Source organism: Pholcus phalangioides, unplaced genomic scaffold (assembly GCF_987345545.1).
Source record: "Pholcus phalangioides strain wild (caught in Gottingen) unplaced genomic scaffold, Ppha-v1.0 ptg000015l_1, whole genome shotgun sequence".
Classification (NCBI taxonomy): Eukaryota; Metazoa; Arthropoda; class Arachnida; order Araneae; family Pholcidae; genus Pholcus; species Pholcus phalangioides.
In genome coordinates, this window is record NW_028301608.1 from 105,720,457 (window position 1) to 105,841,750 (window position 121,294).

Below are 121,294 nucleotides of genomic sequence, written 5' to 3' on the forward strand. Positions count from 1 at the left end.
ATGCCGGAAAGGGCATTATTTTCTAAGTTTGGATTAGTTTAGTTGGCACCAACAGTCAATTACAGGCTTAACCAAAAGTTTAGGTTCACTTCTCAAAGCTGATATTAAACGTCTTGACAGGGTCGTAGCGTGCTTTCTCGAGACCTGAGGCAGACAGTCCCTTGGGCAATCTCATGAAAAGGTTATACTCAGAAATAGGAGGGTTTCGGGGGGCCCCCTATTCGGTTCGGGATCTCACCCCGGTCGCTGCAGCTATGTTATGAGTGTATGTAGGCAGAGGCAGATTTAACGGTGGACGCGCGCCCGGGGTCTCGACTTCTAAAGGGCCCCAAAAATCTAAACTTAACACTTTTTTTCCAATTTAAGGGGTCTCGACCGATTTTCATCCGCTACTGGGTGTAGGCATACATCCCGATACCCCCAGAAGCGAAGAGACTCCACGGACCCCCCCGCGAGCCATCATGCAAAAATTAAAGCATTGTCCATCATTTCTTTTTATTTTGAGAGCGTTAATTCAAAAACATTGTTTATTTCATTGAAATCCCTAATCAACGCTAGCGTTTGGTGATAAGTTGGCAATCGTAGTGGCTCAAAACACAGCACAGGTTCAACACTGCAGGGGGACTCACGTAATTCAAAGCCCCTTGAAAGTTAGTCAGCTTTGATGTAATTCAACAAGGGGGCAGCCATATTTATTGACATAAAATTCCGAACGGCTCTAACAAGTATTAAGTAAAATGTCCTATAATTAGAATTTTCTGTCATCTATAGTTTAAAAATAGTACCATTTGACAGTTGTTTGTTTGCTTTTTTGAACAATAGATAACAGCACGAGTCCTATAATTTTTTTTGTTTGTGATACATAAATGACATATTCCAACCATGAGGCTTTTTGGATCACGTGATATGTTTTTTGAGGGACATACAAGGTAACCAATATGGCGACTTCCTGTGCGATTCATGAAAGAAACAAATCTAAATTAAAGAAACATAAATGAATCGATTTTTTTTCTTTTTAATGGGAGCTAAGATATGTCGAAATTTTTTTAACTTCAAGTTATCGATCTGCCTGTTTTTCCTTCAAAAAATGCTTGTTTAAAGCTGCCGTTCTTCGATGTAATTTATATGGGCCCATAATTAATTTAAAAACATCCTAAACTGATTGATACAATTGGATAATATAAGACAACACGGAGACATTAATTCTCATTTTCCCGCTTGAGAAGATATAAATAAAAATTTGAAATCAATGTTATTGCATTAATATCCACCTCAAAAGTGGGTCTGGCTCATTATTTTATATTTAATTTTCTAGGCTTCGTATCTCGCTCAATGTAAATGAGCCTTAAGCGAGCTCAATACTTCGAAAAACCAAAGATTCAATTCAAATTTTAAAATTATTGATGTGGCGGAAAACCTCACTAAATTTCCGCATTTCTACGCTAAAATCGGAAATTTTAACATTGATCTCTATCTATGGGGATCATCCAGTGTATGTCTCTCAGGAGTGATGCTGATGATGACATCTATTCGAAAAGCCTCATAAGTTTCTGGATAGGTGGCAGCAAAAGCTTCGGTATTTCCACATATATTTTCAAATCGCGTCAGTATAAAGCTGACCATATCAAGTTCAAATATTTCGGGCTACTTTCGAGCAAGGTTTCTAGAATATATATCGAGGATGAGTTTAAGGATCTGGCAACTGAGATTCCTAGTGCCTGCTAAACCTAAATCGGCTTTTGTTTACCGCTACTTCGTGGATGTGTGAGGAAGTTATTTTTTTGTTGATTGTAATTGATGCTGTTTGCGGTATTGATTTAAATCAATCTTGTTAATTTCTTTCAGTCTTCTCCCAACAAGAAAGGAAAAAATGGCCGACGTAGCTCTCGGGAACGGCGATTTGTCCAAGGTAAAAATTTCATGCGCCATCATTGAATTTTTCTCACGCGATCGCCGACATTTTTTTTTTTTTTTATCTTAGATGCGCCTAAATCCGTTGCTCTCCGATCGCGGAGTCCAGCGGTTTCGCGGAGTGGCCGGCCACTTCTCACATGGCCCAGGTTTCAGACACTAGCCAATTTGCCGATTGACCGATCGATTGACGATCACTCCGCGAAGATGCTATGCTAGGCACGGACTGTAACATATCGATCTTCTTTTCTATGTAATATAGATATTTCCCACGGCTTGACAGATTTGAGAAAAAAAAATCTAGATGCCAACCAAATATTTTAGAAGCCAAGCGTATTGCTTTTACTGGACCTATTTAATCACGTACCGAAAAATTTTAGTCGCCAATACAAAGGATTTGTGAGTGGGATTTGACAGATCCTAGATATTTATATTCAGTTTCTCTCAATTGATCTTTTTATAATTTCACTTCTCAGTTGGAGATGTGTGGTGTTTAAAGCCGGGTTTTCCTAGGAAAAGGTTTTCTACGGTGCTTGCAGCGTGAAATCGCTGATTGGTTAAAAACTTGAAATTCAGGTTTTTTAACCAATCAGTATTTGCTTCTAGGAAACCCCGGCTTAAGGAAAAAAGCTACATTGTAACTCCTTTTTGGGTGTAATAAGTATAATTAATTCTGGTGGTGTGTTGACGATTTTCTTCTTTTGTGAGAAAAACATCCAAAAGCATTACGAGAAGTCGCCAAGAGTGGAAGTCATGTTTTCAGGCATCTTTCTAGCCAAAGGAAAAAATCTCCAAAAGAATATGTTGCTTTATGGCTGTTAAAATGATAAAAAATGAACAATAAAAGTAATAATATTCTCAGTCTTAGCAGAGGATCAAGATTAAAAATTGATTTCATTCATTGGAGAATCATCCTGAGAACCGATTCCAAATGACATATTGGGAAAACGGTATGCACGATACAACATATACTGAACATAAAAATGTGTGTGCCTATACTAACGAACCAGGGTTTAAGCTACTTTCGTAAAAGGTGAAACAAAATCTTAGAATGCGAAAGAAATAGTAGCCGCTTTCGCAGAAATGCATATAGGAGGTACGAAGCGAGAAGACATCCAACCATAAATCATTAGCATTGTAGCATTTTGCTAAAGCTTCCCCCTATTTTGGCTTTTTCGCTAATTTAGACGATAAAAACAGCAAAAAATAAAAAAATTAATAGTAATAGCCTACAAAAAAAGTCAACATAAGAAAATGACCATCCCTAACGGAACTAGGAAAAAGAGTGCGACAGGCTAGAGAGGAAATCAGCAAAAAAATCTCCAGTCAATGAATTATTCTATAGCTGTTCCAAACTACATCTGTTAAAACGTAAAAATGAACGAGAAAAACAATAATAAACAAAACAACATTCTTAGATTAAATAAATGATAGATGTTAGAAATATAACGTCTGCAACCAGAGCTGAACGAATCCCAGGTCACCATGGCAACAGGACCGTCTCAATAACATCATGGGGGCTCCTGAGCTAAATGATTTTTCTGATCCCTTTCTGGCAAATTCGCAAAAAAATTCAACAACTCATTTTTCTAATGGCCATGTGTTAAAACAGCACTGCATGGCGGCTAACAAATTTTTATTGCCGCTTAAAATTTTCTTTTCATAGTTTTTAAACTGCAAGCTGAGAGCAACACAAAATTAAAATTTTCTTTTCATAGTTTTTAAACTGCAAGCTGAGAGCAACACAGAATTCACAGCAGCTTATCTGCTAACACGAAAGAGGGACACTATGCCCTGAAAAAATCAAAAGAAGCATTATTTTGGACCTTTTTCTTGGTGCCTTTATTTTTGTTTTATGATTTTTCCAGCCCTGTCCTAGACCAGTGATGGGCAAACTTTTTTAACAGCGGACCACACATATTGTGCCATCAATTCATAATTGGAATTTTTATGCATAGAAGTGAAGTGGCAGGATATGTTGTATTTTGTGAAGACTGTCGTAGTTTTTCATGGGAAATGAAACACCATGGTTTATCAATTACACCTGTTGATATAAAAAAACATATTTTAATAACTTTATGCATATTTTTTAGGGCATGTTCCATTTTTTGCATACGTTTTTAAACCAATTTATATTTATATCTCTGTATACTCGCAGCTATATTTTGCATGTGCAAAAAATCTAACATCCCTTATAAAAAATTTTTAAACACTGAATCTGTGTGAATTTCTATCCTATGCTTTTAAAATCTGCAGCAAGCTGGACAGAGCCTACAAGCAGACCACATCTGGGCTGCAGTTTGCCCATCGCTATCCTAGACTATATATGGGATTGAAAATAATAAAAAAACCAGGACTCTCTTTCAAATAATACAAAGGTTAGGGGGAAAAGGCTATAAGTGGTGGATGGTTGGAGGAGTGACATCTTTTATAAAAATATCTTTTATTTGAAATATATACGGCAAGACTACATAGTAAACTAATATAAAAACTTTCCTCTCTCAACAACAAGTGCGGCCATTCATCAGCTCATTTCAAAACCAACTGTCTCCTTGATGGCCTTCTCTATGTGGACGACTTTGACTGATTCCCCACAAAGCTCTCTGGGTTCAATAAATACACGATTGCTGAATTAAAATTATAACCCCTAGTATGCAAAAAAAAAAAAATTAAAATCAGAAATATGAATGTACAACCTGAGAGAAGACAAAATATATTTCAACAAGAGAAATCGAATATAACATTCTGGGAAAACTATATGTACGATACAATGTAAATGAACAAAAAATCTAGGTGTTGATGTCACTTTCATACAACCAACATTTCATTTCATACCGTGCACCGCCAATATTCTATTGACAATTGTCAATTTTAGACATTGCCCCAGATGAGGGGTTGGGCGGTGTTGGGTGCTTTATTATCCATATATAAATGTATTACATTGTAATGTATCTACTACTTCATAATATCATTTGTAGATGGCAGCACCATTCTGCCTTGTAAGATACTGATTGTAATAAAGAGGGGCAGCCACGCTAACTGGTTGTAGTAATCTATGTCCATCGCTATAGTTAGTGGACCAAACAGTCATCATCACTATATCATCATCATATCTATAAAAACATCGATATATAACATGGTGTCAGTTAGAGAAATACTCACGTTTTTTTGAATTTACGCTTCAAAGATCTGAAAAAGATGGCGAACAGCCTGCCGACCATCCAGCCATTCGGTGCCGGAGCAAGCCCGTCCGAAGCATGGAGGTATTGGAAGGAAGATTTCTTGGATTATTTAAAAGCGCTTAAATACAGCTCAGAAGCAGAGCCTACGAAAACTTCGGAAGTAAGTGTTGCAAGTGCGGTGGAAAAAATCACTGGGCCAAAGTATGTAGGAAGAAAACTTTCTATAAAAGACGAAATACTCGCCGAGTTAATACAGTAGATCGTGCCAGTGACGACAGCATCACAGATACTGTTTATTTAGGTGAATTAAAATCAATTGATGCCTTAGAGAATGAAAAACCAATCTCTGTGTGGCTTCAGAAGATCCTAGTTAATGGCAACGAAGTCAAATTTAAGCTGGATACTGGAGCACAAGTGAACATTATACCTAAGAGTGAACTACTAAAATGGGAAATAAAGCCAACTGTAAAGAAAATTAAACAACCAGTGCTAGACTACAGTGATAATGTAGTTACAATATTGGGCGAGTGTTCGTTAACTTGTGAGGTCAAGAATCAGAAGAAAAGTTTCAAATTTCTTGTAACAACTCTGAATACCTGCCCTATATTAGGCCTAGTTGCTTGCAATGAATTGGGACTAATTAAAAGATTGAATGACCTTATGAAAATGAACAGAAATTCACATAAGAGTGATACACCGGAAGAAGTTATGAAAGAATTCTCAGATGTTTTTACTGGTGTGGGACGACTCAAACGTACTGTAAAAATTAAATTGAAAGAAAATTATTCACCAAATGTGGCAGCTCCACGAAAAGTGCCATTGGCTCTTCATGGCAAAGTGAAACAGGAGCTTAAACGCATGAGTGATAATGGAATAATTGCAAAAGTAGAGGAACCTACTGAGTGGGTCAGCAACATGGTTGTGGTGAATACACCCAAAAAATTACGCATTTGTCTAGACCCAAGGCCATTAAATGATGCCATACAAAGACCTCACTATCAAATACCAGCAGCCGATAATCTGATAACAAAGCTGCAAGGATGTAAAGTATTTACAATCTTAGATGCAAAAAATGGATTCTGGCAGTTACCACTTGATGAAGAATCGTCATTTTTAACAACTTTCACAACACCTTGGGGAAGATATCGATTTTTAGTTTTACCATTTGGGCTAAACAATGCCCCAGAAGAGTTTCAGAGGGCTATGAATGAAATTTTTGAAGATGATCCAGAAATAAATCCATACTTTGATGACATAGCCCTTGGATCTTCATCCATGCAAGAACATTGTCAGTTACTCCGTCGAACCCTGACATGAGCCAGAGAAGCTAATCTTAAGTTCAATATTGAAAAGACACAATTAGCCTTAGCATCAGTCAATTATTTAGGACATATAATGTCTGATACTGGAATAACTCCAGATCCCAAAAAAGTTAAGGCCATTAACGAGTTTGCTGTTCCCAAATGTCGGGAGGATCTACAAAGATTTCTTGGAATGATAACTTATCTAGCCAAGTTCACTCCTCACTTGTCTAGTTTAATTCACTCGCTACGTCAGCTATTAAAACAAGATACTGAGTGGCTGTGGGATGAAAATACCCAACGTGATTTTGATTTTGACAAATTAAAACAAATGATAGAGCAAGCTCCATGTCTACTATATTTTGATGTGAAAAAGTCAGTGACTGTTTCAGTGGATGCCAGCCAGCACGGATTAGGAGCAGTTCTACTAGGTAACAAACCAGTTGCATATGGATCTGCTACACTTACAGCAGCTCAAACACGCTGTGCACAGATTGAGAAAGAACTGTTAGCTGTGATCTATGGGCTGGAACATTTCAATTATTACACCTATGGAAGACCAGTAGTTGTTCAAACTGATCACAAGCCCCTTCTAGGGTTGAGTAAAAAGCAATATGACACAATCTCTCCCAGACTTCAGCGTATGCTGTTGAGATTGAACAAATATGATGTTGAATTTATGTTCATACCTGGTAAAGAGCTAAAGATTGCAAACGCCTTGTCAAGAGTTCAATCGCCAAATGACAAATTTGAAGAGGATTACTAGCAAAAAGCAGCTGTCTCGATTAATCTCCTTGCATGTGCTGTACCCAATAAGTGGCACGAATATGCTTTGATGACAGCGAGTGATGCAGAGCTGCAGGATGTGCTTCATCATGTTCGAAAGGGATGGCCAGAAAAGAGTAGAACCAGAGCAGCAGCTCAGCCTTACTGGCACTGTAGAGATGAGCTGTATTATTCTAAAGAAGGAATAATATGCAGAGGCCAGAGACTTGTTGTGCCACAAGTTGCAAGACCAGAAGTCTAGGAAAAACTGCATGTCTCGCATCAAGGTATTATTGCTTGCAAATTGAAAGCTAGAGAATATTTCTACTGGCCGAAAATAAATGACGATGTGGAAAACTACATCAATAGATGTAAAATCTGTCAGCAAAATCAGAGGGCAAATTCTAAAGAAGTCCTGTTCAAACAAATTCTGCCTGGAAGACCATGGGAAAAAGTGGCATGTGACTTTTTCTACTTGAGAGGTCAACAGTATCTTTTGATGATAGATTATTTCTCAAAGTACATAGAAGTTAAAAACATGAAAAGTACTAATGCAGAGGCAGTAATAGAAGCGATGAAAAGCATCTTTGCAAGGCATGGAATACCAGAAGAATTGGTGAGTGACAGAGGGCCACCATTTAATGCAGAAAACCTTCGAAAATTTTTCAAAGAGTGGAACGTGACACACAGTATTACTTCATCTCACTTTCCCAGAAGCAACGGCTAAGTTGAGAGAGCTGTACAAACGTTGAAGAAGTCTCTCACAAAAGCTCTAGAAGAAGGTAAAGATCTGCATATGGTCCTACTGGATTATAGGATACAACCTACACAGGATCTTCCTTTTCCAGCTGAACTGCTGATGGGCAGACGATTAAGATCCTTTTTGACAACTCATCCTCATCAACTCAAGCCAAAGTTTTCTACAGCTGAAGCCAGTAAAATCTTGAAAACTAGACAAGCATATCAGAAGGAAAGATTTGATAAACATGCAATGCATCATCCTGAACTCAAACAAGGCTCAAGGGTCTGGTTCAAGAAAAGACCTTGTGAACCATGGCAACAAGGTGTCATAACCAAAACAGGACCAAAACCTCGTTCCTATATCATCGAGGGAAAAGATGGAGGTACATATCGAAGAAATAGACACCACGTAAGAGAAGACAGAACAACTAATGAGAAGATCACCAGAACCAGAACAGTTGAAGATTTGTACCCTTTAACGGCAGCTAAAAAGATGCCATCTTCAACTTCAGATAGAATTCCAGAAGCTGGTCAAATCCTGAGGAGATCAGAGAGGACTGTAGTTAAACCCATACGTTATAGACAATAAATTAAATATTCATTATCACACATTAACTATAATAGAACTTTGTCTATGCTTTTCTACAGTAAAAAGGGTATGGCAACCAAGAAGTGTAAAGAAATGATAGCAACAAGATAAAAACTGCACGGAAGAAAATTGCTAACCAGGAAGAAAATCACCAACAGGCTAGAAAAGAAATTGCCAAAAACTGTCACCAAAGAAAAAAGGGATTATATACTGTAGTCCCGATTTGAGTTTTGGTTAACCAAATTAATGATTATTTCACCACTTGATTATTATTATCATTAATCTGAATAATACAGACGTGATGTATCGGATATCAAAGGTGCGGACATGAATAAAACATTGGGGGAGGTGTGGAAAGTTTCCTGTTGTCCCATATATGTTGTCACCATTCATACGCAGGAAAGGCAAAGGTGTGTTGCATTGTATAGTTGTTAATGGTCAATGGAATGTGCACTGTGCAGTGCATTCTTTTGGTTTACAGTGGTTCACATAACGGAAGTGAGGTTATGCGGATTGTTGTATCTTTTAAAAATGAAGTAAGCTGTGCATTTTTTTGTTCAATGTACAGTGGTTAATGGCTTGTATCTTTTAAAGCATTCCATAATTTAATCGGTATATGGTGCAGCATTCTCGTTACACTCCCGGATCCCCAACACATTGAAGTTCAGCTGACAACAATAAGAAAACAAACATAAAACATTTTTTAAACTTCAAAACCTTTATTTGTTCACAAACTCAATTTTCTAGTATAAACCACAATTCTTGCTAAAATAGTTACAAAGCAAAATGTGCCGAAAACTGTGATGTACGTTACAGAAAAAGAAGTGCTACTGCAGAAAATCTAGAAGGATTTTAATAAAAGTGTAGAAAACACTATTATGAAAATTGTTAGCACAGACTATTTCCAGTCAGCGGAGGGCTTGTTGCAGAACAATGCAAAACATTCTGCTTTGGGGGCGTAGATTCCTGGCTAGAGTTCAATTAAGACGATCCGGTAGGTGCAAAAGCCATTATTTTCATCGCCGACGTGCAGGGTTGTCTGTTTTAAACCAAGTAGTCCCCCCCCCCCCAAAAAAAAAAAATTACAGTGGTCAAAATACAATTTTTTTTCCCCTTGAAAAACATCATATTGGTTCATTAATAGCCAAAATTTTTCATTCTTATCACATTTTCTATTCTTAGGGTCAGGGGTGGCAAGTTTGTGCCAAAAATCAAAAAATTTCAAAATTTGAGTTTTTACTTTCATGAAACAAGTTTTGAGAATCTTAACTTACTTAACAAAGGTGAAATATTTGAAACTTTTTTTTTACCTCTGCAATCAGCTGTTTTCCTTTCAAAAAGGGGTTGGAGATAAATATGAATAAAAACCATTTTTGCCAAGGAAAAATTCTTAATAAAGCACATGTCTTAATGAAACCCAACAACATAAATTGGTATGGGTTGTATCACAGAAATAAGAGTGTGGAAAATTCCTTTTCATTTCATTAGTTTTGATAAGGATCAGTGAAGTTATTGCCACAATGTTACATTCCAAAGTATTGAATAGGCAATAGGTCACCATCATTGACTAAGCCCACGGTATTTTAATTTTCAACCTTTGTGTTAAGATTTATGTCTTTTTTTCGGCATCTCCTAAATTAAAAGCAAACGTTACAATAACTTGCTATTTTAACATTGATGTAAGAACTATTTCTAAGGATTGTAAAAAGAGATGGCAAAATATGTGGAAAATTTGTACATACGCAATGTAATGGAGCTGTTACAGCCGGGATGAAAGTATGTAAAAACGCACTAATAGGACAATTGAAAATCAAGTTGGTTTTTGTTGGCATTTTTCCGTTATTGTGTTAAGGGGTTTAATACTAATTTCCATTATTGTTTACATTGGATGAACGCAGGTGTTGGGGAGACATGATCAAAGTGTTCAAAATTTTCAGCAGGATGGATAGGATGGACCATGAATTATTAGTACACCATCAATCAACTGCTTTTACAAGGGGACACCAATATCGATTGGTAAGGGAGAATGCAAGGTTATGGTGTCGGGGGGGAATTTTTCTCTAATAGGATTGTTAATAAATGGAATAGTTTACCTCTGGAGGTAGTAAATTGTAACACAAATGACACATTTAAAAAGAAATATGATACATGTTGGGATAAATCGAGAAGCTATCCATACTTGGAATAAGACAACCATAAGTTTGGGCATTGTATAATATTTCATTCTGTATATATATATTGTTTGTAATTGCATTTTTAATTGGGGTGCTGTATTTTTGAAACATATGACATCCATATTTATTATGGACATCTTTTCCTCAGCCATTTCGTTGGGCATTTTGCCTGTTGTGGCATTGTATTTGTATTAAAACCATGTTCAAACAGTTTTGCTCAAAATACACACCACTTCCATAAAAAAGCTTTCACAATTGATACTAGTAATATTATTCGCTTCAATAATATTAATAGAAATGGGGAAGAAAATAGTGTAAAACTGTAAGCATCAAAATTGTAGTCGTAATGATTGATAATTACAGAGCGTCCATTATGTTTATGGTTTAAACTTTTGTTTCATTTTTTTTCCACTTTTTGCCACTGTCCTAGATAAAACCCAACCCTGTTTAGAGTACATTATGCTCTATCTTAAGCAAATTCATGAATGAGGATCCCGTCACTCATCTAAATATGTGGTGGTATATTATCTCACAGGCTTTTTTCCTTCACAAATCAGCAACAACAGTAGTGACTTCACCATCATGCTAGTGGGCAGGTGGTCTTATAATCCAAAAAAAAGACACGATCTGTCCCTAAAAGACAAAGGCCAGTGTACTAGTAATAGTTACATTACCTCACATTTTCATTCCATAAGAAGCAGTGCATCTCATACCCTATATCACCATCAGGCTTAATCTTGAATTTTTTTTTAATGCTTTCATCATTACCCTCAGTTAATCAAGTAGTTGTACTGTACAGTGGTAAGTGATTTATGAAAAATAATCAGCTATATACAAGGTGACTATAATTGAATTTCTGATTCCAAAACACTACAATAAGAACCACTAGTCAAAATGACTTGAAAATTTGCATGGATACGCCTGAAGCAATGGAATTTTCTTTGGCAAAAGAAAAAATACTCTAAAGTACAAGTAGATGATGCTGTACTTGGCCAGCAGTATAATCTACTTTGTTCAACCACATCATTTCAACACTTCAGTGTATAGCTAGTAGGGCAGGACAAATCCCAGAGATTCTAGGTTGCCGTGGCAACTGGAAAATCGGTTTTGGAGCCTAAAGCATTTTTATATTCATCATTGCTAAAATGAGGTGTAAGTACGACACAGTTTTTTTTTTAAAATTTTGTAATGTGTCGTCCAACATGATAATGGGTCATTAAGATTTTGAATGATTTTTCAGAAACTTTATTGTTTTCTTAATGTTAATGCTATTTAAACCTAAAAAAAAGGTTTAAACCAAAAAAAACTTTTGGTTTATTCCCAAATTATAGCTGCATGTGACGAAAGGAAAAAAAAGAGAGATTTAAGAGGAAAATCAAAATAATATAGACAGTTTTTATGTAAAATTTTTAATTAAAAAAAAAATGATTATCACATCGTCGCTGCAATTTGATGAGTTGTCATAGCTAATGTTGACATAATTATCACGAAAAAGTATGCCAACTTGGACAATGATCCCAAATCATGTATTCTGTTATCAGAATTTGCTCAGGGATCTCGTCACTTTGCAAACTGGCTGGCAAAAGTTCGAAATTTGGACATTGACCTTGTAGTGACAGATCATAGACGATGCCCTGTAACGTCATTGCCCTGTAAAAACTGCAGCAAGGAAATAAATGCTATAGCATTTTTTGACATGCAATAGAAAAAAATGCTATGCCTTGCAATAGATTGTAACCTGGCAACGGATCGTCAGGTATTCGATCGTCAGTATTTTCTTGTGATTATGTGTCGGGCTGCATGTAATTCACCCATGCATGTAAATAAATGTTTACATTGCTGAAAGTAACTTGCATCTCCTCATTGCAGATGCCTTTCTTTACCTGGATCAATATTGAACAAAATTGGCCAATTTGCTGACCAATTTTGGGCTACAGCAGTAACATATGCATGTAATCATGAACCTTATAAAACAATTCCCCTCAGATTAACAAAAATAAATGTCAGTTTTATCTGATTCTTTAAATTGGGGTTCGCTGCAGGTCAATGAATTTCTAAATTGCATTGATTGGCACTAGAGATATCGCTGTTCTGTGAATGTTCCCTACTTCACTTGTGAAAGAAATGTGGAATACGGATAGTGTTCTGTATGTGTGTATATGGAATTATTCTTTATTTTTCATTCTAAGAAGAGACATTTAAAGAAATGTCTACTGTAAAGAATTTCTCCTTCCTCCATGAAGTGGCTTGTGGTCCATCTTTCTAAGTAAAAGATGTAGAAGAATCTCCCATATCTGTTAGTCTAATGCGCTTTCTTCTACTTTATGCACTTTCGTGTGAACTTAGAGACAAAAATTATCAAATGAGAATTGTCTGAAAGTAAAGGGAGAAGTGGCAATGAAACGTTCACAATGAATGTGCCTGAAACACTACTGCAGAATTAATTTTTCCTTGTGTGTAATTTCTTATTAATCATAGATTATTTTCCCCATCCATAGAATGATATGAATTCCTTAAATGATGGTGAACCAGCTCTGAAGAAGATAAAAGCGGAAGGTAATTCTTTTCGGTGTTCTTCCTCATTTGTTTCATTTTCCAACCTTACATATGTTGAACACTTTATGTTTTTTTCATATAAAAGTTTTTTCAATGTCCATATTTTGATCTTATGGTTTATGTTGTTGTCTTCAAATTGTTGAGAATGTTTTTCTAGTGATTTTGAATGGCTAAGAAACTTTGCAAATTTGAATATTTTTAATCATAGAAAATTCTTAATATTCAATTTTTTACATCAACTGACATCACATTGAAAAGTAAATGCAAATAAGCTGATACCCTTTTTAGATCCTCAATTATGTAACAAGAACTATAGTTGCACAAAGCCCAAGGTAATGAAAATTTTTGTTTCTTGGTCAGATCCAATTTTTTTAGGTTTTTTTTCAGAGAATAAGAATACAATAACTGAAGAGATTACATCACAGAAAAATATTTGAACTGTTGAGACACACAGAGTTTGAAATTTGGTAGGTCCATTGCTATCACAAAATTCTGATAAAGAACAGCTGGAAGTTAAGACTGAGACAACTATTCATTTATCCTCTTTTTTTGATTCCGAATAAGGTGAAAGGCTACTATACAATCCTAGAAATTGAGGAGGATCACAAGTGAAAGTAGTCCGATGAGAGAAGGTGTAAAGCATCCCATTTGTTAAGCTATGATGACACACCTAATTTACTTTTCCAATAAATCTCTCTACCTCCATTCAGTTATCACCTCAGCAGATTGCCACAATTTTACGAATGATGATTGATCGACATTATAGTTTCATTAACATTAGAGATATATTTTGCCCTTTCAAAGACCGATTTTGGGATGGGCATGTGAGACATTTGCTCAGGGCTCCCTCATGTCAAATTGTCCCTGTATCTTTCCTTCTTCCCCCCCCCCCTTTTTTGTTTCTTGTTACTCCCTACCCTCAACAAGAAAGGTGTCATCCACTCTTTTTCCTATGAATCTCATCCTTTTCTTTTTTAAGTAATCAAAGTACAATGCTTATAGGTTATTTTCCTTATCATTGAATTAATTATCCTCCTTATTTATTTCAATAAAAATTTGCTAGTCATAAACCATTCCATTAATTTTTTACTATTACTCTCGTTTCATATCTTCAGCATTCTACTTTTATGGTTATAAATTCCCTGAAAAGTAGATTTATTTCTTTCAAGGAGATTGAAGATACACAGTGGGTAGTTCCTTATAATCTGGTCATTATGACTAGATATTCATTGTATCGTAGGGTTGAAATTGAATAGATCTACCTAGTTTTTCCAAAGAAAGAAGAAAATCAAAGTACAAAGCAAGACCTTTAAATAAAATCACTTGTTGGTCAAGCAACGCTTAAATTATTCTGATTGAAGAAAAAAAATGTGTGTTTGAAATTTGCAAGGTTGCTTTGTCCTTCAGTATTATTTGTACATTTTTTTTTAATTTTCACTCGTATATCAATGAATCTTACAGAAAGATATCAGGTATATTCATCTGCCACCTTTCTTTCTTTTTTGTGGGATTTTTCAGGTTATTTCCCTTTGTGTTCAAGCCATTGGAACAGGACCTGTGAGTCCACTGAATAAAAGATTGTTTGCTTTATTTTTATACTCTGTTTGGCTTATGAGTGATAAAAAAAAAAAATAGCACTTCTCATTTAAAAGGGGTGTTTTTCTGTTGTTTAAGGTTGTAATAAGTTTAGTTCAACTACTCACCAGATCGAACAAAAGTATTTGGAAAGTTATTCAGTATGAGGTTTCCAGTAGTTCATTTTGTGCTATGTAAAACAAATGTTTAATTTGCATATGCTACTATTAATAACGACTCTTAATTCACAAAATACATCCAACTACCTATAATTCTTGAAATAGTTATTTACCTTATTATAAATGTGCAAAAAAAAGAAACTTTGTTATGAAAAAAACTGGTTGAGTAAATCTCTCAGGGAAACGTAATGAAAATTCAAAAGATAAATGTTTTTACATTTTCTATGTTAACCTTGATTGTATTTTGAGAAGCTGTTCAAAAATCTCACCACTATGGTGGTAAGATAGATCAGAAGTGGCCAGTTTTTCATGCCAATGTACAGTGTCTATAATTATCTTTGCTAAGGTAAAAAACTTCAGTTAATTTAAAGTTCCATGTTTTGGGATGTCTACTGCTGTAACTAGTCATCAGAAGTCTGAATTTTTTTGGAAATGTAATGAAGAGATTTGGGAAAATTTTCAGACTAAAAAAAAATATCTTGGCAGAGCTTCTCTGGTGTAGAATTGCCATGTTCATAAAATAGTTTTATCAGCAAAATATGGAAGTTGTTCTGATGAAGATGTTGGAAACATCATGATGCTTTTCAGTTAATGTCTGAACTGATTTTTTTATTTCAATTTCCTTATTTCTTCATTAAGACATTTTTCAAGTTTTATAGCTTTCTGATCAATGGCTACTGCTGTAGATGGCTCAGACTAGGGAAATTTAAATTATTGGACACAGTGTATTTATTTTCTAAAGTAAATGAACATTTATATATATAAGCTGATATTGTTTTTCCTCTAAATTAAAGATGTAAGGGGAGAATATTCTCAGAAAACAAGAATATTCTGAAAATATTCTCCTGTATTGGAGAATAATCAAGAATTTTGTTTATATTATGAAAAATAATTAAGTTTTCTTTGTGTGAAACATTTGAAACAAAACAATTTTTAGCATAATAACCTCACAATGGCAACTCTTAATTCAAATATTCTCTCGGTCATTGTGAGAGGTTACAGTTGGTTCATTAAAGCTTTTGCTATGAAGATTTTGGAGACCTTTGAAGATTATTATAGTAATTCTCTTAAAATGATTAAAATTTTTAGAAATAAGTTCAAAGCAAAAAATAAAATCAAAGTTGATTAACAAAGGACACCTTTTTTCATGATCACCTTCATTTTAAGAAGATACAGAACTATGTTATTTTACTCAGTGAACATGTATTCAAATTCTGCATCCCTCACATTTCTTTGGAAGTTGTTCATGTTGGTTTTATTTCCTTTTTTTTTTAAAGATCAATGTTGTGTGGGCTATAAACTCTATATTCCCCCCCCCCCTAATCTTTCTATTGCCAATAAATTTATTTCTGCTATATGTGTAAGGTACCAAAACTTCTTGCTGTTGTAGCATTTTTAGAAGGTAACATTTGTCAAGCTCATTTCAATGCAATGTCCACTATGTGACAGCACTAATATTTTCTGCAGACTAGCACATATGGCTTTCGAAGCAAGCCCTGTTTTCTCTATGAGTTCCAAAAGAAGGTATGCCCTCAAGTGGCATACCTTCCACAGTTTCCAAGTGGTGAATGAATTCTGATCTATGCTTATCTTTGCTTAAATTCACACCATAGAAAATTTACAATCCAAAATATCTGAAGCATAGTGGATAGGTTTTAGTGTCATAGCTTTTATTTCTTTCATACAGCTTTAAGTATGATTTTCCTCTTCATTTCTGAGGAGTGAAATTAATGGAAGATTTTGCATGCATTTGTTATAAAAATGCTTTGACAACCATACTGATTGCCAAATTTAAATACATTTCACAATAAAATTCAGCAAAATCGTGAATTTTTTAGACATGCTGCAAAATATATCTCTATATAGAGTGCAAGAATTAGTTACTGTTGTGGATAATTAGAGTGAGTGCACCCATTGAGAACAGTTCTGTGTCATATGCGAATGTCAACTTTAATGCTTTATGTACAGTCACTTTTGCTTGTAGAAAAGTCAAACAATTTAACTTTTCAGTTTTTTTTTTTTAAATACTTATGCTTTTTAATGGCATTTTGTAAACAACTTTTAGGTATTCATTCAAAACTAAAATCCTTAAGGTGATGTTATTTATCATTTTAGCCCTTCTGGAGAATATCTTTGAATATTCTCCATGAGGTTATTACCGAGAATTTTACATCTCTATTCTGAATACATTCAATCAGATTGATATACAAATTTTCTGGAATTATATAGCAAGTTTTTGAAGTGTTATTAGAATTAGTTAACTATAATTTTTTTTTTTTCGTAAGCATGTGCAATGTACATTATGTCATTTAAATGATTTTGAAAAATATTAATTTTTCAGGTTTTTTCGAAAGTGAAATAAGATTGGTGCTTTAATTACATATCTTTATTTTTGGTATTTGATAGTACTCCCATAATATAAATTTAGTTTAAAAAATTAAAATCCTCATACTCTGAATTTCAAATGTGGATGTATTTTTTTTTTCTATTTGGTTTGGAAAATTAAAATTGGACAATAGGGAAGTCATAGGCAAATGCACTTTCATTCTTTATGTTGTTATAATAAATTCGTTTTCTTTTTTTTTCTCTGTGTTTTCCAGAGCTCAACGATATACGCAAAACTTTCTTTAGCCGAATGAAGCTTTAACTGCTGGGAAGCAGTAATAAAAAAATTTTCAGCGAGAGGAACAGTTTTATTAAATCTTCCCCTCACCCTTCCTTTTTTTTTTACTTTTTTTCCAGCATTTTTTACCAATTTTTATTTCTTCCAAGATTTTGCCCTACTGTGTAGTTTTGCCAATTTCTTCTATGACAAAGGTAAATTCGAAAAAGAAGATAAAAATCACTAGAATCACATATTATAAAAATATGTGCTCATTTATTCAAAGATCAGTTTCAAAAATTTTGTTTTAAATTCTAGTTTTATGCTTGAAACATTTTTTCATGAAAGGAAATAGAAGGTGTTTAGAAATTGGCAACTCTAACTTTTGGCACATGTGTGTTTTCTTTCTTACTTTTGTTGCTTTAACAATATGTATTTCCTTACAGAAAAAAAATTAAAAAAATGGTTTTCCCTTGAAGTATTAGGAAGTTAATTTGCATAATCATGATGGAATTTTGTTATTTATCATTAAAGATTAAATCTTGACATAACTACATAAATTGTTGTTTAAGGAAATTTTAGGCCAAAATAGATTCATTTGTAGTTTCCATGCAAGATGTGGAGCACCAGATAATTTCAATGCATGTGCAAATTTATTGAATCTCCATAATTCAGATTTTCTTTATCTGCTGACCATCATCATTCTGCAAGCTCACTCATGCTTCAAATTCATTTTTGATCATAAACTGTTTGTTACTAATGTCTAACAAAATCTTGATATTAGTCATATATTCAGGATGACTTCTTTTTCTCCTGACATTTCTAGTTTTTAGATGGCACTGTTGTAATTGTATTGCTTGCAGTTGATATAAGATTATTGAAAAAGATTTTCAGTTTGATGAGTAGGTAATAAATTACAGTATTTGCTGGCATATTAGATTCACCTGCTGTAACAGTAACACATGCTTTTTCATTAGATCATTTTTTTGTGGGGAGGAAAAGATTTCATATACACCCGCAAATACTGTAATTGTAAAGGACCATATTGACTTCTGAAAGAAATTCAATTTTCTTTCATGGGTTTATTAGATGAGAAATTAATATGGCCACTTATCCTGCATTTCCAAATTCTTTTTTTTTCTATGTTCTTTAATCAGTATAAGGCTCTCTCTCTCTCTCTCTCTCTTCTTTTTCTTGTGATTCAATCAGTACCTAATTTGAATAGATCACTGCAATTGTAGTTGATGTCTAAAATTTTCTCTTTGAGGTAAATTAAAGCGGTCCTTCTCCTCAGAAACAAAGTTCTTATTTGCATTGCAAAAAAGTTTTAATTTTACGATGGTGGTTCATACTGGAATCTTTTAAATACGACTATGCTTGCTGAATCGCTTCTGTTACTGCTGAACGTTTTTAGTTGTATCAGAAAATACAGCATGGTTTAAAATCTTAGAGAGCTTTCAATCATGGAGTATTTAACTTTTTTCCATTGATAGCTCATTTCTGTGTTGATAGTTATGAGTTTGATAGAATTTTGTTTTTTATTTTTTTTTAGTTTGATGTAATGTAAGGCTTCCACTAGAAGCCTCTTGATTTCAAGAGCATCTCTTCATTATTTTTAGAAATTTGCATAAGACTGGTTTTAAAAATTTACAAGAACACTACACACAAAAATTGCATATTCCATAATTCACTCAGCTGTGTTGAACTGGCTGTTTTGAGTATTTTTTTATACTTTCATGTTTTTATTAGCATTCTGGTGTTTTCATTACTTGCAAGTCAAAAAATATTCAAAATGTTTGGAAATTTTTTGTTCTACGCATTGCAACAGTGATTGGTAAAAGTATGCACATAGGACTGAGGCATCCAACGAGAGCTCATCTCCAACACAGATGCTTGTGAAATTGTCAATTCTGATCAACCACTGAGAAACATGGGGGAAGGGAGAAGCTTGTGAAAAATCATATTCTGGAGACCTATATTCCATGATGTGGAAGCCCTGTTGTCAATAATTGTGATACTGATACATCAAAATTCTGGTTTATTTATCTAACTTTCCTTGCTATATTGTTCAGGTGGGCATTTTATTGTGTTGGGTCATTTGATTTGCATTGCATCCTGGTCATTTTACAGTAATAATATTTAAAAAAATTCAAGCATGTGTAGTTGCTCTTGTCATTACTTATCTTACTTTCTTCATTTATTTCAAGTTCTTCACATTATATCTGAGGTAGGTAGATAAACTTTGCTAAAAATTACAAAAAAAGTAACATTGTACCAAACAAAGTAAATTAATTTCCTTGTTACATCTCTATAACCTATCACATCTCTGTATACTCTTGTTAAATTTTTGCTCATTATGAAAAGAACTTACCACATTCAAATTTTCGATATCTATTTCCAATTGACTCAATTACCTGTATCTCAGTACTTTTTCTCTGTTCCATTTTTGTTTTGTTTTGTTTTTTGCTCACTATTCCATTTTTTCTGCATAAATCTTTTATTTTTGACTATTCTAGTTTTTTTTATACAATCTGGTTTTTTTTGGATCACTATTAATGGCTTCAAGTTCAGACCTTTTTTGTGCTTTCATCATACATTGACTATCTAATTTTCATGATAGGATTTATTTCATTTTTGTTTTTTTCAATTGTCAAACATAAATGCAATTCAGAAAGGCATCACTGCTTCGTTCTAAAGCATGGCTAAAACTTTTTTTATACTTGTTAGCAGTAGTGAGCTCTAATGTTTTGTACGTGTGTGTGTTTGTAAAAAGTCTAATGAAAGTATGAGAAACCAAAAATTGCATCGATTAGAATGTCTCTCTATATTTATGCCACATACTCTGGGAATGTTTAATTTTAGACAATGCCAGCATGGGTTGTTCAAGTTCAAAATGAATGCTTTAAATATATTTGTTGAAATATGGTTGTTCAACTCCATTCATTGGTGAGCAAATAATATAGAAGTGTGCCTTAAGACGGCATACTTCTTATTTTCACATGCCTTTAAAGACGGTGGCAGCAGTTGTATACCAAATTATTCCATCATATCCATGTGATATAGACCGAAAATCAGCATGATGTCATATACCATGGTAAGCAGCACTGGTACATATGGCCGCGATACCATATATTGTTTTAGCCAGAGACGACTGGTTGAAACACATTTCTTTTACATTCCTTGCTGATTGCATTATTTTTGAAAATGAAAACTACACAATACAATTTGACGGTGATGATACATTCATTAGACTTCTGTAAGATAAAATTTTGTTCGTTTATGGAAATGTATTTCTAAATATATTACGCAGTAAGTATATGTTAGCGATGAATTTTTTATATTTTTCTTTGAGTTATTTTGTCAGGAGAACACATTTCTCTACAATTTTGTAAGGGAGAACTCGAAAGAGTTTGCTGTATGCCCTCCCAGACATGGAATTGAATCATTGCGTAATTGATTTCAGTTATGCATGTTAATGTAAATTTAATGTTTCTTGTTCTTTTTTTTCTCTCTCTTTTTCTTGTATTTTCATGCCGTATAGTTTGAAACTGTGGAAAGATCCCCCAACGATCTGGTCTGTGAACTTGCTCGTATGAGTCTATATACAGCTCATATTGCTAGGAACTGAAAATTATGACTGGCACAAGATCGGTAAAGGTCCTCTTTGAGAATTACATTGTTGTTGTTGTTTTAAAGGAAAAAACCAGAACATTACAGGATTGAATTTCAGGCTCGCAATATTTTTTTTTTTCTGGCCATCTACCAACGCTGACAATATTTGAATCATGTGAATTTTGTTTCTACATTTTTTTATGTCCTGTTCATTCTAATTAGGTTTTCACTGCTCTAGAAAGTATTTATTACAATTTTTTATCATTAGAAATGAAAATAATACTTGCCCTATAATCATTTTTACTACATAGCACTTCCTTTATACTAGGCATGCAATATTTGCCAGTTGCAGAAATTCTTTATTAGGATAGGAAAAAATATAGGAGCAGTTTATAAGGTATTTTGCTTGTAAATGTCTTGGTTTCTTTTGTAATGACCATTTGATCCTGCTTTCAGATGTCTCGCCTGCAAGAACAGGTACTCCAGTATCGCAGATGGAACAGACTGGTCCGGTTCTGGCTGGACCGGGTGCCCTGAGAACCCCCACAGGTTTACTTGGATTGGGATTGCTCAAACTGTCACCTGATCAGCAAGAGATGGTCACAAAAGCTAAAAAATATGCCATGGAGCAAAGCATTAAGAATGTACTCATGAAGCAGACAATTGCACACCAACAACAGGTAATTATATCACTTCAATTATCATTGTCCTTGTTTCTATACCAATAGAAAGTTTAAAAAATATTTATTCTGCTAGGGTTAAACATTACTTGTAGTGTATTTTCCATATAGGCTTAATCTAATATCCATAAACTTTTTCCAAACTTCAAATCTTTTTCAATCTGTGGATGGTAGCTTATACTTTGTGTTTCACAACTTTGAAAAATAATAAAAATTCTACAGTTCATTCTGGAGTTTAAAGATGAGCAGAAAATAGAGTTTAGCAGTGATGGTTGTACCATTGTGAATTCATGATTGGGGGAAATGAAAATCTGGCGTGCTTATACTGCCCAGTAAAAATTTTACCCCCGTAACACTTGAATAAAAATTCCCAAATTTATAAGTCAAATCCTTGGTTTAGATCAGCGGTTCCCAAATATTTTCAGTCGCAGACCCCCAGAAATCTTGGTATCTTCTGTGGACCCCAACTTCTAGTCATGGATTCCCCATTTATAGCAGTGGTGGTCAGCTAAAGATGGTTTTCTGTAGTTTTCCAGCTTCAAGGCATAAATGTGAGCCGGTCTCCCATTTGAAAAAGTCTCTCCACAGAGCAGGCAGCCCTACAACACAATACTGACAAAAACATGAAAATTCAAGTATTTCCCATCTTTACTTCAGAAAATGGAAGCCAGATGGCAGCATGAACATGAAACAAATGCAACTTGAAAACAAATACGTTAGGACCAAGCGCACACTCAGAACACTCATTCTCCGGTATGTGGGAATTTGTTAGAAATTCCATAGAGGAATGTGTATGAGGTGTGTATTCACTTAAGTAGTAGTAGTAGCAGAAAATGCAGCCATCCTCAGCAAGAATGTTCTTGAGAAGACATTTTATCTAGTATAGTGATACCTTGGTTAATGAATGCCTCAGCTTACAAATTTTGCTGCTGACAAAGATGTTTTCGTAATTTTCCTGCCTTTGTTGATGAATGCAGATTTGGCTGTATAAAACAAACATTTTCTCTGATATTGATGCACATGCTAACATAAAAGAGCCATGTCATCAGCTGAATTTTGCTCCGAACATCATCAGAATCACTCTCACCTGAGTGATTAACTCATATCCACCTTGGAATCTTTATTCAGATGTGCCTATTTCTCTTTCCGAAAGTTTTTCAACCATTTATGTGAAATGAAAGATTCAGCCAATAGGAAATGAATTTAAAAAAGTAGCGTGTATTTCCAGAGTGTGATTTCTTTCAATGCAAACTGAACAGTCTGGGCATTCTAGGAGCTTGTCTTTTCTATTAGCGCATGCCTAACACAGAAGTGAATAAATGTGGGTAAAACAGTTTTTCCACATTTAATGCTGTTCTTTTCCCAAATTTCCTTTGTTTTTTGAATTTGAACATTTTTGTGAATATTGCACTTGGAAACATGGAATTGTTTTTGTTCACATCAAGAGAGATAGGCAACAACTTTCTAATTAGAAGTTAGAGCACACTGAGACCATATAGAAATTTATATTTTTGATTTTGTTGCACACTGTATTTTCACTCTCAAAACTGGTACAAAGTGATTTTTGAATGCCTGTTGAGCATTTTTTAAATTATAATAGTACCTCTATCATGGACGGTTAATGCAGGGGTGGAAAATCTGCTACAAGTTCCAGTAGTTTACTACATTTTGCGAAAAAAATGCCAAAAATGTTCAATTTTGCACTATCTTGCCCCAAAAACAAAATTTTCTAATTAAGAAACTTTGAGGTTGTGTCACAATAGAAAGAACAGGAAAAAAAAACCATTCAATCGTTGTTTCCAGCTGAAAAAAAGTTTACTCTTTTGATTTATGCATTCCTTACGTTAATTATTTTTTTAATTACATCAATTTTCCTTGACTGGCTGTACTTGGCAAAACATTTGTGTATCCTTTAACAGAACGAAAAGTTCACGATAGAGCATGTTATCACACTGGAAAAATAGCGATGATGAATCTGTCTTCACCATCACCAGTTGCGATGCAAAAGCCGTTGGTAAATTTGCGGTGTCTATGATCATGGAAAAGTGACGAAATCTCTGAAAAATAATGAGATGAGAAAAGGGTCATGAAATGAGTAAAAAATAGGGAGTGAAAACAGATGTACTCAGATTGAATTTTTTGTGAAAATAGAATCATTCTATTAAATTTCTAACAGTTTAATCGTTTTTCTATAGTTTTTATTTCTATAGTTTAAGTTAAAAATAATTCAAGTCTAATAGTTAAGTCAATCTCTAATAAATATTCTAAGAATGACCCAAGCAAAGTATGTTGAATGTAATTGAGGTAATGATCAAGAGCGAACTCGAAAAGAAAGGCTTATCATTTTAAATATGAAAGTGGTAAATTCTGGTAAAAGAAACAAGATCAAATGTTCAAAAATGCTTGAAACTGAAGAGAGCAAAAGCACAACTTAGACTTGCATGAGTAGCAAAAACAGGAAAAACAATTACTTTTCTAATGAATGTTTCAAGTCTCTCCTGTAGTGATATATTTATTTTATATATATATATATATATATATATATATATATATATAATCTTTTTTTAATTAGTGATTACCAAGTCTACAATATAAATCTAAAAACACTCATTTTAAAATTATTTTTGAAATCTGAAATACCATGTGTTAAAATATATTATGTTATCTCTATGTTAGAAAAGCTTCTCATTTGTTGATATTGTAGAGAATGGGAAAATATAAATATCAAGAAGTCTTCTCAAAATTTTTAAATAATTTAAAAATTCAAAGTAAATTTATTTCTTCTAGAGGAATTCTCTATGTAATTTGTGCCTTGGGGGGGGGGCCTCTTCTGAGCCGAGATAACACTGTTTTTAAAGTAAAGGGTCATCTTTTGTACGCTACTGCATATAAGTATATAAAAACTGTGTATTTTATTTACTGCCAAACCTTTAAAGTGCTACAAAACTGATAAATGCTGCTACACAACAACATTTTTGTGGCCACAAAAACCAAATTTTAATTTTCCACCCCTGTTAATTGTATAAAGGCCACTTGCTAGCCGCTGTGGTGGTCGAGTGGTTATAGTGACGGACTCGCGATGCGAGGATCCGGGTTCGAACCCCACAGTGGTGGTCGGCTGAAGTTGGTTTTCTGTGGTTCCCAACTTCAAGGCGCAAATGCGAGCCGATCTCCCCATTAAAAAGTCTCGCCACAGAGAGCAACAGTCCTACAACGATAAATCATTCAATCATAACACTTCACTCGTAGTTAGAAAAACTGGTGGCAGATGGCAGCACTACACATAACAAGCATTACAGAGAAACAAAAATTTCACGTCAGGTTTCACTATACGTACACGCACATTCCCGCATGTACCGATTCGTTGGGGGTTCCGCGCGGGGGGGGGGTGTAGCAGTAGTAGGTAGGGCCTCCAAAAAATGGCTCGAGGATCCATGATGTTCTTAAGTCAGCCACCTCATTGGGCAATTTGACTGTTGTGGCGTTGTATTTGTATTTGCAGGACACCCTGTATACTTTTTATTATTATCTGATGCTTTGGCGTGCATTTATGTAATTTTCACATTTTTAATTTGTGGTATTTATATTACAGCAACAGAAAACTCTCCAGCGTCATCAAGCATTGGTACTGATGTGCAGGTGACATTTTTCTTTGTGCTCTAATTTAATGTATCACAGTTTATTAACAGTTTATTAACATTAACTTCTTCAGATCATTTTTGTCGCACCACTGTCATTTTCTGCACAGGAGGGCTAATTAGACCGGGATTTATTGCCGATTCCGCTCCCCCCCCCCCCCTTTCATCACCAAGACCTGGGATCTAAAATCGGCTACTTGGCTTTGAGGCCCATTCTGGAGGAGAACCTTGGGCAGTGGAGAGAAACTTTTTCTTGTTTTAATAACAGTTTTCTATTCTACAGTACTATATTAGTACTAATTCTGTTCTGATAAAAATTTCAAACATGTACAGGCGTATATTTTAAAATCAGTCTGATTATATGACATGAATATATCTTGGATAATGATGTATCTAAGTTTGATTGCTTACAAGTAGGTTTTTTTTAACATAAAAAATGCAATACACTGCCCAGCAGCCAAGGAGTTAGCATACAAGTTTGTGGTTCCTGATCTCTATGAGATATATAGAAGGGGGGGGGGGGTCCTAGTCTGTCCTTATATGTGAAGGAATGATAGAACTTCAGAAATATCAGTAGACTCCATAATCAACATAACTGTTATTTATTACATTTATCAGAAGGTTAAATATTCAGAACGAATAACATGATTAATTAACGTGAACTATTGAATGGTGGTTATACAGATGAACGAATATAATGCAATGTGAATGTACAATAGAATTCGGCAGTATTTACAGGTCCACGATGTGACGTATATTTCACGGTTATGGTTAAAGTCAAAAAGTTCAGTTCGCCACAAATACTCCCCGTTGAGTCGTGAAGATAATCAAGAAGTAAAACGGACAGCCGGACAAGAACGACGACCAGAGCATGTAATCACTGCGCCGTCCCGAACTTCATTACTTGACTCTTGAACCAAGGAATCACTAAGTACGTAGGCGGGTTTTAGCCTGTCGATGGAAATTGTTGCCTTCTTGCCGTTGATGTCCAAAGTGTAGAACTTTTCCGTTCTCTGCAAGACACGATGTGGACCTTGATACGGCTGTTGCAGTGGGAGACGAACAGCATCATTCCTGACGAAAACCTACTTGACCATCGGTAGATCTTTGTCAACAAAGCATGCTTTAGAGGTGTGGCTTGAAGTAGGAGTTGGACGTAGTCGCTGCACATAAGCTTTCAGACTGTCCACGAAATCTTGCCTTGAAGAGATGTCTTTGGAAGATTTTGGAAGAACTCGCCGGGCAAACGAAGGGAACATCCATACACCAAATCAGCAGGCGTATCCTCTTTCAAACTTGCACGTATCCCAAGCAGCACGCTAGGAAGAACTTCTGTCCATCGTATGTCAGTATGACACATGATGGCGCTTTTCAACTGGTGATGAAAGCGCTCTACGCAGCCATTAGACTGCGGATGGTAAGCAGTAGTTCTGTTTTTTTCAGCTCCAAGGAATCTGCAAAAATATTTGAAAAGATCACTTTCAAAATTTTTTCCTCTGTCAGTTGTCACGGTCTCAGGTACTCCGAAACGAGCTACCCAGCCAGAATAAAATGTTTCAGCTATTGTTTCTGCAGTTCGATTTGGAATCGGAAATGCCAACGTGTAAAACAGTCAATGCACGTTAATATATAACGGTTATCTCGAGACGATGGGAGAGGACCTACCACATCCAAATGTACATGTGCAAATCTGGCTGTAGGTAATGGATAAGTACGGAGAGGAGATTTCACATGCCGTTGTATTTTGGATTTTTGACACTCCATGCAAGTTTGACACCATTCTTTACAGTCTTTATTCAAGGATTGCCACACAAAATGCTTTTTTACCATGTCTATCGTACCTTTAATTCCAGAATGCGATAGCGCATGAATCATGTTAAATACCTTACGTCGGAATTCCTTGGGAACATATGGTCTAATCACTCCCGTAGAAACGTCACAATACAGGGACTGTTCTACATTCGGTATCGTGAGATCCTTTAATCCGAAACCACTGTCGGAATCGAGTAAAGAACGCAATCCCGGGTCCGACTGCTGGGCGCAGGCCATTTGCTCATAATCCAAGCCACTCAGTGAAATTTCTTCCACAGTCGAAAGAGCATCTGCAACCACATTCTGGTTGCCAGGCAAATAACGCAAATCAGTTGTAAATTGGCTTATATATTCCAAATGTCTGATTTGGCGAGGGGAATGTTTATCACCTTTCTGTTGTAGTGCATACGTGAGAGGACGATGGTCACTAAAAACGGTAAAGTTGTTGCCCTCTAACATGTTTCTGAAATGGCGTATCGCCGAATAGACAGCTATTAATTCTCGATCGAAAGTACTATACTTTTTTTCTGGTTGAGAAATTTTGCGAGAAAAAAATGCTAGGGGTTCTACAATTTTATTACCAGTTTCTTGCTGCAAAACTGCACCTATCGCTACCTCAGAAGTGTCTACACATAGTGAAAGTTTGGCATCAGGTTGGGGGTAAGTCAAAAACGATGCCTCTGAAATAGCCTTTTTGCAGGCTTCAAAAGCTTTTTTACTAGAGTCACACCAAATAATTAATGACTTATCTCGTTTAGGCTTACCTTTGACTAACTCATGCAAACCTGTTTGAACTTCAGCTGCATTTTTTAGAAACCTGTGATAAAAATTTATCATAGCCAAAAATCAACGCAAATTGTCAACATTTTTTGGCAATGGATATTCAAGTAATGCCTTGACCTATTTGGGCATGGGCAAAAGGCCTTTTTGTGTTATCAAATAACCTAAAAATGGCAATTCATGATAACCAAATGAACATTTTTCAAGATTTATTAAAATACCAAAATCGGAAAGTCTTTTGAATACTTGTTCCAAATCATTTTTATGAGATTCGGCATCGACCGAAGCGACTAATAAATTGTCTAAATAGCAAAAACAGCATCCTAAACCAGATAAAACTCTATCCATGAACCGCTGGAAACTTTGAGCAGCATTACGCAAACCAAATGTCATGTATACATACTCGTAAAGCAGGGTTGGCAGGTTTTTGACACATGGCAGTTTTTAACCCTCAAAAACCCTCCGTCAAAAACCTTTGTCAAAAACTGTCAAAAACCTCAAATATTGCTTTTCGATATAAAAATTCCCATTGAAAATGCACATGTTAATTGCATGTAATGTTTAAAGTGACTATGTTATACAAAGAATAAATATTTAATAAGATTCTAAAATAATTTTCTACTCCCGACAGAATTATTTTGGACAATATATGGTTTTTTTTTCTTATAAAATTTGAATAAAGCATAACATGAACATTGAATGGAAAACTGTGGAACGATTTGACATTCTTTGATTCAAGATGATTCTTGACCTTCCAAAATTTCTTCAACTGCTTATATATATGCATTGATATAAACTATCTGCTGTACTCTTTTTACAACAGATAAGTGTTTAAAAAAGTTTATTACATCATGTATGTAATGTTGATTTCTGTTATTATTAAATTATCTAGATAACCACTGATACTTAAAACAATACTCTTATTGCACATAACATTGAAATATATCTAGCGATCAAAACACTAAATTGTAGGACTAAAATGTCATTTAATTTCGCAATGCTAGCTTGTATATGTCAAACTTGGTTTATTCTTACTTTTGCATTATGATATGGTACATTTACTAGTATTTATAATGCAATGGTTTTCCAATTGAAGCTGTATTCAAACGTGCAAAACAAATGCTTTGGGTATCAAGTCTTGTCAGCTCTGCTTTGGTTGAAAATACTCTTTAAAGCTGTGTGAATTTATACACACTGATCTAAGAAATTTTCAGGCGAAAATAAATGAGTTCAGTTAGTGCATTAACAGATGCTGCGTCAGAAATTTTATATGGAATAAAATTTTGGGCAGATCAGAAAATTTGAAATATCAAAATATATATTTTTCCTCAGTAATTATAATTCTGAATATAAAACCCTTTAATCTAAATAAAAGTAAGTATTTTGTTATTTAACATATCTATCAAGTTAACAAAAACTATTTGACATCATTGACAGTAAGATTTTGATAGTTTTAATACCGAGTTAGTTTCTGGGGTCAAAAACCTAACCCTGATGCCCTATCATACATATTTTGAATAAGCAGCTCTAATCCACTTAACAAATTGAACACAGGTAATGAGTAGCTTAGATAAATAAACCATAAAATTATATTTTATATGTTCTAGACTAGATATGTTGAAAATTCAAAAGTGCAAATTATAATTAATATTTTGTTTTAATTATTGTAATAAATTAATGTTTAAAAATAAAACATTGTAATATGCCAAAAAGTAAGTTTTTCATCATGTTGTACACCTATGATGTTCAAAACATTATCAAAAGGCATTCATTTAGGTTTTTGATGGTTTTTGACAGTTTTTGACGGTTTAAACCAGTTTTTGACAGTTTAAACCAGTTTTTGACACTTGTCATGTCAAAAACCCAACCCTGTCGTAAAGTCCAATTGGCGTAATGACTGCGGTCTTGGGGATATCTTCAGGTTCCACTGGGATTTGATGGTATGCCTTTACTAAATCTATTTTCGAAAAAATGGTCTTGCCAGAAAGAGAATTTGTAAAATCGTGAACATGTGGGATAGTATAACGATCAGGGATCGTAATTGCATTTAGATGCCTAAAATCACCACATATTCTCCATTCTCCATTTTTCTTGGGAACAAGGTGTATAGGGCTTGCCCATTGACTTTTAGAGGGTCGTATGATGCCATGTTGGATGAAAGACTGAAATTCGCATTTAACTGCTTGCAACTTTTCAGGTGAAAGTCTCCTAGGCTTGGAAAACACTGGTACACCTTTTGTTTCGATGCAATGAGTGACGTCATGAGGTTTAGGATTAGAATTTAAATTAGAATTAAATAATTCAGGGTATTTTTTTTAAATGTTATGGTATGGTAATTCTCCAGAAATCGGAGTTAATCCGCACGAGGGACCTGAACAACCTAATCCCTTCGATTGAAGAGATGTTTTGCTATCAATAAGTAACCTATTTTTGACGTCAATCAATAACTCATATTTTTCCAAAAAATTGACTCCCAAAATCGGCTGAGATGTATCAGCAATGACAAACGTCCAAGGAAATGATCATCGTAGTCCAAGATTTAATTCGAGTTTTTTTGTGCCATAGGTAAAAATTTTTGAACCATTGGCCGCGTACAGGGTGAAATCCTGTTTTTTTTTTGAAGCCGTAGTTAATGATCTCGGGGAACAGCTGATAGCAGCTCCACTATCCACAAGGAAACTAAATCCTGATTTGAGATCAAGAACATATAGACGGCTGTGTAAGTGGCCATCGTCTGCCGCCATTAAAGCAGGTGAGGCTAGCAGTTTTCCAACCACTGACACGGCTGGACACACTTGGCGGCTTTGGCGCCAAAACGGCTATGATACCAACATAATTTTTCTGAATGCAACTGATCTGAAAAATTTTGATCGCGGGATCGAGATCGTTTTTTGTTGCGAAAAAATTTTTTATGTTTACAACGAGACATTCTTTGGACTTCGTCCCTCAAAGCTGACAAGTCTGACCGCAGCTGATCTAATTCGGAATTTGATTTTTGAACGCCGGATACTATAGGGATATTTGAGACTTCATTTATTTTGCGGCAATAACTGCCAAATCTGTAAGTGAATCTTTACATGTTGACAATATCTGTTGCATATAAGCTGGTAACCTTTGTGACCAGAGTGTACGTAACACCTCTTCACTGATTGAATTAGCGGCTAATGTTCGCATTTCATTCAATAATTGTGAAGGTCGTTTGTCACCTAAACTCAAATCTTGCAACAATAATCTGAGTCGCGAATTTTCAGATTGTGCGAAATGTTCAAGCACTCTAATTTTAATTTGTTCGTATGCCCTTTCTCTAGGCGGATCGCGAACAAGATCTCTACAACAACTTAAGATTTTTACATCTAAATTAGCGACTATTGTATGAAATTTAGTAGTGTCAACAGTGGTACCTGCAATGTGAAATTGCGATTCCATCTGCTGAAACCACAATTCCGCATCATTTTCCCAAAAAGGTGGTGCTTTGACGGCTATTGTGGAAATCCTAGGGACCGAATTGTCGTTGGGATCCGTCATGACAATATGAGCGATTTTTTTTTTTTTTTTTTTTTTTTATTATTGGCCAGCGCCAAGGGACCGGACAGCAGAATCACGATTCCACTCAAAACGACAATAGTTAGAAAAAATTGGTTTTATCTCACCTCGAAAATGTCCGACGAAAAGGCTCAACAAAATTCAGGCATCACCGGCGACAACTCGGTCAGAATACTCAGCATCAGCACGCATCGATGTCAACTAACTTCACAGCATCACGCTCGGCTCACCAATGAAGGAATGATAGAACTTCACAAATATCAGTAGACTCCATAATCAACATAACTGTTATTTATTACATTTATCAGAAGGTTAAATATTCAGAACGAAGAACATGATTAATTAACGTGAACTATTGAATGGTGGTTATACAGATGAATGAATATAATGCAATGCGAATGTACAATAGAATTCGGCAGTATTTATAGATCCACGATGTGTATTTCACGGTTATGGTTAAAGTCAAAAAGTTCAGTTAGCCACATATGCATGAATTGATTCTGGTATAACACAATCTCTGACCAAGTGATGAAACTATAAATGGTTTTTTTTCTCTCTTTCTTCTAGAGTGTATGTTGGCAGCATCAGCTTTGAACTAAAGGAAGACACCATCAGACAAGCTTTTGTTCCTTTCGGTCCTATTAAGTCCATCAATATGAGCTGGGATCCTGTTACGCAGAAACACAAAGGTTTTGCATTCGTTGAATACGAACTACCTGAAGCTGCGCAATTGGCACTCGATCAGATGAATGGAGTTATGATAGGTGGAAGGAATATCAAAGTAAATTATTATCATATTGGTTTGCTTTCATTTTATGTATTTCATTCTCTTAAAGTGTGAACCTACTTCATCAAACACCAACTGTGGCCATATCGTGATATTGCAATTTGCTGCCATTAATTAGATGGGTTGGAAATGAAGGCGCTGTCTATCGATGGTCGCCTCAAACTCGTTAGGGAAAATATCACTTACAGACCTGCCAACTCTCCCGATTTAGAGGGGAGTCTCCGGATTTTTCATCCTTCTTCCTGCTCTCCGGATTTGTTAAAATTTCTTTGGATTTTGGCAGAAAATTAGATTTTACACGAGCTTTCACGTTGTCGTGGCGTCAGTGATTACCGTCATTGTTAGGGGAAACACCCATAGAGGACAGCCGTAGTCATTTCCATCGAGCAGCCGTAAAAAAAAGTCTCTGTGACCGCATTTAAGCAACTGGCAAAGATACGACTTCGTTTTCGTAGCATTTATCAGCAATCATTTATCAGGGGCATGACCTTGGTTGCCGAAATTCCTGTATAATCGTTATTGTATTCCATTAACAGCTGTGCTGTAAACACGTTTTCGTCCGCAGCTTTTTATTTTGAATTTTTTTTAATCGTTTCTTCCGATTAAACATCTTCGGAAAGAAAATATAAAACTTTAATCTATATACAGCTAAATATAAAGCTTTTAAGAATTCATATACCCAAGATTATCAATCACTGATAGCATCCACGAAAGGAAACACTTATACTTTATGAACATTATGTAGATGTGATTTCTCTATTCTGCATGGAAAGACCAACATGCAATTAAATTCTTCTCAGGGGCAACGCCAAACCTGCCTTGGGGGGGGGGGAGAATGTAACTTTCTCTTAATTAATTGAAGAAAAAAAATTTTTCAATTTTTTTTTTTTTTTTAACTTTTTTTTGATTGAGTCTATGAGTGTCGGGGGGGGGGGGGGTACCCCCCTCGGGAGAATCTCTGGATTTCAAAAGTTGGCACGTCTGCACTTATATTCTCCCTCGTGTTTGAACCTTGGACCGTGACAGCAACCTTCACGGTGATAGACGAGCACCTCACTCGGGCGCTTAAGTATAAACCTAGGAACTATATATAAATTATTTTTCAGATCTTTTAAAAACATTGTTTTTCTTTCACTTTTTTAATGAAGCAGCAATTTTTTGCATTGAACTCTCAATAAGTGCAATGAGTTATAGCTTTTCATAAACATTTTTTTTAAAACATTCAGGTTGGTCGTCCAAGTAACATGCCCCAGGCAGCACCAATCATTGAGCAAATTATGGAAGAAGCTAAGACATACAATCGAATTTATGTTGCCTCTGTTCACCAAGATCTCACGGAGCAGGATATCCAGAGGTGAGAGGCTTTTTGTATAGACGTAGAAATCAGTGTTGAAATTGTCGATTTTACTGTAGAAATGCCGAAATCTGGTGGGGAAGTCACATCAATAATTTAAAAAATTGTATAGAATTCTCGATTTTTGAAATATGAGTTCGCTTATGAAGCCCAGGAGATTAAATATGAAGTACTTAGCTGGACCTACTTTTGAGTTGGATATTCATGCAATAACATTTATTTCAACTTTTTATTTATATCTTCTCAAGCATGAAAATTAATGTCTCCGTATTGTCTTTTGATATTCAACTGCATAAAAATTCATGTGGGTTAGGATATTTTAAAATTAATTATGGGCCGAAAAAATTCCACAGCTTTAACTAAGCATTTTTGAAAGCTGAAACAGGCAGATCGATAACTTGAAGTTCGGGGGGGGGGGGGTCGAAATACTTAGTGCCTCTTAAGAATATTTTCATTTCTAAGTTTCTTTAAATCTAGATTTGTTCATTTCATGAGTCACGTAGGAAGTTGCCATATTGGTTAACTTAGACACGGTTTGCATGTCCCGCAAAGAAAGATATCACTTGATCCAAAAAGCCTCATTAAAGAAACCCCACGCAGCACCGGTTATTATAGCTAGTATGGACTATAAAGAAATTGTTTCCAATTGAGAGTAAATTAACAAAACCACAAGAACCCCGCGAAGATTCCTTTGTATAAAGACTATTCTCATTATACAATAATAATGAAAATCAATTTTTTTGCAAAAATGACTTTGTGACAGTTTTAGATTTAAAACATCATATCTCACCAATTACAACTATTAAAAAAAATAAATGTCACTGATCTTCTATATATAGGGGGGGAAAGGTACCACGTAAGTGTGTTTGTTCAATGAGATGTCCCAGCCTTTTTTTGCTCTTCCTGTAAAGTTAGGAATTAATATACTAGGTTTTCATTATAAAGTGAAGTGGTAATATTGCATTTTCAGGTCTTCCTCGTGTAACTCCTCATTAATTTGCTGTAATCAGAAATTTTTTTATATTGCATTTCGTATTTAAAAGTACATAAAAATCAAATTTTAAATGCTGTTTTTCTTTCTAAGGTAAGAAAATAGCTGTGTTAATAATTATTAGCACAGCTATTTTCTTAATATTATAATATGCTGTAAAACCTGCTTTTTGAAGCTGTGAGTTTAAAATTAGAAAAGGCTTATTTAAAATGTGTCTAATTTGAGCTAAATGTTTTTCCTCCCCCCCCCCCCTTGTCTTTTTTTGGCAATAAAACATTTTGGGTTTTTTGTCAAGAAAATAAGTACAGTAGACTCTCGATTATCTGGTTGTGCACAAGTTTGTCCCAGCAATCCTGCATTTTTAGGCGAGTTTTCTTCAAGCATGGAAGAGAGAGGAAAATGTGCACAAAAATTTGCTATTTAAATTGGGCTTTTTCAACTAACTTCCAGTAATCTGGCAATTTCATTGATACGGCACACCCTAGTCCATGTGCTGGATTAGCAAGAGTCTACTGTAAATGTGCACTATTTTAGACATCTTGGTAGATGATGACTTCGCCATACGACTATTTTGAAGATGATGAAGCACGAGAATTTTTTTCTGTGCTTTTTTTCTTTCCCTCATAAACCATTTCATCCTGTCATAGTCTAATCCAAAAATAATGCCTATTATATACTGGTCATTTGTGATACAAGGTTTGTTCAAAAAGTATCTGACCATAATTTTTCATTCATAAATTATGGAGGCAGGGTTTATTGAACGTATGTAAGTGATCCTAATACGCAAGTTTGAATTTTTACCTGCTGGCAGAATCCACCAGCAGACTGCGGATGAATGGGGAAGTATAAGTGAGCATCATTGTATTTTCGTTTTTGACAAAATACAAATATAGCACCAGAACAGGCAAAATGCCCAACAAGGTGGCTGAGAAAAAAATTAACAGCCCCCCTAAAGGTAGATTCGAACCTTGAACTTCATTTTCAATCAGACACTCAGTGGACCTACATCAATTCAGTCATAAGATAAAGCTCGTATTCTCAAATTCTCATTTAAAATATTGTTAAATATCAACATTGTTTGCATAAATACAATATTGTATTTCTTTCATTGATTCCGAAATTTTAATTTTTTCCCTAATTTTTAATAGCACATACTTCTTATTTTCATGTGCAGTAGTAAAAAAATTGAACAGTGATACTGCATCTAATTTTGTGTGAAGATTGGTGATATCCAAGTGGAAGAAATCTGCAAGTTCATCAAGCCTTCAGAGATAAAGGAATTGGCACCATGCCGATAAACAAAGTAATACAACCACTTTAAAGATAACCACACATCAATGGAGAGGGAAACATGTTGTGGTAGACCCTCAACATCTCTCCAGAAATAAGATCGTATTGACCAAATGAGGACTAGTGATGTGAGATCATCGAATCATGATCAGAGAACTTACAGACTAGGCGAGCATTAGCATTGAATCCATTCATTCCATTTTGACTGATGATTTGGTCTTCAAAGGATGCTTTGTACTGAATATATACTGAGTCTTCTTTGACACCAGTGGCATTAGTTAATCATGAGTACACATAGCACTGCACAACATCACCAAGGAGTACCAAGAGGTTCTGCATCATGAGTGGCAGCTCCATCACGATTAATGCAGTAGTGCTGTTCAAGTTTTTCCTGTCATTTTGTCAAAAACAAAATGTGGCAGTGCTCACTTACACTTTCTTACTCATCGGTAGTCTGCTGGCAGCGTCTGCAGACAGAAAAACTTCCAAGCATGCACACTAGAATTGCCTACATACGTGCACCAAACCACACATCCCTAGCTTCATTGGTTTATGCACAAAAAATTATGATACTTTTGAACAAACCTTATATCCTTATATGTATTCATGGCTATACCATAATCTGAGATAAATTTGTATAATACAAATTCAATATTTTTCACCTAGGGCATGATTAAAGTTTTTTTATTGTGTGTTAGTACTAAATTTGGTTTGCCTTCTGTGTCTTCTGTCTTAAGAAAGTTCAAATAATTTTTGTATTTAAGCATGAAGGTTTCATGTTTGTTCACACCTGCCTGTGTGATTAATCAAAATAGACATATTCTTAATTATTTTTTTTTTTTCCTCTTCTTTTTTTCAGTGTTTTTGAAGCATTTGGGAAAATAAAAATGTGTAAACTGGCTGGCAGTGGTATCCCAGGAAAACATAAGTATGATTTTGATATATTCAGTATATATATGCATCTTTTGTAATATTCAAGTTTTCTTTTTAATTTGTTTAAAATTTTATTTTTCATTGCTGAATGTTAATGGATTGAATGCAGTTCAGTTTTACTGTTTTATCAATTTTCTTTTCTGTATTCATTCACATGGTCGACTTATATATGAATGCAATGTAAGTTTATTCATATTTTCATTCATAATGTATCTTTTTTTTTACTTTTAGAGGGTATGGTTTCATAGAGTACGAAAATTTTCAAGCAGCTCAAGATGCTATATCCTCAATGAACTTGTTTGATTTAGGTGGGCAGTACCTCAGAGTTGGCAGAGTAAGGCTCTTTGTGTGTTTGATTCAGTAGTAATGCCCCCCCCCCCCACCAATGCCATGCTCTTGACTCGAATCACTGTAGAAAATTAAAATTTAACAGCTAAATATTTCCAATATTTTTTTTTAAACTCAAAACAGTCAATTTTTATTTCATTTGGTGAAATAATAAAGAGAAATACAAACTTATGCATGTGCATAGTATTATGACTGCTGTTAATTTCTTAACAATTATTCTGTCATTGATCAAATTTTCATGTTGTGTGGTGAAGGTATTAAATTAATAATTTGACTATTTTAATAAATTTTCAGTGTGATCATTATTCCAATCTGGATTAGATTTTTCTATATTATGCACTTTAAAAAAATGTTTGAATGAAGATGAATACGTGTGTATATATTATTTGTGTATGTTTATTTTTGGTATTATTTTATTTAGGCAATTACCCCTCCTAATGCCTTACAAGCTCCCACCACATCGAGTGCAATGCCAACTGCTGCCGCAGTGGCAGCGGCTGCAGCTACAGCAAAAATACAGGCGATGGATGCTGTTGCAACCAATGCTCTTGTAAAATTGGAATCAGTAAGTGTAATTCACTTTAGTATCATGGAAAGATGTCTTATCGTTGTTGAAGCTATTTTTCCTACATTTGTTTTTAAATTTTGATGTGATTGCATTGATCATCTCTACAGGCATTGGCGTTGACAACTGGAACCGTTCCCATATCAACTCCTGAAGTTTCTGTCAGCCCTGTGATTCCACCTCCAGGTCTTGCAATTCCTGCCGTAGGTGCACCAGGATTAGTTACACAACCTTTGTTACCTCAACCAGTGTTGGCAGCCACAGCTCCTGGAATAATAACTGGTGAGTTTATTTTACATTGCTTTACCTTTACATGGAAATTCGGGCAGTCGTTCTCATACTGTGCATTGTAGCTCCCAGGGCACACAGAGGTTAGAATGAATCAGAGTTTACTGGACTTGAGCAATTGAATGATTTGCAGCAAGAAGGGTTAGCTTCATTTGTGTCACTTTTAAGTTAAGTCTGCTTTCTTGTCAAAAAAATATTTAAAAAAAACTTTCATTTGGTGCTAGATGAAGGTAACTCTAGCAGTTAGTTTCTGTATTTTTCAATAGATACATCTTTCATCATTGCAGCAAAAAAAAGGGGGCTCACTCCTTGGTCCAATGGAAGAAAAATAGAGCTAACCCCCTTGTTGCTGCAAGCCTTCCAATTATTATTGTTGTCATGAGTATATGAACACTAGAGTAAGGTATCTACCGTCATCAAAGGTCTAGAAATCACAGTTTTAGAACACTACTATTTTATCCCCAACGCAGTGTTTGTGTCAGAGTTTTTCATGTGTGCTATAATTCAGGTCTGAACAAATCCCTGTTGCCAGGTTGCCTCAGCAACTAAAAAATTGGTATTGGAGCGTGAAATTTTCTTTGTGTAGTTACTGAACTGCAGGCTGAGATCAACACAAAATATTTGGAATTTATAGCAGCATATCTGCCAACATGAAATAGGGTCCCGTGCTCCAAAAAAGTCAAAATAAGCATTATTTTGAACCTTTTTTCGTTGGGTAAAAACATTTTTGGCGCCTAAAAATTTTTTGTGGAGCACCAGAAAAATTTTTCAGGACCATCCCTGCTATAATCAGTGAAGTCACAATTCTAACTCACATGGGTCTCGTGAACCCAGATTGTTGGAGATCCTGAGTCTTTACAGAATGATCTAGATGGTCCAGTTCAAAAAAGGCAGCAACTCAAGATTCCTGTTTTGAGATATCTGTATTTTGAAGATTCACTTTGTGTAGAACTCAATGGGAGTAGGCTCAGATCAAATAGCAGTAGGGAGCGTATAAGTAGAGTTAGGAGTTGTTGCTGTTTTGAAATATGTTGATGCATTTTCCACTGTTCTCATGGCATACATAACTTACAATTGTGGTTTTTTGAGTTGTGTCTTTTAGCTGGTTAATATGTAGTAGGAAGCATGAATTAAATTTTCAAGTCTTTTTTCTCTGAGTTTGTGGATATCTGCTGTGCATGTTGGTGACTTCCCTGATAATAGTAATTACATAAAATATATGCATATATAGCATGTATTGCAATCTATTTTGAAATCATTATTGTGTGGTGTAGATATGTATTTTTTTTTCATTTGAGTGTTTTGGTATGGCCCGCTGCAAGATTTGAGATTTTTTATACAACAAAGAGTTGACTTAAAATAGTACCTCATTAGTGGAAAACCACTGAACTTTAACCCCTTTCACATTTTATTCTTGTGTCCCCCAATAAATTTTAGTTATACATAACCTCAGCAAATAAGTAATGAACCTATTTAAAAATCTATTAAAAATATTTTTCAAAAATTTTATTTGATTACAGTATGCATATATTGTTTATATGTTTGACATATATGTTTTAAATATGGTGAATTAAAATGCATTTGTCTCATTTTCAGGTGTCACTCCTGTTCGTCCTCCTGCAGTTGTAATCCCTCCTCCGGGAATAGTCACATTACCTACAATTCCAGTTGTCACCACAGTGCCTCAGCTTGCAGCCGTAAATGTTGTCAAGCAAGAGGTTTCAATGTCTCCAGTTATAAATACTATATCTTCACCATCGCAAGATATTATGAAAGCTAAAGTTGCTCCTACGATTGCAATTCCAGCTCCAATTACTGATCCTATAGCGCAGAAAAAGCTAGAAGAACTGGAAAAAAAAATGGCTGAAGATGCAGAACCACAAACACTATCGCAACAAGAGAATATGATGATCAAGGGGACAAGCGCGAGGCATATTTTAATGCAAAAGTTGATGAGACGTAGTGAGGTGGGTGATGTATTTTTCAATCAGAATTTTTCATGCTTATTAGTTACTATATAAATGTATTCGTCTTTGAGTGGTGGTTGAGGTGGGATTCTTGGCTAAAAATGATTTTTTATTAAAATTTCTATTAGTTATGAAAATGTTTTGTAGTTTTTATTGAATAATTCGTTTAATGCTTTCATTGTGGTTACAGTCTTCAGTTGTCATCCTGAGGAACATGGTGGGTGTTGAAGATTTAGATGATGAGCTTGAGTCAGAAGTGACGGATGAATGTGGTAGATTTGGCGTCGTCAAAAGGGTTATCATCTACCAAGAAAGACAGTCTGAGGAAGATGATGCAGAGATTGTAGTCAAGATTTTTGTTGAATTTAGTGCACCTAATGGTAAGAATTATTTAATCATATTCAAGTCAGGACTTCCATAGTTTTATGATTTACCTTTTAAATAATGAATATTTACTATATTACTACTTACACGTGTATAAGCCGATCCATAAAAAATCAGCCCAATTTAGAGGGGGGGGGAAATTTTTTATATATTCACATGTCTTCAGTTCCCTCCATCCATCACGTTACTGATACAACACCTTTTACAGGATTTGATGATGATTTCAACGGAAATACTTGTGAAACCACTGGCACACTAGGCCAATGATGGGTTTCGTTAAAGCACCACCTTTTGTTGTATGGTTGTAAAAGTGACGTTAGTCCACTGGTTATCAAAACCAATGACATTTATATTTTTTTTTCTTTCACTTTTGAACATAGCTAAAGAAATCACTCTACTAATATAAACACATCTATAGCTACAAAAATTACTCTACTAATTAGTGATATCATCTAAAGTAGCCCAATGACGCAGATCTTCAAGCTAGCTGTTCAGAGGCCATGTAGCTATATGCTTTGGTAAATTGGAGGTTGATATTTTTGCCTCAAAAATAAATGAGTGCATGTGGTGATTCATTTAATAAATCCATAAGTTTTTATATTTCACACACTCTCATTTATAAAAAAATTTTCACTGAAAGGGCATTTCACAATAATGCACTATTTGATATTCCTTGAAACAAACCTGTCTTTAATTAGTATGAACTTGTGTGCATAAATGTCAAATGTTTTTATATGATTTTATGTATATCGTGTGTGTGTAGAGGCTGTGAAAGCAAGAGACGCTCTCAACGGACGATTTTTTGGCGGAAGATTAGTGAAGGCTGAACTTTATGACCAGACTCTCTATGAAGCAAATGATCTCTCAGGTTAAAGAAAAATCGCATCTACCTGTAAATAAGACTGGAGTTTTACTTTGGCGAGTCAAAGATTCAAGTACAACAAAAAAAGCTCAGTTTGCCAGTGACAAAGGAGCAGTTTCCCAATTCATCCCATGAACTTGCTCTTTTTTTGCATTTCGTTTTCTTGAAATCTGTAAACATGAAACTAAATAAGAGTATGAAAGATAATGTGTGGCACAAATTATGTTGTATGCAAGAACGACTACTTTTACTTTGTTGTGGCCATATATGTATGAAATTTTGTATGATGTAAAATGTATATATGTACTGCTAAATAAACATGTATTGCGTTGATAGGAAATATTTTGATTCCCGACAAATTATAAATCAATCCCTTATCAGACTATATTGCTTAAAAACCTGTACTGATTCCAGTGGTTCTCAAACTGTGAAGCTTTCTAAAGGTCTGGGAATGTCCAGAAATGAATATTCAGCGAAACATTAATAATTTCAATATTGACCTTGGAGTATTCGCCATTGCATTTCTTGGATGTATTCTTCTATTACCATCCTGATTTTCTGCTGTGCAAACACTCCAGGGTAAAATACTCTGCGTCTGTTCAGTCAAGGTGGTTATAAATAAACCGACAATACTCAGACGTATGTAGCGCCCATTCTGATGGAGGTATTTTAATGGAATTTGGTATATAGGATATGTAGACCATGGAGGAAAAGGAAAATTCGATTTAAAAAATAGTTCAATTTTTGACCACCAGGTGAAAAGTGGCGCTTTTTATCGCAGTTACCTTATTTCCATGGTTCAAATACTGCAAATACCAAGTTTCAATGAAATACGTCCACCACAATGGGCACTACATAAGTCGAAGCAGTGTTATCCGAAAAAATAATTTTGAAGAGTAATTTTTTATTCCTATTCGAAATTATAATGATTTTTTAAGAGCAAGAAATAACTGTTTGAAAAAAAAATCACTTGAAATTCAGGAGGATTAATTGAATATCTTCACTCAATGAAATTTGGATGAGTAAAATTGAATTTTGATGCATATATATTGGCGAATACTGGGTCAGAGTAGTGTCCTATGTAGTGCCTGTTGTGATGAACGTATTTCATTAAAACTTGGTATGTACTATATTTAGACCACATGGGAAAAAGGTAACTGTGATAAAAAGCGCCACTTTTTCATCTGGTTGTCAAAAATTGAACTATTTGTTTTAAATTGAATGTTTCCTTTCCCCCCATGGTTCATATATCCTATATACCAAGTTTTATCAAAATACCTCCATCAGAATAGGTACTACATACATATGAGTAGTTTCATTTGATTTGTAACCACCCTGTATATAAAAAAAGACGTTTTGTGATAAGTAAGAGATCAAGAACTGGTTTATATCCATAATCATTTTTACATCTTCGCAGATGATGAACTGGTTTTCAAGATAATACTCTTCTCATCATTCTTGCCAATATCTGCATTGAACAATACTTCCTCTGTATGAAACTGTAATCGCATTCCATTTTATAAAAATCTCTCGTCATGTCTGAAAAGATTAATTTTTTCTTCAGAAGTTTTTTTTTTCCATTTATAGATGGTTGTCAACATGTGTTGCTGCAGCAAATGCGTGTATTTGTTGGATTAATTCTTTGAGGATTTTTTTTTCTGCCTCTGAATCTGTGTATGTTTTAAGATGATGGAGTAAGAAATACTTTTGTGTATTTTTTTATATGCATGTATGGCGAACAAAGTTTTTTTCATTTTGCTCTGATATAAGCTCATATTTATAGAATTTCAGTAAAATTTCGCATCAAAGCTTTTCCTGTATACGCAAAAAGAGATTTTTTTTCTTAATTTCTATTTCAAATAGTTTGAAATTTTTTTCCAATTTACCATATTTTTCTGCATTAGTTGGCATGCCATAAAACTCAAGGGACACCAGTTTTTTGAATGCTGGGATCTGGTCCATTCTGGCATGATGGGGAGAGTGAGGTTCAATAAAAATCATAGTGTACATTCAGTCAGTTCAATAGATTTTTAGTATAAAGATATTTGAGAATTTTTCAGAATCTGTCTCGAATTTCCTGGCATGTCGGAAAATAGGGGTACTCCAATCATGCCGTCTAATGCAGGGAATACTGTATTATTTCAAAAGTCTGGTGAAAGTGGCAATACAATAAATTCAATTGAGATCTATTTAAGACGTGTTAGTTCCAGAATCTCAATTTTTCTTTTTCCAATATCAAACATTTTCCAGTTTAAAAGTTTTTCCGCTTAATATATGTTACTGTATGTTTACAATGACAATGTCTTGATTGTGGAATCCACTTTACTAACAAGGAAAACGTCCCAAGGTGTCCTCAAAAAATTAAGATCCTTCATCTCACCCAGAAACATATAAGAACAAAAAATAGTAGTGGCATGCAGTTATTAAAGCCACAAAAAATAATTTAAAATGGTTACTGTTGGTTACTCATCATCTCATGCTTCTTGGCAGTATCTATAAAAAAAATTCTTTTCATTCTCATACACACCTTTTCCTTTTCTCTTTCTTTGTACCTGGGGACCATGTTTTGTTTGAATGACCACTCTAAGACTCTAGGGTTGCAGGATTTTAAATTCATTCTTGGCCTCTATTGGCATTCAAAATATTAATATTTGGAATTTTTTCTAGTGATCCACAATGATTTTGCCAGATTTTTTTATATTTTTGTGCATATTGAAAATGAGTATAATCAGTGGCAATTTTTTTCGTAACTTTTTGATAATGTCACCTTGGCAGTGCCGTCTTAACGCATGTGCTCACCCGGGCACGGCCAAGGAACCTCAATAGAAGAGGGGCCCCAACAAAAATGAGATCTGGTTGAAATTTTCTAGAATTAACTAGGTAAGGCTTGAAAAAAATCACTCAGACCGGGGGCCTATGATGTTCTTAAGACGGCCCTGCACCTTGGAACCTGTTCTTTGTAAGTAATCATTGCCACATGCATAGATAACTGATTTTTTTTTTTTTGTCTTTCTACCATGTTATGAGAAGTTCATTGATATTGTTAGTTATAATTTATGATAATCTCTACATGATATAACATTTGTCTGCCAATTGGCAGCAAAATTTTGTAAAATTTTCATGCATGCACGATATATTTGTATGATGTTTTGTTTGGGTTATTTAGCTATGGTTAAGACCATAAGAAGTTGAGCATCTTTTAACTTCTAGACCATACCAGATAAACCAAAAAGAAATGTTACGTTGTTATGGCATAGGCAACAAAAGCCTACATCTATTCCTTGTGCATATTGAATATGCATTAGTTTACTTTAGTCTCATATCCTGCTTTTGTGGACATGAAGTGTGTAAGAGGACACATTTTATATGTATCATCATGCTGTGTAATAAACCAAATGTATTTATGAAATGTGTGAAATGAAATAAATAGAAGTGTTTTAATTTTTACATCAAATTTTACTTGGCACTGTAGACACAAAATTGACAATTGGAGCTGGTTCAGCTAAGATCTCAGTATGAATCTGGAAAGATTTCTAGGCAGGCAAAAGTCTCGCAAAAATGCAAAAACTTGCTCCATCTCGGGAATATACCTAGTATCCCATATCTCTTATCAGAGCTGCCCTTACGGGTGTTTGACAGTTGCGGTCTCCGCGTTTTGGGAGGCCCCCCGCACTTACGGTAATGATAATTTCTTTCTTAAATTCTGAATTCTGTTTTTATCAATTCTGGAATTCTGAATTATCAATTTAAAATTTTCTTCAATTCGAAATTCACCCGAGAGCCAGAGGTTAACGTTCCCGGGTAAAAGTCTAAGAAAATTATGTGGAATTTTAATTTGAAGGAATCTAATATTTTATATATCGCCCCTCAACAGATCCCTTCTCCCGAGAGCCATAGGTTAATGGTCATGGAAAAAATCGAGGAAAATGAAATTTCATATTTTTATACCTCCTCTTCAACAAATCCGTACTCACAAGAGACACGGAAACATTTTCTGGAGAAAATAAATGTATCATGTGGCTTATCCACCAAGAATGTATTGAAATTTATAATTTAACAGTAATCGAGATTTTTTTTACTCGGCGCATTTGACATCGTGTGGCTTATCTAATCAAAATTTTGTCAGTGGATGTTTTGTGGAAGAAGATATTTCATACTTTGCCTGGATTGTGTTTAGGCATTCTATAGAATAAAACCGGTATTTCATACTTTGCCGGTAACATATACATTTATACATTAGATCAATCTACCCCCACCCCCCGTATCTCCGCCCATGCATCAGAGTAACAGTGGCACAGCAGAACTCATTAGACCGCTTTCAAAATGTCATCTTTTGAATGAAGTAAGCTTTCGATTTTCACCAGGTGCGAAGTAAGCAGTATAGGAAAAAGTTTCTCTCGTTGAAAAATCGACCTTACAAAATGTCTCGTCTTGTCAGAGCAAAAATAAGTCTTTCAAGGAGGTGAGATGTCTCGTCAATACGCTTGAGGGGTTGATCACATCACTCTTGTAGTTAATACTTAATTACTGAATCAACATTCTCCCCCTCCCCGCTCACCACAAGCACTCTAAGAAGGAAGGAGTGGTCAGGGACCAGCGCTCCTGATCTGGAGTCGTTTTAACTCATGGGGCCTTCTGGGGTCTCATGATAATGAGGCCTGGTATAATTATTTTTCGAGCAGTGGTTTTCAACCTATTTTGATTCACGGGCCCCGTAGGTTTTTTCCTTCCTTCAAATTTATTGATATATTTTATTGCCATGGAGCCCCTAGGAAGTGCACACGGAGCCTTTTGTACTTTCAGCCATGAAAAAGACCCCAGAACATCACTCTGTGCCCTGGGACTCATGATACTGTTAAGACGGCCCTGTTCAGTCTTTGAAGTGATTCTTTACTATCCTGGAGATTAATTATCCTATGTAATTATTTTGGGGTGCTATGGCTGGCAAGAGAGATTCACTAATTGCGAACGTATAGATTCAAAAATACAGTACCTGTATTTACATGTATGTATGTACCTACATAAAATCAGAGTTGTAAAAACCCATGCCGGGCGGGTTATTTGGGCAAAATGGGGAAAATTGAATTTCCTCCCCACAACCTAAAAATATCTAATTTAAACATGTATGTACATTCCTTATGTGTACATCTTACATTATGTCTAAGTATATATTTTTAGTGCATGTTAAACTATGTATTTGATTAATAAAATTGACCATACAATAAGGAAATAATTGTTCACTTACAGCTCGGGTGGGTTTTTTGGGCAAAATGGGAGAAAAATTGAATTTCCTTTTTCCACAATCTCAAAATATGTAACAAACATGTAAATGCATTAGGGTGGGTCGAAAAAAGTTTTTATTTTCAAATTGCTATAGTGCGGAAAAGTTGCCCCCTTTAATAAGAAAAACGACATAAAAAATTTAAAATCGGTTGATATCTTCCAGTCACACATAGTACTTAAGTTTATGGAAACTGACGAAATTGAACATTACCTTTAATTTTTTTTAATAATACTTAAAATTGGATGATCGACACGCAAAAGTTTGTTATGCTTATTTTATAGTTCAATAAAGTAAAATAAAAATTAAAACATCATTAATATTTCGATGTTTATCGGTCGTGCAATGTGTTCGATAAACGGGAATGACCAAATTTTTGCAAGTTTCATTGTGCAGCTCTTCGCGGGCTTTGTCAGAACAAGAGCTTACCACGAAGAGGTGGCTGCCTGTCAAGTTCCACCTACATCCTATCGTATTAACCATCCAAAGTAGGAGAGTGTGTTGTAATTGACATTATATTTAAAAATTATTTACCAAAATTGACACGTTCAAAATCTGACGATTAGGAGAAATCAGGTGTACCTGATCTTGATAATAGTGTAGATCTGATGTATCCATAGCTTCATGTCTATATACTTTAGTTGGGTCATCTGTAACAAGTTTGACACATCTCTGGACTGTCCGAGTGTGACAGGGAAACTTTTTGATGGCTCTGATGTTAGTGTCGGAATTGATGAATATAATATCATAATTATATACTTCCCGTAGCATTGGGGGAGGATACAACAGACCAGTATTCCAGTAAATAATCTGAAGGTAATCGGTAGCTTTAAAGTTAATCTTAGGTAGCATGAAGTGTCTGAACTGAACAAAACAAACCGAGCACAACCAGGCTCTGTCATAGTAGCGATGTGTACCGAGAAGGGCGCGGTCGTGCTGGAAAAAACTCCAGGCGGTAGTCTAGCTGGTTAATCCAGGGATCAGGAGAAAATTAAAACAATGAAGTTAGGCTAATGCAATTACGCTTAGCGTGGTAAGTTCTGGGTCATTTTGTTCTGACAAAGGCGAAGAGCTGCACAATGAAACTTGCAAAAATTTGGTCATTCCCGTTTTTCTAACACATTGCGCGACCGATAAACATTGAAATGTTTTAATTTATTTTACTTTATTGAACCATAAAATAAGCATAACAAACTTTTGCGTGTCGATCATTCAATTTCAAGTAATATTAAAAAAATTAAGAAAAATGCCCAATTTCGGCAGTTTTCATAAACTTCAAGTACGATGCGCGACCGGAAGATGTCAACAGATTTTTAATTTTTTTACGTCATTTTTCTTTTTATTAAAGGAGGTAACTTTTCCGCACTATAGCGATTTGAAAATAAATTATTTTTTTTCGACCCACCCTAATATACATCCTTTATGTGTACATCTCATATTATGTCTAAATATACATTTTTGGTGCATGTTAAACTATGTATTTGATCAATAAAATTGACCATACTATAAGGGAATAATTGTTCTCACACAAACACACTCACTTCTGTGTAATTGTATCTGAACCTTGAGTTGTATACAGAACTGTAGCAAGAAGATTATTTGTGGTAAAATAAATGAATTTTGATAATGAAAATTCTGAGAATTCAGAATGGTGCCTGAATTTTTTTCCCCAAATTTTTCAAACCCCGCAGAAAATGTATCCAAAATTGTTCTGATCCATCAAAAATAAAACCTTTAGCTATGTAACCAGAACCATTTTTGGGGTCGGGCTTATATTTTCTGGTTAGGTCTTAGTTTCGGAGAAAAACTATGCTGTTTGGTTTGTTTCACTTGAAGATGTTCGTTACCAATGTTCAATTCAAGAATCCCACAAAGTTTTTTTTTTTTTCGTTATGAAATAATGTTATTTTTTCTCTTGACATTTCAGTTATGAAAATCTGATGTTAATAACTGAAATATTCAGTTTACATACATTGGTTTACTTCTTCACAGAGGTTTCAATTTAATTATACAAGGATTTGTGCGTGTGAAAAATTATTATGTATTATAAGTAAGCAATAATTTCTGTGGATATGCTTATCACATATTACATATCAGGTATATTTGTTAAACTAAGGTCTATGGTTACATTTTCTCTGTTTGCAGTTTCTTGTAACATATTTTAATATGTCAATCTAATAACTAAATGCTTACATAAAAAAAGGCAGAAGAATTATAAAAAAGTGTGTTTGTGTGATTCCAAAAAAATTATTCATTATCCCAAATTTTCCAAATGTTTTTACTCAGTGGCGTCGGAGTCCGGTTGCTCGGGCACCCACCAGGGTTTAAGCAGGATAAAAAATTCCTTTCGCAAAAAAGCGAAAATGAGGGGAAAAGCTTTAGCAAAATGCTACAATAACAATGCTAAGGGGCCATTCAAGTATTACATCAGCAGATTTTTAGCCATTTTTGACCCCTCCACCCCTTGTAGGCAAAATTTCGTCAGCAGCTTAGAATATTTCATACCTTCAAAAAGGGTGGTTGATGATGTCAGCAACTTTCAAACCCCTTCTCCCCCCTTGTCATCAAAAGTCCGCAAATTCGAAATCCCCTCCCCCCGATGCTGACGTAATACTTGAATGACCCCTAATGTAATGATTGATGGTTGGATGTCTACTCGTTGTGTACCTCATGCACGCATATTTGCGAAAGTGGCGGGGCGCGGTAGCCCGGTCGATAAGATGCTCGCCTAAAGTACCAAAGGATGTTTAGAGGTGTCGCGAGTTCGATAACCAGTTCGTCTTTGTCAGAAAACTTTCCTGACACAGGGGTACAACAAAAAACGGCGACTTGACCGCAGCAAAAATTGCTACCGCAGGGAGTCCCCCATCGAGGGGTTAGCGCACCAACCTCTCGATGAGTATAAAAACAAGCCTGCCGTTCGGAATCGGCAATAAATTGTAGGTCCCGGTCTAATTAGCCCTCGTGTGCAGAAAATGACCGTGGTGCGACAAAAATGATCAAATGATCAATGCGAAAGTGGCGGCTACTTTTTTCGCATTTTGCGAAAAATGCGACCGTAGCTTAAACCACAGAAATTTATAAGCATGAGTCTGAGCATTCCTGAATTTATTCAGAAATCAATATTTTCTGCGCACAGATCAAGACGAGCATCCACAACTGCAAGTCCGAAACAATACCGATGTCCCTGGTTCTATTTCACTTGGTGAGTATACGTTACTGCTCTCCACATTGGCCAAGCAGTGTACTTGAAGAAATGCATCTCCTCCTATTTCTCCGACATGTCGACAATGCAAAGTCAGTAAGATCATTTTCGTGAGCCTCGTCATGGCAGACGTGAACGATCGTGTGTGCATTAACTTCTGTTTCTTTTTGTGGAAAACAACAACCTCACAAAGCTTTGATAGCGTCTGGAAGCAGCAGCTTTGATTTTTGCGAGGGTTTTATTGATGATTTTGAAACCTTATGTAATTGAAAACTCAGTCGCGCTCAGGCTATTCATCTACAAGTAGAATGAAGAAAAGAACATCTCACTTCACTTCTTTCTATACTGGCATAAAGGCTTAAAAAGGAGGGAGTCCCCGAGCTGAGTTTTTTTGAGGGAAAGAAAAGATTTATATTCCTCCCCCAATAAAATCCTACACATTATGATTTTTTTAAGCAAGAGGCAAACACAACAAGACTACAATAATTGTAATATTAATATTGTATGTTAAATTAGATTGTAATATTTATTGTTTAATTATCAAACAATTCGTATTTTTTAATTTTTTTCCTTATATAAAAAAATCTATATGCTTTGCAGAAGTAAAAAATTATGCAAATGCGTTTCATATTATGCCAAATACATTTTTTTTCTTTTGTAGCAAAGTATCTGAGCTACAACTGATTTGATTCTGGAATTTTCATCAATTTTCTGGAATTATTTTTTCTACTTAATTTGGAATTCTCATCAATTCCTGGATTTTTCTCATTAATTATGATTTTTTTTTTGGTGAGCAGGTATTTTTCAGCATCCCTGTATATTCTGTGGTGATGCATTATAATCTTTGAATGTAAATTCCTGTCCCTCCAAAAATATATAAAATCGGGGCCCCGAAATTATTTTCGCATTTTCAAGGCTGGGGCAAACGGGGGTCCACACAAAAAATGTACACTTATTTTGTATAATTTTCCCTTTTTAAGGGCTTCGGAAGAAAATGTCTGCCCCCATGCTCCGAGAAGGTACGCTACAGCCCTGCTTTTCCATAACTTCCTGGGAGATCTTGTATACATTATGCTTCTGTGTGCAGTGCCGTCTTAACGCATGTCAAAAGCTGGGGGTGGGGGAGAGGGTCTTAAAAAAATGAAATGTGATTGAAAATTTTGGGAGTAAGCATGTAAATTTAACGGGTAGAGTCTCAGAAAAGTCACTTGGATCGGACCATGGCACACTTAACAACACGGCCCTGCCCCTGTCTTGGAGGTACGTAATGGTTTTGAACACCATTTAGCATTAGTAAAAATTGAAATTTTTTTAAAATTTGGCAATTTATTTGGCGAGAATTGCCAATTTTTTTTTTCCGATTTCGACGATTTCCTTGGCAAAAACTTTCCGAAGAAATTTGGTGAGAAATATCCTGTATATTTCCAAAGCCTCCTAAATACTGCTAGGAGTGTCTACTTCCCGTATTTTTTCCGATAGCTCAATCACAAACGCTTGGGGGGTCAAAGTGTATTTAAGAAGTCTTTAATACGCTTTGCTCTTGGGGTCATTTGTCTCGCCTCCTCCTAATTCCATGACCGCTGGCCATGGCACCCACACCGTGGACCAAGGATGACCAATGTCCCTAGGCGGAGACATTTGGCACGCCCCTCAATAGTGAATCTATAGCGTGGAAAAGTAAAAAAAAAAATGAAGAGGGGGGGGGGGTTCCGGGCTGACCATATTTCTTCGAGAGAAATACGGGACATAGGGATTCCAAATACTGGAAAACACGGGACATCGCCAATTATCGCCAAAAACGACGCCAAAACTAAACAAAGTTGCCAAATATTGTTGAAATTACGGAAAAATCACAATAGCGGTAAATGATGCATTACTGCAAATTGCAGTCGATTAAAATGTATTCCACGAAAAAAAAAACGTTTACCAAGGCAAATGTGGGAGATTAACATCCCGTATATAGTTGTAATTATCATAAAATAATTCATGAATTGAAAAATAATTTCAATTCAATCTTTGACTTTAATAAAGAATAGAAATTCAAGACCAGGACACTTTTGCCTAAAAGTCGGAACGTCCAAAAAAAACAGAAAATACCGGGACTGTCACAGAAAATACGGGACGTATGGTCACTTGAATATCGCTGAAATATGTAGCCATCAGAAAATCGACCAATCAGACAGCTTAAGTAGCGAACTCCGTAGAGCTGAGTCGGACGCAAGCGCGGAGAGCAAGCTATCGGATTTGCTGATTCGCTCAGCTCCTCAGTCTGTGGATGTGACACGGTGGTGGGAGGTCACGGGATTTCAGTTGACGGTTCGTCCGTGATGAGACGTTGTTGGAGCGCAGGGATGGTTATTGGATACAATGGTTGATTTATTTGTGGGAGAAATTAGTAATAATCTCTAGATGAAGTTGTGTTTTAATTTATAGTGAGACTTTGAAATACCTTTTAGACCGGTTGCGTGAACAGTTGCGCTCGAAACACAGCGCAATAATAACAGTAAAGAAAAAGTTGTTGGAGCCCTTGTTTATAATAATATACCCAGGATATAATAATACTACTGCAGACATGTATTCTTTACGGAAGTGGTTTTATAGGCCAAAGGTAAGATTTCTTCATCTCTTCTTTTAATTAGCGTTATTTGAAACGCATTAGTTGCCAAATATTGCCAGTTTACGTCACGGATATCTAATTTAATTTTTGCATTTGAGTTCTTTACGTAACGGATTTCCCAGCAATTACCAGGGGGGGGAACCCGTTAACGGTGATGGTCGTTGCGTAACGGAACTTGGTTGGGATTGTTTCAAAATCGTCTCTATTGTGTTTAAATTCCCCGTTTAAAGTTTGGTCACGGCGAGGGGAGAAATTAATTATTCCTTTGTTTTAGTGTGAGAACATGTTTTTTTAATGAAATTTAGTGAATGTTCCCAGGGGTGTTTATATGCCAAAAATATAGATATATAGTACTATTCTGACCCCTTTCCGAATGGGGTGGTGGTGGCTGTAGGGTTCTAGCATGGGGACCCAGAGAGTCAATATGGTTTATATATAATTTTTTTCTACATATAAATTAAGATTTAGGGCCATTCAGAGGCCCTGCATTCAAACTTTGTTGGTGATCACGAAATGGGAGAGGGGCAGCAAATTTTTCACAGCCAACGGGGGTTGAACCCAGAAATTCTCTGCCTAGAGAGCAAAGGACTAGGTCAGTGAGCAATGAAAAGAGTGATAGGGAGCAGGGAGGGCTGTCTTAAGAGCATCATGGGCTCCCGGGCCAAGTGATTTTTCTGAGGCCCTACCCGGAAAATTCCCGAAAAATTCAACTACATCGTGTTTTTCTGAGGATCCCTTTTCTCTTGACGTGCCCATGGGTTAAGACGACACTGAGAGTAGGGGGTTCTCACTTTTTCCACTTGCAGTGCCCCTTTCCTGAATCAATGTTTATTCATAGCTCCTCAGAGCTGTTTAACAAAGAATCTCTTCCAGAAACTCTCACCACTCTGCTGTGCACAGTTTGAGAATCTCTGACCTAGAGAGTTTGCAAGTATACAAGTGATCCAAAGAGCAATGGAGCAAACCAGTGAGTGACCTAGAGCGTGTGCTAGCACTTGCTTGACTGAAACAGTGTCAAGCATGCAAATGATAAAAACAGTATGTATGTATGCGAATAACAAAACTATGTGCAAGCACTTGAATGAACAAAATAATGTGTAAGAATGTGAGTGACGTAGGGAGCAAGTCCACAAGCAACCAAAAGAGTGATGAAAAAAGTGTGCTGGGGCGTCAGAGGTGGCTCTAGCTCACCTGCTGTCCAGGTGCAAAACCTCATGTGCTATCCTTAAAGACATCCGTGATGGAAGGCTAAAGGGTCTTTAGCTAAGGGGGCTCTGAGATTGCCTTTATTTTCTTTTTTTCCGGAGTTACATACCATTGGTTAACCAACAAAATGTACTTGACCACAAGTCTCAGTTTTAAAGAAAACCATGAGGCCCATGAACCATTCTTGCCTGTGTGATGATCGTCACAAACAGGATAAAAAAATAAGGAGCACAAGCAAACACAACAAGTTACATAAATTAGCACGTATTTGATTGAGGTGATCTTTCTCCACCTACCGCAGGTTTGTACCGTTACACCTGATAGTTTTTTTGCACATTTTGGGGGTATTTGCCCAACTGTTACAAACTTTTGAAGTAGCTTATTGGTAGCATAAGTCTGATCCTGTTTGTTATAGCCTGTATGCAAAATTTTGTGGAGGTCGGTACAAAATCAGATTTGTGTAGGGAACATACAGACACAGAAAATCAATTTTTATGGATCTAGTTTTGTAAAATTATGTTGCCAACGTGAACTAAAAATGAAAAAAATGTATTCTAATTCATCAATAAAAGGGATCTAAAGGATCAAATGAAGATTTGGACGAATAATGGTTTATGACTATCAACCTTTACAGGAGGTGCAATTAAAGTTGCTGTTGGAAAATGGAAGTTTTTTCCCACTTGACAGTAATGTATACCGTTTTTACCATGTGGGTAAGTAACTGTGAGACAATGACCAACATAGACCAAGGTCGTAGCGAGAGGGGGGGAGGGTCCCCCCCCCCCGAAAATGTGAGAAAATGACAGAAAAAAGGGAAAAAGATGGCGAAATCTGTTGTTCTATCACTTTGGCCCCCCCCCCCCCGAACGAAATTTCTGGCTACGCCCCTGACATAGACCATTGTTCTAATGATAAAAACCAAAAGATAAATGCAGCTGTTTGTGTTAGTGTTCCATAAATAATTTTACAGTCAGAAAGATGTTGGGTAAATCAAGTGAAATACCCTGACACATCAAAACATATTATTTTAGAGTAGTTGATTGAGTTTAGTATTTCTGTCTTTACGCTTTGTTTTCTTTACTGGAATATTTTCATAATTTTGGTTCTTACCTTGCAATTCCATTTCCAAATTCCAATTTTTTATACAGTGCAAAAGCTATCACAAACATGTTGTAGGTAAAGTCTATTAATGACTGATACAAAGTAACAACATGAGCAAGACATAAGCTTGTGAAGTGGATACATTTTTCACTTGGAAACACTTGTTGCTAGATTTGTTTGCATAGGTATTCCCAACATATGCTGCTGAGATACACTATTATCGCTGAGTTTGAAGACCATTAGACTAAACTACTTAAGTTATTATCCAATGCTTCCACACATCAACAAATTAAACAGAAGCATTCAAATTCAAGGAGTAACAGGAAAGTAAAAGCCGTTTGATTTGTGGAAATCCATATTTGATAATATTTGCTAATGATGGGCACTTTAGAAAGAGTATGAAGGTGATTTGGAGATACGTTTTGATTTTCAAAACTTTTCTTAAAAAAAACCATAATATATATTATAATGAATTTGGGGATGTTCCTAAAAAAACATGGCACCTTAAGCAAGTGCCTGTTGCCTATGCAGAAATTAGGTCCTGGTAACAGTGAATGCTTAATCAAATTTGTTGAAATAACATATGTTCTGATGCATCATGTGATTTTAATTTCACTGAAAGCAAAACCAGAAAGAGTCATGTCGAGTTATAGAGATGTGAGGTGAGAATATTCTCCTGGATGTAAAAATTGGGTAATAATCGAGAATATTCATTTTTCTTTTAAGTGATTCAAATTTTTTTTACTGATTTTGTTTATATTGTGAAATATAAATCATTTTTTATTGCCTGAAACTTTTACAGTAAAACAATTTTTGGTACAATCACACCCCCCAATATGAGAACTTTTAGTTCAAGAATATTCTCCAGGTCACGATGAGAGGTTTTAAAAGTTTGGTTATAAAGATTTTAGAAACCTTTAGATTGAAACTTTAAAAAATTATTTTAAAATTGGATAAATTTTCAAAAATAAGTTCAAAAGAAATTAGCTTCATTTATCAATCAACTTTGATTTATTCTTATATAATCACAGTCATTCTAAGAAGATACAGAACTGTTGTTCTTTCAATGCACATACACTTAAATTCTGTATCACTCTATTTTTTTTAAAAGTTGTGTAATTCAGCCCTGTTGGTTTAATTTTCTTGCTTTTAAACTTTAATATTGTGGTGTCTACAAACTTCAATATCCCATCTTCTTGACTGAAAGAGAGACAGGGACAGAGAATATTCTCTTAAAGGACTACTATTATGAATTACTAGAGAATATTATCAAAAATAATTATTATTCTCAAGTTATTTATCGAGATTATTTAGTATAATACATGTTATTACATATATTCTTAATAATACTCTCTGGAAAGATTTTGGTAACTGAAGAATATTCTCTGGAAGGACTATTATTAATAACTTCAGAATAATTATTATTTTCTATAAGAATATTCCCCAGTAATTTATGAAAGTAGTCCTTCCAGAGAATATTCTCAAGGATATTATATGTAACTATATTATATTATAAATAAGAGGAGAATATTCTCGTCAAGAACTTATAAGAATATTCTGAAGTTATTTATAATAGTCCTAGCAGAGAATATTCTCCGAAAGATTATTCTCGAGAATTTTACATCTCTACTGAGTTACTTATTCAGATATAGTGACCCTTTAAGTAACATTAACAAGATATCTTGCCTCCTGAAAGGCCTCTAATTTTAGCATTGATGAGCCCAGATATTTTGTAAAGTTGATTTTTTCCCTAATGGAACACTCCCCATACCCTGTAGTTTTCACCTTCTGAAAATCCGAAGAAAGCGTACTTCATAACAAAAGATACGACATTTTTTAGGGGGGTTTAGTGGTTTCTGCAGTGCCTTTTATAAAAGTTTAATACCTTGGATTGGCTAATGGTTTGTGGTGATCAGTTTGAACATAACAGGCAACATAAAAAGCATAGACCTTGATTAAGTATTGAAACATATCACAGAAAAGCTAAGTAAAAATTCAAATGATCAAATTGTTTGGGAAATCAAATCAAGTGCACACTGTGCACATTTTATTACGTTATTTATTTATTTCATTATGTGCACATTTATATCATTTACAGTCATTTTTTAATGTCAGTTTTGAAATAGCCAGTCTTTTAACTTGTAGCCTAATTAGTGTATAACATGGTTTGCAAGAGGTACCAGGTCACCATTGGGACTAAAAAATTGGTATTGAAGCCTAAAACTTTTTATGTGTGATTAAAAGAATGTCTGGGAGAAACAATTTTTTTTTCGGGAATTATGTGTGAGTGCCTGCCTATATACCAACCAGGGTTGGGGTTTTGACATGAAAAGCATAAAAAACTAGGTTGAACCATCAAAAACCTAAATGTATGATTTTGGATAATGTTTTGAACATAATAGATGTATACAACATGATGAAAAACTTACTTTTTCACATATTACAATGTTTTATTTTCAAACATTGATTTACTACAATAATTAAAACTAAATTTGTAATTTTGAATTTTTTGACACAAAAAGTCACATATAAAAAAAAATTTGTTCCATTTTAATCTAAATTACTCATTACCTATGTTCAATTTACAAGTGAAATAGAGCTGTGTATTCAAAATATGTGTGATAGGGCATCAGGGTTAGGTTTCTTACCTTGGAAATTAGCTCAGTATTAAAACAGTCAAAAACTTAGTGTCAAATAGTTTTGTTAATCTGACATGTTAAATAACAAAACACTTACTTTTATTTAGATTAAAATGTTTTATATTTTAAATTATAATTATTGAGCACAAAATATTTATTTTAATATTTTAAATTTTCTGATCTGCCCATAATTTTTTCTATATTAAAAATTCTTGCTCAGCATCTGTTAATACACTAATTAAACTCATTTATTCTCATCTAAAACTTTCTTAGCTTATAAATCCAGAGTTTTAACAAGTATTTTCAATCAAAGCAGAGCTGACAGGACTTGATACCCAAAGCATTGTTTTGTATATTTAGATACAGCTTCAATCAGAAAGCCCACTGCATTATAAATGCTAAGAAATATACCATTTCCTAGTCGGAAACTTAATTATTCTTTTTTTTACACTAAGAATAAGTTACAAGAGTTTCTTAAGCATCATATACAAGCCAGCACTGCCAAATTAAAGGATGTTTTAGTCCTACAATTTAGTATTTTGATTGGTAGATATATTCTAATGTTATGCACAATAAGGGCATTGTTTCAAGTATCAGTGAGATTACCTAGGTAATTTAATAACAGAAATCAGCATTACATACATGGTGTAAAAAACTTTTTAAACACTTATCTGTCGCAAAAAGAGTAAAGTAGATGTTTATATCTATACACATATAGCCTATAAGCAGTTAAAGAAATTTTGGAAGGTCGAGAATCATATTGAATTGAAGAATATCAAATTGTTCCATTTTTTTCCTTCAGCGTTTATGCTATGCTCTATTCAAATTGTATATTTTATAAGGGGGGAAAAAAACATTGCCCAAAATAATTCTGTAGAAAGCAGAAAATTATTTTACAATCTTATTAGGTATTTATTTGTTGTATAATATAGTCACTGTAAATATTACATGCAATTAATGTGTGTATTAACAATGAGAGTTTTTATATTAAAAAGCTATATTTGAAATTTTTGATGTCACAGTTTAAACCGTCAAAAACTTACCAACACAACTAGGGTTTCAAAATTATGAGAGTCTGTAAGTTAAATTATTTTGGTTAATTTTTCTCTTTGTTCTGAAAAAATTACCAGGCTGGTGGTTATTATAATTTTTTAGATTGATCCAGCCGTGGTGTATTATACAGTCATGTAAGAAAGTTCAATCTATCCAAAGGGTACTGAGAACTTTTTTTAGTTCGCCTTCATGTAGTTCCAAGAATTGTCCTCATTATCTGTTTACACATTTTTTTCTGGTACATTCTACTTGGAGAAAGACATCCAAACTGAAATCTTAGGCTGAATAATTCATCTCTGTTATGGCATTCACTCAAAAAAATATAGCCTAGTTTTTTGTATTATATGTATGAGGATTACCAATGACTTAAGGGATTAGTGTAACTGTTTATATCACAGTAAAGATGCTTATGTTATAGTAGTTCATGATTACATAGCTGAGGAGACACTAAGCTAATGTCATTACTGGAAAAGTGTTTCGAAAATAGTGAGTAGAGCTCTGTCTAACTTGAAAAGAAAAAACGCTGGGAGGAGAAAGAAAACTGTTGTTTTTTGTTGTTGTTAAATGACTGTGACCTCCATAGGTTTATTGTTATTTAGCTTTGTAAAAAGAAAACACGGATTCAAAAATGTCACACCCATCCTGTGTAATAAAAAACAAATAAGGGATAAAGAAAAAACCCCATGTTGCATTGTAATCTTGAATAAGATGGGGTTTGACTGCTTCATAAGTTACGTTTATGGAACCAATATTTCTTTTTCCTGTATGCATACATCTATAGAACTTCTTTTTTATTATCATTTTATTCCTACCTATTTGTTTACTGCTTGCGTGCATTTCACCTATAAAGGTAGAAATGTAAAAATAAGGCTAGTTTTGTCCTATGAATGGACAATATAGTTTTTTATTTATTTATCTAGACTTCAAACTTTAGCGACCCACATATTTTATTTTTTTGTGTGTATCTTTCTAAGTGTTGTCCAGGTCATTCAGCCATCGATGAAATTCGTGCATACGTACGCTTCCTACTTTTTTTTTATATTAGTTCGTGCTTAATTGGGATTAAGTGGAGGGGGGATACATTAGGTCTATAGCCCATGCCTCCCCCCCTAAGCCGGCCAAAACTTAGAAAAAAAATTAATATCTCGGTGAAAAAATTGAAATATCGAAAGGAAATATACCCTTCAATATGCTATATTAAACAATTGCTGTTAATTGAAATGTTTTTTGAAAGGAGGTAACTCAAAATTTATCGGGAAGAATACTTTTGTACCTCTGGAAAATTCGATCCTGCGTACGCCTCTGTTATATTGTATACCAGGGCTTGACAAATCGGAAAAAAAAATTTAGGTGTCGGCACAATTTCATATGCACCGAACGTGACAAAATCTGCCCAACACAGCGCATTCTTTTACTTATCCAAACTAGGAAGAACTAGGGACTCCCTTTTCATGTTAGCTGTAAAAACGCGCAGTTCATAAATTGCGGGTTCGTAAACTCGAGCGTCGACTGTAACACACAGTGAATCGATAATGCAGTATTCCGCTGCTTTCCATGGTTCTCCCACTCTGTCTGAAGTAGGAATTTCTATGCTCGCGCAGTGTATTTGGGCATTTTAAATATCTCTTGGCATTTCTGCCTAATCTTGGAACACTTCGTCGGCACCTTGAATCGCCGTGATACGCAGACTACTACTAAACCACGCATGCACCTCGTCCATATTCCTCTGCGGAACCTCTAACGAATTGGTACATGCGGGAATGTGTGTGTACGTGTAGTGAAACCTGACGTGAAGTTTGTTTCTGTGTAATGCTTGTTATGTGTCGTGCTGCAATCTGCCACCAGTTTTCCTAATTGTGAGTGAAGTGTAATGATTGAATAATTTATCGTTGTAGGCGTGTTGCTCTCTGTGGCGAGACTTTTTTTAATGGGAGATCGGCTCGCATTTGCGCCTCGAAGTTTCAGCCAACTTCAGCCGACCACCACTGCGGTGACGGTGGGGTTCGAACCCGGATCCCCGCGATGCGAGTCCGTCATTATGACCACTCGACCTCCACAGCGGCTGATACGCAGACTGGGAGTCACAGCCTTATCACTACGTTCAATTGCACCGTTGATTGACTTCGTTGCACCCCACTGTGCCGTGGTAATCCGTTCCGGAGTCTCTGCTCTTTAAGACCTTTTATGATGGAAAGCACTTCTCATAGATTTTGACTCTAGAGAGTACCAATCGGATCGTACAGATCGATAATTTATATCTAGCGTCGTTTTAGTTCTAAACTTAGTATATAGAACTAATTTATAGTCTGTTTGTACACTGATTTGTGTGCGATATATTTTTGAAGCATTTGTAAAAAAAAAAAACTTCTGGTCCCAAAGGTTATAAATTTGATTGCAGCAAATGTTAGGTGACCATGGGATTTATGCGTTGCATGAGTCGATCTCATGAAAATTATGGAAAAACCAATAAAACAAAGTATATGAGTGAAGGCCACTTATGAGAACGAAACGTCAACTCTTTAGCAGTTCTATGAATGCTCTTATTGTTCTATCGGATGTGAGGATATACACGTGTTTCAGGAAACAGTCATTCATTAAACGAAACTGAAATTCCCGCCCCGTGTCATTAAATGCAACACAGACTCAAGGGTGTATGCTTTTGCCGTATAGAGTGGCAGCGAATCCATAATATTGCTTAGGGTTCGAGTACGCTTTCAACAGAGAGCGAGAATCGTAGCGTGGAGACCTGGTTTTTTATTCTTTTTCATCCACACGAGTTTGTCGGAGCTTGAAAAGGTGGCCTCGAAAATGTGTTCTCTGACCGACCAGCTCTTGTGTTATTATTTATTGCTTTTTTTTTATATTTATTTTTCTTTTATTTCTCTATTACTTTATTATTTTTTAAATCGTCACGCTATCTGTCTCTGCCACTGCTGTTTTGCTTTGCTTTCGCTCCCTGCGGCCAGTCAAATTTCGTTCCAATTTTGTTGGGGCACACTAGGAAGTACACTAGAAGAACTCGGCGATGTGGAAAGTGAACACCACAGTTGAATCGGGTATGCTGTTAGAAAAGGAGGATAAAAAAAAAGAGAAAAAAAAGGGCCAGTTGCGTCACAATCGCTGATAGGAATATACAGTAAGAAAAAACAAAACTGTAGCTATAGCGTTGTGTGTACGTATGGCGCGCTCCAGTGAATCGAGAGAGTTTCCGCGTATGTGTCGTTTTTGTTGTTAGTCTTCAAGTTTAAATGAATCGATGCTTTTCGAGATTCACACACGCATGTAGAAGTTTCCTTGAAGAAATTTGAATTGCTCAAGAATGACATAGATAATAAAACAGTGGCATTGTAAATCATCGAAAATGCTTTTTCGTTGCTTACATGCCCATATACGTATTGGGACACTGAAATTTATGTACCAAAATGAAGTGTGATGATTGCAAACATCAAATTTTTGTTATTGTTCGAAAAAAAGTATGTAATCTGTGTATGAATTTTATCTTGGGGGGTGGGGGGTTCCTGTTCACGAGACTGTACCTACGGAACCCAAACAGTGTCGTATATTTCTTTTAGATTTTTTTTTTATTGCATTATCAATGACAAATTTTACATGATTACTCAACTAAGTGCAGCACTACGTAATTAAAAATGCATGTAGTTGTGAATTTCCCATACGTTCTAGGATATCATTACAAAAAATACCATATTTTTCAGTTCTTTTTCGTAGATAATTCGTTGCTCTTCTTTTCTCGTAGATGATGCATCGGTGCGTCCAACACGACCGCAAGCTAGTGACATAGTTATGAACATTTTAGGTACATAATGTTACCATTGTCTTTGTTACATTATTTGAACCAAGGACTTGATCAGCTTCAAATCCCCTTATCCAATTTTTGACCGCTCCTCCAATTCATTACCAAATTGCGTAATATTTTTATGTATGCTAACAAGTTATTTAAATGACACATTACAGAAGTTTGAAAAATTTCCAATTAACTTTTTAATTTACATAAATGAAACATAATTTAATTTAAATAATTAGAAATGTTTTCGAGAAACCTGATGACACACAGATGAAAGACACTTTTTCTTAAACTCTATTTTTTCTATTTTTAAAAAAAAATTATTTCTATTCATGGTCATGGGGGAAAAAAGATTTCAGATCGAAAATCAGAAATTGAAATTTCCGAAAGTTTCATTTTTAAAAAGCCATGAAAATTAAATTTTTTTTGTAGACGAATTTTTTAGAAAATCGGGGTTTGACAGTACGGTATATACTGCGGTTTTCATTGTACTGTCCAAAACTGCCCTAAAATGAAATGTCCAAAATCTCAATAGTTTGCTATAAAACTATAACCGCAAAATTTTGCAATTGGATGAAGTAAAGTGATCTATAATCAAACAATAAAATTTATATTTTATAAATTATATCACGTTAGTAATTATATTAAATGTAAAGGATTGTATGACTGATATCAGGTTATCAAGCTGTGGGATTGCACTTAAAAACTGAACTGTCTTGAGGCTAAATAAATAAGATTTATGAAAAATGATACATGAAAGATACAAGAACGGGAAAAAAATGGTACATGAAAATTTTTTGGAAAAATGCAACAGATATGACTGCAGAATGAAATTAAGCTTGCGTAATTATTTAACACTAATAATAAAGCTCACTTGCTCCTCTTAACATTCGATAACACATAAATAATTTAGCTGCCCCAAGACGATTTCTTGTGTTTAGCGCGTATCACTCTAAATTGTGAAAATATTCTTTCAGTTGATGCTGAACTTGCGAAACATGAAGGGTAAAAAACAATGTGGTGAAGACTTTGGATTCTTTTCGTGGCTTTTTTCTTCCAGTGTTTTTTATTGCTGTCCACCATGTGATAGGACTGTATATAGCTTGTGTTTGTTCAGTGAAATATGAGCTGCTAGCCACAATAATTAAAATTTAACAATTTTAGTTCTTGAAGTATTTTATTATCATATAAGCCCCCAAAGCAGTATATGCGACGTATGTCGTAGAACAATCTGGAAGAATTTTAAGGAAGGTGTAGAAAACGCTTATATGTGAATTTTTACCGCAGAACATTTCCAGTCAGCAGAGGGCTTGTTGCAGAGCATTGTAAAACATTCTGCTTTGTTTGCGGCATATGGGTGTAATCAGTGTTTATGAAATTGTGTTCTGTTAGTAATGTGTAGGTGCTACTTAGTGGCCTCGTTTTGTTCAGATTTTATTCATTTAAAATTATTTTTTGATTCAAAATTGAGAATGTGTAATAAAGTTATCTTAAAAAAAGTTTGAAAAGTCAAAACTGAAAAATATTCATTGAATAAACATGATTTTAATGGTAATAAATATCAATGGCATGATATTTTCTGACGAAAAATAATATTTATGTTGAGCTTTCAGAATAATGCAATGATTGTGTAACTATGACTGGATATATTCAATACCTTCAATATAATGTATTTTTTAAAGAAAAGTGCTCTGGCAGATTTCTCTCTCTCGAATTGACACTGACCTAAACATATAAACTAAAAAAACTGCTTCATAATCATACATGAAAAATGAGATGGGAAGTGTGTAAAAATGACAACAAAATAAAAAATTTAAAACAGTGCATATTTAAATGTGAGTGATATTAATTTATACTATCAGACTTTTTCAGCTTAAAACCATCAATTTGATGAAACAGTTAACTTAAAAAATCAAATGACACCTTTAGACAGATTTTTAATTTAGTTAGTTTTATATTCTGCTAGAATTATTTTTTTAATATGTTAGTATCGTGAAAAAATCTATAGGCGTCCACGTAACATTTTTAAATTTGGAGTTTTGTACAGTTTAAACCGCGTGTCCTGTCCCAAATCCCAACCCTATAAATACTACTGGCTTGGCCAGTGCCATTTTAACGAATGGCCGGGCCCACCCGGGCACCTCAAGAGAAGAGGGGCCTTAGAAAAATGAGAAGTAGTTGCATTTTTTGAAAATTTGCCTGGTAGGGGCTCAGAAAAAATCACTTGGTCCAGGGGCCCATGATGTTCGTAAGACGGCCCTGGGCGTTGCACTCTCTCTCATTAGATCTTTTAATTTCCAGAAATGTTCACACATTTCCACTCAGAAATTTGTATGGGAATAAATTGAAATTTTTTTCAAACCAAGGCTTGCGCAAATGCAAACGTCAGGCAAAAATGTGTTATTTTGGTCATATTTGAATCGTATCCGAAATGGGTTCAGTATCTTTTGTTTGCGAATGATACTATTCTACTATTTGAAAAAGTCTTTCCGTTTAGAGCAGCCAGACCTTCAACACGAAAATTCAAGCATCTGCTAGTTTCCCTTCTATAATCATAGAGTACGAAACACGCACAACTCTGACAATATAAGTACGTTAGTCACACTCAGAACACTTTCTTCATGTACCAAATCGTTAGCAGAGGAATGTTTACGAGCTACATTGTTCGGTAAAGTAGTATGTTTTGTTTCGGATATGGAAGGTTATATATATATACACTGTAAATTGTTAATTTTTACGACAAAAGCAAAAAAAAAAAAATTCATCAACAATTTTGTTGAAACTTCATGGGAAATGAAGGTAGGCCGATCTCTTAAATGAATACAGAAAATGAATTAAAAAACTTAATCATGTTCATCCAAATAACAATCCTGATTGAAAGATGTTTTTTCCTCTGCCAACGAAAACATCGAGAAATGGGACTTTCTGAATATTTACGCCGAGATCAACTTTAAGAACAATAGTTAGAAGGAAAGAGAAGTTCACGTTTCCGTGGTATATTGGCCCAATGCGCTTGCGAGAGGACGGTTTCAATTCTCTGCGGATTCTATCAACTTTTTTTCATTCCCCTGCACCGATATCCAGAAAGTAATTTTTCTTGAAATCCTGATTTTATTCACATTTTTAGCAGATAGCTATTGTGACTCGGCGATGCTCGCATATTGCTATGAAAATTTAATAAGTAGTATTTATTTTTGCGTCTTCTACTTTTATTGAGCGATTTTTTCTTGCTTTTTCATCATGCTCTTGAGTATTTGAATTGTTTGTTCTTTCCCGTATAAATGAGATTTCCGCATAGTAAAAACAATACGAGAAACTGGTTTCATAGTTTGAGTGTGGGCGCTGTTTGTGTACTATATATATAAAAAAAAAGTTACTTCCTCTTTATATCATCGTTTTCTTGTTCCGTATAGATGAGTGGTGGCTAACCTTTTCCTAACCCGTGCCACTCATTTCTTTTTATCAATTGCTTTCTTTCACGGTTCCCAAAACGTTCCGTATATGTTGGCTTGTCCCGATATTTTGAAAAAAATCTTCCAGTGTCTCTTTAAATTTTTTTAAATACTTATGTATAATTCAATATGGAGATGAGCATTTTTCGCTTTTTTTCACAACGTTTTAACGTGTGGATTTTGAGCGCTCAAAATGTCCTAGAACAAATTCTGCGGTTATTGTTTGTTCATTTCAGGGTCAGCGCGAGGCATTAACCCATGTCTTCCGAGTAAAAATTGGAGTCGAGATTCTTATCCGAGATTAATATCTCATTGATAGATCTCCAAATGGCGAAAGCTTGTAAATAGAAAAATCATTGCTTGTGCGAAAGAGTTATTACATTGGCCTTCATTCGTTTGTTTAACTTATTGCGAGTTGTAGTTCAAGGGAGGATTATTCCATCGTCATCAAACACGCTTCTTGACTTAGTAACTAAACAGTTCGGGTTATAGTGAGATATTTATCACATTTTCCGGCATTGCATGGTTATTTTTCTTTTTTTCTTCCAATGGGAATGAATTTTATTAGAATCATAAAAAGAACGGATAAGAACTATCGCTTTTCCACCGTTTCTTGTTTTTTTTTGAGATCTGCTTATGCGCACTAATTCGGTTGGATATAACCCTTTGAATGACTCGGTTTTCTTTTTTTCTTGTGAAGGACAATCCATTTCACATCTCCTTTTTCAGTGTAGTTTTTTATATCGCTAACTACGTAAGATAATCGTGTGTAAGCAAGGTAATGACGTCAGACGTGAAGCGAAAGCTGGCGCGAGTTGTTGGCCTTGTCTTTTTTTTTTACATCTCGAATTACGTATGGAGGCCCACGCTAGGAAAATATTTTAATCCACGTGTGGACGACCCCGACGAGTTATCAGGATGACGGAGGTCATTTCTTTCGAAAGAGACAGACCTTTATCGTATACCATTGTCTTATTTTCCGATCGATTTTTCCCATACCACCCATTCCAACTAGCAAAACAAATTGCGACTATTTTTCGATGCCGTTTCTCAAAATATTCACATCTCTCCTATACATTTATTTATAAGGTAATTATGATTATTTTCCCAATAATCAATGAACATTATATCGACGGAGAGATGAATATGCTATGAGAGGGAATAAACCAACCAAAAGTGGGTCCTGAAATATTCATTGGGAATGGATTTACGTCAGATAGATAAACATAACAGTTGTCATAAGTTACTGACTGTTATTTTGATCCTAAGACAAAGAAATAAATCGGCTAGATTATCTGCCAATATTTTGATGGAACCCCGAACTTTATGCCTATGTATGTAAACTTTATTATGTGTATGTAATAGCGGCTTAATCTCATTCGAGAAATAGAATAAACAGTTATACCATATTTGCCGTAAGTCTGTTTATTGCGTGTAGTGCAAATGTCGTAAGCGGTTCCACTGAGTCGTAACGATTTTGCGGCTGCTGTTGCGCCGCATGGGGGTGGTGTTTTTAGCGTAATAATTTTTCTTAACTCTGGCGATGATTATTTTTATGAGTGTAAAGCCTCGTGGATCCGTTGATCTTAGCGAAGAATAACAATGAATAATAGTTGTATTTCTTCACGTATTCGTGATCATTATCGCATTAGTATTATTGCTTCAACGGAACTCCCGTTGTTTCGAAACTCAGTCGTGCTTGAAGACCGAATGCTTTTGTTCGTTCGGGTTCCGAGTATTTCTAATGCTATATTTTTCGAATTTTTTTATACAAATACAACGCCACAACAGGCAAAATGCCCAACGAGGTGGCTGATAAAAAGATGCCCATAAAAATATGGATGTCATGTATATTTAAATGTATCATTTGCAATTATATAATGACGATGATTGCTTTTCAATTCAGTTTATGTGGTTTTAGTAGCAATTTTTTTTTCTGAAGATTCCCGTGTGTCGTTTTAAGCTAAAAACGCATTGAGAAAACACTAGTTTCCTCAACTTTTTGTTTCTTCTTTCCCTTATTGTGGACTGAGTTTGGAGCTGGCGATTGTGCCTCAATTGTGCATGGAGACAAAATTAATACCATTTCAATTATGAGATAAATTCGTGAGTTGCACCAATGGGGCTTTAGTAGTTTCGGAGAAAATCGAGTGTGCCTAGATTGCTGCCGTTGATATTCTAATTCAATGATTCTCAATCCGTTAGAACAGCGGTTCTTAACCTATCGTCCGCGACGATGGTTCTGGTGGTATGCTAGCAGACTTGATTATTTTAATTCTAACTGAATTAAAAATGTTTTATTCATATTAGTAATATTGTTAGAGTTCAAATGAAAATTAAACCTTCATACTTAATGTAACCATATTTAATCGACGAAAATACTAGAAATCGCAATATTAAATATGAAGTAAATTGTGACCAAAAAAATTTAAGACAAATTTGCTAAAATTGCTAGAGTCGAGAAATAGGGACTGCAGTAAATCACAGAAAACGAAAAATGTATTTCATGAAAAAAAAAAACATTTCTCATTACTGAAGACCACTTTCATTGAATTGAAATACGGAAAAATACGGGACAATGTTAATTATCATCAAGAACTTTGCCATAAGTTGGTAAAATCACCAATTGTTGCTGAAATCGCTGGAAATTATGAATCAGTGGAAAAGTGAAGGACTACTGGGACTCGCAGTGAATTGAAATGTAGTTCACGAAAAAAAAAGTTGAACATAACATATGTGTAAGATCTAAGAAGAGTATTTAAATTTTCAGTCATAATTATCGTAGTATAGCCTAGTTTATACGTTATGAAATGTCACGTAAAATATAGGTCGTATGATCACGGTACTCGTGCTGTATGTTATAGGTCTGTCGAATTGTCGCGGATACTTTATTGGCCCTTGGATTTAAAAAGGTTCAGAAACGTTGCGTTAGAATATTCTGATGCACAAGAGATGAATATATTCATATATCTACAAGAGTGAGGCTGACGTGTGTCTAGCCAAGGACTACGGAAAATCACCTTATTTAAGAAAATTTTTGTATGCTACAAATTTACTCAGAAATCAGCTTACTAAATAGATTAGTTTCATTAATAATTAAATTAGTTGATTATTAATATTTCATTTATTTGGATTTACATTTTATTACTAATTGGTTTTGAAAAAGGGATCTCACTCCCTCGTGGTGGTACAACCTGATCTAGACTCTGGGAGGGGAAACACATCGGGGAAAAAGGGTTAAGAAACGCTGCGCTAATTCTCGTATAGGGCTTGATAAATTCAAAAATGATTTAGATGCCAGCCGAGTTTTTCAAGAGCCCAGTACAGTATATTTTTTGAAATATAAAAACGTTTCGAAAATGTTTTCGAACGTTAAAATTCCATAAAAAAAAATTTTCCATCAACTTCAATTTAATGATCACACTGGGAATTTTAGGTGCAGTTACTAATTCTTGAGCTTTCATGTTGATCTGGTTCCTAAGATTTGTTGGGCCCTGCTCTACATCTCCGACATAGTGCAAGTTAGCTTGAATGAGGGTGTGAAAACCGAATGAGGTGGCATTGAGCCTTTACGAAATTAACATGATTAATCGCATGCTATTATCATATTTATTTTTCGCCGTGGTGTAGATTATGTCGCTTATCAGCTTTTGAACACTTATTTCATCAGACTGTTTTTCCTGATTCTTTTGTTTTTTTCAAGTTTTTCATTAATAATTACCTATTTTGGTTATTTTTTCATTTTTTTTTTTTTAAACTTTGTAAGAATTGTTTTGTTTGGTCAGGTGTATGTGTACGTGAACGTTTATTTATAAATATGCGTATTGTAGTCCATTTTCGATCTGAATCTGACCTTCTGACATTTCCCTTTTTTTTCTTTTCCATTTTTAAGAGTGAAATCGTGTTTCGCAGTGAACTTGAGTACTTTTTCGTGTCTCAAGACTTGATACTGAAAAAAAGCATAGGTAGGGTGTTTGTTTATTGTAAATGCCTTGTTGAGCTGAATATTAGAGACTTTGGCACACCGACTGACAAATATCAAAGGCCGTTCGGGATAGAAATCGATTTCTAATCATCAGACTGATTTTGTACGCAATTAGCTTATTCGAGTATCTAAAATGAGTTTTTTTAATGCAGCAAATCGTTAGTTTTCGTGTGAAAATATAAATAAGTAAATAGGCTGTAAAATTATTCATTTTCTTAAACTATTGTTTTCCAATTATCTCATCGGAGGATCCCCCTCCTTTAATTGTGGGAAAAAGTGAGCCACTCTAGATAAGCAGATCTATTATGATATGATGCGATACATTACGCCTATATTATATCAGCTGTCTTTATAATTAATGAATATTGTTTGCGTGTGCTCAACCACGCCCTCAGTTATATCACGTTATTTCATGTCAGAGTAGGTCAAAACGTACGCTGTTGTTCATAGGTCCAGAAACTGGCCCGCGGGCCAATTCATTCGAGAATGTTATCCGTGCCCCGCTAAGTATTTAAAAATGTTTCATTACTTCAAGGTATTGTATACAGTATGACGAAGTTTGAATGAGATAGTGTTATGTGAATTAATATTTTCCACGCAGTGAAAGATCTTTGCGTTTATCGGAAGCCCAGCATGTTTGAATTGTTTCGCCAGCTATTTTTCCCTTTATTATTTGTCCCTCGGTATGGTATTTTAAGCTCCTACACTGCTGCAAAAGTAATTCCTGGATAAAAAATTACCCACAGGCCGAAAAGCTTGTGGGCACCCTTTTTCTCCCCCTCTCTCACACGTGGGTATTGATTTTAAATTGTACACCTTGTTGACATCTTTTTGAGAATTAGCCAGAATGCAAAATGAATTTCTTTCAGCTCATCGATGCGAAATTCACGATAACAGGTTGATCATATTAGTAGGTAGTAGAAAACCTTTAATGGAATGAATTGCGTGGAATAGAAACATTGAAATCGCGGAATCCTCGTTTTTTTCTATCTGAAAGGATTTCAATGATTTTTTTTTCTCATTCATTCTCAACTATAAAGCAGAATGTTCTGCAACGAGCTCTCAGCCGACTGGAAGTGTTCTGCGGCAAAAATTCCCATAATCGTATTTTCTACACGTGAAACTCTTCCATTTTTCGGTATATTCTTTTTTGGGGATTCTCAGTATGACTTTTCTCTACCTGTAATTTTGTGCAGAATTCAAATTTTCTAATTCAAAATGTCTAAATTTTATTTCCACCGAATACACTCGATTTCCCGATTTGTTTTTGTTGTATTTTCTTTCGTTGGAAAAGGGAAATGAAGCCTGGATACAATTTATTATTTTGTTTTGAGTATATTAAGACTGTAGTTCTCTGTAGCTAATGCTGTGAAAGAAAAAATTCGTCATTGTAATTGCAAAAAAAAGTACATATATATATTCTTGTATTGTAAGTTATTATAGCATATCGTGTTGTAAAGCCTATGAAGTGAATGGAACGGAATCGATGCCAAAGGAGGAGCACTTACAGCTTCTTTGATAAAGTTTGATCTTTTCGTTTAGAAAGCAATATGTACATATACGGTGCATTTTAATTTTGTCCGAAAAGTGCCGCAGCTGTATCTTCGTCTATGTGTTTTTTCGTCTATGTGTTTTTTCTATCGTCTTATGTGTTTTTTCTATTCTAACCTTTTCCTGTCTCTAAGAAGAAATTTTCTCAAAAGTGGCGTTATTACACGATAATGCTATAAGCTACTATATTATAAGTACGTCGCAGTTTTCGGAATATTCTGTTCTGTGTTGAGAATTCTCAGTATTTTTCTCTACCTGTAATTTTGTTATTATATTTAGATATTATTTGAATTTTATAAGTAAATATATAATATATAAGTTTTATTTCCACCAGATACTCTTGATTTCCCCTCCCTTTTTTCAGTTCCTTTTCATTGGAAAGATATAATGTTCATTATTTCCATACATCGGTCTTTATAATGAAGATTCAACTTCACAATAATGACACTCTTTAAAGAAATACCCAAGAGCTCATTATATCAGCTAATTTTATCTGCTCGGAATTTTTTATGTCCAGCAGAATTAGTCCTGCTGTGTACACACGGAGGGAAAATGGTCTGTGTTTATTTTTTGACAATGCATTAGAAAATTTACTTTTTCTATGTCTGTACTAGAGCTTAACGACTGCTTCGACTAACCTGGGAAAACAAACCCGATATGTTTGTTTTTTCAGGCAGACATTTGTAGAAAGAAGGGCGGGAGGTAGCCCCAAGGTTGAAGGGAAGCCAGAGCTTGATAGATGTTACAGTATGCAAAATATTTTTTTTTTAGTTCTAATCCTGATTTTGTAGAATTAGAATTCCATTAATAAATATGAACCATTGGAATTTCGCTTGAGGTTTTAAAAACGTTACAACGAATTCTGATGTGGATGATTACTCGTTGTATGGCGAAGCTTGACATATCCCAGGTCGATATGGCGATCAAAAAATTGGCCTTGGTGATTGAAATTTAGAAATTAAATTTGTGTGACTATTTGATTGGCACCTCTCAAGATAAATCAAAGTTTTTGGAAATTAATATCAGTGTTTCTACCGATACAGGAAAAGGCCACACCAAGTCCCAGACAAGTAGCAATAAAAAAACAACCTTTGACCGGAAAAAAAGCTTAGTTCCGAAGAAATTTGGCTAGCTCCTAGATTATTTTTCGATTTGTCGAGCCCTGTTATATGGTGTTCTACAACAGTGCCGTGTAGGGCTACTACTATTGCTTAGCCGTATATGCACCTCGTAAACAATTCTCCACGGAATTTCTAACGAACTGGTACATGTCGGAATGTGTGCTATGAGTTTGTGTGGCCTTAATGTACAGTCGATTCCCGTTTTAACGAATACCGTTATAGCGAAAATCTCGTTTTAACAAAAAAATGTAATTCCCCAGATAAGTTTCCGGATTTTCACTTTTCTGTTACGTAATTTCTTCATAACGAAATTTCGTTATTAAGAAGTGAAGTGATTTATCCGGTCTCTTGGAGTTCGTTATAACTGGATTCGACTGTATTTGTACTGCCGGAATTATGCTGCTGCTGCCATTTGTGTTCCATATTTTGCACATGAAAATGTTAAGGGCCTGAATTTTCATGTTATGTAAGTATCCTGTCTAAGGTCGGCCTGCTTTCTGTGCAGAGACACTTTTCAAATGCGTACCGTATAGGACTGAAGAAATCCTAGATAAATTTCGGGCAGTTTATAGACAATGGTTGAAAGGTCGAGCCATTGGAAAGAAATCCCGTTTATACCAATACACGGATTTCATAATCCAATAAAATTGATAAATCGACCGTATATGAACAATTTGCTTTTCTTCCCTGTTCTTGTCAATGTTTTTTCACAGGAGGAAAAATCTTGTCTTGAGGAAAACTTAAAAAAAAAAAAAAAAAAATGGTTGAATTTTTTTTTTGTTTATCAATGCAGGAAAGAATAACGCCATCTATTATTCATCCTCAATGCATGGAGAAAAAACATAAATTAACTATGTTAGTCATACACAGGGGTGGGAACTCTGCGCCAATTGCGCCGCACTGCGCCAAAACTAATATCTTGCGCCATCCTGCTCCAATAGCGTATTTTCGCATTTTTCTGCGCTAAATAGCGAATTTTGCTTCAGTATGCCCGGAATTTCGGAAATGACGCCAAAAAAATTTTGTTCCTGCTAGCCACGAAACGTTTCTTTACGAGAGAGAAGAGCGTGTTTTATTCAACTATAATTAAACTATCGGCCCCTGATCGGGCTTTCCATCGCGAAACCCCGATATTGTCCGTGATCGTGGAACTGAAGATGGCTTGCAATGCCTTTCAGCTTTAAAGGCAAATTCGAGTGTTTCCGTTTAAAAAAAAAAGTCGTCACTGGAAGCAGCAGAAATTACTGCAGTCGATTGTCATTGTGTTAGATCCCGATGTTTCGTGAAAAAAATTTTCATTCCGGGAGTAAAAAGCGCATGTCCGCCGAATTACGAATGTTAGTTTAGAAACTTTGCCGAATAACGAGCGTTAAATCGCTAATTTTGCCGAATAACGAGCGTTAAATCGTCAATATCGCCAAATAACGAGCGTTAAATCGTCAATCTCGCCAAATAGCGAGTGTCAGATCGCCAATCTCGCCAGATAATGAGTGCTGAATCGCCAAACATCGAGTTGATTGTTCCGAAATTCTCCCATTTTGCAACAATTTCTTTCCAAGTATAAAAAAATTAAAAACTTATAAAATTTTTTTAGCTCATTTGAAGTGCTGCTGTTCAAGGCAGCAAATAGTGCCCACAGTAAGCAAAAATCATCTTAAATAGACGGGTGCAAAAAATTTTATGATAGCCGCTCTTTCAAACAAGGTGTCAAAAGCCTAAAACACAAAAATCAAGCTGACGAAAAGATGTTTGATAACAAAAGACAGTGCAGTTTTATTTTGAAAAGGGTTGAGGGTTAACGAAAATATTATTGTTAATTTCACTGTTCCAATTTATAAATATCTGCTCCGAATCTCATATTTTGCTGCTCCAAATCCCGAATTTGCTGCTCCAAAACTGCTCCAAATCCTGAATTTTGCTGCTCCAAAGCTGCTCCGAAATGGACTTAGTCACTTCCCACCCCTGCATACAGTATTATCTATTGTATGACATAGGTCAGTGATTCTCAACCTTTGGAAGGTTCAGTCATACAGACGACTAATGGAAAATAAATGGGTATAAACGAAACGGTGAACCACTCACTGCCCGGCGGTTGAGAAACACTGGCATAGGTTCCCAACTTGTGTTCAAAACCTCGATCCAGGTTTCTCAGGAGCTCCACAGTATTTTTCATTAAGAAAGGTGTAGCATTTTTCTCTCTCTCATTGATGTTGTTATAATTACTAATTATTGCATTGATGCTCATCGTTAGCAAGATTTTATTACATAGTAAAATTGAATTCCCACGCAACTAATTTTATTCATTTATTCTTACTTGAAAGATTTCTTAGTTTGATCTGTACAAAGTTTGAAAATACTTTTCCAATTGAAGTCGAGGTGGCTGAACGTTAGCCAAAACGTTGTTAGTTTTGCTGAGGTTGCTATAATTAGTCATTCTTCTTGTTTTGGAGAATAAAAAATCGGAGGAAAAATGCGTTTTTTCAGCTTTTTATGGGATTAAAACTGAGAATTTTGTGCTAATTTTTTTCCGTTGCCCAATTTCGAGTGCAATCCTTATGCACATTAGTCAATTTTTAATGTACTTAGTTGCAAGCCGGGCCTGACAAATCCCTGGCTGCTAAAAAATAGACATAGGCGCTTAATTTTTTTGAAGTACGATTACTGAATTGAGGTCTGAGGGCACAGGACAGCGTATATAATATCGGAAATTATGTCAGCGTTATTAACTACCATAGAAAAGATCATGGTCCCGGACAAGTGCAAGAATGCATCATTTTGGACCGATTTTGTCGGTGGGGCTTGGTGTCTAAAATTTTACTTGCACCTAAGTTTTTTTTCGATTTGTCAAGCCCTGGTTGCAAGATATATTCTTATGTAATGTCCAGTAAGAACATTATTCCAAGTTTTTTAGTTAATTTGATGGGCCTATTAACAAAAATCGATATTGCAGATTTTACGAATAAAGAAAAATAAAAAAACCTTTTTGAACACACATTTGTTATAGAAAACAGTACAGCAATTGCTTTCAAAATATTGCTTGAAGTAATTTTGTAAAAATTATTTAAAAAGTCATCGTAGGTATTTATTAGGGCTAGGAATCTATTAAAATTTTTAACTGGTTAATCAAAAAATTTTAATCGATTAATTGACCGATTAATAGAATTTTAATCGATTTTTTTCAAATGCTATTCATTCATAGCAAACGTAGTGTTAGTAACTGTTAGTATACAATATCAATTTATGCTATAAAAATATATTCTATTCATTTCACACATCTATCCACTGAATGGATGTAAAGAAATATAGAAATACATCAAGAAATAAAGGCCGCCCGCTTGAAGCTATTTTAAAATCGTTCCGCTTTACCAGAAACATGAATGTGCGAATTTTTAGAACTTGGAAAACGACTTTTGAATGTTACTCCATGATAGTTGTTCTCCTAAAACGTTTTGTAAAATGCTTTTCAATAGGGGATACACATTTACGTTCATGAGCAAAATGAGTGATTCAACCAGCTGATAAACCCAAAAGTTAAAATTTACATATGCTTGTCATACCCTGGATGGAATTTTTAAACTTGGATCTTGTTTTTTTTAATCAGTAATTTTAGAAATCATCTAGTTGAATCGACTTTCTTCCTCGTGTCGACAAATTTGATCAAAATATTGATTCAAATATTTTTAAATACGGTCACTTATCTGAAATGTTATGTACAGGAACGTAAGGGAGAGACAGGAGAGAGAAACCTCATTTAGCCGCTGTGGTGGTCGAGTGGTTATAGTGACGGACTCGCGATGCGAGGATCCGGGTTCGAACCCCACAGTGGTGGTCGGCTGCAGTTGGTTTTCTGTGGTTCCCAACTTCAAGGCGCAAATGCGAGCCGATCTCCCCGTTAAAAAGTCTCACCACAGAGAGCAACAGTCCTACAACGATAAATCATTCAATCATAACACTTCACTCATAGTTTGAAAAACTTGTGGCAGATGGCAGCACTACACATAACAAGCATTACAGAGAAACAACAAAACTTCACGTCAGGTTTCACTACACGTACACGCACATTCCCGCATGTACCGATTCGTTGGGGGGTTGTGGGCGGGTGCATGTGTGGTGTAGTAGTAGTAGGTAGGGCCTCCAAAAAATGGCTCGGGGATCCATGATGTTCTTAAGTCAGCCACCTCGTTGGGCAGTTTGCCTGTTGTGGCGTTGTATTTGTATTTGTAATTTAGATCTGATTAGCCCTAGCATATTTATTACTCTTGTATGATATTGTGATTTTTAACATTACGTGCAATCACTACTAATCATATGCTCATAATCAATTATGCCGCGGTGGAAGTGAACTTGTGGGAATAAAGGTTTGTTGTCTCCAACGGGAATCGAACCCAGGACCTCTTGAAAACCGAGCAAGTGGTCCGGTTCGCAAAGAATCGTGGGTTCGATTCCCGTTGGAGACAACAAGCTTTTCTTCCCAAGTTCAGCTCGGCGTGATACCCAAAAAATGGCTTGATTTGATTTATCATGGGCTGAGAAAAAAAAAACCAACCAATATCATTATTAATGTTTTCAATCAGAATGTTTATACTAAAATGCGGTATTTGACGTGACAATATAAACCATAGTCAAAACTGTCAAGCTTCAAAACCTGTTCACCAGGATTTTTGATTTTATGAGGTCAACCAACATATAACTAACCAAAGGCTTGACGAATCCAAAAAAAAAAAAAGTGTCGGCCAAATGTTTTAGTAGCCAAGCATATTTTCTTCAGAGGAAACGGTGCAAATTAATTTCTTCCAAGATTTAGTAACCCGTTTACATGTTGGTAGACAGACATTAACATGAATTGAAAATAACTGTTGTCCTTGGTTTGATGCAGCAATTACACATATACAAAGTTCAAATTTTTTAGTGTTTAGTCTTCTAGGATTTCGGATTTGTCAAAAAAGCCGTGATTGAACTTTATTATATTAACGTGTAAGAAAATAGGGATATGCTGAAAAGAGTAATAAAAAGTGTAATTAATGGTGAGATTCTATGCTGACAGCCTAACAACCGATAATTTATTGGGGCAGTGATGGAAGCTTGTATGATTTCCACGTACTCGTAGAGATCGTCCATGAACTCGTCATAAGAAAGAGTAGTCAAATATTATTATGATTGGTTCGAATTGGTTTTTTTTTCTATTCACTTTCCCTCGAAGTTGTGTTATACCCATCACATTCAATTACTAGGGGCGTTGCCGCTATAGTTTATTTCACTTTATTCTCGTCCCTCTCATTGTCTTTTCTACTGCTGTGCACATTGCTGTTTTCAGGGTAATTTTTGTTACTCTTAAGCTGGAAAGTACGATTACGTCATTGCCTAATCCTTTTGTTAGCGTGCGCAGTTTTGTGTAACTAATGTGATTTCCAGATATAGAAAGCAAGTTCCGTTGTGGTTTGGTAGGAAAAGAACTCGAAACGTATTGTTGCACAAACTCATTATATGTCCCGTATAATTTGGTCTATTCTATTATTGGCGTGTACAATTAATTGTTATGTTAATTTTTACTTCTTAGAATCCCGGAATAGCTCGTTTAACCCCTTATTCTCATCTTGGTCGTATTAGAAATTTTCTCGAGCTGCTCTTGGATCTTTCCTATCAATAAACACCCAAATATCAAAGTGCAGTATTCAAATAGGATTTTGTTCCTTAACAGCTATGCATCTCACGATTACAAGAGATGACGCATGACGCGTTATCAGTCGATATTTCGTCTTTTCCTAATCTGACGTATCACCACATGGATCCATTTCATCTTTTAAGAATTTCGTAATATTTAAGAATGTGAAAACATTGGTTTTTCTAAAAATGGTGAATATTTTTTTAGTCACCCTGGTGATTGGCATCGATTGAAAAATTTCGTTAGTCTCTCCAGTGGACGATCGGAGTTCAATAACTGTTGCATAAGTATGCCGATTTGTTATTTTTTTTTATGAATGAATACGTATTCACATAAAACCACAATTTGTTCCGATAAGTATCGAAATGAAATCTTGACTTGTTTAAAATAGAGATCGGAGCCATATAAAACGTGATCAAAAGTTGTAACGATTCTAATTTCCTTTAACCCTTTCAGCGGCAATCCCGAGATATCTCGTGAATCTTGACCTGCTTTATTTCTGTCATCCGAGATATTTCGTCTTCTAAAAACGCAATGAAACTGTTTTTGCAATAAAACATGTTTTCCCCCCCCCCAACCAATCAACTGCAGTTGTAAGCAAGAAAAGTAGAAAAAGAAATATACAATAAAATACAAAAAGATTCACCCCCAACCAAAAAAAAGTATTTCTCCTCCTAGAAAGCCACATTCATCATGGCTGGTGTTTGTGTGGTATAGTCAAGGAAATAAAACCGATAAACAGTCTTTTTGTTGGAGGGGGGGGGGGAGGGGAAGAGAAGCAAGTTATCTGCGCCAATCGGAAAAAATTCTCAAAGTACGTGGCAATTTTTGGGAAGGTTTCGCCATTTCAAAATGTGGCAGTTATATATAATGCGGATCAGGAAAATTTTAAAAACCGCCTTTAAGGGTTGATGAAATTCGCAGACATATTTTTGGGGTTGGACAGTAAAAGTCCGTCTACGTGTGTGCTTTGCGTTGCCCTTGGGTGGTTTATTGTAATTTCCCATCATTGTGCACGGATGTCGCGAAATGTTCTATAGCGAGCCCATCAACGCATTAAGACGCGTCTACATAGAATTACTCGCTTTGACTTTCGTTCCCCGTGATTTTCGTTTATAAATTCGCTTTTCTTTCCTCTTCCCACGTGCAACCTTGTTTCGACCGTATCCTTGGCTAAACAAAATCAGAGACTCAACGCAAGTTCCTTTATTGAATCCATCGTCGGCGGGTTCTCGAAAATCAACGTTCGTCTAGTGTGCGTTGCTTGGCTTGCAATGAAATATTTCGTAACAGCCGTACACATGAATGCGAAATCTCAGCAAAACACTCGGGGACAAAGCCTAGTACGTACATATAGACGCACTTCTAGCCGTACGCCAAACTTGGGAGGACACTGACGGTCGGTATATCAAAGAGACTTGAGTTGCGCCTTTTAGATTTTGTAGGCCTGTAGTGAAGGCTGCGATAGCAGTTGCCGGGTTCTGTGGGAAAGGGAGGGTGGGGGGGGGGAAGAAGAAAACAAAGAAGAAAGGCAAAACTGGTGTATTTATTATTTGCCCACGGTCAAAGCGAGCTAACATGTAAACTCACCTTAACAGTTTCACGTTCGAAATGAGCTGTCGAATGGAAAATTTGATACTTTTGCCGATTCTGAAAAGGAAAAAAAGTAATTTCTTGGCAGTAATTAATGAAAGTTAATGATTTGTGAGCTTGCGTTCACGTACGTTCTGTCGTTAGACCTGTCTTCATGTGACTGATCATTTGCCTGAAGCGTTGAAGTATTTTCTCCTTCGTGCGTATGCGCCTGCGAATGATACGAAAAACATGTTCTCGGTGGTTTCGCAATGATTTCCTCGAATCTCGGCTGATGAATTCCGTCTTTTGATGTTTTCAATTTTTTTTAATGATCTGTTGTCTTAGAACACGGAGAGACAGTCAGTCGCTTTTCACTTGAGGATTATGTGAAGTCGCAGTAGAGACGTTTTGAGATGTCTCTTGTGTGTGTTATTTTTTTTTTATTGTAATTCTTTATTATGTGTTTTTCTTCGGAATTCTTAATCCGATGAATAAGTACGTGTAATGAATAAAACTGTAGAAGAAACAGAAAACTGAAACGTTTTCCATATCTCCGTCACTGTTTTATTAGATCGGACTCGAAACTACATTCGGTGAAGTAAATTATCCCTTAACTTATGACGTCGCATGATTGCCATCAGCTTGGAAACATGAATTGACGGCAAAGTAGAGATTTTATTCCGTAGCTATCATTTAGCTTGTATATGTGCTAATTTTTGTCATTGTATCTGAAACGACTGTGCAATTTTTTTTTCCTTTGCATGTGATAAAAATAAATTGGCTTATCTTCAAAAGATCTCCACCAACCTGTATCCAAGTACATGGGTAGTACTGATTTGTCGAGCATTAATAAAATTCCATTGTAATGAGTCTTTCGGAAAAGGGCGCGAATTTGTGTCTTAGATTGCTCCTTCGTCTTAGTCGGTATAGTAAACTCGTGTGCAAAATTAAGAGAATTTGCACATTGTGTCTATTTTCATAAAAAGTACTGAACCAAAGGTACTAATAATGCCACCGAAGAAGTATACAAATATTCAGTGTCGAATACGTAAGCGTACACGTGCGTGTGGGCGGAGCTGTGACCACCGAGGGGATGATAAGGGCACGAGACGTTTTCCACGATTCGTGTGCTCGTGCTCCTACTCGCAGAGTTTTCGATGTTACGCCCAGTGTCGTCTGCAATTTGTGGAAACAGTTTCAAGACACTGGATCCATATCGAGAAGACCTGGATAAGGTCGAAGAAGAGACGACGACCAATAAGGATCGTTATTTGGCACTTTCAGCGCGGCGCCACAGGAATTCTACAGCATCATAGCTCTCACGTAAGCTGCATGCTGCCACTGGAACTCGAGTTTCATGGTTTACTGTTGCCCGAAGGCTTCATGAGAGAGGGCTTTGTACCAGGACACCCGCTGTTTGCGTCCCGCTAACTGCAGTACACAAGAGAGCGCGTTTGGCATGGTACAGACAACATCAGCCTTGGACCAGACTTCAGTGGAGCACCGTGCTCTTCACAGATGAGTCGAGATTCAGCCTGGACATTGATTCTCAACGTACACTCATCTGGAGAGAGCCTGGTACCCGATACCATCCCTCCCTTATCGAGAAAATGGACCACTATGGTGGTGGAGGTGTCATGGTCTGGGCAGGCATCATGTTGGAGGGTCGCACATCCTTCAATGTGTTTGGCAGAGGGTCCGTCATTGCTAGGAGGTATGGAGAGAATATCTTAGAGCCTTATGTTCGACTTTTAAGGGGCGCAGTTGGCCCTCGGTTCCTGTTCATGGACGACAACGCTCGTCCACATCGGGCTCACCTGGTCAACATCATCTGTAAAGTGAGTATATTCGGCGTATGGATTGACCATCCGGATCTCCTGACCTAAACCCTATAAAACATGCCTGGGACGCTCTTGGGAGGGCAATTGCATCTCGCCGTCCCCCTCCGAGAACCATTCCGGAACTGAAAACTGCGTTGCTGCAGGAGTGGGACCGATTGCCACAGGGACTCCTCAGCTGTATCGTGTCCAGTATGCTGTCGCGCTGTGCGACCCGTCTGACCGTGAGAGGGGACCATACCCCATATTAGACTCATAACCGGTTCGATCTTGGATTTTGGACAATCCTGCAATGATGAGATTTACTGACAATCATGTGTGCGTACTATGACTTTTGTATGATACATCTTTCTCTGTTATAACTGTGCATTCGTACCAAATTTCATTAAAATCTGTCCATTTTTCAGAAATTCGACATAATGTGCTAATTCTCTTAATTTTGCACACGAGTGTAGTTGAAAGGTTTACGGAGTGAAGAAATACGATAAAATATTTCTGATTTGTGTCTTTTTGGTAGAATGGAAAATTTTTAAAATGAAAAATGTTTCTTCTGTCGTGTTAAATGTGTTAATATTGTAACACGTTCATAGATGATTAATTATCAGTGGAAGAGCTCCGAATTTGAAGCGTGACAGTGATGAGATACCTTGTTCATGTGTCGTGTAATAATCCTACATTTGAGTGGCTCTTCGTTCATAAGAGGCTCGTTGTGAGGATTTCTGAGCTTGGGTCCATATTCAATTTTACAAAATGCACACGGTCCATTTTTCTTCATCAGGGTTGATTAACACTGATGCATGAATTCCTTTTATTTGTGTTTTGCACGCGTTGTAACCGAACGAAGCATTGGATACCCATTTATACAGCTCAGAGGAATATCGGAAGTAGGGGATGAGAATTTTTTTTTCCTTAGAGGAGCTGAATCGGGCATGTTTGACTGCTCATAAGTGTATTATAGTCTTGAACATTTTTTTGGGATTTTTCCCGTCTAATTTTAATTTGTTTCCCTCTTGTAAAGCAAGCATTTACTTTGCTCAATTACATTGCCACCAAATGATTTTCGAGATTTCCGAAAAGCTCGGGCAATCTTGACAATCTTCACCACACTGACTTAATTCATTAATAAATTGTTATTTGTATAATTGCTCATTACCGTGAAGATTATAAATATTCGTTCTAGTTTTTCTGAACACCGTTATGTACATTATTTAGCAACGGTTGAGTTGACGTTTCAAGGAAGGGTTTGTTTCGCTGCTTTGATTGCCAACTTGATGTTCTTTTTTTTTCAGGACACACTAAACAAAAGCATAAAACACTTCATTTACCAGGTTCACTGATAATAGAAAGATTGCAATAGCAAAAAAAAACAACAAAACAAAAAAAAAAACAAACCGAAAACAATTTTGATGGTTGGGTGACTTGTCTCTTCCTTCTATGTTTCTAGCGTGACTCATCAACGAGTTTTTCTACCAGTAGTATTTTTTTTCCATGACCTCATTGGTTGAGCTAGTTGCGAACCTGTGAGTTACTACCACCTTTTTTGCAGGTTCTATTTCGGTTTGTTACAACAGCAGCGAGTGAAAAATAATGAATAAATGGAGAGATTATTTCTCGTATCAGAGCGAAACAAAACAATATATTAATGAGCGATTTCGGTTTTGATTGTTGTTCGCCCAGTTATATACATTCGGTCCCGCTTATAACGTTCCCACTTGCAATGTTTTCCCCGCTTAGTACGATTTATTTTCGCGGTCCTAACTCTAACAAATGCTCATTAAGATTTCCAGTTTAAAGTGTTTTCTGGCTTACAACCTTTTTTTATGACGATTTGAAAAATGTTATAAGCGGGATTACTGTATTTAAAGACAATTAATATATTTTGCATCAATTCATGTTATAGGACGTCAAGCCTGGTACTAAAACTTGAATATGTATTCGTATGGATTGGGTACCATCAGATGCACCCGTGTTTTCGCAGGCTGTGGGAAGTGTACTTTCCGTCTAATTTATGAGGGTTTTTCAAGTAGTTATATAGTGATGTCACTTCTCTCAGGTTCGCATTGTTGACGAACTCTTGATAGTACCCAATCCATGCGAATACATATTCGAGTGTTAGTACCAGGCTGGCCGTCCTATAACATGAATAGGTGCAAAAGGCTATTCACGTCCAAACTTCAGGCCGGGAATTCTCACTATTTTGAAAGAGAAATAAAATATGTTTTTTAAATACAGTAGATCCTGCTTATATATAACATTTTTAGCAGTAAAAGTATACCGTGGGGTTCCCGAATCACAGGACATGACGTGTTTTTTTCCGAAATTTCGGGTACTTCAACCGCTATAAGGTTGTGGAAAAAAGTTTAAAGACCACCAAAAAACTGCTAAAAACTATATAAAAAAAAACTAGTGCTTATGTATGTATGCAAAATTTTAGAGCGATAACTACAGTTGGAACTAAATATTTTTTCCAGTAAAAATAATTTTGATGAATGTTGCACTGCTCTAGAAAAAAATGATTTAAGTTATAGTATATATATTAAGGTCAAAACCTGGGGAAAAAGTACGAGGACAATTGAAAATTATGTGCAATAATTTTGTTTTAATCAAGAAAGCCTACGTTTTTTACCTTTTATAATCTTTATCTTCCGGGATGTCACTGACAGAGATGAGTCATTAACAATTAGTTGTGTAACCGTCTTCCAAGCTTGTTTAATGACTGCAATGAGATCATGTTTGTTTTTGTATTGTGTACCATTTGTTTTGTACCATTTCTATACGTTTCAAAATGCAACACAAGTGCTCGACGGGATTAAGAAAAGTGCTCCTCAATGATTACTCAAGAGGTACCACCTTAACTGGCTTCACATGCCTGCACCTTTTAGACATTGAAACATGTGTAGGAGCATTAGCCTGTTGGAACAAAAACATTAAGAAACTAAATAATAATTGGTATATTATTAAGTAAAACTTAATAATAACTTACATACTAAGAGTGAAAACACGGTTCACTTTCCTTATAGTTTGCAGATGGATATCATTTGATTCGACAAACGTGCGTCTGAACAATAAAAACTTGATGCAATATGGATAGAATTTTAAAAAAAAATGTTTGGAATCCACACACAGTGATGGCTTGTATGAAATACCCTAGAATAAAAATGTATTGACAATATTGTCGCGAGTTCGATACCCGGGTCGTCCTTGTCAGAAAACATTCCTGACACAGTGGTACAACAAAAAAAAAAACGGCGACTTGACCACAGCAAAATATTGCTACCGCCGGGAGTATCCCATCGAGGGGTTAGCGCACCAACCTCTCGATGAGTATAAAAAACAAGCCTGCCGCTCGGAATCGGCAATAAATTGTAGGTCCCGGTCTAATTAGCCCTCGTGTGCAGAAAATGACCGCGGTGCGACAAAAATGATCAAATGTATTGGCAAAGGATCTATTTTGGTCATTGGCCTATTGTAGATCTCAAATTCGCTAGGTGTTGTAGACAGATAGGCTGTTAGAGAAGGACGAGATGCCAAAAATTCGACTCATATTTGTCTGAGCAAAGAATCCAATCGCTTTTATAGATATCACAAGTAAACGTGTCACATTTTACAAGCTAAAACTCAGACGACCACATTTGTGTGTGTTCTGTATTTTCGATACAATTTGAAAAAAAAATTTGCTGAAATTGGTTTCTATTGTATTTCTTGAATAACGATAACGCAAAAATGTCTTAAATATTTCAAAAACTGAATGTTCGTGGGTCTGAAAGGGATAAGTGTTCTTCAGTTAATGTGACCTGTAAATAATAAGTTAAGTAAAGAAAAAGAAATAAAGTTTTGACCTGTTAATGTGACGGTAAAGTGCAGCCAGGATCGCAACTAAGGGGAGCAGGCGGGTCTTGATGCTCCGGGCGTCGGACCAGAGGGGACGCAAATTTCAACCCAAATTTCAATTTTGGGGCCCTGAGTCTAGCACCCGAACTTAGGCACGTCATCATGAAAGTATTATTATTAGATTCGTTTGAACAAGACGTAACCGCTATTAATTTTTATGTCAATCATGTATTGCTTAAGATATGAACATTTAAATTGTGACGGTAACGCTCAACTTTTCAAGTTTTTCCGGCCGGTTATGTGCAAGATTTTAGAGACGTTTTTACCTCAGACAGTGTATTGAAAACTCGATTCCATACATTGAGATGATGACTAAAGTTATGAAATTTCAAGATATTTAATATTTTTTTTGGCGAGTAATGCACTTGGGCATCATGTTATGTTCTTTCATAACGCATTAAGATTCCAACTGTTGAGTTATGTCAATCTTAATTAAGCTTAGTTACTATATTCGTCGTTCTGTTCGCGGTCAAGTTTGCAGCAGTATCATAGCTTTATAGATGGTTATTCTGTAGCTTTCAGTGTCATTATTCAGAGATTTTCTGGAATAAGGCAGGGGTTTTTAGTAACTGTATTCTGCTATATAACTCATTATACCTTTTTATGTACGTGAATGAGGTTGCGTCAGAAGTTTCAACTGGAATTTCGTGTTGTATAACCTTAATTGCATAAGATGGGCATTACGGATGTTTTTTAGTGACAATTTTTTTTCTTCAAGAAATTATCAACGTTTGCACCTGCTTAGCCTGTGACGCACGACATGACAACGAGGTGTGGATGGATCTTAACTATGTTTGGGTATCGAAATCAGTTTTTCTAGATCATAATTTTTGTGCGTTGGTATTGCCGTGACATTTTAATTTAGGGCAGAGTGTAAAGAGGTGTTATTGCAGCCATAAACGGCCTGAAACCCCATGAGCTCGGTTCTCTGTGATAAGTGGCTGCCAAGAGTAAGATTTATGTGTGATATCTCGAATTGCGGCTCATGTAATTATTTTACGTATTTGAGAATTGTTATTGGGTGTACTTCCTAGCACTTGATAACAGATGCGTAGCCGAGCGAGGACCCCCATTACCAGACGCGGAGCCTGGTACGAAAATAGTAGCGCGGGGGGTACCCTTAGTCCTGATTTTGTATATCAAGAATTGTATCCAAAAATTCATATAATTAAAAATATTCAGGAATGCTTAAAAAGATCCTTACAAAAAAATACACAATTTAATTGTCTATATTTTTTATGTTTATAGACAGTTAATTAAACGTAAATTTAAAAAAAAATTCGAACTGAAAAAAATTCAAATTAATGAAATAAATAATTCTCTAAAACCAATTAAAATTAGGACCTAAACAAAGATATTGTATGAAAACTAATGGAAATTCAGAATCTCGATGAATCGAAAATAAAAATTGACAGATAATTCCAGCACCCATGAGAATTCAGAATAAATAAAAGAAATATGAAATTCAGAGCATCACAGAAGCGTACATGAAGGGAGGCGGTGCTGAGGGAAAAGTGGTAACTCAAAATGTTTCGAGAAAAAAATTTTTTCTTGTCTCTCCAAAAACATTTGTGCCCCCTCCAAAGGTCGGTCCTGCGTACGCCCCTGTCCAGCACCAATAATAATTCAGAATAAATGAAAAATAATTCCAGAATTGACGAAAATTCAGAATTATGAAAGGAAAAAAATTTCCACTATTGATGAAAATTCAGAATTTACGACCAATCGAATTAATTCTCAAATTTTGAATATTCACCAATTCTGGCATTATTATTACCCCAAGCGCTAGAACCGTCGCGAACGGGGCCGCCGCTTAAAGCCAATTTATATATATGAAATCTTGTGCGGATATTTGTAGAAATTTCCAATATTCCAGGGGTCAGTTTCACCCGAGCTGTTTTAAAATGTCACCGAACACACGCGTGAAACACACACGCTTCGTACCTGTGAGAGACATGTTTTGGTTCACTGTAATAAATTGTTATTAAAATTTTCGTCCTTGAAAAATTTACGTCTGCATGACGTTGAGTCATCCCAATGGTATTCTCGTGATTTTGAACGCGTGATTCGGGTCTTGCCTTTTCCTGTAACTACAGTATTAAGATGTCTCGAAGTTTTTTTTTTTCGGAATATCCCGCTTGTTCCGTGAATATTTTTGCGACGTTATCACACAGCTGTATTCATTATTCATAAATATATATATTATTCGTGTAGAGAGAAAGAGTTTGTGTGTAATGGTTTTTTTTTTATGAAACCGTAACCAGTGTTTTAGGAGTTAAGTGAGCCGTTGCAAAGAGATGAGCTACTAGTCTTTTACGCCTCGATGGCCCTGTGACTTTTTCGCGATGGCTGTACCTATAAATGATGGTTTCGCCTGTACAGATCAGCCCACTCATTTTTTTTTCCTGCATGTGTAACCAGAAGTACATGTTGGTGAATGATTGGTTATTCCACTGTCTGGCTGGCTTGCTTTAGCACTCCGGTTTTATTCTTTTTTTTCATTGCTTCATTTGTTTCGCGTTGCTGGCGATGAATTTACGGTATTCTGTTCTAGTAAACGGTTGCTGTGTGTGTATACGATTTACATGTCTTATAAGTCTATCAAAAAACCAGTTTGCTTTCACACACTATTGGCTTATTGTGGTGTACTAAGAACAAATTCTCTGCGCTTATACTCAGTGCTGCAATGATATATAGATTTTTTTTCATTCATATGGATGTGTTTTTTTAGGAGAAAAAGGCTTTTTGTGAATAAATGAATATATATGACAAGAAACTGCATGAATTGCGATGTGTTCTTAGGAATTTCATTTGAAACCTATTTTCCCCACGTAGGGTTCTGTACCAGTTGGAATGTGTTTCTTTAGGCATGATTCGAGTTAATAATGGGATTTTGTATTTCACAAAAAAAAAAAAAAAAAAAAAAAAAAAAATCGTTTTACAAATCGGCTTTTCTTTTACCTTCATCCAATATCATTACAAAATAGTGTATTTACAGTAGCAATGTGGTGTGAGCTCTCGGACTGGTGTTGTTGCTATTATATTTTTAATTGTGGACGTCGCACTTGGTGTTCATGGTTGAATGCTCATCCATGAAATGTCATGACTTCTAACGACATTCATATGGCAGCTCTCTGCCTTGAAGCTTAATTAGGAACCGAATTCTTCACTAATTGTCGGAGTGATGTATCTCGTTTATTTATTTGAAATTTAGCGCTTATTCATTTTAATCGTTAACCTCTTCGCACCTGAGCTAAAACTGTTAAGAAATTTTTTTTTTTTGATTTGTGTCCATTTTATGTTCGAATGCCCTTTAAAAATATTTTTTTTTAATTAATTAGAGTCGATATCTTTACTAGGACCGTTTGAGTATGCCTCAGGTCTTAGCTTGAAAAAAAAAAAAATATTTAAAATCGAGGTGTACCTCTGGAGCGAAGAAGTAACAGACGACGTTTACGAAACATTGCTCCTCGTTTAAAGAGGGTGCATAGCAAACAAGGGGGTCCGGCATTTTACTCGCGAACCGTTGATTCTAAATGTACACCTCCAATTAGAAAAAGTATCCAAATAACGTTCACTACTCAGATATGTCATACTTCAAGGGGTTGTATATTTATTTTTAAAAAAATTAATTTTTTATACAGTTCCCGTGTGCCCCGAATCCCAGTTAAAAAGTTGTTTCCCTGCCTCTCCTGATACTGAACAATAAAAGTTCCACGTTTCTAGGTACAATATTCACTGAGATATTCGAAAAACGGAGGAAAGTTTGCAGAAGGGGACAGCTCTAAATGCGGAAAACCGTTTTATCCGCATTTAACGGTTTTTCTCAGCTGGGGCATCAAACACGCATGCCCCCACTCCTAGTTGCGGCCGTGCCAAGTATGATTTTTATCTCGAGAATGGGGGGGGGGGGTCTAAATAATACCTTTTTTACATTTCTGGGATGCAATGGCTCATTAGCATGTTGGAGAACACATACTAATGAGCTATTAGTATGTGCATTAGCATAATGCTGTGTTGGAGAACACGCTATCATGAAATCAGAAATTTTGCTAAATTGTAGTCCAGAAATGACGATCACATATAGAACATTTTAACCATCAGTACGGTGCCTAGGATTTGTCAAGCCCTGCTTTTTATGGAAGTGGGTCTTCAGAGAGGTTTGTTGTATACTAGTTTGAAAGTATGTATTATCCTTTGGGGATAACTTGAAAATACAGTAGTATAGCGAGAGAAATCTCTCTGGGGAAGACTTCTCTACTACTATATACCTATCCCCCCTCGAGATCAGTTTGTCTGTTACGGTGCCACGTTTCCGGAAGGGCCCGTTTTACGAGGGTCTTGGTGGCCGGCCGTCTTGAGGTTTTTTTACTTCTGTATTTTTAATTTATGCTTCAATAAACTTTTATTGTAAATATTTTTAATCCTCTCTTGTCCCGGTTATATTCGAATATGCATGATAAATATGTAGTCAAAATACCCATTATACCAATTTATTAATTTTTTTTGGTATTTCAGAAAGTACATCTTTTAGCGTCATTTCAGTACAAACTACGTCTATACAAGTAAAATACTTTTTAAATTGACTCTTGTTGGTGTTACTTTTTGAGAGTTGCGAAATTTTACGCGCTAATTAAATGAGTTTTATAAAACCTCTCCAACTTGAGGAAATCGGAAACAATTTAAGGTAATAACGATTCAAATTTGCTAAACTAGATTTTATTTACTTATAGATAACAGTAAAATAAAGGATAACTGCATATTTCACCCTCCATTTACCTTTCAGCTAATTAAAAATTCATTCTAATTGATCAAATTCCTGTGCTGATTTATTGTTTTAATTCAAAATATGCTAACTGCACCCTTTTACTTACGTTTTTGCAAAAAAAAAAATTCAATTTTTTTTTCTTTTCGCGGGAGTGAACCATAGAAAAATTGTCCTGCGTTTGACGGGTTGGTGACAGTTTGTGTAAATGTATATAGGATTTATAGATTTACATTTTAATTTCTGTTATGAAAGCACATGCCGCGTACCATTTGCTGAGAACTATTATTTTTGTGAAAGGGTAAAAAAATAATTTGAAGTACAGTATATTTAATTGATGATTCTCGAGAAATGGCGATGCCCTCATCTAACGACAATGCGTATGTATAAGAGGTGACGCCTCATCGATCCGTCATAAATTCTGCAGAGATTGGAACGGCTTCTTTATCTCAGAGAAACAACAAACCCGTATAAATTGCAGTAAAAACGATCCAAACTCTTTTGTTATTAGTGCTGCCGCTCTCTTCTCTCCATGGATTATAACGAGGTCGAGGCGATCTAGTGTTCTCTTCTCCCCCTCGCCTTCGCACTTTTTTTTTTTTTTTTAAGAATTAACAATAATAGTGTTGATGTGTACGCACTTTATTGTACCTATTGGACGACGACCTTGGGAAATCCGACCGTCCCGGTGACGAGCCGTTCATTGGTAAATGGAGAAGCTGTTTAGTGAAGACGGGGAAGCGTACACGTACGTACTTTCACGCGCTTTGTCATTTCACGTGTTTTTCTCTCAATTGGTCTTGAGAAAAATTCGCGTTTTTTTTTCCTCCCCCCAAAAGAAAACGTCAACGCAAAAATCGACCTTGCTCGCCCTGCAGGTGACGTCTTTTTTCGATAAAAAAGAACAAAAGGAGAAGTGAAAATACACGTCGAAGATTTTTTCTGACACTTTTTTTTTTTTGTTTCAAACGCGATAGGCTATCTGTCTCGTATTTGATGTTTACTGTTTGTCATGCTCGTCCTCGTGAAGGATTTTGAAGGTCCTGTCATCACGTAGACTGACGACGACTATGTAAATTTCCTACTGACGGGAAGGTGATCATTTCGTGCATCCGTTCTTTGTTTGCTATTTTCATTTTCCTTTTTATAAATTAACTATACGGTGTTTACTCTGGGGTATTAAACGCAATCCAGAATGAACAAGAAATAAATTACCCCAACGTCATTTATTATCGTCTAGAAATCATTTTGAGTGTAGAGCCGTAATTAAGACGCTTGAAGGTCCTAATTACTTAAGTAATTTTGGTGTTACCCCCCAATAACTACAGTATATTTTATCAAATATTGGATCTATGAATTAAAAAACCGTTTAATTAAATTTCATATTTCAGAAGCAGATATCTAAGGCAGAATATGTGAATATTTCTAAGCACACATTTCATTTATTTGAATGGTCCCCCCCTCCTCCCCCCCCGTCTTCTTTTCTAGTTTTGCAACGTCTCTGATGACATCTTCAAAACCCAATAATATGTAACAAATCTGCTTTTACTTTTGGTTGAGATGAAGCATCAAACCTCTATTGTTCTGCAAATTTTTGTTTCAGTGCTTGGCATAATTCTGGCTTCAAAATCAGTTATACATTTCTTTAGCCTTTTCATTGTAATTTTGCTTGATTCAATATTTTTCTTAATTAAGATGTAAAATTTTTTACAATTTTTATTTGTTGAATTGTGTGAAACGCAAGTTAATGTTACTATCACTGTTTTTGAATTTACCAAAATGTACTCTTTGGAATTTTTATCTCACGTTTTACAAAAAAGACAGATCTTAGATTTTTATCTTTTGTTCTAGTCTTTTAAAAACATTCCAATATATTTCTCTGCCATTGACTGCTTATTAGAATTTCTCGAACCGACTTCAGGAGGAACTACTGAACCTTAGCATGGGCACAATATTATCCACAGGTACCTCATTTTTGGGTAATCACCATCATTGGGCACCCTTTTTTCTGTTACATTTTCGAGTTCGTTTGTAATCTAGATCTGGTACCTTTTCTCTTTTGCTTCTACGGTGGATCAAAATACACAGTTAATCCGAATGTGATCCATAAAGACCTGCACGTTTTAAGTTCGTGTCCTTATTCTCTTGACTTACTCGGTGCCTTCTCAACGCATGGGACCACTCGGGCTCACCTTAGGGCCTTAAATGCTGAGAGGCCCTCGTGACAATTAGACCTGGTCACAATTTTCGAGAAGTATGCGAATTGGAGGACATATTTTTAGTTAGATGGAGGCCTCGGAAAAATCACTTTGTCCGGGAGCCTATCAAGAGCGTATACAGGATTGGCCTTTCGTGGGGTGCACAAGGAATCTATCTAGAGAAATTTGAGTTACTAACCTTCAAAAAAGGCATTTTAAATTAATAGAAATTGATTTGATAACATATAAAAGTATTTTCTTCCTGTATTTTTATTTCTTTTGCGAAAATATATTTAATATTTTAATCATCTTTTGGACTGGGGGGGGGGGAGGGGATGGGCGGAGATGTGGGGCCATTGCCCCCCCCCCCCCCCAAGCAATAATGACCGTGGCCTCCCAGACTCTTCCAAGTCTATCTTCGCCTATGCACTTGCCTCCTAAGCCCTTACCTGTGTGATCCTCTGGGGCCTATGATGTTAAGAATGCCCTAGGCTTACTTTATGGCAATTTTGCGGCATCTCATTCCAAAGACTCAGCGTTAACGTGATCTTTAGTTTGCCGAATTATTAGCAAGGCCCGGATGTTGTTGCCCTAAAAAATCTTGAAAAATGACTTTAAAAGTTGCACTAAAAACTTGAAAAAATGCCATCAAAATAATAAAACAAAGTTCTCTTGAAAAACCGGTTATGTCCAAAGAGAAAGTTTTGACCGCATCAAAAGCATATGCAAATTTTTTCTCAAGTTTTTTTTCTCCTTCGATTTCATCAAAAATAACCATTTTTCTAATGAACGAGTTATAATTGATGAATCGGTTAGGAAACTGGTGTTATGGCTCCCCACAAGGGTGGGGCTGACAGCTCTCCAGCTTGACGTGGGTTTGATAAGATTTTTATTATGTTTTGTTTCACTATTGAGAGACCCTTGAAAAATCTGACCCGGGGGGGGGGGGAATCCTGTTGCTAGATGTTGGGGCCGTGACTGGCGTATTGGGGGGGGGTATATTTTTTTGCCGTAAAAAGCGAAAAATGAATCCCCCCCCCCCCCCAGAGAAAATACTGTGCCCCTATTGTTAGGAAGCCAAAAGACATCTATTATATTTTGCTTAGAAATCCAAGCATATTTTTTCATTAGTGCTCATGCAATCAGTATTCATGTAATTTTTTTAATCTTTTCCATTGTCAAAAACATTTAAAAATTATGAAAATGCCGAAAAATGACCCAAAACTAAAAAAAAATTAACAGTGAAAAAAAGCAGTAATATGCAAAAAAAAAAAAAAAAAAAAAAAAAAAAATTCAAATTTCATCAACACATCTGGGCCTTGATTATTAGTTTCTCTAGATCTGAGAGTTCAATATTTTTGCTGTGGCATAGCATATGCCTGTAACCTTGTTTTAAAGAGGAATTTCAAGATACTTTTATTTCCAATATGATCTTTGAGGATTTTCTACTTAATAGTCGAATGTTTGGAAAAAAAAATTTACATCAACGAAAAATACAATAACTTTTTGTGGTGCCCCTTTTCCTCCTAATGCCTTAAGCACGTGCTTATTTCTCTGAATGGTTAATTCGGGCTTGGGTATAATCGCGAGAAGGTACGGATCTTCATAGATTTGGTATGATGTCAGGGGTTTTTGTGGGAGAATTTGTAGAAGCTGTGTCTTGGAAAAATTTGTTTATTCTTCCCTCTCACATATTCCATCAATTTATTTTATGAATCTGTCTGTATATATGATACGATAATGTGAAATGTACGATGTCGGTGAGAAAGATTTGGATTGTAATCATTTGATCATTTTCTGCACGCGAGGGCTAATCAGACCGGGACCCACAATTTATTGCCGATTCCGAACAATGAAATGCACAATGTCGGCGAGAAAGATTCGGATTGTGCAATCGGTGAAAATTCTTTCCTGCAGTTAAAATAATTTGGACATTCTGCATAGATACAATGGAATTTTTTTCAAACCTCGGGAATAGGTATTGTTCGAAATATGAAGAGCCGGAGAATGAGATTTTAAGCATTTTCTATTTAATGGAACTTGTAAGACAGATTTTTCAAAGCCGATTCGTGATAGATGGATCCCTCTAAAAAGAAATATGTATTAAAAATAGCTATCTAATATTGCGGCTCAGCTCCAACTGAAATTGCAAAGCAATATTTTCAACAAGTATTCGAAGTCAGTTCCCTGAAAAAGTAAACGAACGTTCCACGGTCAAACCGCGGCTTTGGCCCATGGGACGGATTTATATCTGTAGCCTGAGTTAATCTCTATAACTTGCATTTAATTAGCTTATCTGGGAGGGAGTATTACCGTTTTTGCTCCAATCAAAGGTCCTGGAATTCCCTCATTTCCTCTGCATAGGCGTACTCAGAATTTTCTCGGGGGGGGGGGGTGTTGTTTCCAGACTTTTTCCTATTCTCCCAGACTTCTTTACGTTTTTTCCTGCAAAATAACATTATAATCTTGACTCGGAGGGGTTAGAACCCCAAAACCCCCCTTTGCGTACGCCAATGTTTTTCTGGCTGCCGATCTTTCACTGAACTTCAAAGCTGAAAAACTGTTATGTGGTAATCTATACATCATCCCCCCCACCCCCATTCTAGAAACACGAATGTGTCAATTTTCACTTTTTTTTCATCAGCTGGTTGTATACCTTTTTTTGCTATGCAAGTTGTGCCTGATGCTCGAATGTGTATCCCTGTTGAAACACATGTTCAAAACATTTTAGGAAAATAACTTCTGTGGAGTAAAATGGGTAGAGAGTGAATATTGGAACGTCATTTCCCACGTTCCTCCCCCCCCCCAAGACATTGCACATTCGTGCTACCAGCATGGGGGCGGGGCGGACGATATACCATATATATTGCTTGTCGAGGAAATATTTTATATGCCATTTACTCTACTCTCCGATTAATAAATAACATTCACCGAATTCCTCAAATCATGTGCAACCCAGCACAATGGTCCAAGTGAACGTTGGGTGATAGTCTTCGGGATTGATTACATCAAATCGAAGTCGGGAACAAGGGTAAAAAATATCTCTGTTATAACGTTATCATAATACATGTAAAAAAGTATTGCACGTTACTGGGAGAAGTTTTTTCCCGCGCAGTGGGTCGAAATACATTTGGGGCGCGCACAAAAAAAACAGTGGATTAGTGAATGAAGTATGTGCGTAACGTCAGCGCCCCCACTGCGTTCCAAATGCTGTTTGAGACAAAATGGGAATAACGGATAGTACTTACATTCGATTTTGAAAGGCTGACGAATAGGACTGCTGTCCCGAATTGAAATTTTATAGCAAAAAAAAGATGCGGTGGCTTCGTTGAAACTTTTTTTCTCGATCTTTGCGTGTGATTGTGGCATTTACACTCTCTCACACTGCGCGATTTTATTCCAAAAAATACTTCAGCCGTGATCTTGTTTGAACTTATTTTTTGTATAGGAACTTGTGTGTGTGTAACGCAAATTCATGCAAACACGTTCGAGGAGATTGAAATGAGATACTCAGATACTTGTTCTTAAAATGGGAACATGAATCATTCCCAACAGGATTTCAAAGAATTTCACTTTCAAAATGATCGTTCATATCAAACTAATTGTGAGGTTATCTGATTCTTTACTTCTATAAAGTAACTTATACTTATGAATGTCGGCTATGTTAAATTATGAGACTTAAAGTGAAAGTTTGTGTTTTTTTTTGATATCCTATCTCAGTGTTGCAGCTGTTAGCAGCACCAGTTTCTTATGTATCAGCAATTCTGAGAAAAGTGCTGGTGACGTATGTCTCGAGTAGAGAAAAAGATGACATTACTCAAAGAAACGTGGATTTTGTTTCCGGCGTAGCAGGGCTTGACGAATCAGTGAAGAATTTTGGGGGGACTAGCGGACTTTTTTTTTAAGAAAACATTCTCTTTGCTGGTCCAAAATATGATTTTCTACTTTTCTGGGACTTATTGGCCTCTTTTTTTTATGTTTGTATACATGCCGATATAAACTTTGAAAATTTTGTTTTGGCTTCAGACACCAATTTAATAATCACACACAAAACTATTTATGCGCCAATACCAAATTTTTGTTTTTCGTGGTGCAGTCCAAGTCGGTAAGATTACTACGCCTACAGTACCAAAAGACGTTCAGAGGTGTCGGGAGTTTGATGCCCGATTCGTCCTTGTCAGAATCTTTCCTGAGGTGGAGGTACAACAGAAATAGTGACAAGATCACACTCAATACTTTGCTACCGCAGGAAGTCCCCACTGAGGGGTTATCGCACCAAACTCTCGGCAAGATGTATGAAAGAGAGAAAATGTCGAATACTGCTGTTCGGATTCATCAATAAGCTGTAGGTCTCGGTTTAGTAAGCCCTCATGTGCAGCAAATGACTGACGCGACAAAAACGATCAAAACTATCGAATACCGACTTTTTACCGTTGCCATAGTGAGCTGGCGCCTGGGCTTTGCCTGTAAAATAGATTCCTGTAAAATAGAACAGTGATACTCCGATTTACATCAGTAGTTTGTTCCCAGACTGATGACGTAAATCGAAGTAAACTTTTTCAGTGGTGATTCTCATCCTCTTCAGGAGCAGAAGGGAGGTAAATTTTGCAAATTTTCTTTATTCATTCATTATTTTTTTGATGCTATCTCCCGCGAAACATTTCTCTCTAAGAATCTGACGTGGAAAGCTTTTAAGTTTTTTTTCAAAATGTGTGTAGTTAAGGAAAACATTTTCGGGATGAGAAGATGTAATTGCAGGGTTATGTAAATCGAGGTGATATAAATCAGGGTATTACTACATTTTTAGCTTTTCAGATACACTAATTATATTGAGTTTGATACAATTCAAAGATTTTAATTAAACATTTTTTTTGATTGAGTATTTTTTTTTTTTTTTTTTTGACAGAAGGAGGACACGTCAAAATTGGCGATGTTCTACTGGGCAGATGAAGAATTGACCATGGTAGCTACAGAATTGGACAGTTTTGATGGCAGGACTGATCCAGATAGATGTTCTGTTCTTGTTACTCAATTACGTTTATGTCAGGACAAAGTAAGTTTTTTTTAAATTACATAAAATGTACAGGGTTTTTCACCCCCCCCCCTAATATTTTTTTCTTAATGAAAATAATTCTATTGTTACTTTTGAAAATTCTACTGTAAATGTTTTTCACAGTCACTAGGAGCTACTTTATGCCACTTGTTATTTTTTTCTAGGTGTTGAGCATTTGTAACGAAATAATGGATGAAGCAATTCCTCATATGAGAGCAAACAGAGACTTCCGTGCCAAGTTTCCGGATGATGTTCTCCATGAAAATCTAGCTGGCCAGTTGTGGTTTGGTGCTGAGGTAAGTGTGGATTTACTTTTGTAGCATTTTCATTATAAGGTAAATGAGGGTACAATATGGCCATACTAAGCATCAGTGATTTTTGCTAAGGCGTGTACGATAAATTCGGAGAAACAATGTTAAAAAACACTTTGAAGAGTTGTTAAAAGAAAAAAATAATGATCCATGGTATATCTCAACGGAAACTATAAAAAAATATTTTTTTCAAAGATTCTACATCTTAGCCATATTACCAACAGGTGAAGGTACTATGGCCAATGAAGTACATTAAGTCTTCAAAGTATGTATCTGAACATTAACAGCCATTGTCATGAGAATTTATTGATTTGAAAACATTATTCAACTAAGCAAAATTTTTAATTAGTACATTTCTTTTTGCATTTAATTTTTTTGTCCAGAAAATAAATTTGGTAAGCTTTAACTAATAATGAATTTAAAAAATTGAAAAATTTTAAAGGGAATTAAGACAGAGTTTTCAGGCAAATAAATTGTTTTTCCTCCTCCTCAGTGAATAGAAATTGGGATGAGGGGAGGGTTCTAGAGACCTGGTCACATAAAATTCCTGAATATAGCATACCTGGCCATAAAACCAACCTGTCATATATCCTAGAGAAGCCTACATGACAGACAGAATTTTACCCAGATTGAAATCACAATGAATGTAGTTGAAAAAACATTAAAAACTTCACATCATGATTAATGAACTAAAGAGGGTGAATAATTGAACCTACAAAGAAATACAAACATATATATATATACTAGGGGGGCTCTGCACCCCCTGCCGCCTTTGGCAGCCAACCCCCCCCCCCACTTCTCTTCACAACTTATCTTGTTTATTTTGTCCCACTTCATCAGCATGCTTTATTTTTCACACTATAAATTAACCACAGAGGGGCCCTGAAAAGCTAGTTTGGGGGCTCGCCATCTAAATTCCAGCCTAAGGGCCCTACTGTAGGATATGGGAGTCTCTCGGTACATGCACATAACATGGTCCCGATGGGTCAAATGGGTCCCAATATGTGCTTGAGTTAAATGAATACTTGACCCAAAATCGTAACCGACTTCCGTAACACAAAAACGTAACAGATTTCCGTCACTCAAAAACTTCACCCACTTCCATCACTCAGTTGCTTAGCAACAGGCCCTTTTCGAGTTTGTGATTTTATATTATAGAGTAGATATAAACTGAAGAGCCAAAAAAACTGGTACAGGCATGCGTATGCAAATAACGATGCTGAAGGAGCATGTACCCCCCTACCCGTATATTCCTCGGAATATTCAGAGGAGAAACGATGCCACGTTATAGCGACCATTCTGTAACAACGACTGGTAGGATAAGTCCCAAATATTTTCCTAGAACGACCATCATAAACTGAAGAGCCAAAAAAACTGGTACAGGCATGCGTATGCAAATAAAGAGATATGGAACCAATCGGAGTACGGCGCTGCGGTCGGCAACGCCTATATAACACAACAAGTGTCTGGCATAGTTGTTAGATCGGTTACTGCTGCTACAATGGCAGGTTATCGAGATTTAAGTGAGTTTGAACGTGGTGTTATAGGCGGCGCACGAGAGATAGGACATAGCATCTCCGTGGTAGCGATGAAATTTGGATTTTCATGTACGACCATTTCACGAGTGTACCGTGAATATCGCGAATTCGGTAAAAAATTAAATCTACGACATCGCTGCGGCCGGAAAAAGATCATGTAAAAACGGGACTGACGAGAACCATTAAACGTGACAGACGTGCAACCCTTCCGCAAATTGCTGCAGATTTCAATGCTGGGCCATCAACAAGTGTCAGCGTGCGAACCATTCAACGAAACATCATCGATATGGGCTTTCGGAGCTGAAGGCCCACTCGTGCACCCTTGATGACTGCATGACATAAAGCTTTACGCCTCGCCTGGGCCCGACAACACCGACATTGGACTGTTGAGGACTGGAAATACGTTGCCTGGTCTGACGAGTCTTGGTTCCGATTGCTTCGAGCTGATGGACGTGTACGGGTATGGAGACAACCTCATGAATCCATGGACCCTACATGTCAACAGGGGATTGTTCAAGCTGGTGGAGGCTCTGTGATGGTATGGGGCATGTGCAGTTGGCGTGATATGGGACCCCTGATACGTCTAGATACGACTCTGACAGGTACGTAAGCATCCTGTCTGATCACCTGCACCCATTCATGTCCATTGTGCATTCCGACGGACTTGGACAATTTCAGCAGGACAATGCGACACCCCACACGTCCAGAATTGCTACAAAGTGGCTCCAGGAACACTCTTCTGACTTTAGACACTTCCGCTGGCCACCTAAATCCCCAGACATGAACATTATTGAACATATCTGGGATGCCTTGCAACGTGTTGTTCAGAAGAGATCTCCACCCCCTCTTACTCCTACGGATTTATGGACAGCCCTGCAGGATTCATGGTGTCAATTACCTCCAGCACTAATTCAGACATTAGTCGAGTCCATGCCATGTCATGTTGCGGCACTTCTGCGGGCTCGCGAGGGCCCTACACGATATTAGGCAGGTTGTACCAGTTTTTTTGGCTCTCCAGTGTATATCATAAGAATATAACAATGTGATTTTCTGAGGGACACATCTGCCTCAATATGGCAAACTGGCTCAAAACTATGCATCATCCAAGCAAAAAAAAATTAGGTCATGTGACTAAACAAATAGATACGCATCATAAAAGCCCAAAATTTCAAATTGTGCTTGAAGTAAAAAAAAAATGCAGAAAATTGGTCATATTATCAGATACCTTACATAATTTTATTTCTGTTGAATGGTAAATAATGTAGCTTTTGTGAAATTTAGTACTCATGGTGCATTTCTTTTTATTTTCTATTCTCAGTGCCTTGCGGCTGGTTCGAATATCATTCACAGAGAATTTGAAAGTGCCAGTATGCGACCATTAGCTAAAGCATTGACCAGAGCTTTGGATAATGTGAGATGTTTGCTGAGGGCACAGTCCTTGAAAAATTCTCAGGATTATTCAGAAAAGGTTTGTGTGTTATATTCTTTTTGGTACATTGAATGTTATGTTTCAAAAGTTTTTTTGGTATGTAGCAGCAGGACTGGTTAAATCCTAGTTTCCCAGTGACAATGAGACTACATTTTTTTATATTATTGGCTTGTAAAATTTTTAATGTAAAAATTTTATTGGGCCTTGAGTGCAGAGCAAAATTTTTATAATTTATGTCAACATGTTTCCTAAAATGAAAGGAGTGACTAAGCTGGAAAAGTTGGGGAAAAAAATCATTTTTTGGACTTTTCTGGGGGGGGGGGGATGTTTGACTCGTAAGAAAATTTATGTGTCAGCCAAATTTATTCATTTGTTAAGGCAATAAAAATTGGTGGGGAAAAATATCTTAATGTTTTAATTTCTTTCAATGTAAAATTATAAGTTTTTTATTTTACATATTTTTCTTATGTGCCATAGGTTCAAGAGAAAAAAACAACTAAAATTTATTTTGCTTTTTCTCCTCCACAGGTCAAAGAAGCACTCAGGATATTTGATAGACTTTTTGCAGAGTTTGAATTGTCGTAAGTATAAAAATCTTTATGTATTGCATGCCTTGATCATTAAATGTTAATACAAATACAACATAAAAGCCCACAACAGGGAAAATGCCCATCGAGATGACTGAAATAAAGATGCCATAAAAAATGGGGATGTTGAACATAACAAAAATACAGAAACCCAAAATAAAAGCAATTATCATGAAAAAACTAATATACATTAAAATGAAACTAATGGTTATATGATAAAATGAAATACACTACCCATAAAAAAGTTATGGTTGACTTAATGTATTATGCAAACAATATGGTTTAAACCAGCTTGAGCATGACACATATATATAGGGTGCACGTAAGCTGTTTAGAAAAAATTTGAAGGGTGATATTATCTACACCAAGTCAAAAAATATTTACAATTGAATCCATGGTTGCAATTCACATTCCCCCTTGTGTCTACAAGAGGGTGCACCAGTCTTTCATTCCTCAATGTGAACCTTACAGTAACACTCTTGGACATTATTTTGAGGGGCGTGGTAGCCCAGGTCGATAAGATACTCGCCAAAAGTACCAAAGGATGTTCGGAGGTGTCGTGAGTTTGATACTCGGTTCGTTCTTGTCAGAAAATTTTCCTGACACGGGTACAACAAAAATGGCGACATGACTGCAGAAAAAATTGTTACCGCAGGGAGTCCCCGTCGAGGGGTTGGTGCATCAACCTCTCAATGAGTATGAAAAACAAGCCTGCTGTTCGGAATTGGCAATAAATTGTAGGTCCCAGTCGAATTAGCCATCGTGCGCAGAAAATGACAGTGGTGCGATAAAAATGATCGAACATTATTTTGAGCATGTCCTTTGAGTCTTTTGCTGATCTCCACAGGATTGTGCAACTTATGTCTCTTCTTTATATTTCACAGTTGAACTTCAGCGTGGAAGAATGAAATCATAACACACTATATAGTGATAATGATTATGGAAATGAATGAGAAATTAAATGAATTTAACAGACAATTTTAAAATTAAAATTGACTTAAATTCATTTAATTTATCATTCATTTCCATTTTGACTGAGGGTTTTGAGTCAAAATATATCAAGTTGATAATAAAATTGATGAAAATAAGATAAAATTTTCAACAGCTGGAGATGTTATAATGAAAATGTTAAGTATTTTTTTATTTTGAATGACTTGTGCATCAACATAGTTGTGTAATAGATTTGTGTGAGAGCTATGTAGGGATGAAAAATTTTTTTTTTCCTCACCACAGTTACGTCAGTGCTATGGTTCCTATAAAATCCTCTAAAGAATATCATTTACAGCAAGAAATTGTGGTTTTGTTTTCAGAAACACTCATAAGGTGAGCAATATTTAGAACATATGACTTTACATTTTTATCAACCTCTGCTCAATTCATCTCTGGTTTGAGGGACAAAAAATCTTATTTTTTGAACACTTATCTTCATCATGAGATATATTGTATTTTGACCTATTTAAGGAACCCCCCTGATTTTTTGGGCTTAAAATTTGGAAAAAAGTTAGAAAAGATATATCACATAACATCCATGTACTATAAGAAACCCCCCCCCCCCCAAACCGCACTGTTTTTGGGACCCAACTTTTGGCCAAAAAGGGTTCCTTATATGTTTTAAAATACAGTAAATATTTTAAAATTGTGGAGAATTAACAGGCAGCACAGCTGAAATTTCTGTGTGCCTAAGCTATGCTCATGATGGGCTAGAATGACATATCACGTATGCTTGGGTAAAGCCAGAAAAGGGGTTATTACTGTTATGCGCATTGTATTAATTGTGGGGTTTTTTAATAAGGGCCGGATGAAATCTTTTTGCAGGCTGCATTCAGTCTACATCCTCCTATATCCTTGTTTTAGCATTCTTTTACTTCTTAGGGGTCTCAAACTGGGTTTGATGGAGCAAGAAATGGTAGATGACTATGATCCATCTTTGATGTTCACAATACCAAGACTTGCGATCGTATGGTAAGCTCCTCAAAGTCTTGAAAAAAATTGTTTTCACTCTGCATTCCTTTTTTTTTTATTTGGTGTTATTATGAATCAATTTCTTTTTTTTTTAATGCAGGGGTTTGCTGATTTTTTCCGAAGGTCCATTTAATGTTGATCGAAATCCTGAAGACATTTCAGAACTGTTCAGGCCATTCTGTAGCTTATTATCAAAAATACGGTAAGGAATAGCTATTGAAATAGATCATATGTGTATAGCTGATGGAGCTCTTGTAGCTGTAGTCAGTTGAAAGACAATTTTTTGGGGTTTGGAGAAATTGTCAGATCATTTGCTTATTTCTAAATTAAATTTTAAAAAATCCCATTTTATAAACTATATCCCTTTCAGACCCTGGTGCTATAAATGTGTGGGTTGCTTTTTCTTACTACTTAACCATGCACCTTGTATACATTCCTCTATGGAATTTTAAACAAACTTGTACATGCTGGAATACACAGACATGTGTTGTGAACATAACATGAAGATAGTTTCTATGTAATGCTTGTTATTTGTGGTGCTGCCATTAGTTTTTCTAAGCTGATTTTTCTTACTGTAGAATTTTTTCTTTTAAGCTCAGGAAATTTAAGTCCTGAATTAAGGGATAGGGATTAAGTTTTGAGTTCGAAATATGTTGAATATGAACTTGTAGGGGGGGGGGGGAGACTGCTTTCATCAGGGCAGCACTTGAACTGAACTTTTAGGATTGTTCTTTAAGATGTCTTTAGGAGAAAGTGCCTTGAGGAAAAATGTGATTTAGTACATAAAATTTAGGAAGAAAATCCTGGGAAAAATTGTATAAGGCGATGAATACACTCTGCATCATCTTGGCTAAAAAAATGTTGAAAAAGTGAATTATTTTTAGGTGAACTATTTTATTATATTTGGGAAAAAACAGCGTTAAATGTGGAAAACTGTTTTTCCCACATTTAACACTTTTTTTTCCCCAACTTCCCATTATTTGAATCCGAATATCTCGGTGAATATTGCACTTTAAAACACTGAAATTTTTTTTTTTTTTTGGTTGGCATCAGTTGAGACTGGGCAACAACTTTCTAACAGGGTTTATGTTGGACACTGGGACTGTATAAAAAGTTTTAATAACTGTACAGCCCCTTGAAACATGACATATTTGAGTACTACACATTCAATTCGAAACAAGGTTCAGAAGCACAAGAACTGCTTCAACAGAAAGAGGACAAAGATCAACAGTGCTTGGTTTCCCATCTTAAAAATGATGAGATTGAAACCCAAGCATTATCCAGAGCCCTTAAGAACAACTTTGGCCAATGGGGGAAAAATCTGGCTCAACAGACCAATCCCAACGAAGCAGTGAGGCTCAAGCAGGGAGAAGGCAAAAGTAGTAGCCTTTTGTCCACCGTTACGTAATTCTTGAAAATGTTCACCATCCGTGGGAACGAAACGTTGAAATACGAAAACTATACATCACGCCTGCCAAAAAACCCGAAACCTTTAAAATTGAATTCTAATATACCTCTAGGATCAAAGGTTCACCAGTAAAACGCTATACCCCTTTTGCTATGAGCCCTGTATATGTCCATTCATGCCTTTGCATATTATACTTGGTATCATTTTGAATTTAATAAAGCACTAGTGAGTTTCAAAGGTCATACCTTGAAATTATTTTTAATGTACGACAACCCTTTAAGCGAAGACAAGGATGGGGGGAAGGGAAAAGATTTTGAGTGAAAACTGTTTCTATCTACTCGCACAAAAACATCCTCAAAGTTAGATTCTTATCTCAAATCGGCATACGCACCTTGGCAAGCCAAAGAATGTTTATATATTTTCCGTAGAACTTCCGACATAATATGTCAGAAACATTGAACAAGATAATATAAAATTATTTCGTAATGAATAAAAAATAACAAAAAATGTTTTTTATATATCTGAGGTAGTGTTTTCATTGATGTTAGAAACAAGGTTCATTAACATTATTGTCTATGGGATTAGTCACAACCGCCAATTATTGACTTTATATTTGAGGTGTCATTACAACCAAGGTCCTGATAATTGAGTTCAACTGTAGATAATTTGTTTAAAGATAATTAGGCTTTCATCGCTATGGTCAATTAAAAATTTTTTTTGTAAAATTGTTTTTAGACATAAGTAATTCAAATTCTTGAATTGGAAAATGGGTACTTAAATCTTTGGATATTCATACAAATATTTGTTCTTGTATTCTAGGGATCTGTTATGGACACTTACAAGGACGGAACTTGGCACTTTAGAAAAGATGCTTTGTAGTCAAGAAGAACCCAAGATTGATGAAGGTTCAAGTGATATAAAAGATGGAGGTGGACCAAAAGATCCATTTGACAGCACAGAAGACTATATCAACAAGTTTTGCCTTAGTCATAACAGTTGCAAGCAGTTTGTTCAAGATTTCTACATGTATAACTTCGGTACTCAGTTGGATGAAGAGTGCAATAATGATGTTGAGGTCGATGCAGACGTGTCATTTCCTTCAAAAAACTGCAGCAGCAGCAAAGCTAATTTAGAAATGAGAAACATACAAAACAGACAAGGTTATACGTTATTGTCTACTTCCCAGGAAGATAATTTTGACAGACTTCCTTGCCAGGATAGTTCAGACTGCACACTACCTATCTTCAATGATGCAACACCAAGCCAAAATCCTGAAAACTCACATTTCTTGCCGAAAGTAAACAAGATTAAAAGAAAGCATTCAAGGCGTGGCATTTGTAGAAACGTTCAATCTGAATTGACTAGATCTTATGAAGAATCCTCTAGCTGTGATACCTCGGAAAAGTACAAGAGTTGCACATTTTGCGCTAACCAGGCTGAACAGCCTATAATGTCATCTCCAACTAGCGCTGTGTCACTTGAAAGTCGCCTCAACCAGCTACACAGTAGTTGCAGTTGTGGTCTCGGTACAAGTTCTCCACTCAGTGGGCGAAGCCCATCAAGGACACTGATGAGACAAGTGATGAGCAGAGTTGAGATTGTGCCTGCTGGTCACCATGGTTACAGCTCATCCCCAGATGGAAGTCCTAGGGCATATCACCATGGTTTATTGAGCCGATCTTTCCCAGCTCCTCACCACGAATATACAGACGTGTTGCAAATGCCTGAGCAATTGCAATTGCCAAGGGCTGCTGTTGCTTCCAGCAAACGGCGAAATAGAATTTCGTCTCCTTGTAATCATTCTCTCAGGATAGACTGTGATATTGCTTCACCTAGACTGCGTTATAGTAGTCAATGCCCATTAGATTTCCCCTCGTGTGGGAACTATAGCAATCACTGTGACAGTGAACCCTTAGCAATACCATCGAGTTGTTCAGAGAACAAAAGTTGTGATGCCACTTATTCATCTTGCTCAAGTTGTCAGAGCATTACGAGCGTTTCAAGCCCAGAATTGCATTCCACAAGGTTTGTGCTTTTGTTTTTTTATGTTGAAATCTCAAAAAAAAAAAAAAAAAAAAAAAAAAAAAAAAATATATATATATATATATATATATATATATATATATATATATATATATGAAATCATTTACAATATGAATATGTTCATGTAAACAAATATTTTTCTCAAAGATTAACTTGTTACATCTCTTTGTTCCTGCAGCACTTTTTTATCAATCAAACTTGCCAGTACTTCAAGTATTTTTGGTTATTGAAATCAAATGACATAAAAACTATTATTAATCTTTGTAGCAGTGGATGAAGATATAGGCCACACTTTTTGATACTTCTCTTGACTTACTTTATAATTGCTTATTTTCAGCCCAGAAACAAGCTCTTATAATTCAGAGTGCCAAGATGACGAGGAGATAGCCTTAGCTCTTCAAGCTGCTGAAATCGCATCACGAAACAGGGTTCGTGCTCGATTCAAAAGTAGCAAGGACTTGTTGCACAAATTGTTTGTTTGTATATCAGGTACATATAGATATATTCAGGCTCACCATTTTCTAAAATAGAAAATTGTTCTAATTGTGCGTCAATTACGTGCATCAAATTTCAGGCTTTGCGAATTATTGAGACATCTTGGCAATGGGAAGTCTAGCAGCAGACTTCTGACACTCATTCAGGTTCTAATCACTAATGCAATTTTGAACTTCTCCTAATGTTAGATGCATCTGGAAAGTTAGTCCTAATATCCCGCTCAGGAAATATTAACACTAATCAGTCATCCCACAGCCCAAGAGAACTTTGATATATAACTAAACATTAATCAGTTTGAAAAAGCCACAGCAGGAATTGAATTTTGGAAAAAAAATTGCCTAAAAGACTTTTATTACAAAAGCTAGACATGACATTAGACTTTCGGTTTTTCAGTGTTGCCATACAATTTTAATTTTAACATGACAAAAAAATGTTGTAGCAGCTGAAATTTTTTTTTGTACCTCTGCAAAAGAATACTTCAAACTTTTGAGATTATGCAATACAGGTATCCCTTGCTTTACACAATTTCTCTGTAACATGATTTTGAAAGTTTATTTTAGAATTGCAACCAGTAAAATTTTTGGCCTAGAGGTTTATGAGGTTTATGTTAATCCTTAAAAATGGCCTTGCAAATTAAAGATTAAGTTGTAGTTAAAATGTCAAAACCTGTTGGATTTCATGATTTAGATGAGACAAATGTGTACAAATGCTCAGATCCAATTTACCAGATCCCACTAATCAACATCTTCTGATAACATTGACAATGCTATCAGAATTTTGATCAAAGAAAAAGATCCCAATGAAACTAGAATTTTTTTATTGGCAAGGGACATTTAGAACTCTCTGGTAATTATATTATTACTGAAGTTTTTATATAAAAGACGAAGAATGCTGCTTGTCACCTTAATCCCAACTTTCATTAAAAAAAACCATTATCAAGCCAGTTGTCACACCAAACTCTTTAGGAAAGAAAGCATCCACACTCACACTAGAATCACAGACGTACTTAAGACAAAAATAAAAAGTGTATTAAAATCATTCATGTAGCTTAAATTTACAATATTTATTTAAAACTTCGAATAATCAATTCATTAAAAAAAAATTTGCTGCTGGAAGTTTGGTTTTTATTTTTCTATCTTTTCTGAAGAAAACCTCTCTATCTTATCCATGCTGAATTTAACTTTATGTGATTTTGTCTTTACATGATTATTTTGCTGAACCAATTAATCACTTAGAGTGACTCACTTAATCACTCTATTACTGAATTATTCAACAAACTTTTACAATTTTTTTTAAAATTAAAAAAACTCGAAGTTTTACAACGAAGTTTCTCAATTTGTATCTCCCAACAGGTATTGCTGATCAACTGCAAACAAATTATGCCAGTGACCTGAGGAATATCTTGAAGAGTGTGTTCGACATTAACTGCAGCTTGAACTTACAAAACAACTCTGAGCTAGAGAGCTGTAATCCTTTGAGAAGTGCTGCTGATCAAGTACCTCATGCAACCGAAAATGAAGTATCTGAAAATCTACAAAACACAGCGGATTCTTCATCTCCCAGTCACTTAAGCATTGGTACATTTGAAGTTGTTCCTGAACAGGTCTACGAACTTGCTGAGGATGACAGAGATCGCAGCTCTGTTGATAGCGCGGAAGAAGCTATGCCTGACAGTCCTGCTACTCTTGTTATCACCGACTTTGGTGAGGACAATGGTAGTCCAAGGAGTGACTATGGTACATATAAGTTTTATAATTAAGGAAATAATTGGAAGAAATATAAAATTGGAATTTTTATAGGTGAGCACCTCATGAAAATGTGTGGTCATTAACCAGGTTTTCATCACTTTAACAATTTACGGTAATCACATACAATTCATCAATAAAAAAATTCATAGCTAGGAAAATTCACTGAGAATTAGTCACCCATGAGTGAGTTGCCAAATGATTGTGCATGAATATGTTATCGAGTGAGTGACCAAATAAGTTGGTGAATGAGCTAGCAGAAAAGTGAGTTACTATATGAGTGATTGAGTAATCCAATGAGTGACTAGTGATTAGGTGAATAACAGTAAGTGAGTGATCAAATTAGTGTGAGTGATCAAATGAATGTGAGTTACAACTGAGTGGGCAAGTGAATTACCATACGAGTGGTTGAGTGACAGTATGAATGACCACCAATACCAAACATAGCCCCCACTCTGTCCCTTGCGAGATATAAGCGGACAGTATGAATGACTGAGTAAGTGACTCATACACATTCGCCTGCACACTTATTTTCTCATTCACAAACTTCTTGACTCCCTTGGTTCACTCACCTGTGATACCATTGAAAATATTTTATATTTTTATAAAGGGTGGTTGATGACGTAAGCATTATCCAAACACCCCTCCCCCCTTGTCATCAAAAGTCAGCAAATCGCAAACCTCCCCCATCGATGCTGACGTAATACTTGAATGGCCCCTTTACAAGGTTCAACTTCATTGCTTTATTTAACAGCAATATGTACCTTGAACATTTGGAAATATTCTGATTATGAGATAGCTCCCAAGAATCTTTATCTTTTTTTATCTTTCAGGTCCTCCAGCATGGATTCCTGATGACATGAGCTCACATTGTATGGCATGTGAGGTTCCGTTCACTTTATTGAGAAGGCGCCACCATTGCAGAAATTGTGGAAAGGTGTGTTGATATTTTTGTAATTTATGAGATTTGCAGATGATTGATTTCTCTCACACGTGTGAAAAGATTTACCATCTCGTACAGGAAGACCTCAGAAAACCAAATGTTTTCCGTACCACTAGACTCACAAGACTGGTTTGTGGGGGGGGGGGGAAGGAAGGAACTATACTAGAAAATTAACCATATATTAATTATTGAGTTCAAGTTGTGTGAGTGGGTTAGTTGCTGACTGAGTGATCCTTAACTTTTTTCAATAATTTTTGAATATTTTAATATTTCAAAACATGATATAACTCTATTATATCTTAAAAAATATTATAACAAAGATTATAAAGTTGAACCTATTAATTTATTTTTATTACTATTTAGGCATTCTGTATGTAAAGTATTCTGTGCAAATGACTTCTCTTGATGTGCATCAGTGTGAAGGAAACTTGGGACTAGGGAATTTTTCTATATTCCTGATAGGATTTCAGTGTTACGTTGCTTCTAGGTTTTGAATAGGATCAACAAGTGTGTGTTGCTTTAGTTTATTGCTTCAGTTGGAAGCACGATCTGATTATGAGATAGATGATTTTTCTGAAGGGTTCTAACCAAGCTTGTTGATTTCAATTAAAAAAAATTCATGTTATCCTAGTTATGTGAAATCACTATTTCTAATTAATGAGTTTCTTGTATAATATTTTGGAATTCTTGACATCCTATTGATGAGAAAGGTCCCTCAACATGCCATACACTTTCATCTGCAGCAATTTTTTTCAACCTATAGACAGGATACTATTCAGATTCCAGATGTTTATTAAAATCAGTTATGGGGTAATTATCATTTATGAGTTCTCACATTATTATCAGCTGGCGTTTGTGTGTAGTTTTAGGTTGATTTTGTGGCGTCTATGAAAGGGTGGGGTTTATTTTTCTCTGCAGCATTTTATTTTGCATCAGCTAAAGCATAAGTTCATTCTGATTCACACATTTATCATAAATGTTATTTCTTGTTTCACAAATATATGCCTGGGGTAATTTTCATTCTCCTCTGAATTTGTGTCTTTGTGCCATTTCTACAACTATCAATCATTAGCATGTGGATACAGTATTTCCACTTTGCAGAACAATTTATCGAACAAAATAACAAAAAAAAAAAAAAAAAAAAAGGCAGACCTGCTGACTGATATCTACAGATAAAAATGAAGGTCAACTCTCATAAATGGGAGATTATACCATATTAGATGCACAAAGGCTATTAGAAAAATGTTGACTATACAAAAATCAATTATGACGATGGTTATATGCATTATATTGTGAATGTATTCTAAAATACATGGAAATACATCTGTATTTCTAGGTATATCGGTTCATATCCCTGTTGTTAAGAAAGATAATAAAGCCTTGGTATACAATAATAACTTAATATTTTAGGAAAAGTCAAATTGTAAGCTTTTGGTTTATTCTTAAGATATGGGAGCAGAAAGAATGTGCAGGGTCATGCAGACCCCGTCTGTGTCTCTAGTGCAGATCTGCCAACTCTCTGAATTTAGGCGGGCGACCAGATTTTTCATCCTTCCTCCTGCTCTTCGAATTTCTTAAAATTTCTCTGGATTTTGACAGAAAATAGATTTTAGGCAAGCTTTCACGTTTTCGTGATGTCAGTGACTGCCGTCGTCGTTAGGGAAAACACCCATAGAGGACAGCCGTGGTCATTTCCATCGAGCAGCCATAAAAAAGTCTTGGTGACAGCATTTAAGCAACTGGCAAAGATGTGACTTTGCTTACATAGCATTTATCTGCAATCATTTATCAGGGGCATGACCTTGGTTGCCGAAATTCCCGTATAATCATTATTGTATTCCATTAACAGTCTTGCGGTAAACACAAGTTTTCTCGTCAGCAGCTTTGTATTTTGAAGTTTTTTAAATTGTTTCCTCTGATTAAAATATGTCTTCAGAAAGAAAATATGAAACTTTAGGCAATATACAGCTTTTAAGAGTTGGTATACCCAAGATTATCAATCAATGACAGCATCCATGAAAAGAAACACATGTGTTTTATGAACAGTATATGTAGATGTGATTTCTCTATTCGGCATGAAAAGACTGACATGGAATTCATATTCTGCTCGGGGGCAATGCAGAATCTGCCTTGGTGGGGGGGGGGGGAAATTGAACTTTTTCTTAATTGATTTTAAAAAAATTTGTTTCGAAAATTTTTTTTGGATCGAGTCTATGAGTGCCGGGGTGGGGTTACCTCCCCCTCTGGAGAAGAATCTCCGGATTTTTGGATTCCAAAAGTTGGCATGTCTGCTAGTGTTAAACTAATTCATTCAAAGTTGTCTTATGTTTTCATTTAATGCTTGTCTGAGGATGCTAAATATTCTTTACTTAATACAAACCTCCTCCTCCTCCCCGAAAATTTGTTGAAAATGTTTCATAGTGGATTTTAGATATGAGGGTGTTGACCATGAAGTTCACACTTTTGGTGCAAAACACTTTAAATTATCTTTATTTGAAATTGGATTTGATTACAGAGCAGACATCTTAATTGGCAGGAATATTTATTTCTATACACAGTCACATAAATGCAAATGATATATGAGGGAAAATTTTTACATCAACCTGCCAAAAGCACCATTTGAAATTTTTGTCCAGATGAAACATAAATTTTCTATTCTGTTCCGATTCTATAGTCAAAACAGCCCTCATTTTTGAAATGGCCCCTAATGTATTTCAAGTTGAAATAAAATTCTTAGTGTAAATTGACAAAAATAATTTTTTCTTTCAGATATTCTGTTCTCGATGCAGTTCTAATTCCATACCGTTGCCCCGGTTTGGTCATATGAAACCTGTCAGAGTTTGCAACCAATGTTTCATGTACCAACTCACTAGCTTGGTCATCCAACAACAGCAGCAGTCGTGACATCTCTATTGTCACATGGACGTGATTGATGGGATGAAAGCTCCTCCGTATGTGTTGCTTGGGGAAGAGTAAGATGCTAGATGTTTGCTCTGCAGTTCGAAGTCTCATGGTCTTCCTTCCCTATTTCACTCATACAAACTATAGAATGTATATGTTAAACACATCTCTGGTCACACATATTGTGATGTCGTACTAAATATGAAAATAAACAAATATCAGAATCTTTGATAAAAGAAAATTTATCGATAATCAGGGCTTTATATATATATTAAAAATGGTGCTGGTGTTGAATTGTTGTAAATTTTATTCGTGAATCGCAATGAAATTTGCCTGGTGTGTGTGTTTGTGTGCTTATTGGAATTTGTAAAATATTTTTCAATGATCTTGAGTCAGTGTAAAAAAATGTTGTGTATGTGTTCATGTTAGCGTCTGTTGTGATCTGTGAACCCATTTCCATAATATATTCCTGTTGATTTTGAATTCATTCAATCAAAGTTTGTTTTTTGTTCACTTATTGTCTTGATGCAGTTGACTTCAGCTTATAGTGGAAGTAGGTATAATGGTAGGTCTTCACATATTGATATTGAAATATCAGCATGTGAAGAGCAAATATTTGATTATTTTGATTCCGTTATTATGCAATTGAATGTCATGGCGGAAGAAAAGACACTACTGTGTTTACTTAAATTCAATAGGCCATGAATCTGAATTGAGATTTAGACCAATGGTGCAGTGTCACTGCGAATCAAACAAATAAAACTGGTATGGTGGTGTGGCTCAGCACAGCGCACATAAATGAGCCCATTTCTCTGATGCACAAATACTGAGCGAGATCTTGTTTATCTGAGTGTGATATATGCATGTTAAGCAATTTGCTAAAATCACCCACTCTGTGATAGTACCCTCCTTCCAACAGGCTTTGGTCTTGGTGCTACACATTACGGTTGGTCTGGACCCTGTTTAATGTGCACCTTACAAGAGTTTGAAAAGTTTTTAGATAAAAAAATTCTATTAATAGCTTTACTTGACAAATTCCAGGTACCAAGTTGCCACAGTGACCAAGAATTGACACTGAATAATTTTTATTATGCATAATAGCTGAATTGAAGTCTGAGGACAGTACAAAATTATTGAAATTATGTCAGTATGTCTGCTAGCATAGAAAAATTCTTCTAGCAGGGATTATTCTACCAGATAAGTATGAAAGAATCTGTTATTGTCGGGGAGAAAAGTTCCTGGCACTTATGAAATTTTGCTGACACCTGAATTTGATTTTTATTTGTCAAGCCCCGATATACATGGTGAGGAAAAATATGATTACATTTGGAATTCATTCCCAACGAGGCTGACAGTATTCTAGCATGCTGAGGATTAACCAGAACAAGGATCTTTTTCTGAGAAAGTTTTCCATTGTTTATATTCTGCATACCTGTTGAAAACTGTTTCATGTTACTCTTGAGTCAAAAAAGCTGAGGGTAAAAAACTATAATTGCATTCTTGAAGTGTCTTTGAAAAGTACCATCGAGAATCATCATATAAAAATCTGCAGCAAGCTCCATTTTGTAAGCAAGAGGGTTGCATCTTCCCTTCCTTATAGGGCTTGTAAGAGGAAGTCATTAGGTTTAAAAATTGTGTTTGACATTGTACGGTTAGCAGTCGCATTTAGTGACACCAAGGCTGAGTTTGATTTTGAAAATCACGAAAAACTTGTGCTAAAGTTTAGCAGTATCTAAAATTTTTTTAAATGCTGTACGTGTACTTGTTTTTTGCGAAATAGAGTGCGCGAATTGAAAGAGTCCTTAAAGTTTGTTGCAGGTTCAAACATGCATCCGGATAAACAGGAAGTGCCTAAAAGTTTAATTTTGGGATCAAACATTCATGTTAGATTTGAGTAAATACAGCATTGGATTTTATAATAGATATATTTTGCCATATTTCAAATATTTTAACATTTTCTGATATCAAAAAAATCATTAATCGCAAAAATCAAATGTCTTCATAATTTTTCCCCTCGAAAATTACTAAATTTACTAGAAATTCCCTAATCTATATCAGATTTATGATGAATGAATTTAGACAAAGAATGATTGCTTCATTATATTATAATGATTGTATATCGTTTTACTTTTCTGATTGTGAGTATTTAAAGATTTGATATGTATTTCGTAGGAAAATTATAGCTTGATCGATAAATATGCAATAGTATGAGCTGTAACTCATACACTCCAACAGTTATCCTTTTTTTTTTTTGTCATGAGTGGAATGAATCTTTATTATCAGGAACGGAATGTGTAAATACTGTATAAGAAGAAAAAAATCTTAAAAAGGAAATCTGTGATTAATTTTTGTTTAGTAAATGTGTTTGGTCTGAATTTAGTGATTGATACGGAGTGATTTGATTCACAGGTTGTACCATTAAAAAGTGTTATTTTAATGGTACCAACATTTAGAGCTGAAGATTGCACAAAAATGTCTTAATTTTGCAAAACATATGCATTCAGTATCACAGCCTGCATTGTTCAGTGTGTAAAAGTTTGTTTAAAAGCTTGTTTAGCATCTTAAAAAATAAAAAAAACCCATTAACACTAGGACCAATACCGGTCAAATGACCAGAGCTTCATTCTGACTACATCTCAAAATTTTCATAAATTCTATCATGTTTAAATGTACATTTGAGTGTAGGTAAGCAGTAAAATATGAATAGACTGGTGTGCAAAAATTAAGGACAAAGCCGAAAAATTGAAATCAAGTATTCTTTATGGATAAAAGCAGATTTAGTCAGACTAGCGATTCTAGATGCATATGCATCTGGGAAGAGCGAGGAACACTCAATAACCCTCCAACATCATTAAGAGGAACCAGTTTAGAGGTGGCAGAGTTCTTGTTTGGGGAGGTATCATGCTTGGTATCCGTACGTCTTCCAAGGTGGTTCATTCACTGGTTCCGCTATTGTAATAAGGTTCTTCTTTCTTACGTGCTGCTTTTTAAAAGGTGCTATGGGTCCTTGGTTCCTCTTCATGGACAATGCTACACCTCAGTGTACAGCGGCAGTTGCAGAGCTGTTGAGAGAAGAATGGAGAGAGTCAACTTTCTCGTCGATTGGCCGGCAATCTAAATCTAATTGAACACTTTGGGGAGACTCTTGGCAGCACATCGCCAGCAATGATTCCAGAGCTGCGATTGGTGCAACAGGAATGGGCAGCAATGCCTCAACAGCTTGTTGACAACCTTACACTCAGCATGGGCAGACGATGTAAATCCTGCATAGTAATCAGGAGTGATCATATCCCTTACTAAAGGCTGGATTTTCTATGTCACTTGGCACGTTGACGTTTCGGTCTTCTGTCCAATTGTATTCAAAGCTAATTTTTCAATAAAGTCCCTTTTTTTTATCCTTTGGATTTATTTTTTGGAAAGATTTGTTTACTTTTCTCATGTTCTTATGTCTTGGGGATCTTATGGTATCATATCTGTGTTGATTTGGAACACTTTTGCACGATGTTACATTAGTAAAACCACCTCGTCCTTAATTTTTGCACCAGTGTAATAGGATGTTTCAAAATTAAATACGTGATTTTATTAAGTGATCACATTGCTACTAGCTTTCAGATAAGTTTCAGTAATTTGCATTGCCACATTTTTGGCGAGACTAGTATTTGTATTTCATCAGTAGTCTGTTAGTAAGGATGCTTTCAAAGATGAATCGAGAAAACCTGTAAGGAAATTTGATGTCAGAGTTCGATTAAATATTTACTGTGCATGCAATGAAAGTGTCTATACACTTTACCAGTCAAATTGATCAGTGTGTTGGTCCTTCTAAGTATAACTCCAAATATCTTGGAGAATTTTATTTTCAAATCAATGGTAGTTGGAGTACTATGTTTCAGCAATCTAAACTATCTGGTTCATTGTGAAAATTGAGCGAGAAGATTAAAAACGGTCAAAATGATCATGTGGTCCTTCTAGTATTAACTCTTTACAGCTGCAATCCAGAGATATCTTGGATATCATCCCCACCCCCGTGTTTCTGTATAGTTGTACAGTGGGAACTCGTTATAGTAAACTTGAAGGGACCTAAAATTTTGTTTGTCCTATCTGATTGATGTGAGAACACCTTTTGTAAGATGGACTAAAAATTTCGTTTGTTGAAACCCAAGTGTTTTGCTATAGCAGAGTTCAATTACATATTATAATTACAATATTTTATTAGTTTTTTTTCCGAATCACATTGACTTTATTTAAATAAATATTCATGTTTCTCATGAAATTTATGATAAGCAAAACATTTTATTTCTCGCCAACTCTGCTTATCACAAACCTCCGGATATAACAAATGAAATTTTTAGTGCTGTCCCGTCACGAGCAGATAAAGGCATTTCCAATCAAGAAGTGCGTATATAGTGAAAGGGGAGAAAACAGTACTCTCTCTCATCTCTACTTCTATGCCACTAATACTTTTATTTTGGTGGAGATGAATAGTCTATGCCAGTGGTTCTCAACATGGGGCAAGATGGTAATGGGATATTCTGAGGGGGGGGGGGAGGGGACACTGGGGAGCTTTGAAGAAATAAAGCTTTCAGGATCCAAGGAGACCTGTTTATAGAAAAAGGGCCATCTTAACCCTTGGCCCCATGCTATCATGACCTGGGTCTCATATCTATGGGGGCGTGTAAGACGAGATCTGGTACTATATGGGATTCTCTCTCTCACAAAAACACACAAACACAAGCATGCAATTTCACGCTATTACTTCTGACTAAGTATGGTACCCCAGAACATCATTTGGTCAGGGGACCCGTGATATTGTGATGACCAAAGAAAAACCCTCACAAGAAGGAAGCTCACTGAGCTCTAGCCTAATGTGATGTGCCTAAAGGGGTAGATTCATTATCTAGGTTTGTTGTGTCCAGTATTTTATGCTGACATTTTCCCCATATAATTCGGCTCTTGGGAGGGATGATTACCCACCTTCTCTGGACCCAGGGTTTCGGAGAACCATTCTATTTATAAAAGTTTTCATAAATTTAGTTTTGATTGAATTCAATTTGATAATTAGAATCTTTCTCTTGGATGAGGTTGGGGAAAAGGAGGTGCATGGGCTGGAAAAGGTTGAGGAAACACTGGTCTATGTGTCCCATCACGAGATGTTTTTTTTTTTATATCAGATGTAATGAAGTAAATTTTGGTCCCTCGTGAAGCTTGTTATTATGGGGGGGGGGTGGTCTAACTGTATTGACAAACAATCCACCTCTAGAAGAAAGACATTCGATTTTCACCGTCCTTCAATATTTAATCCCTTAATTACAATCAATGCACAATTACTGCATATTTCAAAGGAAGTAGACAATCCTCGCCCTAACTATCGTGCCTATTTATTAATTGACCTTAATTCCGATGTAACAACAGTGTTTTCATACTTTTACTGCTTGTTTTAGAATGAAATCAGTTTTTTTGGAGGTTTTTAGGTCCTAAAAACTGTTGTCGAAATTATTTTCTGTAAGAATTTAATTTATCTTGATTTCAATTCCGAATGTTTCAATTAAAAAAAAAATCAATTTCACATGCTTACATATATTTTTTTCCCACTACTTTGCAGAGCATTCTAAAGCCATATGTATCAGAAACGTAATAGTTTCTTTTGAAATATGTATATGCATGTCTGTAAAGCAAACACAGAATCATTATGAACGTGAGAATTACAACGTTTTTAGAGACAACCTTATGATTTGTGAGTTTTTTTTTTGCACGAAAAAGAAAAATGGCACCATTTAGGTAAAGTTTAAATAATTATATTGGAAATACTCTTATAACATGTCTATCAATATTCCATGCATAGACGCAAGAATAAATAGAATCTCTGATTTTTAGTAATATAAATTTCCATCATTATAACTTGAAAAGTCGAATTCATGATAGATTTATTTAACGGGTTTAAAAAATGCCTAGGCATTTAACGATATGCACTGATATCTAATGACCAGCTGTCGTTTATTGTATATGTGAAATATTTACGTAATATTTTATTTTCAGGTATAATAGTTATAACCAATGATGGATCAATCTATGCCTTTCGATGATTTAGAACGTTTTTTTTGTATATATGTGATATAAGCCCTGGCAAAATTAAACATTCGAAAAGACTTTGTGGTGTCTCGTTTGATTTAAATTGGGGAAATTTTTTTGGTGTCTGGTGTTTTCGCAAAAGTGTTTCAGCATTTTCAAAGTGAATCAAAATTTTTATATGTCCCACCTAATCAAGAATATCAATTGCCAAAATTGATGAATATATTATTAAAAAAAATAAGGTAGAGCACTTTTTTTTCCTTTTCTCATCTGGCAAATGAGACGGGTTCGAGTCCCCGTGAGGGCAGAGATGAATTTTTCTTCCTTGAAACACTGATATCGTTTCCTTCAGCCAGTTTTCCATATTTGTTGTATTAACAGGGAAGAGTGATATCTTTCTATACATATAGGTGTGCCTGATGTCATGTGCGAGCCATTAGCAGAGTGTTTTGTCACCGTCCATTGCACGGAGCCATTCAGTATATACATATGGTCCAAGTGAGGGAAGAATTTGTTTGGCAAACAAGATTCTATATACTCCTAAAACCAAACATGCACCTCGTCCATATTCCTCTGTGGAACTTCTAACGAATTGCTACATGTTGGGATATGCATGTCCGTGTTGTGAACCTAACGTGAACCTTGTTTCTGTGTAATGCTTGTATAGTGCTGCCATCTGCCACATATTTTTTGAACAATAATGTAAGTGTAATGTTTGAAGAGCAAACGAGAGACTGGGATTCGAGTTCTTGTAAGGGCAGAGGAAAATTTTCCTTTCCTGAAACACCGATATCTCTTCATTCAGCCAGTTTTCTGTATCTGTTGAAAAAAGTTACTTTACAAAATGGAAATCTGTCTACAATGAAATATTATTTCAGTCTCTTGATGTTCCGCTTTGAACAGGTTTCACTGTCTAACACAATCAAAAAAAGGTGTGATGCAAACATAGAATCAGAGTTTGAACCCGCCCTAACAGAATGGTGACCACTGCTCAAAAATGCGCATACGTTTTACAAAGTTTAAGCAAAATCTGTTAAAGAATAGAGAAAATGATAAAAAAAATATATACATACAAGGGTTTGTGTGTGTACAAATGAATGACACGATTTTAAAAATTTATTTTTCAAAACTATTGCACTTTTATATAATAAAAATAAAAATTTTTGTGAAGTTTTTTCAACATCACTCAACAGGTGGCAGCACTTCCGTCGAACCCAGTTTTTTTTTTGCAGTTATAAATTTCTCTATGCATGCACAGAGAGATAGAGAAGTAGCAGAAACAACCCTTGCATATTCTATAATACATTAAAGCTTTTTTTGCGTTCTACGGAAGTACTGACCAATGTTGAAAAAGAAAACTTTGAATGTTTTCCTTTATTTTTATGTATCACAGATTATATTATGTGTATAGTTTTGAGAATATAAATTTTTGAAATTGTATCATCCATTTGTGCGAACCCTGTATATGCATATGCCATTTCAAGAATTTCATGTTAAAAAGAGAAAAAAAATTTAGATCATTACTGGAGATGATTGAGCAGGCTACTTCGGTGATCATCTGTGGATGATAAGAGCTCTGAGGGTTGTAAAATTACTCCAAAAAATGGCTAAAATCATGAATTTCAATCATTGATATGAATAAAAAAATTTAATAATTGCATATTATAATCATTTTCCGAAGATTTTATCATTATGGCAAAACTTTCTTATTGCAGATAATTTTTTCCTGCATTTTATAAAATTAGGAATTTTTATTCCTTCCGGACACTTTTTTCTGAAACACCCTGTATACTGTACATACCATAGGCCAGGTGCTGGACAGTTTTTTAGTTGCCAAAAAAATTTTATCTGAAGAAAAAGGCCCAGAATGATGCTGCTTTAAAGAGTTTCAGGGCATAGTGGCCCCTCTTTCATGTTACAGGACTGCAACAAGGGAGGGGGGCAGGCGGATCTCGTGCCCCGGACGCTGGACCCGAGGGGCGCAAATTTGATTCTGAAACTTTCAACATTACAGGGGGGGGGGGGGGGGCATGTCAAAATGCGCACTTGCTCCGGGTGACCAAGCATCTAGTTGCGGCCCTGGTCATATATGCTGCTATAAGTTCTAAACATTTTATGCTGCTTCTCGGCCAGCAATTTAGTAACTTCACAAGGAAAATTTTAGGCGCCAATATCAATTTTTTAGTCACCTGGGATTTGTGCAGCCCTGCCATAGGTGGATAAGGGGGGAAACCCTCTTTAGTGAAAAATTTGTATAATTGGCATAGGCGGGAAGGCAGGGATGAACATTTGCCCTCCTTGAGGAGCCTGTATCCGCTTTTATTAAATACACTAATCATTAGTATCTGGACACCCTTAATACTTTTTTACACTGGAAATTTGCAAGAAAATAAATTTACAGTAGCTAATGTGAGAAATAAGGTAATAATAATTAGCAACAATTTGAAATTCAATTTTTTTTA

The 121,294-nt window shown here is 35.6% G+C and overlaps 2 protein-coding genes across 3 annotated transcripts; both read left to right on the plus strand.

Moving 5' to 3' along the window:
* Nucleotides 1-1,714: 1,714 nt before the first annotated feature.
* hfp (Poly(U)-binding-splicing factor hfp) lies at nucleotides 1,715-44,850 on the plus strand. 2 transcript variants are annotated; one of them, XM_089245045.1, is made up of 13 exons: nucleotides 1,715-1,909; nucleotides 13,162-13,219; nucleotides 21,644-21,867; nucleotides 25,460-25,506; nucleotides 32,208-32,421; nucleotides 33,654-33,781; nucleotides 36,922-36,990; nucleotides 37,227-37,329; nucleotides 37,765-37,908; nucleotides 38,019-38,190; nucleotides 39,793-40,163; nucleotides 40,354-40,543; nucleotides 41,311-44,850. In XM_089245045.1, the coding sequence occupies exons 1-13, from the start codon at nucleotides 1,871-1,873 to the stop codon at nucleotides 41,418-41,420; spliced, it is 1,869 nt and encodes a 622-aa protein (XP_089101171.1). In that variant the 5' UTR covers nucleotides 1,715-1,870; the 3' UTR covers nucleotides 41,421-44,850. The 2 variants fall into 2 exon arrangements, with proteins under 2 accessions (XP_089101171.1, XP_089101172.1); XM_089245046.1 differs by lacking the exons at nucleotides 1,715-1,909; nucleotides 13,162-13,219 and adding an exon at nucleotides 21,115-21,226 and having other exon boundaries at nucleotides 41,311-41,555.
* A 7,311-nt stretch (nucleotides 44,851-52,161) lies between these two features.
* On the plus strand, nucleotides 52,162-113,249 carry LOC149077274 (lateral signaling target protein 2 homolog). The gene is made up of 13 exons (XM_089245047.1): nucleotides 52,162-52,503; nucleotides 97,258-97,404; nucleotides 97,569-97,700; nucleotides 100,572-100,721; nucleotides 101,211-101,263; nucleotides 102,503-102,592; nucleotides 103,142-103,231; nucleotides 103,332-103,433; nucleotides 105,459-106,664; nucleotides 107,020-107,171; nucleotides 108,530-108,913; nucleotides 109,756-109,859; nucleotides 112,635-113,249. Exons 1-13 carry the CDS (start codon nucleotides 52,468-52,470, stop codon nucleotides 112,767-112,769), a joined length of 2,781 nt encoding a protein of 926 aa, XP_089101173.1. The 5' UTR covers nucleotides 52,162-52,467; the 3' UTR covers nucleotides 112,770-113,249.
* The last annotated feature ends 8,045 nt before the right edge of the window (nucleotides 113,250-121,294 follow it).

Excerpts from the sequence above, each read along its gene's own strand:
- hfp (XM_089245045.1), top strand. The coding sequence starts at position 1,871 with ATGGCCGACGTAGCTCTCGGGAACGGCGATTTGTCCAAG. Across the intron at positions 33,782-36,921 it reads ACGGAGCAGGATATCCAGAG|TGTTTTTGAAGCATTTGGGA; the intron begins GTGAGAGGCTTT and ends TCTTTTTTTCAG. Across the intron at positions 38,191-39,792 it reads AGCTCCTGGAATAATAACTG|GTGTCACTCCTGTTCGTCCT; the intron begins GTGAGTTTATTT and ends TCTCATTTTCAG.
- LOC149077274 (XM_089245047.1), top strand. The coding sequence starts at position 52,468 with ATGTATTCTTTACGGAAGTGGTTTTATAGGCCAAAG. Across the intron at positions 100,722-101,210 it reads CTCAGGATTATTCAGAAAAG|GTCAAAGAAGCACTCAGGAT; the intron begins GTTTGTGTGTTA and ends TCTCCTCCACAG. Across the intron at positions 107,172-108,529 it reads ATTGTTTGTTTGTATATCAG|GTATTGCTGATCAACTGCAA; the intron begins GTACATATAGAT and ends ATCTCCCAACAG.